At 40.5% G+C, this 144,179-nt stretch overlaps 1 long non-coding RNA gene and 1 pseudogene across 1 annotated transcript; one reads left to right on the plus strand and one right to left on the minus strand.

Annotated features, from left to right (window-relative positions):
• Window positions 1–31,895: 31,895 nt before the first annotated feature.
• LOC120097060 (uncharacterized) lies at window positions 31,896–79,966 on the plus strand (annotated as a pseudogene).
• Window positions 48,022–86,345, minus strand: LOC102553927 (uncharacterized). Its single transcript, XR_005494198.2, has 3 exons — window positions 85,942–86,345; window positions 84,847–84,908; window positions 48,022–50,556 (listed from the first exon to the last, which is right to left on the minus strand). It is a non-coding gene; the product is annotated as an uncharacterized LOC102553927 (long non-coding RNA).
• Window positions 86,346–144,179: the final 57,834 nt, after the last annotated feature.

Here is a 144,179-nt window from a genome sequence, read left to right on the forward strand (position 1 = left end):
CCCACCCCTGTTGAAGAGGACCATCCCATCACAGAGGAATTTTAAGTGTTCTGCTAGCTAGTACTTGTGCGGACACATGTTTATTTCCACAGTGCACCTGTTCCCATGATGGCGGACCTCTCTGCTCAAGCCAGCCTTAGCACTACCTAAGTGCAGTTCTTCTCCTCTCTCTTCAGAAGAGCAAAAATAGCCTGGATGTACTAATAGCTTATCAAGAGCCGCAGACCGTCCTGAGCGCTTTTTTTTTTTTTTAACGTACATTATCTCGTGTCATCCACACAGCATTTCGTAAAATAGCCGGAAAAGAAAATTGAGGCCTAAAGACTCAAAGCCACTTGTTCAACCTTTCTAGGAGGCAGAGCAATACTGCAGCCTAACAATTTAACTCTAGGGTCCGAATTACTGCTTAATTCCTTGAGCATCATCTTTAAGGTGATCACTCTTTCTTGTGTGGTCTGTATGAGTTGAGTGCACACAGTTGGGTGTTTACAGATGAAATCAGGTCTTTATAATGACCTGAAGCCTCCGTCAGTTTTCCATTACCAGCTGCTGTGAGGTGCGAACCATTCCGGCTTGTCTTTGACACCGTTTACCCGAGGGCACTTCAATGAGAGACTATGGTAGCATATACTGCGCCGCAGAATTTTAAATCAATGAGATGACCTATATGACATATATACCTAAACACGTCCATTCATGTCTATGTAGCATTCACATGTATACATTAGTGCACATGCGTATACATATGAAGAAAATTAAAAAGCTTTCATTCATTTGCCTGTGACCAGAGGCAAATGCCTTCCTTGAACAGGGGAGGGTCCTGAGAAGACATAGGATGCTCTTCGCTGCATACCGAAAGTCCTTTGGGAATTTGTGTATGCATGAACATGTGTGTGTACTTCCACAAGATTAATTCTTTTTTCTTGCTACTCATGGTACCGACCTCACAAATCTGTGATTCACAACAGGAATGTAGCCGGGAACTTCTGCTATGTAAGCAGCTGCAGATGCTTCAAATACCATTGTACATGTGATCCAGGACTTGCTATAAATTTACCCCTAAAAATAAAGTAACAAGTGACCGAACAGCAATAAGAATTAATCACTGCAGTGCGTGAATGGAATGTGTCAGGCTCTACCTCAAATATCCCTTTATAAAAAGATCGTTATAATTAAAAATCCCCCAAGAAATACCTGGGGATGCTGTGTTGGAGTAAATGTGCTGTGAATTCTGAGAGGAGAATTTGAATTTTTAAAGGAGAGATAGAGTGAGAAAGAGCCACTGTGACTTCTATATCATCGGAAGGGGGGGGTTATTTCGTCACTGAGGAATGCATCTTACAAAGGAATTTCAATTGGGCTGAGCTTGGTACTCTGGGAGTTTTTTGAAGGCTGTGAAGATAGACAAGCCTTCTGGTTAAGCTGTTTGCCATGGAGGGAAATAAATTCATGTCTAAAATTTGCTTCACAACTTGTGGCAAAGATTAGCTGGGTGATTCAGAACTGTGAATAACCTTGAGATAACCATGCATTTCATGTTCTCTTCTTATGTCTGTTAACACCCATAGTCCAAATCCAATGGCCATTTCCCTGTATCAGTCTAATGTACACAAAAGAAGGAAATGGGGAAGGGTGAGAGAAGGAGAGGGAGAGGGGAGGGAGGGAGACAAAGGAGGGGAGAGAGAGAGAGAGAGAGAGAGAGAGAGAGAGAGAGAGAGAGAGAGAGAGAAGACAAAAGAGAAAGAAGGAGAAAGGAAAGGAAGGAAGGGAGGGAGAAAACGCCACCAATTAGTTTAAAAAAAATGTGTGTGTGTGTGTGTGTGTGTGTGTGTGTGTGTGTGTGTGTGTGTGTGTGATACACCAATCAGCACTTCTAAAAGTTTCAATTAGCTCTTAAAGGATTTTATGGTGTTGTTTGGGATCAGGAAGGGAACCACTGGGAGGGGGAAAGGGAGGAAGTGAGGGCACTTGGAAGGGAAGTATCATCAAAATAGGTTAAACACATGAATGAAAATGTCATAATGAAGTCCACTATTTCGTACAATTAATATACAATTTTTTTAAAAAGTGGAGAAAGGCTTCCTGATTCTGAGTTCATCACAGATTAAAATGCTCAGGCCCTCTGAAAGAAAATTTGATTGAAGATCAATTTTTGGACATGAGAAAAGCAAGATGGAGTTTTTCAAGCCACTTGAATTACTGGAGGTGAAAGGTTAAAAGCTTTAAAGACTGAAGGCTGCATTAACAACTGAACAGCAAAGTCCATCAACAGAAACTTGGGGAAATTAGCAGAACAAATGTTAAATCCTGAGGAGCTGCAAAAAGAATTCATTTCAGCAACCAGAAAGATTTCCTATTCTTTGTATTCCAAAATTGATTGTTTTGTAGGTGGAAGTACTAATGGGTGATTTCTATTCAGTTCTTTAAAACAAGCACAAAAACTACTCTGGGCTATAAAGGGCAAAGGTCAAAGATTCTTCAGACAGTTCCCAGTGCTCTGCCCTTTGGCAGGAGCTGAAAAGAATTAATTAAAAAAATATTTAAAAAAAAAAAAAAAAGAAATGGACTGCGTTGTGATTTGCATCTGCCTTAATCTCACATGAATCAGGGTTAAAAACATATACCTGGTTAAAAACACATACCTGGTAAGTCTGGCTTTTGTGGCACTCTTTTCTAGTCTCTAGAGTAGCTGTGTCTCTAGATAAGCCACAATGACGGTGAGAAGCCCAGGTGATTATATTTATGCATTTAACATTGATAGGACCTTTCCACATAGTGAACAATATTATGTCATGTACAGGAAGAGGAAATGAAACTAGAGATCATCGCGTTAAGTGAAATAAGCCCGATTCAAGAGCATAGCTTTCTCTCAGATGCAGAATGTAAACTTAGATATGTGTGTATATATAAGAAAATAGAAAGGAGGATCTAAAGGGGGAGAGTAAAACAAAGAAAAACATTACATTTCTATTTTATATTTTACACACACACACACACACACACACACACACACACACACACACACACAGAGCATGGAAACAGAAGGAGGAATACTGTTTGAGGGGAGGAAGGGAACTCATGGGAAGGGGAGAAGGGACAAAGGGATGGGTTAAACATTAGAAAGGCATGGTATGCATGCATGGAATTGTCAAAAACCTATATTTTGTACATTTACTAAGAAGTTTTAAACCATTATAGGTAGAACCAAGAATGTACTTTTTTTTTTTTTTGCCATCAACGAGTAAGATGAACATGGTTTAACCTCTATAAATTCCGCTGCTAACATGATGCTTAGTAGTGGTGAAAAATGAAATGTTTCCTGTAAGGTCAGTAAAACAAGAATGGCCACTCTCACTCTCATCATGTCTATCCTGCTGCTGTTAGAAGTCTTAGCCAGAGCAATTATGTAAGGAAAATAAATGAAAGGCAACCCTCTCATATAACAATGGATGATTGGATTTAGCAAAGTTGCCATATACAAAAACCATTACTCAAAATCAGTTGTGTTTCTATGCACTGCTAATGAACAATCCAAAAGAAAAACCAGGAATACATTTCCATTAATGACAGATTCAGAAAGAATATAATCCTTAGGAATAAATTTAACTGGGAAGACAAAAGCATTCTGAAAAACACTGCTGAGAGAAGTCAAAGCAGGCTAATAAAGGGAAGAACCCAACTGAAATTGAGTTGGCATTTTTAAAATGTTCACACAGCCCAAGTTAATGCCTAGGAGTTCCTCACAAGGTCCAAGAGTATGCTTAAAGAAATAGAAAACAGACTTCAAGTTCATATAGAATCAGGAATCTCATTAAGTGGCCAAAGCAATCTTGAGAAAGAACAACTTATGACCTCAGTGCATCCTGATTTCAAAACTTACAAAGAAGCTGTAATCAAGACAGTATTATATTGGCAGAAAAGACAATCATGTAAGCCAGTAGCAGACAAACCCAAAAGCTTTATATCATATATCAAATCAAATGATTTTCAAAAAAGACAGTCTACACAGGGTAGGAAGAATAGTTTCTTTTTACAACTGGTGCTGGACAAAATAGAAATATGAAGTCAAATAAATTTTGTGTATACAACAGGAAATGTATTTAAAAATATATTAAAAGACTAAACACAAGACTTGAAATTATAAAGCTCCTAGAAGGAAACGGGAAAAAAGATTTAAAACATTATAATTTTTTTTTTTTTGGAAAGGAAACAGGCAACAGCAACAAAAATAGATAAATGGGACACTGTAACATTTGAGTCTTCTGTGCAGCAAAGAAACAATACAGAGAAAGGCAAGATATTGAAGAGGAGAAAATATTTACAATTTATTGCATAGGACTTGTTGTCCAACGTGCATGATATGCTACTACAACTCAGCAGCAGTCAGCAAACATGTAGCCCCAGAAAAGCTAGCAAACGACTCAAATAGACATTTCTCTTAGGAAGACATACGAAAGGAGAGTAAAAACATAAAAAGATGCTCAATTGACTAATGGAAAGGGAAAAATATATTCTGAACATGACATGACAGGATGTCTGCACTCATGAACTCACAGCAGTTCTGGCTGCCTGTATAAGACCTGTACAAGATCAAGCCAGTCAGTAGTCTAGCAGGGACTGGAGATGGACTTACGAGCTTCCACCCTTAGATGAAGAGCTATTGACAGCTGATGGTAGCTGAGAAAGGAAAAGCTAGTTTTTCAAGTTGCAGTCATTGCTAGATTCACCAGGCTCTAGTGGATGCCCTCACACCAATAAAAAATATGAATATCACAAACTCAACTTGCTGGGTTATTCAAAAAAATAAAAAGAGGACACAAACTTTGTAGTGAGTGAGTGGTAGTCCTGGAAAGAGTTAGGGATGGATCTGGGGATGGATCAAAATACATTGTATGCATGCATAAAATTCTCAAAAATTAATAAAGCATTATATTTTTTAAAAAAGAACCATGAAAAGAAACAAAGGAAAAGCAAGTCTAACCCACAGCGATTTATCAGCTCATATCTAAGATTGTTAAATGTTGGTGAAAATAGGGAAATAAGAACCCTGTATATTGTGCACCAACTACAGAAAACAATATGGAGGCTCCTAAAAAGGCTCCTAAAATTGAGTTTTCATATAGTTTGACCTAGGTATATCACAAAAGAACTGAAAACAGAGGTTGAAGAGGTATTTGCCCAGTTGAGTTCACTAAAGCATTAGTCACAATAGCTAGGATGGATAAACAAATGAGCTTTTATCAACAGCATGGATAGACCAAACGTGAAGACCATGTATAGTGAAATACTATTCAACCTTAAAAATGAAAACCTCATACAGGCTACAATATGGAGAACTCTTTAAAACATTATGCTAAGTGAAATAATCCAATCACAGATAAGTAAATCATACAGGATTTCACTTGTATTTGATATCTAAAATAATCAAATTCAGAAACAGAAAGCAGGTTAGTGTCTGTTGGGAAAGGGGGAAACGAGCTTTCTGGTGGGTCCAGTTTCAGTGACACCACTTGAAAAAGATCTAGAATTCTGGTAACATGAAGGTGCACATAATCAATAATACTTCACTGTGAACTTTACATGTTTTCCTGGGGTAAAATTTAAGATGTGTTTTGGGCCACAGAGAAAAGAAAACAAACCCGACAGCCATATGCGGTCAGTTCTTTTCAGTACAGTTTCCTTCTCTTTGGTGCTACCAGTGAGTGCACCCTACTTTTGATGCTATATAATTTCTAATCCACTGTCCTAGTTAGCAAACAATGTTTGCCTAAATGACCCATACCTCTTGTACATTTATGAGCGTTGTGTACAGATGATTGCTTCCCAGTGGCCCACTTCCGCACTTAGCTCTTATAAACACACTTCCGGATGCTGGTATCATCAAATGCTTGGGCCTGGAATCCTACATTGGATGTTAATGAGCCTTCTGTAATTTTCCCAATTAACCACATAGCTGTAGATCAGCTATTGCCATAGGCCAGAGGAATTCAAGAGTACTTTATTTATTTATTTTTTGACAAGATCTTCATGTTTGGCCTAACAAATATAACAGCTCCAATTCAAAACCCTTGTCACTGATCAGACACTGCAGCCTTTCCTCTGGAACTCAGTGAGGTGCAGACTTTACATTCTTGCTTTGTCCACCATATTTGCATAGCGATGATGTAATTTCCTTCTTGGTAGATAGTATCACCTCTTCAGTTTGTGAGCTGGTTGAACTTGACTCCTAACCTTGTTGTTACTTTGTCTTGATCCTGATTTGTTTTACAAAGTTTTTAACCATCATTTAGAAGCATAACATTTTTATTGTACGTAGTGAGTTTGTTTTTTCAAATTATAGACAGATCAGAGCAAAACATCATACAAAAATATTTACAGTCAAAACCGCGATCTACTTCCCATCCTTCCAGTCTTTCTTCTCAGAGGCAAGTATTGCTGGCCAACAGCAACTAAGATGTTTTAAAATTTTTATGTATTCTTTCAGAGATACACGAGAGAGAGAGAGAGAGAGAGAGAGAGAGAGAGAGAGAGAGAGAGAGAGAATACCAGAGTATCATTCCATACTTTGCTTTCTCCACTAAAAACAATAGTCATTGGATCTAAAGTTACAAAATGATCTATTTCATGGGTAAAATTAATTAGTGTTCTTTTTATGTATATTAAACACCTTTGCAAATTTGGGTATCACGAACACTTAGAATGTAATTTTAAAAGAAATTTCACATATAGCTCAAATGCAAAAAGCACAATGTGGAAGTAATATGTGAATTTACCATAAATCTGAGACACATTGAAACCATTCAAATGTAGAAACTCAGTCTTTTCCTCTTTTCCTTTCTTTTCTGCATTTTCTCTCTTTATAGGTGTTCACTGTATGGCCCAGGATACCCTCAATGTGGCTTTGAACTTGAAATCTTATCTCAGTCTGTCAATAACTGGGGTTATAGGCCACTACACCCTGCTATAGGGATTATGCTCTTTCTATGTTAAGAGTTCAAACACACTCATGACACAGATGAGCTGGGGGGTATAGCTGTGACATCTTTCCAGAATAATCCAAGAACACAGTACAGGCACTTGAATCCATGTGATAGAGGGCACAGCTAGTAGTGGATTAAATAAGCAGGAACTTAGTTTTCTCATATGATAGATAAGACTTATGGAGGCCAGTATCTTCCAGCTTTGCCCCAGTGGTGGACAAGGCAAGGAATGGCCTTTCTGGTTCTACCTTTTACCTCATACTATATGGTCCAAGATGGCTGTTGTTAAAAAACCCAGGATAGCTAAAACTATCCTCAACAATAAAAGGACTTCAGGGGGAATCACTATCCCTGAACTCAAGCAGTATTACAGAGCAATAGTGATAAAAACTGCATGATATTGGTACAGAGACAGACAGATAGACCAATGGAATAGAATTGAAGACCCAGAAATGAACCCACACACCTATGGGCACTTGATTTTTGACAAAGGAGTCAAAACCATCCAATGGAAAAAAGATAGCATTTTCAGCAAATGGTGCTGGTTCAACTGGACGTCAACATGTAGAAGAATGCAGATCGATCCATGCTTATCACCCTGTACAAAGCTTAAGTCCAAGTGGATCAAGGACCTCCACATCAAACCAGATACACTCAAACTAATAGAAGAAAAACTAGGGAAGCATCTGGAACACATGGGCACTGGAAAAAATTTCCTGAACAAAACACCAATGGCTTATGCTCTAAGATCAAGAATCGACAAATGGGATCTCATAAAACTGCAAAGCTTCTGTAAGGCAAAGGACACTGTGGTTAGGACAAAACGGCAACCAACAGATTGGGAAAAGATCTTTACCAATCCTACAACAGATAGAGGCCTTATATCCAAAATATACAAAGAACTCAAGAAGTTAGACCGCAGGGAGACAAATAACCCTATTAAAAAATGGGGTTCAGAGCTAAACAAAGAATTCACAGCTGAGGAATGATGAATGGCTAAGAAACACCTAAAGAAATGTTCAACATCTTTAGTCATAAGGGAAATGCAAATCAAAACAACCCTGAGATTTCACCTCACACCAGTGAGAATGGCTAAGATCAAAAACTCAGGTGACAGCAGATGCTGGCGAGGATGCAGAGAAAGAGGAACACTCCTCCATTGTTGGTGGGATTGCAGACTGGTGCAACCATTCTGGAAATCAGTCTGGAGGTTCCTCAGAAAATTGGACATTGAACTGCCTGAGGATCCAGCTATACCTCTCTTGGGCATATACCCAAAAGTTGCCCCAACATATAAAAAAGACACGTGCTCCACTATGTTCATAGCAGCCTTATTTATAATAGCCAGAAGCTGGAAAGAACCCAGATGCCCTTCAACAGAGGAATGGATACAGAAAATGTGGTACATCTACACAATGGAATATTACTCAGCTATCAAAAACAATGACTTTATGAAATTTGTAGACAAATGGTTGGAACTGGAAAATATCATCCTGAGTGAGGTAACCCAATCACAGAAAAACACACATGGTATGCACTCATTGATAAGTGGCTATTAGCCCAAATGCTTGAATTACCCTAGATGCCTAGAACAAATGAAACTCAAGACGGATGATCAAAATGTGAATGCTTCACTCCTTTAAAAGGGGAACAAGAATACCCTTGGCAGGGAATAGAGAGGCAAAGATTAAAACAGACACAGAAGGAACACCCATTCAGAGCCTGCCCCACATGTGGCCCATACATATACAGCCACCCAATTAGACAAGATGGATGAAGCAAAGAAGTGCAGACCGACAGGAGCCGGATGTAGATCGCTCCTGAGAGACACAGCCAGAGTACAGCAAACACAGAGGCGAATGCCAGCAGCAAACCACTGAACTGAGAATAGGACCCCCGTTGAAGGAATCAGAGAAAGAACTGGAAGAGTTTGAAGGGGCTCGAGACCCCATATGAACAACAATGCCAAGCAACCAGAGCTTCCAGGGACTAAGCCACTACCTAAAGACTATACATGGACTGACCCTGGACTCTGACCTCATAGGTAGCAATGAATATCCTAGTAAGAGCACCAGTGGAAGGGGAAGCCCTGGGTCCTGCTAAGACTGAACCCCCAGTGAACGTGATTGTTGGGGGGAGGGCGGCAATGGGGGGAGGATGGGGAGGGGAACACCCATAAAGAAGGGGAGGGGGGAGGGGGATGTTTGCCCGGAAACCGGGAAAGGGAATAACACTCGAAATGTATATAAGAAATACTCAAGTTAATAAAAAAAAAAAAAAAAAGATGGCTGTTGTTCCTCACTTCAAACATTAGAGTTATTCTGAGGTAGGACAATGTGAAAGTGTTATCTTTCCTTGGAAAAGCCAAAGCTCTCCCATAAGCTTTCCCCCAACACCTGCATCTTTCTTATGTTTTTGGTCGTGAACCTAGCCTTTAACGGCTGAGCCGTCTCTCCAGCCCCACCTGCATCTTTCTTACAGGCTTATGTTGTAGGAAAGATGAGGAGAAAAGTACGATGAGAGCTGAGTTACTGTATCAGTAAAAATGAAGGTTCTATTCTGGAGGGAAAAGTAGGGGCACCTGCCATGTAAATAACTCAGCTTGTCTGTCTCAGAGGATAAGGTTTATCTACCTCAGGTCCTTTTGTCTGTCTGTCTGTCTGTCTGTCTGTCTGTCTGTCTGTCTATCTATCTATTTTCTATCTATCATCTATATATTTTCTGTCTATCATCTATATATTTATCATCTATCTACCTATTGTCTATGTGTCTATCATCTATTATCTGTCTATCTATAATCCATCAACTATCTATCTGTTTGTCATCTATCATTTATCTGTTTATGGCTATGCTTCAGATGGGTCATTTCTTAGCCTGAGGCCTTATGGCTAGATGCTGTTGATTGGTGAGAATAAACTTCAGCCTCACTGGGAACACTGAGGACACTGAGCTTGAAGACAGGCCATTGATGAAGATTGGATATTGTTATTGGCCTAGGGTCACCCAGTTGTTACTAACTCTCAAAAAGATATCACTTTTTGGTGGCGGGGGTGGTAGTGGCCACTTTTTGCCACACTGAGTCCATGTTAATCCTGTAAAAAAGGGGCTGTTCATGGGCTTGACCATTCTGGAGGCCACCATTGTCATCTTATACAACCACTGAAGGAAGCCATGTTCCTTTCCCTCCTTCTTCCTTTAAGCCCAGCACCAGAAAAGTAAGCTCTGGGGAAAAGAAGAGGCTGTGATAAAAAGCAAAGTGTGTTCCACATCCCCAGACCATAGTAGCTGCAGAGTAGACTGAGTGTGAGAGAGCTAGAGATTATATACAATTACATCAAAATCTTACAACCCCCAGTGAAATGGCACAGATGCATTTAGCCGTCTGACAACCTTTGGAGTCATTAAGGAAGCTGTTAACCTCGGTAATGCAAACCCCGTACTCCTTAATACTTGTGAATGTGACAGTATTAGGTCTTAGCAAATGCAATCAAGCTAACCTAACATCAGAGTGAAACAATGCATTAGTTGTGTTTCTTATTACTGTAACAAAATACCTGACACAAGCAACGTAAAGAATGAAGGAATTTTGACTCACAGTTGAACATAGGAAGCCATGGTGCCATATGTTAGGTCTCAAACTCAGGACAACTGACTGCTATGCTTATTTGACATATCAAGGTGTCCTGGCCTCCAGGTTCTCCCAGCATCCCTCAGTACCTGTTACAGAGTCATCCTGGCTGGCACACCCTGCCCTCTGCTTTAAATTCTGTCACCCAAGGCTGGGCGTCTCTTTCTCCAGCTTCTCTGATTCCTACATCACGAAGCCATTTTGTCTGTGCTGCTCTCTTGCCCTCTTGGCCCCTGCTCTCCTTGCCTCTGGCTCTTCCCTCTCCCCTCCTCCCTCTCACACATGGCCCCATTCAGTCTGTTGGCCATGTTTACTTTGGTCTCTTCCAGATGCCTCTGGCTAGGCTTTCCCTCATATCTACAGTAAGCCTCCTCTTCCACCCACATCTAGGTCTCATTTTGTTTCCATATTCATCAAGAACTTGGTGCCGCTGGTCACACTGTATCTCCAGTCAGGAAGCAGAGGGTGATGAATGCTGGTGCTCAACCATCTCTCTCTCTCTCTCTCTCTCTCTCTCTCTCTCTCTCTCTCTCTCTCTCATTCAGTCTAAGACCCCAGGCCATGTGATATCACACTCTCATTTAGGGTAGTTCTTCTGACCTCAATTAACTTAATCTAGAAGCTTTAAAGTTGTGTTCAGAGGTTTGTCTGCAGATTTTCTTAAGCTGTCAATCAACTATTAATCATCACAATTAAAGAGATGCTGCAGGGGCTGGAGAGATGGCTCAGCGGTGAAGAGCACTGACTCTTCTTCCAGAAGTCTTGAGTTCAAGTCCTAGCAACCACATGGTGACTTACATTCATCTGTGATGGGATCTGATACCTTCTTCTGGTGTGTTGGAAGACAGCTACAGTGTACTCACATACATGAAACAAATAAATCTTTCTCTCTCTCTCTGTGTGTGTGTGTGTGTGTGTGTGTGTGTGTATGTGCGCGCGCGCTGCTAATTTGATATGCTTTGAGTCTTTAGTAAAAGGGATAAATCGGGCCCAAGGATATATAAAAAGCATGATGTCTGAAATCATTCTTCCCAAGGATTCAAGTTCTCCCTCTGTACACTAGGGAGAAGTGGGTTTGTGACTATGACCTTAGAGGAGCATGATCTTGTAGACACTTGAATGTTGGACTTTCAGAACCATAGACTCGAATTCATGCTTTTAAGCTTCCCTCTATTTTGTTGTAGCACAGCTATAGCCAACAAATACAGCACAAACGAAGTTCAGAAAGTTGTTTTACAAATCTATTTTAAATGATATGAGACTGTTTACTAGACCAATAAGAGGTATACTAATTTGGGTGGCTCAATAGTTTTGTCATATTATTTTCCGTGACAATTTTCTTACCAGGTTTACATAGGCAATGTTCTTTAAAAGCCTTGAATTTTTCCTAAGGCAATGATTCTGAGATCTGTCCTTGATCAGAAAATGTATCATATCTACTTTAATTGTTGCTAATCCTAAGCAACTTTGTTTGCTTTTTTGTTTGTTTATTTATTGAGACAGAGTTTCTCTGTGTAGCCCTGGCTGTCCTGAAACTCGCTCAGTAAACCGGGCTGGCTTCAAACTCAGAGATCCCACTTGCCTTTGACTCCTGATTAAACTTTAATTGATTAATTAAGAGCACTGAATTTATTCCAGAGAAGACATCTAATGCTTCTTGCATTTCTGACAATGTGACTTGAGTGAGCATGTCTTTAACTCTGACACTGTCGCGTCTCTCACTGAAAGAAGGAAACTTTATCCTGTCAGGTTTGAAACACCCTGAACAGACAGCTATACTTGTAGAAAGTTCCAGAGTCACTGGGAACGTCGGAATTGCCAATAGTTGTCTTCCTCTAATATGAAGGCTCTCAATCTGCCTAATGCTGCTACCCTTTAACACAGTTTCTCATGCTGTGGTGACCCCTAACTATAAAATTATTTTGTTCCTACTTCATAACTGTAAATTCGCTACTATTATGAATTGCAATGCAAATATCTGTGTTTTCTGATGGTCTTAGGCAGCCCGGGTGAAAGGCTCTGTTCAACTTCTAAAGATTGGGAAGCACTGCCCTATGACTTTTGGTTATCTTAGCAACAAAGCTTAGATATTAGCCTTGTTCCTACCTCCTCCAACTAGTAAATTAATTTGCATATCTGGCCACACAGGGAAATGTGCAGCTTCACAGCCCGTCTGCACTGTACATATTGTTTTATTTGGAGTTTCCTGGCTAACCTTTTCCCATATTTTGCAACATGCCTCCCACATCTTACACAACTTTAATTTCCCCCCTAAATGTTTTAAATCATATTTTAACACAACAGAACTTGGCAGTTTTAAATGTTTTTGATGGTTTCCTCACATCTCTTTTTACTTTAGAGAATGCTAAATCAAATTTTAGTAAATTGTATTTGAGTTCCTCCACAAATGCAGGAACTCAATATTTTTTTCATGGAAATACGATGAATTCTTAAGTTTTGGTGTCCCAAATTTTTGGCTTTAAAACTTTAAAAATCTTGGACATTTCATTAGTTTAAAATAGCCTTATAATTATATTGGAGTATTTCTTCATGTTTGAGTGTCTATGCCAAAGAAATATTTTTGTTATTTTGAAATGTTTGAGATGTTTGTTCCTATTGGCAGACTTTAATTGGCAAATATAAGTAAGAACTACCTGTTAAATTCCCAATTCTTAGAAAATTATAGGCACATGAAATTGAATAGGAAATAAAGCAATTCTTACAGCTGAGCTTCTACCATTAAATAGTGCTTTAAAGTTTTCTGAACTTCATGTGAACCTTATTTTCATTCAAGTTCCATTAAGGAATTTGAAAGGGGAGTGGCAGAGACTCTGTTTGAATTTCTCTCTAAAGCAACTTTAACCGTCTGAAAGAATGCTCCAAGGAGCAGCAGCTCTTCCTCCTGGAGTTTCCTCCTTCTTACAGGACAGCATAGATTGAGGTACATAGGTTCCCTGGGGACAGGCTGCATGGTGAGGTCTGTCAACAAGAAGAACACACAAGAAGAAAAGCATGCATTTTCTGACCTCCTGGGTCTTCCCTTCTCTGTGATTGCACTGACCCGTGACCCAAATCACAAGCCTGGGAAAGTCTTTCATGATATTACCTCTGATTGTCTCCCATGTTCACTCTTTTTCAGTTTCTAGGAGTGATACTTCTTGCCTTCCATGTGACTTTGTCTCTTCTGCTCCGTCCTTTGGAATTCATCACACAGACAATTTCAACAGACTCTTAATGGTCTTCCAGCTCAGGCTGAACTTCATGCTAATGCTAGTGAAGTCCTATTAATTGTAAAGATCATCTTGGTTTCAAAAGTTTCTCACCACCTTCAGAATAAATTTTGATTCCTAAAACCCAGTCTTGAACATTTTCCTGTAGCTACTCAAGCTCAGCTCCATTTCTCGGGTCACTGTGTATGATGTGGTCCCAGGTACACCTGTAGCGAACACTGTCCCTAGTATCTGTGTGGTAGAAGTTCTTTCTTCCTGAAATGCTTTTCTTTGCCCTGCCCTTTAAGACCCAAATTTTCTTGAGTGGAGCCCTTCAAGCTATCTGAGCTGTCCCTCTCTGCTGCCCGTATTCCTTCCATATACTCCATAGCAACTCAAAATATCCAGTATTCATCTCTATGCTTCTCCACCCACTCCTCTGTCCCCAAAAGCCAAACCCTTGAAAACAGAAGCTATCACATCTGTTTTGATATCCAAGATACTGGATTCCCACAGTTTGCCTGAAAGATAGAGGTGCTTGATATTTGCTTTCGTGGTGCGGGATGGAATGAGTCAATGGAAGTCCAATAACATTGGTGTAGGCAATTTTGTGCTCTCTGTTCGTATAGTTTCTTTGTGCATCTGAGGTAGTATTTCTTTCTATGGTAGTTTTCCTCCCATTCTACCAGCATCTGGCCCTGCCCACTGCTTTCTGAGTGATTTCCCTACAGCTTCTGCATCTAGCAGGAACTGGCTTTCACCCAGAGCAAGTGTTATCTGCTTTCTTGTATCTTATTTCCCTTCCTTCAGTAGGGCATCGGCAGGCTTACCATGGCTGCAGTGCAATTGGCAGCTATCAGAGTCAAAACTCATTAATAAAAAAATGATAATGCTTCAAAGAACATTACATTACTCCTTCAAAGTCTTTGTGAACATTATCTTATTAATCATCACAATAGCTCAGGGGAAGATCAACATTGTTGGTTATCTTACCTCAGTCATATTTTGAAGGACTTTTCCCTCTTCTTGTTATTGTTTGATTATGCTATGAAATCTGGGTAGCGATTTTCATACTAGCTATTTGGATATAATTTGATATGCTGATGTAAAATTTCCCTGGATCAGTAAGGTGGTTTTTATTTTTATTTTAGATGTCATACCCAAACTCTTGTAGAATCCTTTCCAAAGACCTGAGAATAGAATAACAAGCAAAGACTCAGCTATTTCTACCCAAGGAATGAAGTCTTCCAGATAGTTTGATGCTTATTAAACTATTGGCTCTTGATGTGAGATAAATCAACATAAACATAGTAGGTGCCTAAATAATGGACATATGACTAAATGAAGCATTAATTTAGAATCTAGATATGTGAAGGAAGGGCATAGACAGGAAAGTAAATGTAATGGTTCAGGATGCCATTGGTAACATATCAAAAAGCCAAAGGAGACCTTTTTTAAGGAAGGGATTTTAGTAAGTGGATGCTTGAGGTGCTGAGACTAGAGCTCAAGGAGCCTGGATTTAAAAAGCCTACTCAGTTTTTCTGTCCCCATTGTGACTCTTTAAGACTCATCACATATCCTAATGTATCTGTTTACTTCTCCAGTGTCTTTCCTCTAGTAAGTACCACTCATCTCTGTATACTTGATGTAGGCATAATGTTTTTGTACTATGTGTGAAGTTTATCCTTGTGTTATTTAAATGCTGATTTCTCTGCCCTCATGTCTTGATTCAATCTGGATGGGACACTGTGATATTTATGTTATGTTGAGAATATCCTGTCTCAAGTTTGTGAAAACAATTGTTACCATTTATTTTCTGCCGTTTCAATAAATGCTGATCACTTGATGGTTGGGCAGAAGAGAGAACAGGGCAGAAGCTTCCAGGAGTCAGGGGAAGGAGAGGAGTCATGAAGAGAGGGTTTGAGAAGATATCCTGAGAAAAAAACATCTGAAGTCCAAAAAGCCAGATCAATAATAATATGCAAATATTGGCCGGTAGTAGCCAGATTACCCTATGGAATATAATCATTTAACTGCCCAGGTATTAGGGTGCAGCTTTAAAAATAAATCTTGGTTTAATCTGTGTGGCTAGCAGAGGTAAAGAAACATGGCTAATTCACTGTTTACATTTATATGAAAAATACTTCATTTTACAACTTGACACACAGGGAGCTCAGTTGAATTAAAAACCAACTAAAGAAGATTCTCTTATGAAAAACTGAAAGGAACAGACTGGAGAGATGATGGCTCAGTCGTTAAGAGTATGCCCTGCTCTTACAGCGGACCTGAGATCATTCCTTAGTGCTTGTGTTGGATGCTCACAGCCTCCCTAGCGTGCCAATTCCAAGGGATCCAATGGCCTTTTCTGGCCTCATGTGCACATACCCTCACTCAGACCCACATGCTTACACATATTTAAAAATGAAATGAGAGTTTTTATAATTTGAAAGCAAGATAGGTTAAGTTTCAAACTACAGGAGGAGCTAATTGGCTGTCAGGCATCCTTCATTTACCTTCCAGGAAGAATTTGAATTCTCCCAGGGGCTCACAACAAACTGTTTGGCCTTTGGATGATGCTCTTTGCTTAAGAGATGAGCAACGTCAAATGATCATGACACCCTGTACTCCATGATGAGGTCAAATTTTATGGGAGTGTTTAGGATAAAGGGACTGTGGTGGTTTGAATATGCTTGGCCCATGGGAAGTGGCACTATTTGGAGGTGTGGTCTTATTGGATTAGGTGTGGCCTTGCTGGAGCAAATGTGTCACTGTGTAGGTGGGCTTTGTGGTCTCTAGTGCTCAAGCTCTGCCCAGTGTGTAAGAGAGATCCTTCTCCTGTCTGCCAGTGGAAGACAGTCTCCTGGCTGCCTTTAGATCATGATGTTGAACTCTCAGTTTGTCTGCAGGCTGCCGTGCTTGCTGCCATGATGATAATTGACTGAACCTGTGAAAACAGCATCCATGTACCTCTATTTGGTCTCTTGGTTGCTCAGCATGTGTTGGGGGGAAGTTTCTTTGAGGTTTATTTCAACTTCCTTTCTAGTTCAAGCAAGCATTTCTGACTTTATAGATGGCTGTCAATTGTATGTTCACACACAAGGACAGAGGCTGTGGGAGTCATCTGTACCTGCCTTTTCTTATCACAATAGTTTTCTGAGGTGAATGGTGAGTTGCATGGTGGCATAGGGGTTTCTCTTGACGTTAGTTCTGCTTTCTGGTGGAGCTCAACTGTGTTTCTTCTTCTTGCTCCTCTTCCTGTGCCCTGAATATACTTCCTGAAAATTCCTACAGTCTGAAAACATTTTTGATCCATTACTAAGAACACTCAAGCAGAAGTCATGGGTGTTTACATGCCACCATTGACAATTGGGAGATAAAGTACCTTTATATTTATAAAAGCTCTTGTTCACTGTGGGGTTTTTTGTTGTGTTTTTTTTTCCTCTTTCAATAAGGAAGTTGGTACTGGCATCCTTTGTAGAAGAAGCATAGCAAGGAGGATTAGAAGTGGTTCTAATGGCCAATTAGTCTAACTCTACAGACTAGGAGGAACAATCAACCAGTGGCATTATAGAAAAATAATACTTTATACACAAAATCTAAATCCTTTGTAAATGTAGGTTCCTCAGCTTCTCACACTTTGTATCCATGCTCATCCCCACATCTGCTTCATTCTTTAACAAAATAGTATTGTTTTGATGAAAATTTGTGCTTTAGCTGCCCATGTTTTACACAGCAGTTTTAGATTGAGCATTGTGATTATGAAGATAGCATTATGATTGCTATTTTCAGTGGTCTGTTAGGCATGGATCAGCCAATGTGGAAACTTCTCTCAGGCACTTTGTGTAGCTTTCTGGAGTTGAAGAGCTCTTTGTGTAACTTAATATCTACTGGACTTTCCTTTTCTGAAGCAGTAGAACCCTGTCTTCAAAGATGGTCTTACGAGCAGATCGTGGTCTGGGTGATGACGCCCAGGATTTTACTGATTCTCAGATAGAGTAGTTATCCCCAGCTTCTCTCCACTTACATTAGCTCCTCTAGTGATGTAGTTTCTCTTTCCTGAGGTCTAGAACCTGGTAGTCAGTCCATCCCAAAGCTCTTCCCCAGAGACTCAGGAACCCAAGTTTGAAAGCCATTACAGCAAAGCCCAAGATGGCTATGCCACTGCTATGCAAAGAAGAGTCAGAAAGGAATGTTTCAAACTTTATACTGTCCTTCTGAAAGGATAATGCTCTCTAATCTGGAGGAAAAGTTGTACCTAGGAAACATGGGACGGCTGAATACAGAGTTGGAAAGCTTGGGCTTGAAATACTTAGTACATTATTCTGAAAAGTACAGTTCGTAAGGGAGGTGTGATTCTACTCCATGTCTGTGGTATGAACTTCATTTGATGCATCAGATTGATCCTCAGCTGTTCCAACCAAATAGTTGGAACAGATTTTTTTTTTTCCCAGAGCTGAGGGCCTAACCCAGGGCCTTGTGCTTGCTAGGCAAGTGCTCTACCACTGAGCTAAATCCCCAATCAGATTTTTTTTTTTAAAGTATCAACTCTTAGACTCAATTTGCAAATCAACAAACATCTCTTTTCCACCTTGACTCATTCCCTGCCTTTATTCTGTCTCCCACCTAAACTGTAATTTTGAAGTAAAAATCTGCCATTGATAGAGCAGTTAGTAAAGTCTTAGATGGGTTTCAATGTTTCCATCTGTAACATAAACAGACGCTGGCCTGTGATGGTCAGTAAGGTCTCTGTAGTGGCTAACATCAGTGATTCCTTGGAGTCTGGTTCTGCAAAGCTACATAGTGGTGCCCAGAGTGTGATCTTCAATTCCAATGGCAACCCCTGCTTAGGGTCCTATGTACGTGACCCTGTGTGGTGGTCCTACCAGGGTGGCTTGAGAGATACGACCAGGCTTCACCTCAACCTTAAAATAAATCATTCCATTCCAGATGTTCTGAAGCATTACCACAAGAGACTCAAGTTTAAATATTATTCTCTCCAGCGTGGTCCTTGGACAGATAACACATTAAATCATTAAGAAGTCATGAGAATTGTTTTCATTTTCTCCATGACAGGAAGATCCTGGAGAAATGTGAACACTATGAGGTGATGGGAATAGGAGGCATGGCGGGAAGGGAGGTTGCGCTGTGACTTCCAAGCCAGAAACAATCTTTCCAGTGTTGGGTTTGTTTATGGTCAAGCGATCAGGCTCAACGTCAAGCACTGGTCCTTAGTTTTCTGTCTGTCAGGCCTCAGTGCCTATCTCTGTAGGGCATCGTGAAGACTGAATTTGTGATTGTGTAATCGCCTGCTGTCTAATAGGTACTCACTAAACACAGTTACCTATTGCTTCAGAACTGTAACCACAGCTAGATTTTGTGGTCAAACGTGCTGATCACCTGTTAGAAAACAAATAGATGTTCTCGTATACAGGGACAAGAAGACACACCTTCCCCCTTGAGGAGAGACTTGTGTTTCATCATCATTTGTGCCAGGGGCACAGGGAGGCAAGGGTGCCAAGAAGCACTTGTTTTCTGATCTTTACCTTGTAAGTGTTTCATACATGTTGAAATGTGCAGCTGGAGAGGTATTTTCTCAACAGTAAAATCATGTTGAAAACTCATTCTATTTTCTCCCAATTGAGTACAAACCATGATGCCAGAGACCATTGTTTTCTGTTTGTTTTGTTTCGTTAGAGAATAGGTTCTCTCTCTCTCTCTCTCTCTCTCTCTCTCTCTCTCTCTCTCTCTCTCTCTCTCTCTCTCTTCCATTGGAAAAGTAGTTTCTGATAGCCTGCACAGTTTATTTTGTGGAAATAAGAGTCCATTGTTCCATCCGGAGAAAAGAAAAAAAAAATTTCCTACCGCAATTACCATTTAAGACAAGGAGACGTAAGGAAAGTATTTTGGAAAGAAAGAATTCCTTTTCCATGTTTCTCTTAAGTTGTGTATCTTGGAACGAGTTTTCCATTATAAGGACCTTGCCTTTTGTTTATTAAAAAAAAAAAAATTCTCTGGGAAGACAAAACCCATAGGATTTGCCTTTTTTTTAAGCAAATTTTCAAGCGCAATGCAAAATTGTCATTAACAATCTCTGTTTGCTGTCCTTCCCAACTGAAATATATTTCTTTAGATGTTAGAAAGTACTTCAAAAACACGTTAAAGGGCTCTTTTCAAAAAGCCGACTTCCCTTTGGGAGGTTTAAAAATCAGAGTTTAAAAAAGTGTTTTTTGAGCTATCTCTGAACTTTAACCTCAAATAGCATCTTAGAACCTCCCTAGCAAAGCGTAGTTTGATCTGGCTTGATCTGGCTTTCTGACGCTGTGACAGACGGGGTCTGAGGTAGGTCAGATGGTGCCCCAAACTTCCATTTTAATTATAATTTTCCTTCTGTTCACCATAGGGATTATTAGAGTCTTGGGAAGACATTTTGGTCAATGAAGGGATATTTGTAGCAAAGGATACCTGTTAATAATATTTTTTTTTTTTTTTGGTTCTTTTTTTCGGAGCTGGGGACCGAACCCAGGGCCTTGTGCTTCTTAGGCAAGCGCTCTACCACTGAGCTAAATCCCCAACCCCGATAATATTTTTTCCTGTATGTTTCAGATATGTTCCCATTTCTTCCTCAGTAAGTAGATAATGCACTGTAGGAGCTGGGAGCCTATGCTTCGCAATTTCCAATGGTCCCTCTGTGGCTACTCCAGGAAAACTAGTTGGCTGTTTATTAATTGTTATCTGTTAGTTTTATCTGTAATGTACTATTAAAAAAGGAGTTGGAGGTTTTTCCTTTCTGCTCCTCGGCTGAGCTCACAGGGAAGAAACTGTAAACAGAAATACTTATTTCTCTCCTCCTCGGCCACACCCTTTCCTACTGATTAGGAATCAACTATTTGCGAAGGAAGCCAGGATGGCCGCGCTCACTGCAGAGGACTGCTCCATGGGACGAACGGGTTGATCAGTTCTTCTTGAATTGGGTCTGCAATTGCAACTTCCACCACACTCTCATTAGACTGTAAGGCAGAGAGACCCGGCGTCTGAGTGCTTTGCGGTTGTGTCCTCCTCTGTTAGAAGATAGGAACTGCCAAGTGTGACTCTGTTCCGTTGTATCCTGTTGGATTCCACTTTGAAAACGGGACTTCATCACACGTACTTATCAAGGCTAGCCTGTGGCCGGCCAGCAGCGTTCTCTGAGCAGGCTCACCATCAAAGGAGTCTCAGTGAATCGCATGGTTCTCAAGACCCAACAGCCAGCAGTCAGCGTCACCGTCACCGGGATGAGCTCCTTGGTGTGAGTTCGCAGCTAGTCTTTCTATTGGTTACTTTTCATAAAAAGATGCAGAGACCAGAGCACCCACCCCCAAGTCCTGTGGAGATGAGCTCCCCACCCCTTTCCTATTGTGACCTCTGTGGCTTCTTTGGTAGATGAAGGCATACTGCAATGAAAGTGCTTCCAGTTCCTACCTGCTTCTCAAGGGATTTAATGTGGAGAGGTAAAGATCTGAGAGAGGCACTTAGGCCGCTTAGCAAAAATTTCCCACATGAAGCTTGATTTTGAGGCAAAGAGGGAAGACAGGACAATTATGGGGGGAGGGGGATCAAAGAATGAACACCGGCTGTTACGCTTGCTCCATCGTACGCTTGCAAGCCCGGGTTTGTGCAGCAAGGCCCTGGCAGTTTTAAGGAGATGCGGAAGAACCAGGGCTCATGAAACCAAATAGCTCAGGCTTGTTATTGTTCCCACCATCACAGTGTGAAAGGTGTGGCAGGAGAGAGCGAGCGGAGAATCTCAGACGAAACACAATATTGATCTTTGGCATGCTCACACGGTATTCCACCCAAAGATCTAAAGTCACTTTACCCACACGAATTATGCCTCCCTACCAGGGCCAGCCCTTGGCACAGTCCAGGAGCCGGTGGACATTGACTTTGGCCCCACCAACCTCTCCCTTTCCCTTTGAATACCACTTTAAGATTCATCAAAGCTAGTTCAGGGACCATCTGCGAAAGAACACTTGCCGTCCAACGAGAACAAAGTGGGATTTCTAGGTCCCAAGTGAATCTTCTGAGAGACACCGTCCATGATAGAGCAGGAATGTGTGTGTGTGTGTGTGTGTGTGTGTGTGTGTGTGTATGTATGTATGTATGTATGTATGTATGTATGTATGTATGTATGCATGTATATATCAGCTCCTAAGATTTGCTAAGACTCCATTAATCCATTAACTGAGCTTTGGAAACCCCTAAGCGAATAATGACCAATACAGCGCCGAGAGATTCAGGCTCTATCTGGCAAATCTGTTCATTTGGAGGGTGCACCAGGGACATAGCCCAGTTCACAGAGTGCTTGTTTAGCATGTCTGAAGCTCCCGGTTCAATTCCTGACATAGACTCGGTATGCTTGCCCATGCCTGTTATCTCAGCATACTCTGCATAGTCATAGGGAGTGTGAGACCATCCTGAGCTACACAAAACCCTGTCTCAAAAGAGAAAATAAAAGTCTACATGGCGTTTGTGGTTTACTTGGGCCTCTGGTCAAAGGTTTTCCTGCCTGTGATAGCCTTCATCTATTCAGTGAACAGCAGGAGAGGACACCACCATGTCCTCCCGAAGCATAGAGTTAGCAGACCCCTAAAATCCATTTAAGCCAGAAGGAGGTACTTTGAGAAATAATTTGTTTCACTCTTTCCCTAACTCAATTAATACTCACTATGCTCATACTATGACTATAATAGCAGGCCATGTTCAAAACACATGGCACAGCACCAAGGTGAAAAAGAATCTTCGTTCTCACCCAGTTGGCAATTTACACTCCGGCATGCACACTCATCAATGACCAATCAACGGCATGCGTAGAACTGCATCCTACCGGAGTGCTATCTAAGCTGTAGCTGTCCAGACAGCCACAGAACCAGTTGGCATAGGATAAGATAGGATCCTAAGGCACTGAAGTTACACTACCCCACAGTGGGATTCACAGTCTTCAGTGGTCACGTAGCATGTTTCTTTGGATTTTAGTGTCAAGTGACTCTCAGAGAACTGGTGGTTGATCCAGTGTGGGCAGGCACCATTGATTCCCAAGGACCTGAAGAGATCCAGAAGGCAGAGCAGAGCTGGATATGTTTCCCTCCAGTCTGAGGCAGGAGCTTGGAGAGCTGGGGTTGCCCTGCATTTGATGTTATTAGTTCACAGGTCTTTACACATAGACTGGAATCTGCTAAATCCTCTGGTGCATAGGCCTTTAAGTTACACCATTTGTTCCCAGTTTACCAAAGGCCAAGATGGAGTTCTGAGCTTCATGAGGGTTTGAAGCCAGCTTTAGAGTAAATATATATATATATATATATATATATATATATATATATATATATATATATATCCATGCATCTGGGATATATAAACATAGCAGTGAGATGTAGTTCAGGTGAGTTGAGAATGGTTGGCTACTACCCGTATCTGTCCCATGTAAAATAACACGGATTTCCCCTATTTTAACTCCAGTAATTCTGGTGTAATTCCTACCACAGTTGCTCAGTCATTAGCTTCAAAAATAGTATTTTATGTCCTTGAAGGCAACATATATGTTGAAACCTATCTTTTCATTATATTAACAGAAAGAACTTAATATTTACTTATTTATTGAACAACTATTTATTTGACAGTTCATAAGGGTCAAGAACTACCTATAATAAACATTACATTATCATGATATTACTGTAGTTACTATGTGTGATCAGAAAATGACTGTCAAGCACAGTTACTAAGAACTCATTACAAATGCACATTGCTTAAAGCTAATCTGGTTTGCATTGCTGACTTAGCTTTTTGAGACCAGAACTCACTATGTAACCCACTGTGACTCAGACCTATGATCCTCCTGTCTCAGTATTCGGAGTGCTTGCACCCCACAATCAGCTCCAAGTTGATTTAGAATAGGAGCTGTTTTGCCCTCTTCCCCTCAGAGGTGACTGTAGTGGAGACTTAGCCACACCCTCAAGACTGGGGTAAAGGTTGGTTTAAAGTGATAGCATTTGACCCACAGATGATGTAGAATTAAATTTTATCTGACTCATTGGAGCATCATGAAACTACACCTGCCATTAGCCTTTCTCTGAAGATTCTTCAGATTCAGCTGCCATGGAAACAGGCTATCCGTTGCCTCTACAGCATTCAGAAGCATTTTGAACCATCCACACTGTGTTTCACCGAAGCCCTAAAAACCACCCCTCTCTTATGCCGACTTATACCCAACCTTGGTGTTCTGTGAGTTACTCATTGCTGAGTGACTCACATATACATTTGAACAAGCTCTGCCTTTCTTAGTCTGTCAGGTCTCAAGTAATTTGCAGGCCCCCAAGCATCAATCAAATCCCAGTGGGCAGAGGGACTGTTCCGTTTTTCAGCACATTTGGGCCTAATGATTCACAGTAACTGTCAGTTTTTAACAATGCTCTTCAGTGGCTCTGAATTCCATTTAAATGTTAAGTAGAACAGCTTTTCCCAGTGGTCACACTGATGATGACACAGCCCAGGGACCATATCGAACACCTGGATTGAGTACTGACCATTGCTGACTGTGTAACCTGAAGCAAGCAAATCAGTCTCTCTCTCTCTCTCTCTCTCTCTCTCTCTCTCTCTCTCTCTCTCTCTCTGTATGTGTTTGTGTGTCTCAGTTTTCTCATCTGTAAAATGGGCATAAAAATCGTTCTCATCTTGACAGGGTGAGTGGGAGTGACAGGAAAGGGTCAGTGACATGTTGCTCCAAGGTCTCCATAGGTATTGGGAAGGGGCTTGAACATATCTCACACTGCTGCTCTCTAAATGTAAGTTACTCACTGGCTTCAGATCACATTAAGCTGCTTCCTGGCCTATGACAACGTTTATAAATTAATGCTAGTGCTGCAACACCTAGCAAGTTCCTGAACAAGGACACCCATGGGTGCTTCCCGAGTAGTTTCTAGTTTCTGAATATTTGGGGGCTCACTGTGGAAACTTGTAAGGCTTTTGAGTCTTCAGAGCCAACCTAAATGTCAGTCCACTGGGAAGGGTCCATTAGCAATGCAAATGTGAAGTCAACAGTACTGTAACTAATTACAATCAAGAAAGCAATTACAGCAGCTAAATGGCACTCCAGTCCCTGAGCTTGGCTTTGATGGGAAAGCAGCAGGAAAGAGAGACAGAGTCAACCGTTTCTAGGCAGACAGTACAGAAGTTCACTTATCGTGCTTGCCTGAAGTCAGTAAACACACCCACCGTCTCTGAGGCGATGATAGCTATCATTTATTGATTGGCTACCAAATGCCAGTTCTTGCTAATCTTTTTATAGACATTATCTCATCTGACCTTTGGTGAAATCTCCTGAGTAGTGTTATTACTTCCAAGGAACTAAGGAGAAAAGTGTACATTTTCAGGCTTAAACAGTGTGCCAAAATTCCTGGGTTCAGTAAGGGGGAGGTTGTGGTGGCTGTCACTGATAGTGTCTAGTTCCAGGGCCCAAGTTCTTACCTCCCCACTCCCGACCCCGCTCCCCCAACCCTAGGCAGCACTCATGCTCTGAGTGACCACTATCTTCTGGAGAACAGTTGAAAAACATCTTTGGGTCAATTATTTCTTCTCCCTCCTTCCCCCTTGGCTCCTCCTCTCTTCCTTTCATTCACTTGAAACCAGAGTCTTTCTATGAATCCCCGATTAGTCTAAAGCTCGCCCTGTAGAGCAGGTTAGATTCATACTAAGGATGATCTATGATCCTGTCTATGCCTTCTAAGTTCTGGGATTACAGCACACTCTTGCCACACCGGGGTAAAGTAAAGCTTCACTGTCATTCCTCTTCTCTTCTCTTCTCTTCTCTTCTCTTCTCTTCTCTTCTCTTCTCTTCTCTTCTCTTCTCTTCTCTTCTCTTCTCTTCCTTCCTTTCTTCTAGTCTATCCCATCCCATACTTTTTTGTAAGTGTGTGCTTCTGGGGTCCTCATGTACACACTACCTACGTATTTTATTATTGAGCTACATCCTCAGCTTGGCATCAAATTTTATAAAGCAAAAATATTAAAAATAGGTATAAAAGGTTGTCTATATATGAGACACAAACACAGTAAGAATACAAAAGCATCACAAAAGCACCTTCATTTTGGTGACCACAAGGGATACCTGTGTTCTCCCTGGTTGGGGTTCCCTTCTTCATCCCTTTTCTTCTGCCGATTACTCTGTGAATCTACTTCTGCTGCTCCTTTTCTTTTCCTTTCCCTGCTCCCCCACCTTAACTACTTCACAAAACCACCTAGGGGAACATTAGGAGAACCCTGCCTCTGCTTGCAGACTGAGCTGACCCTACGGAAGAGTAGCTTGTGAAATCAGAGGCGCTTCTGCTCGCCCCAGGGTTCCCACGCTGTGGCTGATTTGCATTCATATTTGCATGCGTCTTTCCCTAACAATCTCATCAGGGTGTCATAGGGCTGTGATTCAAACACACGAATTTATCAAAGGGACGGTGACTATGCCCGCTTGGTGCTGACTAGGTTCTATTTCCCTTGGTGAGTGTGAGCTTTCTGAATCAGCTCCCATGTCCCGCTGTGGAAGGTGAGTGACCTAGCACACATCTATGCTGAGTCAGGGGAACTTGGTGCTCACATTTTGCTTCCGTGGACTAGTGAATACATGAAACTGTCACGCACAGTTTTGACGCAGGTAACACATCAGTCGCTGCCGCAAAGGCCTATTCCCTGGGAACTGCCCGCATTAGGACTCACCTGGGGAACGGTTCATGGTAGCGAATCATTTGTAACTAAATGATTCTATTTCCTGTTAAGCCGTTCTGTGTCTAAATATTGCTTGGGGGTAGTGGGAGGCAATGATGCTTTAGGAAGGCAGCGTTTTTTTCCCTGCAAGGAGAGGTGATGCTGATGATACACAGAGACTATGATTCTGATACGATCAGCAGAAACCATGAATGACTAATTTGGATTCTGCTTGTTACAAGAACATCTGTGTGATTTTTCTGATAAGCACATCTGATTCTGAATATTCTAGAAGACTCTGGGTTTTACATTTTCATACTTTTGATAGAAACTTAATTAGTGTTTATGGGGAGCAAAACTCTGGACTAGATTTAACTGGGAAGAGATGTTATTCAAAGAAAAGATACCTCAACATGACTAAGAAGAGGTTCAGACCTCTGGAGGGTGTATGACCTGGGGTAAGAAGCATCTCATACACATATCATGAGGCTGGGAAAGTAGAGTTTATGGTGTGGGATAAATTTCATATGCACACCTGTTCACTTTGCCCCCTGGCATGCTGGTGTTTGAATCATGGCTGCTGGCACATTTGATCTTTTAAAAATTGTAAAATTATATTGTGTGTGTGTGTGTGTGTGTGTGTGTGTGTGTGTGTGTGTGGTGTATTTGTAAAGAAATACATGGCATAATGTGCTTTTGAAGGTCAGAGAAAAACTGACCACCTGGTTAAGCCTAAGGATTAAACTCATGTTACAAGACTTGGGTGGCAAGTGCCTTTACCCATAGCTCACGTTGGTTCTTAAAAGTATTCTTTCCTATCTTTTAATTTCATGAATCCATTCAGAAGTCACACTTTATATACAAGTCCACGTAGAATTCATATTCTGAAGTTAACCGAAGCTAATGGAAACAGCTTGAAGTTTCTTATTCTACTCTGTTGGACTGGTATTAGGTCAGTATATGCTATGTTGCGACCAATAGTTCCCTCTTCTTTGTTTTCTCTTCATGCTTCACTCATAAAGATATTAAGTTGTTCCTAAGCTAAGCATTAATCAGGTGAAGAAAAAAAATGCCATAGTATTTTCACCATGAGAAGGGAGAGAGAAGTTTTCTTGAGGCATGCTAAGTACATTTAAAAACTCTTAGGATCAGGAGGAAGCTTAGGGATCCAAATGAATATTCCTCCAATAGAAATTTTCTGTCTAGTATCTGATAGTTGCTCAAGTGGCCCCCAAGGTGCCAGTTACTTCAAAGGCTTCTAGATCACTCTTTGGACATGTCCTATACCCACTGTAGGTTAGCGTTTCCTAAATGTAAGTGACCGAAGGTTGCTTAAGTCTAGCTTAAGCAGAACCAGGACCTTTTGCTTTATGTAAGTGGGAAACCATCTTGTATACTGTTGTTTGTTTTCTTGTTTTTCGTTGTGACATTTCTAAGCGTTACCATGGTTTTCCAGCCTTCGACAAACCCGTTCAGTGAGATTGAAGTGGAAAGTCCAAGAATCTTCCTTAAAAGTTGAGGAGGGGAAAGCCCCCAGGGGATGCCTTGATTGGACTTTTGTGGGTAATATTATTTCTAAATCAGGAAGATGGATGATTGGCCTGTAGGATTTGGTAAATCTCACTTGAACTGTATTGATGGAACAGAGATGTTTCCCAAGGTTGTTTGGTTTTTATTTTTTTTTTTTGATGTATTATATACATACATACACACACATATATACATATATACATATATACACACATATATACATATATATACACATACACATACTATATATATATACATATATATATATATATACATACACATACTGTAGCTGTCTTCAGACACACCAGAAGAGGGCATCCTATCTCGTTATAGATGGTTGTAAGCCACCATGTGATTACTGGGATTTGAACTCAGGACCTTTGGAAGAACAGTCAGTACTCTTAACCACTGAGCCATCTCTCCAGCCCATGTGTAGCCCAGGCTGGCCTCGAACTCGTGATCCTCCTGCCTCTGCCTCCTTCAATAAATCCTACCGGTGTGCGCCACCACAACCGGCGGTTGTTTGGTTTTTAATTACACATGTTTACCAGACACTTCTAACTCAATATGGCTACAACCAAGTCCTTGGTCTCTCTTTATTTTTCAGTGTTGCGTGGTATACACATGTGCCTGAGGACAACCCCAGTGATCCCTCAGAAGCACCCACCTTCATTTTATGTTTGTTTGTTTGTTTGTTTCGAGTCAAGTCTTTGACTCATCCTCAGAATCACTGCCCAAACTAGACTGGAGGGCTAGCAAGGTCTAGGGACCTCCTTACCTCTGTTTGCCCAGCACATACCCCAGCACTGGCCTTTTAATTTAAGTTCTGGATATCCAACTCATCTTCTCCTCTCATTCTTTACTAACTGAGCCATCTCCCCATCCCTGTTCCTGCTTTAATCAACAATTCATTTATTATCTTTGTGCTGTGACAGGCAAAGCAGAACCCTAGAAATATTCTAGATGATTCTTCCTTATCCTCCATGTCGAATCACAAAGGTTTTTTGGTTTTTTTTAATTTGACTTAAGTCTTTCTCAAAGATATCTACTTTACCCAATCTGATTGGACTTTGTCATTATCTCTGGATCTTCTCAGCCCTTTAACTGATCCCTTGGTTTAAAGGGCACTGTGCAATCTAAACTCACTCCTTCACAGCAAGCAAAATGATACTTTAAAAGTCAAAATCTGATAATGTTGCAGGCTAGTTTAAATGATATCAGTAGCCTTTCCCTCACTTTTATGATAAAGAACTAAACTCTTTGTATTGTCTAAAAAGGTTCCTCATGATTGGAACATTACATGCACCCAGAGCAGACTGTAAAAGTTTGTTTTGGTTGTCAATTCCTTTGGCAGTATTTTAGAATGTTACCTTTATAGCAAGCAATGAGTTTATCTATAGTGAGCAATCTGAATAGTAATTAGTGTCATACATGGCACCCACAGAAGACTTCTTCTCTTCTGCTATTAGGCAGGATGACTCTTGGTCCTTAGGTTGATGCTTGGCTGTAGACCATAATTTCTGATCTGAGGACTTCCAGAGCTGACAATCTTTTGCCAATATTTTGACAGTGTCTTTTCCACCACCTTGGATTTGGGACTATTGACAACCTTAAACAGATTCTTTAAAGGTATGGTGGGCATGAAATAGAAGGTAAGGAATAGACTTTAAAACTTGCATAAGCAAATGGTGGGGCTGTTTGTCATGACAGCATAACCTAGCCCATCATGCCTCAGGAAAGCAGGTCTCTCCTCTGGTTTCAAGAGTTAATGTTCTTGATTGTGCCTCTTGACGTTCAACTAGATTTGGTGAGTATTACTTAATGACATCTTGCTTGTGGTTTGTGTATTTTAGATGCTCATTAGTGTTTCTAGAAGAGAATTCGTTCTATCTTGAATTGTTTAATGTAGGCTTTTCTGAACTTAGAAAGGCAGATATCCCTTTCCCCAGTATGGCAGGATTCCATGGAGCCTTGTGTGACCTTCAGTTCATTTCGAAGTTGAGGATGTTCCGGGGCAACAGATGGCCTTTCCTGAACCTCCCAAATGAAGGCATTGCAAGCCTGTACCACTGCTATTACCATAGCTGTCTTTCCCCTTTTCTCCACGATTGTAGAGAATGATTTATTAAAATTGCCAGTGACCTACTTTATCATTACATCTTCCTCCTCAAGAGGTGAATACTAAAATATATAATCACAACTCTAACATATCCCACTACTATTTAGAAGCAAATGTCATAGCTCTTTTCTCAGTTTATATTATAAATCTATGAGAAATTTGTCACATTTAAAAATTGTTCCTTCCCACAGTAGGAATGTGGTGCAGCAGATGCTGAGAAGACACAAAAATGGCTGCCGGCCGACCTGTGCATTACACATGTATTACAATGTCTGCATTTGAAATGTCTGCGTTTGAAGCTAATTTTTCCCAGAACAGATTTGAGAGAGGCCTGAAGGAGTGCTTGTAAATTTAAGTCAGTGTAGGGGAGCAGTAAAAAATAAGGAAGGATGGAAGAGATTTCCACAAGATAATCCTTTATTGCTATAAAGTGATTCTATGTCCACCCCACCCTACAGCTCATTGCAGTAGTCGACGATGAGACTCATAAAAAAACTAAAAAACATTCATATTGAGCTAAGGCAACCCTGAAATTAACAATACCAAGGCAGGCCATAACATTTCCAGGGGCCAGGCAAATCTTCTGCACATCTCGATGAAGATTCAAAGCTGAAGTTTGCGTGTTTGTGAGAGTTGAACCTCCTGATCTGGGCTAATGATAAATGCATCTTTCATTTGGGGAACACAGATGCAAGGTTTCAGATACAAATCTTTCCTCCTCATTAAGTGTAAGGATTTTTAATCAGGAGAGTCATAACTCTGTTTAGATATTAGTCTGTTTTACATGTTGTTTAATTAATCCCGTTTTAATAAATGCTTTTTCAAAGAGTAATTGAGGGGCTGGAGAGAAACTGTGGGTAAACTGCTTACTGCTCAAGCACATAGAGCTGAATTTGCATCCTCAGAATCCATATGAAAAAATGGGTTTGGTGGCACATGTCTGTAACCCAACACAGAGCAGGAGCAAGGATCCCAGAGGCAAGTAGCCAGCTAGTCAACCTAGCCTGTGTGCTCCAGGTTCAATGAGAGACCCTATCCCAAAATACAGAAGAGATTTCTAGCTTTTATATGTATGAGAATGGGAGATCACCACCCTCCACATGCAAAAGCTATACATATACACATACACATACGTATACATCATATATATTTACATACACACAGACAAGCAAATCTCCCTATCCCCCAATAAGTGAGACCATGATTAAATATAGCCTTTACATGCAATCTTGATTACAGAGGTGTTTATTTTTACTTATGTTTTTATTTGTTTTATGTATGCAAGTGTATGTGTGGGCACACTTACATGTACAGGTCCAAGGACAACTTTCAGAAATGCGTTTTCTCTTTCCACCGTGTGGGTGGGACCCAAGGATTAAACTCAGATAGTGAGCCTTTGCCACCTCTACCCACTGAGCTAAATCGCTTGCACCATTAGAAATTTGGATGCACTGCTATTTATTTATAGTGCTGACTCAAAGTGTGACTGCTTCACCTTTTAAAAACTTACCCCCAGGCCTTGGAACTATATCTAAACTGACTAGGTGGACATAGCCTGATGCCTGTATCTCTGTCTCTTCATCCCTTTTCCCTTTCTACATATATGCCCCTAGAACCAGTCATGGAAATGGAATTGACCCTAAGTGACTTAGCAGTGAATTATGGACCATTAAGAGAGAGACACTCGCCCTTTTGGCGGCGGCCGCGGGCCAAGAGGGTGCTGCTTCTCACAAGAACCAGAGCCCAGGGCGGCCTGCCGCAGCCCCTGCCCGGCATCGTAGTGGCCCCCATCGCCCTGTAATCTGGGCTGGCAGCGATGAGGGGCTTAAGAAGAGCCAACCTAATAGTTATTACTCTTAGCAGCGACTAATGTTGACCAAGGACTAAGCGTCTCACTTGGCTTTCTTCCCTTTGACCAGGAACCGGAAATCCGGCTGCTCCAGAATCACGTGATCAGCTGCCATATTGACTGTGGTGGCATCTGCTTCCAGGAGGAGGGGTAACAGGCCCGCTCTGCTTCTTTCAGGCAAGGCTTCCAAGCTGGGGGAAGATTCTATGGATTGTGAGGGAGAGAGGGAGGAGGAAATGGTGGCGACAGTGTGGGAAGATGGCGTCCGCGGCCTGGCGCAAGGGCTGCGGGGTTGCGAGCACTATGACAGAGCCTGTCTCCTCAAGGCACCTTGTTTTGACAAGCTTTATACTTGTCGGCTGTGTCATGATACCAATGAAGATCATCAGCTAGATCGTTTCAAAGTAAAGGAAGTGCAGTGCATCATACACTGTGAAAAACTCCAGCATGCCCTGCAGACTTGTGAGGTCTGCAGCACATGTTTGGAGAATATTACTGCACTATTTGCCACCTGTTTGACAAAGACAAGAAACAATATCACTGTGAGAGCTGTGGGATTTGTAGGATTGGTCCAAAGGAAGATTTTTTTTCCATTGCTTGAAATGTAACTTATGCCTAGTCATGAATCTTCGAGGAAAACACAAGTGTATTGAAAATGTTTCCTGGCAGAATTGTCCAATTTGCTTGGAGGACATTCACACCTCCTGTGTTGTTGTTCATGTCTTGCCTTGTGGGCATCTCCTAAATAGAATGTGTTATGAAGAAATGTTGAAAGAAGGTTACAGATGCCTTTTGTGTAAGCATTCTGCCTTAGACATGACTCGGTACTGGAGACAATTAGATAATCAGGTAGCACCGACTCCTATGCCATCAGAATACCGGAACGTTACTGTTGATATTCTCTGCAATGATTGTACTGGACGATCCACAGTCCAGTTCCATATCTTAGTCATGAAATGTAAGCTTCGCGACTCCTACAATACTGCTCAAGCTGGAAGGCCGCAGAGTTTCAGGGGTTCAACAGTGAGAAGCCTGTCCTTGGCTGGAGAACAGCTCTGTGATATAGATGAAACTCTGTGAAAAGATCCTGCTGTCAGGATGTGTCCAAACTATGCATTAGAGGTTTTTTTTTTGTTTTTTGTTTTTTGTTTTTCTCTGTCAACAGCAGATCATACATATACACCTGAGGATTCAAGATCTCTGAATGGAATTGTAATCGCACTTACTCGGTGTAACCTCTGAGCGTGTGTTGATTGGAAATTCCTTTAGTGTCAAGTTTTGAAGCCAGTGATGTTTGTCCCAGATATAGTGACATTCATCGAAATATTTTATATTTTCATGGAACTTTAAGTGACACTATGCATGCAGAGTTAATTTCTAGTTATTGATAGAACTAGATTCAATTTTAACTAGTCTTTGATTTTAAGGACTGAACTATACTTTTTAAGTTCTTATTGTTACATGTGCTTTTTAATTTTCTAAGGCAGTTCTTTGGATCCTATACATACAATTTTATGTAATAAAGTAATGAAATTGGAGAGAAAAAGAGAGAGAGAGAGAGAAAGAGAGAGAGAGAGAGAGAGAGAGAGAGAGAGAGAGAGAGAGAGAGAGAGAGATTGAGAGATTTACATGGTTGACTTTCCAGGAAATTTTTCTAAATAAGAATGCATTTATTGTTTTTGTTTGTATTCTACCCAGTATGTTTTTATGGTGCATCATCTCTTTCATCAAAATCATCGTAGGGGTTTGAGAGATGACTCAGTGGTTAAGAGCACTGGCTGCTTTTCTAGAGGATACAGATTCAACTTCCCATACCCATATGCTGGGTTGCTCACAACCATTTGTAATTATAGTCCTAAGGGTTCTGTTACCCTCGTCTGGCCTCTGTGGTCATGGCACACTTGTGGTCCACAGACATACATGCAAGCAAACACTTGACCACTTAAAATAAAACTCTCAAAAATATTTTTTTAAAAATGGCATTGTAAACGCCCCTCAAGGCCAGTATTTTCTAGCCTTCAATTTTGTAAAATAAAATAAAAATTTTAAACATTTTTATATTTTAAGAATTTATTTATTTATTTTCATGTGTATATGTGTGTGGTTGCATGAGTTCATGAGGGCTGATCCTTACAGGAGCCTGTAGAAGCCAGAAGAGACAATGGATTCTCCTGGAACTGGAGTTACAGATGATTGTGAGCCATCAGTGGGTGCTGGGAGTCAAACTCACAACTTGCTTAAGAGCAGTGCATGGTCTTAATCTCCAAGCTGTCTCTAACTCCAATTTAGTATTTTTTAAGTTAAATAGATTGTCATATTTCATTTTCCCCATGAACCTTGCTTGGGGTGACATGTGAAACACTTGTCTGAAGACTAAATTCCTATTCCTTCATGTTCTAGAAGGTCTGAATTTCCACTGTTGATGTGAATAGGAGGTGCGGCACATGGCATCTAGAGTTTGGACAAGGCATTAGCCATCTTTTACAACAAGATGAGAGGGGGCATTGGATGGCGTGGTCTAGCTTTGAAGTAAGTAACTCAGGATTGTAATGTCTGGAGGGATATAAAGCTAAGTATAAGCCATTTGTTATGAGTGGGAACAGCCTCTCTAAGCAATTGCACTGACAAATGACTCACATCTTTGGGGTACATATCTTCAAAGGGTTCCCCTCACCTGACCTCGGTATGTCAATGCTTAGGAGCACAGTTTTTCAAAGTACTCGTATTTCATTAAAAAGAAAATTTTACAGGCTGTTGAACGAGCTTTGATTTTAAAAGTTACGTCATCGCCACGAAGGGACCAGTTTTGTCTTCCGCTGGTGATGACGACTTCCATCTGATGTGATCCTGAGCCCAGGAAGCTGAAGTACTCAAGGTGGTCTGTCAGTGACGAACCAATTCTTCCACATTTCCAGGGCTTTTCATTCTCTGTGGGATCCCTGCCTTGATCTTCTCTTCTGTTTCTGTCTTTCTCTAAGTGGAGACAACTGCACTTTACAATCAAAGATAAGCGAAGGTAGCTGGCTAGGATTGGGAATCTGTCCACAAAGAACACATGCCTGAGTAATTAAGATATCAATACATCATTTTTATAGTTCGCATAATGTGTTTGCCCAGGACATTGCCACAAATTATTCACAGTATGTGATTTGGCTTCATCGAAGACATTAAACCAACAATCATAACAATGTTCTCTCTCTCTTACAATTACTCCACCCTTTATTATGCCTTTTAATATTCTGAAATCTGAATGATGACAGAAGGCACTGGAGAGAGAGGTGTTTGGGCTACATTTATTCTGCACATTTTTTAAAAAAAAGCAATGTTTTATGGTAAAAACAATAATTGATTCTGGGCCCACCGTGTTCTAATTATGTGGTAACTTTCAGAGAACTCTTTCACCCCTCTGAACCTACACTTCCTGGTCTGAAAGGAGAGAGTGATAATAGCTTATATTACTCTCCTGTGGGGTCCACTGAGAAGTGGTGTGTGTGTGTGAAAGGGCTTTGAAAACTCTGAAGTTTGAAAACTAAGAAGTTGAGATTGCTAACAGGAAAGTTCACAGAAGCCAAGACACAGCACTGGTGCCTGAATCAGAGGCAGCGTACTAATCAGAGCAGAGAGGCCTGGGCTAGAGCTGTGGACCATCATTGAAGTCACTCAGTGTACTTATTTATCTTATAAAGTATGCAGCCAAGTAAGGCAATCCAAGTGTCACTGGTGGCTCCAAGAGTTACTTCAGTCATATTTATAGAATATATGGTATGGTGTGCCCAAATCCCAAAAGAAAAGAATGATCAAAGAATGGATTCAGACTAATATTAGGGAAAACTGCCCAACAATTAAACATATTACCTACCAGTTTGGGATACCAATATGGTCCCCACCGTCTGTTGGCAGAAAAGTCTCTGTTTTGCCCTGATCTACCTTTACCCTGTGATGGCCAAGATGCACCATGCATAGGTTAAGTGGTGGGAGAGGGAATGGATGGGAATTGGGACTCTTCCAGTTCACACTGTGTTGTGCACTGCCTGTCTCCACACCCTCCAAAGACCAAAGTCCATCCGTGTAGTCCAGGCTGGCTAAAAGAGAACTCATGATACTCCTGTCTCTGTCACCTAAGGATTGCCCTGCAACTAAAGACTGGCCACGACAGGATTACAGATGTGTGCTACCATACCCTCTTCATTCTTGATGAGCAGCTGATAGATGTGGTGTTCACTGATAGACCCAGACTATAACTGAGTCATGTGTAGTGACTCTTATACAGAAGTTATTGCGACAAGTAGAGAATGCAACGGTGGATTGGAGTGGAAAGTCACATGGGAGATAATGAACAGTCTTGGAGAAGAAAAGGACAGATGCTAGCGTCCAGGGTTTTTTGTCTCCTACACCAAGTTTCCATTTGGAAACTTAATCCCTGATGAGGTGGGAGGTGGTTGAGCCTTTGGGAGCTAACTAGGCCAGCAGGGCAGAGCCTCCAAGGAAGGTATCAATGTCCTGATAAAGACCTCAGGTTTTTCTTGCCTCTTTGCCATGTGAGGACAGAGAGAGAAGACGGCCTCCTGTGAATTGGTGAGTTGGTCCATCGATCCTAGGCAGACACGGCGTATCTTTTTCCCATTAGTATGAAACCAGCTATAAACTCCACTGTCCTTATTGTTATACTGACCCTGATTCATATGTCTGTATTGTCTCCTGGCCCCTGAGGACTCTTCAGTGTACAAACTTTGCTTCAGTTTTCAAAACCACATTCATTGTTTCTGTTGCTCTTCACAATGACCCTGACATGACTGTTATATTCATTCTACCAATCTTTCTTTTCAGACCAAAAAAAAAAAGATATTTTGAGAGTATATTTTTCCTTTCTTCCTTTTCTTTCCTTTTAGAATTTATTCTGATTCTTTTTTGTATGTTTTGAATCTATGTCAGTGCTGAAAGTCAAACCCCTGCATCATGTATGCTACTACCGTTACTACAGCACCCGGATTTTGTTAGTATTTTGATAAGAATAAAGAATGTACATTCAAAATGATGCTCACATTTTCAGCTATCTTTTCCTGTGCATAAATAGGAGACAGTTAACTGGGGTTGGAGAGATGGCTCAGTAATTAAGAGCACTTACTGCTCTTCCAGGGTAAGAGCATTCAATTCCCAGCATCACCACTGCTAGCACTAAAGGGTATAGCACCCTCTTCTTGCCTCTAGGGGAACACAAACTCATGGCGCACACGCACACACACACACACACACAGACACACACACACACGAACACACACATACACACACACACGAACACACACATACACACACACACAGAGAGAGAGAGAGAGAGAGAGAGAGAGAGAGAGAGAGAGAGAGAGACACGAACACACACATACACACACAGAGGGAGAGAGAGGGAGAGGGAGAGAGAGCGAGATGCAAAATAAAGGCAAAAAGGAACAGTTAATTGCATACTGAAAACAAAATCTAGTTTGTTGATCCTAAGGACAGTTGTTTACCTATACTTTGAATACCCTTAATACTCTCTCTAATCCTTCAATCAAAGTTGTCAACGAATTCTAAATGGTACAAATTCAGATTCTTTCCATGGTTTGGCCAGTTTTGTTTTACTTCAGGGATAGTTATGTTCATTCCTTTCAAGTGCCGATTCTCCTTGATTGGAATCTATTTACTGTGAAAATGAAAAAAGATCTGTGTGTTTATGAATGACTAAGGTTTTTTTTTTTTTTTTTAATTTCATACATGAGTATGTCATCTATGTGGCTCCTGACTTTCCCTTTTCCCAACTCTTCCCATGTCTCCTTTTAAATTTATAACATCATCTTCTTTATCACACACACACACACACACACACACACACACACACACACACACATACACTCTCAATCTAATAAGTTCATTTAGCTTGCTCTTATGCATGTGTGTTTAGGGTTGATCACTTGGAGTTAGATAACCTATTGGGGTATTTGTCCCTGGAAGAACCTGATTCTCCCTCTCTTAGCAGCCATTGACCATCTGTAACTCTTCATCTATGGGTAAAACCATGTGGAATTTCCCCCTTCCATATTGCCATGTCAACTGGTGTCATATGTTGGTCTTGTTTAGGCAACCATATTGTTGGGATTTCATGAGTGCATTGTTCGTGCCAAGTCTATGGGATCCTATCTAGCGTCAGGCGTTCTGGTCTTCCAGCTCTTCCCATCATTCCACTCACTCTGCCATGATTCTAACTAATCCTAAGGGAAGGGTTTGCATTGCATATGATTAATAGTGTTGCACATCCTATGGTCATTTGGTCTCTGCAATTTGACCAGTTGTAATTCACTCCAATCCTCTCCATTCGATGCTAAAAGAAGCTTCTGTGACAAGGAGGGAGAGATACCCTTATCAAGCTGGATCAGGGCACAGACTCTGTGACCATAGCTAGTGTTCTGGTTTTTGAATCTCCCTGTAGTCCATGAGGTCCTGCTACATGTAGTGGTATGAGTGCAATCCTATGGTTACGACAGGCTCCGAGGCAGCACGTCTATCATTCTTGGAGCTAAAGTGTGTTGGCTGTGGGACACATGTCACCAGTGTTCTCTTTCTTAATACTTTGTATTGTCTCTTTTGGGCCCAGCTGAGCAGCCATACCAACCCAGAATGTCTGTTGAGCCATACCAACCCAGATTTTGTTGTTGTTGTTTTTTTATGATGAACTTGATGTTCCCAACAGCACATTTTCTAAGTTGAGTAGCGCAAAAGGATAGGAATGGCACAAAATAACTTCTTAAAAATCAAATGATAGAGCTGGAGAGAAGGCTCAGCAGTCCAGAGACTTACTGATCTTGCAGAGGATGCAAATTGGGTTCCCAGCATATACACTGGACAGCTCACCGCTGCCTCTAACTCCACCTTTTTTGGCCTGTGTGGCACTGCACATAAGTACACACACACACACACAACACACAAACACACTGACACACACACACGTATACACTGACACACAAAATAATAAAGACAATCTGAATAATTGATAAAAATTTTTCTCATTTTGATTTTGTTTCTTTAGTAACTACAAAAAGAAAATTTCCAAGTTTATTACTTCAAACTGTGAGCAGCAACCCTTCCAGGACAGCTAACTGCACACAGATTTACTTGTGCTGTTAATTTGCTGCTTTGTGATGGTAAATGCATTTTTCTCCCAATGTTCAGCGCCCAGTGACTTAGGTAGTCTCTACGTGACTTAATAATCCTTCCTTGCTCAAAACTCCTACAGACTTTTCTTCTCGCCATCCGCGTCTCTCTGAATAATGTTCCTTGATTGTTTTGTAATCCTCCGCATAGCTGAAAACAAATCATTATTTTTGTTTTATGACCCTCTAGTGGTGCCCAGCCTTCCAAAGCAGAAAGTGTTCAAACTGTATTCACCAAGAATGTTGGAGAATGTACTGCTACACTGGAAAGGCTGCTGAAATGAGCCTTCCATATCCTTCTAAATGCTTATGATTTTATGTCTCAGTCATATTTAAGGCTGACATGACTAACCAAGGATCACAGGCTCTTGCCTAAGTATCTTCCAAACATTTTTATGTGTATTATCTCTAATCCTCAAAACAATGTGGCAAGGTTGGTTGTATGTTTCCTGGTCTACAAATGAGGTCACAGAGACTCAGGTTCATGTAATTAGTGAGTTGTTTATTGGGGATACAAAATGAGGTCATTTGGATTTCAGAGTTTATAGTCCCCGAGGCATTTATACTAGGCACCTGCAGGATTCTGGGAAATTACCAGGATGTTAAAGGACGTATCTTTAAAGCAAAAAGAAATAGTGCCTGCATCTAAAAATTCCTTTGCTTTTACTGAGAAGCTGTATCTAGATCTCCTTTCCTGACCCAGCACTCAGAGGGATTCTGGGTACTAAGATGGGAGATGTCTGAGTTTCTAGTGTCATCAGCTACCTAAGCAGCAGCAAGGGTCAGGCGATATTCAATGAACGACCCAGTGTGTTTGCACGTTTTTAGGTTCTGGAGGACAGAAAGGGACCATGCTACCAAGAAGACCTGGTTAGTGCCATTCTGAACTTTTCCCATAAACTCAACCCATGCTCTCTTTGTAAATGCAATTTTGAATTTTTCATTAAATCTTCCAGGGATAATTTTAAGTGGAACTTGTTTTTGCCTTGCTAAGGAGAATAGCTTCATAGGCATCTGGTCATTATCATTTGTTTAAGAGGTCTCAAAAGGGACCTTATTGAGTTTCATGGAACTACAGTTTCACAGTTCTAATTTTCTTTCTCCTTCTGAAAAAATCAAATGAGACAGAATTTAATCCAAAACCAAACAGGCCAAAAAGCCTGTAGATGACGGATAGATTCAACCTATGATCTCTTTGCAAAGAAGAAGAGCATGTTCATTTTTGTTTGCTTGTGTGTGTGTGTGTGTGTGTGTGTGTGTGTGTGTGTGTGTGTTGTTGTTGTTGTTGCTGTTTTGAGGCAGGGTTTATCTGTGTAGCCTGAGCTATCTTGGAACTTGCTTTGTAGAACAGGCTGGCCTTGAACTCACAGAGATCCACCTGCCTCTGACTCCCAAGTGCTGGGATCAAAGGCATGCACCACCACACCTGGCTATATTCACCCTTTAACCACATGGAAAGAATGCACTACCTTTGAATTATGGTGGCCAAGCTCTGTCTTGACATACCTTTTTTTAAAAAAAAATATTTATTGGATTTTTTTACTTACATTTCAAATGTTATCCCCTTTCCCCCACTGAACCACTCACCCCTTCCCGTGACCTATCTTTTATACTTACTGTTTCATAGTCTTAGTGAATTATTTTTTTTTACCTCTCTGAGCCTTTGCTTTTTATCTGGTAAGCAATAATAGTTTTGGCTGTCCATGGTGGTGTGAGCAAAACCAGAAACTGTAGGTGAAGCCCCTAACCTTATGTTTGCCATTGAACTCTTGGTAAGCGTGGGATTCCCCCTTTCCTCTGTTACTGAGCCTGTGCACCACCTAAAAAAGTCAAGTTGGTCAAGGTGGAAGGTGAAAGCTCCTTTCTTTTCCTTCATTTAGGGGCATCAAAGCATCCTCAGCTTTTAAGAGTCTGGATTGTTTGTTGCATGAGTTTTCAGACTAGCCATGTAGCAAGCACAAAGGATAATCTAGACATTTTCATGAATGTGCTCTGAAAAGCATGGAAATAAAAGCCAGTAGGAACATAGTCTGTGTATCATTTGTAAGCAAGGACACTTCCTACAGGCACACTGCAGGTGCACATGTGTTTCTATTCTGTATCTTCTTCCTCAGGATGGGCAGTTTAAGTTAATGATGTAGTCTAGTTTCCCCCAGTCATGTTTTATTTATGTTTTCTTTTAAAGGGGAATGACCAGTTGAAAATAATAGGCTACCTATTCCATACAGAATAAGAATGGTAATTTGTCTATTTGTAAATTCTCCTATGATTTTGACTTGGAGTCATTTTTATCCACGTCAACTACAAGTTTATTTCTAAATCCCTTTAGTGATATTGAGGAAACAGAGATTAACGCTAAACATGGCAAACAGCAAAAATCACCATGGGCTTTCCTACAGAGGACTAACCCCATCCTCTCCTGCTTCATGATTACCTCTGGGCAATGTGCTATTCCCTACAACGAATCAGCTCCGAAGAAAATAAGAGCAGTTGAAAACTTTAGGACATGGAAAGTATGTGGCATATGCTCTTGAAGTAATGATTCGTAGTTTTTCTTTTGCAGTAAAAATGACCAATGTCCCAGATAGGATGATGGCATTTACTTAATGAATCAAGCTTCAGAAACATAAAAGCACTTAATAATAAAAGTGAGAGCAATAAGAGCAGGACGCCAAGCTAAGTAAGCAAGCGTAAGGCTTCATGTATCCACGGACATACATTTATAAATTCCAAAGCAATGACTGCATAGGCTCATCTAGTGACCCCAGCACTCTGGACTCTTCCTAGTGTGGCAATGATGACGCACCATGCAGACTTCCTGTGCTACCTGTCAGTCGGTTAGCTTGGGTCACCTGTACAAGCTTGTGACTCAACAGCCTTATGGCTCTGGTAATCATTTACCTTTTTGCAACCCACTTTTGCCCCTAAGAGCCCCATGCATTTCAGAGAAAACCATTTCCATATCTGGTACATTCAGCACTGTAAAAATGCTTCTTTTTTGTTTTTATTTCCTTTTTTAAGTTATGTATTTGAAATCTGCATTTCATAGGAAGCCTTCCTCAATGGGTTGCTATTATCATAATCTGTGACATGGGACATATTCTCAGGCTTAAGAGATGTTTTTTTTTTCTAGAAGTGTGTAGGATTAATAACTGGCTGGGGACAATGTTCTAGCAGCACCTTTATGGAGGCAGCAAGGCTAAAACCTTCGTCTTTGGTAGGAGGAGTCTGTAGCCATTTATCCCTGTGCATATGCCATTACTAGGCCAGTGATTTGGGGAAAGTTGGACCTTGTCTCATACAAGAGGAGATTCGATTGGGTGCTGTGTAAGATCTTGTTCAGTCCTAAGACACCAGGAGAGCAGAGTTGCTTTTGAGGACAAGAAAACAGTTAAGAAAACGGGAGTTATGCAATTGTTAGTGTCAGTACTCACCTTCACTCCACAAGAAGGCATCAGAGGAGCTTTAACTGACTCTCTGGTTTCTGTGTAAATTGTAGTAGGTAGGAATGAACAAGAGGAGAAATCTGATGACTTTCTCTACAACCATCCTTTTCCTATATGTTATTATTAATGCATAGCTGTCATCTGAACAGTGTGCTAAAAACACATTTACAAACTTTTCCAAACTCGAGATTCTGATTTAGTAGAGTGAAGGTAGGATCCCAAACTAACTCCCTCTTTCTCTCCATTACATCTTCTCTCCCTCTGCTGCTTCTGCCTTTCCTAGTCTTGTGTTTTTCTTTTTTTCTGGTCTCTTACTCTGTTTCATCTTCTTGGCTAATAGTGTATACAAAGAAGGCCCATGTTTATATGTGTGTCTCCGTGTGTGTATGTGTATGTGTGTGTGTGTGTGTGTGTGTGTGTGTGTGTGTGTCTGTCTGTCTGTCTGTCTGTCTATCTGTCTCTGACTCTATGTCTGTTTGTCTAGTTCCCGCCTCCCCTCATTTTAGAACTCTTTAGTGCTCAGGCTATTCTTGAAGTGAACTATTGTGAGGTTACTGAATGGTGGGCTTATAGGTAAGAACAAGTGTCTGGCAGGAACCAAGATTGTAAATGCATCTCAGGGGACACCTTGAAGAAGCAATGCATATTGAATTATTACAAATTGCAACAGAGAAAAGGAGTCTTTCTGGGTGTTCTCTCTGGACCATCTAGTTTGTAAGAGGGAATACAAGTCCCTTGTGAGCCAGGCTTGGCTAGAAAGGCTATAGGCTCAATGTTGCAGGTATAAAATCTACAGCATTCCTTGTGTGGAGGGAGGTTCAGTCATTGGTCAGTTTCAATGAGAAACGGTAAACAAGGAAGCCTGTAGAACAAATGACATGTGGTCCAACCGGTTAATAGGAAGGAAGGAATTAAACCAAAGCATACAGTGTTCTTACTACATTTCTAAACTGTAACGAGCATTTATGTGACACATTGTTTCCTTTCATTCTTATGGCAACCTGTGAACAAAGAGGTAGCATAGTTTGCATATGGAGAACCTGAGGCTGATGGAGCCAGCAGATCTTAGCCATCCCACATATTAAAATCAGTTGGGAGCAGGTAGGTAGGCCATGAACAATTACTTCAGGAGTCACCTACATCTCTAGGTATATAGAGATTTGGATTTACTACTTGAATATTGATATCTTTAAAGAGTTTTAGAAATGTACAGGGAGAGGTAAGTGCATGGTGATAGGGTAGGTTCATAGGACTCAGGTGATTTTCCAATCTCAGTGTAACCCCTTGGAGTCACAGGACACCTCCTTAGACTTGGGCTGGGAAGAGTTCACAAAATTCTAGCCCATCTTTTGAGGCAGGGCTGTCTGAAGTTCTGATTTTGTTAAAATTTACCTCACATCCTAGAAGTAAAATCTTCAAAGGACATTTTGCAAAGTAAAGCTTATGTTATTTGGTCATTCCTCTGAAATGACAGGGATCTTACGATTCTTATAAGAAGGAGACAGGCCTGAGGACCTTGCAAATTCCTCTCATTCTCGGGGACTAAAGGCAGAATTCAGTTGAAGTTCACAGAGGTTTTGGAGTCTACCAAACTTGGGACACTCCACTGCATTATCTCAGAAGTTATCTCAACTGAAAGTAGCTTAAAAGTAATTATACTTTAACTCCAGGCAATAAAAAAATCATCTATTTCCATGCCCCACCCCCAAGAAATCCTCTATTTTACCTGAGTTTATAGAAAGATCATTTAACCTCTTGAAGGTCTCTGAGCTTTCATGATTACTAGATAGACATGAGCAATGGCATCAAATGTCTTTAGAGATATGGTGATAAACAAACAGACTTAAATTCTTTTGGGGAAAAAAAATCCATTTACCCAGAACATAAACAAGAGGGGAAAAAAAGCCTCTAGAATACTCATTTGTATTATAATAGCTTCTCAGTAATGAAATAAAATTAATCTATCAATTTATTTTAAAAGAAGGATTACGAAGAATTAGCACCAGCTTTTATTCATGTAACATTATCCAATTTTCTTGGCAGTAAACATCTGATATCTTCTTTTAATTTCTTTTCTTTTATGGAAAATAGCTTTTTGTCTTACATAATATATCCTGATTACAGTTTCCACTCCTCAACTCTCCTTCCACCCAGACAACTCTCTGTCTCTATGAGAAAACAAACAGGCTTCTAGGGATAATAATAAAATATAATAAGACAAAAACTAATACATGTGAATATGACAAAACAAAGAGAAGAAAGAGAGCTCAAGAAAAGGCACTTGAAACAGATACAGATTCCTCTTGTTTGAAACTCAGGAATCACATAAAAAAAACAGTAAAACAGGGGCCATAATATAGCTACAAGAAACCTACCTGTAGGGTACAAAGGTGTGTGTGTGTGTGTGTGTGTGTGTGTGTAAAATTTTAAAGAGCCCTGACCAAATTTGATTTCTGGTTCTGGGCATGTAGCTTACCCTTAAAAGTACTTTGTTTTCCCAGTGATACTCTCTTAGAGACAACTAAATATTCATTTGCAAGTGATTATCAATTTAAAATAGCTTCTAAATTAGGGATGGGGACATGTGTCTATCTCTCCTTTCAGCATTAGGACCCCATCTGCTACAGGTCCCAGCAGGCCCTGTGCATGCTGCCTCAGTCTCTAGGAGTTTACATATGCGTTGATCCTGTTGATTTAGAGGGCCTTGTTTCCTTGGTGTCCTCTATCCCGACTGTCTATTACACTTTCTACCTCCTCTTCCACAGGGTGACCTGAACACAAAGGGTAGAATTTTGGTGGGGACCTCCCATTTAGTGCGGAGTGTTCGAAGGTCTTTCATTCTCTGCATAATGTCTAGCTGTGGGTATTTGTTGCCATCTGCTGCAGGGAGAAGCTTCTCTGATTACAGCTGAACAAAGCACTGATCTATGGGTACAGCAGAAAGTTACTAAGAGCCATTTATTGCTACTTTTTTGTTGGTGGTGGTGTATTTTATTTATTTTTTATTTTTTTGAACTTGGTTTTATTCAAGGGACTTAGGCTCCTGAGGTACCCAAGCCCAACCCAAGCAGTGTAGGGTATGGATGATACCATCTCATGGAGTGGACATTAAGTCTAATTAGAGATGTGTTGCTTATGCCCACAAACATTGTTCAATTACTGCACTAGCGTATCTTGCAAGTAGGACACCATTGTACATCAAAGGGTTTCTGGATGGCTTGGTGTCTAATGTTTTGTTTTTTTTTTTTCCCCTTTGGTAGCCTGGAGAGTATCTTCATGTACATTAGTACATAGGAGTGAAAGCTCTATGTAGGCACCACCGCCTCATCTTCTTCATGTTCACCGAGTTGTCTTCACTAACGGGGCCTTGTCAGTTTGTGGAGAACAATATCCTAGGTTATTTGGGAATTCTCATGGGACCTCTTTGGTCAACAATTTTATTAGATATTCCAGTATTGGGAGCTTCATTTGGTGTGAAGAAATGTACTGTTTGGGCTCTGTCTCCCTCATTTGGTGATTTTGTTTAAATTGCCTTCATATATGTATATATTTCAGAAAGCTTCTACTATATTAGGTTTGCATACTACCCATCAAATGGCCCATAATTTTAGCTATGTCTCTCTGTATTCCCTTCCTTGCCTGCCTCTCCCTTTCCACTTGATCCACCTGTTCCATTCCCCCCACAATTTATTATAACGATGTATTCTATTTCCCTTTCCTAAGGAGATCTATCTGTCACTCTTGCCCCCTACATAGTTCCTATTTTATGCCCAAATTCTACGAATTGTAGCTTGATTATCATTTAATTAAAAACTAATATTTCTATACAAAAAATATAATTATGTGTTTCTAGGTCTGGGTTACCCACTCACAATTAATCTTTCCCGTTTCAATGATTTACATATTAATTTCATGGTTTGATCTTTTCTTTAACACCAGAATAATATACCACTGTGTAAATGTACCACATTTTCTTTTTATTCACTCATCTGTTGAGGGACATCGAGGTTATTTCCAGTTTTTTAGCTATCATGAATACGGTAGCAATGAACGTGGTTGAAAAACTTTCATTGTGGTAGGAAGAAGTGTCCTTTGGGTATATGCTTAAGAGTGGTGCAGCTGGATCTTGAAGTAGGTTTTCTTGAAGAACTACCACAGTGGTTTCCCTGATGGTTGTATAAGCTTGTACTCTTACCAGCAATGGATGAGTGGTCCCCTCACTCCACATCCTTACCAGCATGCGCTGTCACTTGTGTTATTGAGCATAGCCATTCTGACAAGTGCAAGACGGAATTTCAAAGGAGTTTTGATTTGCATTTCCCTGATGACTAAGGATGCTGAACATTTCAAGCATTTCTCAGCCACTTGAGATCCCTCTTGTGAGATTTCTGTTTAAGTCTGTATTCCACTTTTTCACTGGGGTATTTGTTTTCTTGGTATCTAATTTCTGAGTTCATTATATATTTTGGATATTGGTTCCCCCTTTCATCTCTAATTTTGTTAATTTTGATATTCTCACTCTGTTTTTAGTTAGTTTGAATAAGACTTTGTCAATATTATGGGTTTCTTGAAGAACTCTTTTTTCATTGATTCTTTGTGTATTTTCTTTGTTTGTTTCTAGTTTATTGATTCCAGCTCTGAGTTTATTTTTTGCCATTTACTCCTTTTTGTGTGATTCTTTTTGTTCTAGAACTTTCAGGTGTAATGCTAGCCTACTAGTATGAGATCTTCCCCACAACCCCCATGGTTACTTAGTGCCATGAATCTAGTTTCTTCTTAATGATTGAATTCTAATGTAGTTATATCAGTTTAGGGAAAGAATGAGTAAGGTTTTCAGACAGGGGCTGATGAGGTAAGGACATTCCAAGTGGAACATTTCAGGAACAGATCTAAGTTAAATGTGACTGGAATATGGAATATATGTGGGTGGATGGCATGGCCTGAGGCTAAGAAGGTCAGCAAGGGTGGATACAAAGGATATCATGTCTAGAAAACCCTTTCTTCTAGATCTGTAAATCCAATAATAATAGATGGAAACTGAACTCAAGAAATCTGGCTAATAAAATCATGCCATCAGGATAAACACATATATTGATTACTTTTATTTGTTTGTTTGAGACTGGTCTGTCTACATAGCCCCAATGTCCTAGAAATTGCTTTGTTGACCATGTTGGCCTGGAACTCGAGGAGATCTGCCTGCTTCTGTCTCTCAAGTATATGAGCTGCCATGCTTAGATGTTTATTTTAGATCATCATGCAAATTAATAGCTTTCAGCATGGTCTCTTCATAAATATTATGTGTTATTATAGATTATTCTCATTTATTCCCCTTTATCTATTCATCTTTCCTTAATTTACTTATTTATTCACTTTATATCTCAATATTAGCCTCCCAGTTCCTCTTACAGAATTCCTTCTTCAACACCCTTTTCTTCTCCTCTGAGAAGGGAGAGGTCTACCCTAGGTATTACTCCTCTCTAGCACATCAAGTCACTGCAGGATTAGTCACATCTCCAACTGAGGCCAGACAAGGTGGCTCAGTTAGGGGAACAGGATCTACAGGCAGGCAACAGATTCAGGGACAGCCCACACTCCAGTTGTTGGGGGACCCACATAAAGAACAAACTGCCTTTCTGATACATATGTGTCGGAGGCTTTAGTCAAGTCTACATTTTTCAACATGAATATGCATCATGGTAAAATGTCCAATAACATTCATATTGTATAAAAATATGACGATGTGGGGTTGGGGATTTAGCTCAGTGGTAGAGCGCTTGCCTAGCGAGTGCAAGGCCCTGGGTTCAGTCCCCAGCTCCGAAAAAGAAAAAAAAAATACGACAATGTTTATATTAGACTCAATAACACCCATCATTGAAATAGTTCATTTATTTCATTTTCTGTTAATTTATTCATTTTAAATTCTGGTAGATCACAGCCATTCCTTTTCACAATATTCCCCCCCACCCACACACATAGCTCCTTCAACCCCTTTTCCTCGGAGAATGGGGAGCCCCCCCCAACCGTGTACCCATCTGCCCTGGCATATCACTTCACTGCATTACTAGGCAATACTTTCCGTCTGAGACGACCGGGCATTCCAGTTAGAGGAACAGGATCCATGAGCAGGCAGCAGATTCAGGAACACTCTCTGCCCAGTAATGTTGGGGAACCTGTATGAAGAGCAAGTTGCACATCTGCTACATATGTTGGGGGTTGGGGCTAGGTCTAGCCCATATATGCTCTTTGGTTGATTCAATCTCTATCCTAGATCTACTGAGTTAGAACTGGCATTTCAGTAAGTTCTCAGATCCAGACACACAGAGAAGAGGTGATAAAGAATCATCAGGAAGCATATAAGAAGGATAGCTAGTTTCTTCTTTATGAAAACTCTTAGGCATATATTAGTAAAGTATTCTGTAGTAGTTTTGGTAAGAACATAAAAAGTATTTATCATATTTTGCAAAAACATTAATATTGAAAAACCATCATGTGAATTGATCTCATATCTGGGCAAAGTGAATTCTGTATTAACAAAATCAAGAGCTAAGGTGGTAATTACCCATAATTCTAACCCCGGACAGGCCAATACAGGAAAGACCTAAGTTCAAGGCCATATACCAAAACTCTATCTTAAAAGTTGATCCACTTATCAGTGAATACATACCATGCATGTCCTTTGGTGTCTGAGTTACTTTACTTGGGATGAAAATTTCTAGTTCCTTTCATTTGCCTGCAAAATTCATGACGTCCTCATTTTTCATAGCGGAATAGTATTCCATTGTGAAAATAAACCACATTTTCTCTATTCATTCCTCAGTTAAGAAACATCTGGGTTGTTTTCAGCTTCTGGCTATTATGAATGAGGCTGCTATCAACATTGTAGAGCATGAAAAACACTCATAGTTTTGCATCATTCAATGAGTTTTATACTGACTACCAATTGCAGAATGAAACATCAGCAGAGAGTGCTTTCCAGGAGATGTTCCAGTGTCCACGGGCAACCATTCATGCATTCTTGACTGAGGATATGGTATCTACATGGAAGATGATGCTATCTGAGGTATATTAGAGAGTTTGTACAACAGGCCTGAGAACAGAATACAGAAAAGGTCACCAAGGACATTACATATATTATAGTGTTTTAAATGTAAATGGCTTCCGGTTTATTCCATGTAAAAGTAATAATTTTCATCCATCCAAAAATAATACAAAATGACAATGTTATCAACATACTTGCATAATCCACAATTTTTAAAAAAGCTCATGTTTTTTACTAGTAATCATGGAAACTCTGTTGTATACAAAGGATGCTGGGAGCCGTGGTCTGTGTGTAAATGACAGACTCTGGGTATGTTGAGCTCTCACAGGGTGTATATAGAGCTAATGAGTATATGAGCTAAAGGAAGCACTGTGAAGCAAGCTGTTAGCAACAGCACCATGTTTATTCCTTTGTTATCTTTTGGACAAACTTGGTTTGACACTTTCATTCAAGTATCTTAATGTGCCTTGGACTATGTGCAAGTTGACAAGGAGCCAAAGCCTAAAACCAAAAAGAATACAGTCTGTTGAAAAAACAGTCTCGTCAGAACCTCTTTAGTAGGCTGACTTTTGAATACATTCATTTCTCTTCCTCCTCCTCCTCCTCCTCCTCCTCCTCCTCCTCCTCCTCCTCCTCCTCCTCCTCCTCCTCTTCTTCCTCTTCCTCCTCCTGCTCCTTCTTCCTTCTTCCTTCAATCTCCTCCTCCTTTTCCTTCTTTCTCCTCCTCCTTTTCTTTTTTAATTATCTCCATCATGGTTCTAATATTGTTCAGATGAATACTCTTGAATTGAGGGAAAGATGGTTTAAAAAAATTCCAAAGACATTTGCAGAAACATATAATCCCAGTACCTGGGAGGGAAAGGGAGGAGAATCTCAGTTGAGTCCAGGCTAGGCTACAGAGAAATACCTTACCTCAAATAAGACAAAACAAAAAAAAAATAAAATAGGGATTGGTTTCTGCCTGCTTCTGCCTCCACATGAAGTTGGACTCTTTGTCACAAATTGTATTGCTGTGGAAATTAATAACAGAGTATCTTCAGGTCCTACTCTGATAGCTCTGAAAACTTGGAGGGCATGAGGGCAGGAGTGGTCATAGAGGAATACAAACTACCTAGATATTGGATCTCAATTTATTTTACAGTTCACATATTGATGAAAAGGCTGAGGATTTGTGCCATATAAAAGAGAAGATGATTTTACTTGTTTGGAGAATGCAAACATCTGCTTCTTTTCTCTGAATACCTTCTGATTTATGTGCCTGTACGAACTTGATAGCTATAAAACCAACTAGCAATGTAATATTTAGAAATTATATTCTTTCTTTGCTTTAGGGAGCTCCAGAACCTAGGAAGTGAGTAATGACATTGCATGGATAGATTAACTTAATTCTTTCATCATCAATTTTTGTTTGTGACTGCATGGTAACAACTGTAAAAATAGAGACTAAGCACTTACTGCTTGGAGCGATTCTGTTTCCTGTTCACTTCAGGAAGAGGCAGCTATGATCCATAATTTAAAGAATCCTTCTGTCCTCTCTCAATATCATGATGACTCAGCAATTTAACCTTGTGCAGTGGAAGCACAAAAAGAATATTTGGATTCTGGCTTAATGGGGTATGGGTATGGGGCTCCCTAACCAAGCGAATTTAGTCTGTAAACTCAATGTCCCATCTTTTGAGAGAGTTGCATGTCTGAAGAATGGGTTCTAATCTGAGGGTTACTGTTTTGTCTTGACAGTACTCCTTCTGTTCATCTGGTATCTTCATCCTCTCTCCCCTTGGGAAAGAATGTCTTCTGTTTGTCCACATGCAGGGATTTCAGTGACCTGTGTTGAAGCTTTGGAAAACTCTTCTTTTCATCTTGAATCTATTTCTCTTCTTCATCTCTAAGACCAGTGTTTTGTAAGGCCTGTCAGTGACTGTAAGTCACTCTGTTCTCACTGGAGTAGTTGTGTCTCTCTCATTTTATCTGTCCATCACTCTTTCCCTTGTCCCTTGCTTTCCCATTCTGAGAAGGCTACTATGGACTTTCTTTAGTTAAGCTATAATTGAAGTCTGATTTCATAAGCCCATTACTGTGGCCAGATGACAGAAGAGCCTCTCAAAGGGCACACTTAATACAGGAAGTGAGGTTAATGATTCAGTAGGCGAAACTCTTTCTTGTGACTCATGGTACCACCTAATAAAATGCCTTGCTCACAATGGAGATTTACTAAATGTTTGTGGACTGATTGCTAGACCGCCAATAAATCCCTAGAATAAGGAAAATGTCATGTAGAAATCACCTCTTTCAGTCCTGAAGATTAGCAAATAGGGATGCTGGAAATAACTGGCACATCGACACAGTATGTAAAGGACTTTGTCATAGAACTATCCTGTTAATGGCTGTATGATTATGACCTATAAATGTATGCCCTTCATGTCTCCATTTTTCTTTTTCTCTTCTTTGAGATTCAATCTCCTTATATAGTTCAGGCTGGTCCATAACTCTCAATTTTCCCCCATCAGCTTCCTGAGTATTAGGATTATAGACTTTAAAAACGTTGCATCCTGTAACCACATAGACTTAGCTGTACAAGACATATCAGATGGCTTTTGGGAACAAGGCACAGTTAAAAGAAATAAACATTAGGAAGACAATATAAAACTGTAGATTCCCAACTGTGCCTTTGCCAAATTTTTTAAACCAAACGCAACCTGAACTGCAGGATGAGTTTCACATGGTTGATCAGAAATGATGCTGTAATTGGTGACAACTCGTTCAGTCTATGGCAGAGCTGACTCTGTTCACATGCAGTAAGTTCAATTATGCAAGCCCTCAGGATGGCTTATGCCCGAAGCTAATGACCTAGTTTAGCAGTGGATTTTGCATTCCTATGAACTTAAGGACATCATAAAAAATGTACACATATATGCAGACACATCATTTTGCATATATTTAAGGAAGCTTATGTACTATCTCTGAGATTCTTTGTTGACATTTCATGGAACCATGGAGAAAACAGAATAAAAATCTGAGAATCTCTGGCTTAGAGAGTCTATCCTAGTATAGTCATTTGTCTTACTTTTCGCCACAGAGGAGATGGCTTTTCTAAATCTTTAAATCTATTTTACACAACATCGTAGAAGCATTTTCTTTTTAAAAATAAGTTTAAAACACTGCAAGTTTCATTCTGTCAACATAATGTTCATGCTAGAACTTGTGATTTTTTTCTCACTTTAGACGTGACTCATAAAGTTAGACTTCTATCAGCATGTCACCTGATGATAATCAAGATAATTTCCAGTTCTAGAAATAAGAATTTAAGAAATCTCAAAGATGAGAAAGACACATAGGCAAATGCCAACAGCAAACCACTGAACTGAGAATGGGACTCCCGTTGAAGGAATCAGAGAAAGGACTGGAAGAGCTTGAAGGGGCTTGAGACCTCATATGAACAACAATGCCAACCCACCAGAGCTTCCAGGGACTAAGCCACTACCCAAAGACTGTACGTGGACTGACCCTGGACTCCAACCTCATAGGAAGCAATGAATAGCCTAGTAAGAGCACCAGTGGAAGGGGAAGCCCTGGGTCCTGCTAAGACTGAACCCCCAGTGAATGTGATTGTTGGGGGGAAGGCGGTAATGGGGGGAGGATGGGGAGGGGAACACCCATATAGAAGGGGAGGGAGAGGGGTTAGGGGGATGTTGGCCCAGAAACCGGGAAAGGGAATAACAATCGAAATGTAAATAAGAAATACTCAAGGTAATAAAGAAAAAAAAAGATGAGAAAGACTCTATCTCGAGAAATAAACCAAGCTAAAAGGATTAGTTAGGTCCAGCCACCTGCCTTTGTAAATAGGATTGTATTAGAGCTCCAAGGTAGCTACTTGCTGTTCCTGGGGCTGGCTTTGTGCCCCACAGGCTGAATTGGGCAATTATGACCAGAAACTGTATAATAATAGCAAAACCCAAAATACTCTCTCCTGGCTTGTAAGGAAAAATATACTGACTGCATTCTACAGTATCCTCCACTACCCCGGCATGTAAATTCTTAGCCTCAGCATTAATGGCACGATTGGTTGGATAATCTTTCTTGCTGTTAGAGACATCTTTTGCATTGTAGGATGCTGTCTAGTATCTCTGATGGCTGATACCTACCTGACACTAGAAGACACACCCCTACTTTCATGGTGTCAAGAAGAAAGGTTTCCACTTATTACTAAATATATGGGTGAGCAACACTGTCTACCTAGGTAGATGTTTCTTTGTCCCTTAAGCATCTCTTCTACCATTAGGAAGTGCTCTGTTTTCTTTCAAAGAAGAAAATAGTTTCTGCTATGATAACAATTTCTCATTCAACTTTTAGGCAGGTGTGTGTGTGTGTGTGTGTGTGTGTGTGTGTGTGTGTGTGTGTGTATCTATGTAGGCCAGAAAAGCTGTTGGGTGCCCTCTATCATATTTTATGTTATTCTATTGGCATTCAGTCTCTCACTGAGCCTACAACTCCCCATTTTTTAGACAGGCTGGTTGGTGGGTAGTCAGCCCCAGTAATTTTCCACCATGCACACCCATGGCTCTGGGGTAACCAATATACGTGGCTACTCCAGCTTTCTCCTATGTATGTTGGGAATCTGAATCTAGTTACCTTGCCTGGACAGCAAGCACTCTTGTCCACAGAGTCTGCCACCCCTCCATTTAGAAAAAACAATAAGTTTAATGAAACTGTTTTAAATTAAAAGCTGATATTCAAAACTTAAAAATCTTTACTTTTAGATAGATCAACAGAATTATAATTTTAGCCCCCTAGGTAAGCTCTGAGGGTACATAGACACACTTTTTGATCTAAGAAGGCATCTTTTTAAATATTTGTCTTGAAAAGATATGAGTGAATTGACTTTAGATATCTTGTTGAAATTAGGCAAGAAACATAACACAACATTCTGGAGTCTACTCTAAGGCAGACGATGTGTTTGCAAAGAGAAATCAAGCTGTTTTGTGAGACCAGAATAAGTGACATGATCTATTACTGCAAATATATTACAACAAAACAGGCACATGCCTTGAAAACAAAATGAAATTTAGAGGTCAGGACTGAATTTATTACTTGGAAAAATGAGAAGTGAGTTAAAATAAATTCATTAACTTCTAGACTTTCATGACTTGCAGCTATGATTCCTGTACCTTACCTGATGAGGTAAATCTGACCTAATGTTTTAGAAGCTTGTTCAATATGCATGGCAACTGTGACATCGCCATGGATCCGAGCAAAATATTGTTTCTTTGGCTTGGTTCCTCGTTAGTGCTGCTGTTATGTAACCTTAATTATCAGGGTTTGAATTAGGGAACCTGCAGAACTTAGGTTGCTGTAAGATAATCCATGTACCGCCTACCTTTCTGTGTACAACTTTTGTTGGATGTTGTTTTGCTTTTTTTTTGACTTGGGTATAAGAAATCACTTTCAAAGTATGGGGAAAACAAACATCCCATAATGTTTCCTCCGAGGTCCATGCCAAGGGGATCAAAGATCCTCATGTCTTCAAAGTTGGAAGTAAGCTCTGTTTTCTTTGTTTTGTCTTTAGTGATACAAGGTGGTCTTGTTTCTTTTTCTTTTGTTTAATTAATCAAATTTCCCATGCCGGAAACTATTACTGTTTCATAGTTGGGTGGATAGTCACTCTGACCTTCTTACACAAAGAATTAAAAAAAAAAGTTAATTCAAACCCACAAACCAGTGTTTTTATGTGGAAGAAAAACAAACTTTTTGTTTCCATGAAAAGAAAAAAAAATGAAAGAAAAGGAGGGAAAAAAAAGACCATAGCAAACAAGTGTTTTGCGATTTGCAACTGCTTGCTAGTCATGGTTATGGTAGTGATTATCCAATTACATGTGGTTTGTCCTGTATCATCTTGTCTGTATATCTTACGGGTGTTATTCTGTTTATTTTTGCTTTGATTCTTTTAGATTCAGTGCAACAGAGAATGTGCCTGAGAGTAGAAGTTACTTTCAGGCCCAATCTTGTCATTCTCCACACCCATTTACCATAGAGGCTTCTAGAGATCACATGAAGGGAAAGGGAAGAGTGGGAAAAAGGCAGATAAGAGAGAGACAACTGGGAGATCATATGTAGAGAAATGGGGAAAGAAGCAAATGGTTTCAGACTGTGCTGGGGAGAGAGGAATTGCACATTCTCAATCTTTGTCTTTCATCACAACAGATCATTATTTACAGAAAAGATGGTCTGGAGCCAGACAATATGTAGGTCTTCTCCTTTTGAAAGATGAGTTTTTCATTTTGGTGCCAGGGTCCTATGGATGGCTGATCTTCACTCCAAGTTGGAATTTCCTGGAGGAATCCTAAGGTCTAGCACCCCATTACAGCATCTGAGTCCAGTGGACTACTGTAGGGCAAAGTATCTGGAGGTGGAAAGGCTGGCTTTCAGCATGTCTGTGTTTCAACCTTCGAAGAAAGCTAGAGGTTTTTGCACAGTAACTACTACACATCTCATCTCCCCATCAACAGTGGGCAAGAGGCCCAGATTTTCCATGACTTATTTTTTTTACTTTAAATAATAATATTCCTAGTAGATATGTCTACAAATTAATACAACATTTTTATGAACTATAATTAAAATATGTTCATATATTTCTAGACCCACTGTCTTAATATAATGTGGTTCTTCTGCTTCTGAGCACAGTTCTAAAGGTCCATCTTGGAAAGAACTTTCTAGAAGAGTATCAGCTTGGGAGCTCAGAGCCTACTCACTCGTGGTACTTCTGGTTCTTTTTTTTTTTTTTTCTTTCTTTTTTTTTTTTTTTTTTCTGAGCTGGGGATCGAACCCAGGGCCTTGCGCTTCCTAGGCAAGCGCTCTACCACTGAGCTAAATCCCCAACCCACTCGTGGTACTTCTTACAGTAAACTACAGCTCCTAGCATTCTGAAAATTTCATACAGTTTGTGAACATCTAGTCTTGGTCAAGATTACAGTGCATTCTGGGAAACAAACATAGCAGTTGCATTTGTGAGATAAGAAAGTTGGGTAAATAAGAAAGTCATAGGTTGATGACTCATGTGAATCACACCTTCCTTTCCTTCTGCTTAAAACACAAACCAGGGATAGATGATTCTAAAACAATTAGCAGAAGCCATCGTAATTATGTACAAATCTGAGATAAAGAGTATCATCCACTCTTGTGCTGCTGGCAGAGGCAAGTGTTAAGGCAGACAAGGGCATCCTGCTGTCTTCTATCCTTTTTGGTTCATGAGATTTTCTAGCAGTGGGAAGGTAGACTGTGCTTTCAGTAAGACATCGAAAGCAAGCTGAAGTTAAGAAATGCTTTCCTTTTCTCTTCTGCTTAAAGTTTTGCTGAGAAAAATCTTCTGGAGCTAGCATTACACTATATGTCCTGAGAGAATGAACTTTTTAGCCAAAAAGAGGGGAGAGGACCTTTTATATTTTCATGCAAATCACATTGGACAAACATTTCCTTAAAGGAATTAAATGCAGGATTGAATGTATAATTTTGAGTAATTGTCTTCAAAAGTATGTTATTTGTAAATGTTAAGTTTACTTAAATTCTTAGATGCTCCTGTGTCAATAGATGTGAGCTTAAGGTAGTTTATATTAGAGAATGTTTAATTTCATGATTGGTGTTTTTGAAATGTTAGTTTTCTCATTTTATCAATAAATATTCAATGAAAATGGAACTTTATATCAGAAGATGAATTGACTACCCAATCAATATCTCAAGCTGAAATTAAAAATCTATTGGGCATCATATAGAACATCTCTGACATACAATGATGCTACGTCTTAATCAACTCATGTTAAAGCAAAAATATTTTAAGCCAAAAATGAATTTAACACATAAAAGCTACAGAATACTGCAGCTTAGTCTGGATGACCTCGGGTATATGCAGTGCAGGTATCCTTAATCCCAACTAACCCAGAGCCTGGTACGTAGTAGTCATGTATATAAAAACAGGAAACATGTTAAATTAGGCCTACAAGTTTAAAGATGTGTGCTAGTTTGGTTTCCATATGTTGTGACAAGCACCCTGACCAAAAGCAACTTGGGAAGAAAGGGTTTATTTCATTCCATAAGTTAAGGTCCATCTCCAAGAGAAGCCAAGACTGGAACTCAAGGCGGAAGCAGAAGTTTGAAACATAAACCATAAAGCTTACGTTCGGTTGTCTTTCTTATATAGTCCATTCCCACATACCCAGGGCTAGTACTACCCATGGTAGGCTGGGCCTTATTCTGTCACTCAGGGATCATTAAAATGTGCCCCAGATGTGCCCATAAACTAATGTGGTTGAGGTAATTCTTCACCTGAGGCCCCTTCTTCCTAGGTTCACGAAGTTGTCAGCCAAGAAGACTATCCATCACAGGAAGAAAACTGGAAATTTCCACACTATAGAGTTAGAAAAATTCCTCAAGACCAGAGAAAAGGAAAATGACTGACAGGTGCTATTTTAAGGGCCAGGATTTGGTCTTATAAGATTACCTTCCTCTTACTCAACTGAGACTTACCTTCTGTACCCAAAGTGTACCCTACTTCTAGACCGAAGTATGCACTCCCTTATAGGCTCTTCAACTTCATACATGTGTGTATCATCTCTTTAGACTTTTAGTCTACATCCCTCTGTGGTGTAGGCTCCTGGTATGGCAAAGATAATCCTTTGGTACAGCACTGTCTCTGCTGAGTAGTCTATAGCACTAGGTTTCTCAGCAACCTTGTTAGGGACTGTGATCCATTTAGAGGTGTGCAGAGATGCCAAAAACAACTTAGAAGACATCTAAAATGAATACATGAATGATCAAAGACTGTGATTATGGGTAGCCATTTTTTCACACAATGAAACCAAAGAGCCTACTGACTCCATCTGACTGGTATGGAGTATTTGAAAAAGTCCATGGTTAAAATGCTGGAGAATAGAATGGATGGAAATTCAAGAAACAGTATGTGAGAATGAGTATTTTTCAAATTGTAGTTTAGAGTGTTATTTCTCTAATACCATCTACTGGGAGATCTACTTGAGAATCTTTGAATCCTTTCATGTATTTCCTGTTTATATTCACATTTTTATTGTCTACTTTGAGACATCCTGGTTTCTTAAGAAGGTAAGGATGGGCTGAGTTTCCATCATCATCCCACCACCCACTCATGCCAAAGTCTTGGGTTCAGTCTATCTTCTACAGAGGTGTGTGTGTGTGTGTGTGTGTGTGTGTGTGTGTGTGTGTGTGTGTGTTTGTGTGTCTGTGTCTGTGTGTATGTCTGTGTGTTGACAATGTGAGAAGATATCCCACTACTGAGATATTTTCTGTAGTGTGGGAAGGAAGGAATTCTTGATTTATAATTGCCTCAGTGGCTTATTATTGCTATTTTTTCAACATATTTTTTTCTTGTCCAAGACCTATTTGGGGATTGTATATATGTCTGTTAAAGATGTTGAATTTGATGCATTTTATTGCCTGTAATATTGTATTCATAAAAATGTTCCAGTTAATGCTGAGCCATGGAAATTCAGGTGATAGTCACAGCAAAAGGATGTTGAGTTAGAAACAGCAGGTCCCAAATAATCATCTCTCTGTCCATTTACCATTCTCTCTGTATAGGATATATAAAGAAGGATATAGCATCCGAGTATAAGTGTCTGGATATACAATGACATGAAAATCTCATGTTATTTGAGTCGACCATAGTCTAGGTATGTCCATGTAGACATTTTAATAAATCTAGCTAGTCTAGCAAATGACTCCAGAGTATAGCTCATTTAACGATGGAAAATGCAGCTATTCTTGTATGAACTACTTGTGTGGTATTTTTTATGTGACTATGTTTGAGACCCCAACTGCTTTATAAGATGATTCTGACAACAACAACGACAGCATTGATAAGTTGTTGAATGTCCCTCATAACCATCAATTCTCCTATAAAGAATCACATGTTATGTCACTTGGTCCTTCCAGTCATGGTATAGGAGATAGCCACAATCCATGTTTTGTAGAGGAGGACACAGAGACTTGGTGATTTTTAAGGACTTGCTCTTGGTAAAGTTTTGGGTGAGATGAAGAGCTGGGCATTGAACTCACCTGTAGAATGAGTCTGTCTGACATGTGCTCAAACACATTTACTCATGTTGCCTCTGTTTCCTTTTCATCCCACATTGCATTAACCTGCACAGGGAGTTCACTCAAATATTGTTGCTGTAAGATTTTACAGAAAGTTATGCTGCCCATAAAGCTCCAGGATACAAGGATATGAGAAGAGAAGGAAGGCTCAGGTTGCTTCCCTGCTGTGGACATATGTAAACTGAAAGAAGTTCATGGCATCAACACACTGACTTCTACCACTCGATTTTTTAACTCACTGTTTTTTTATTCTTTGCCTTGAACATGTTTTTTCTTTTATTGCATTTTTTAAATTTACATTTTAAATGTTATCCCCTTTCCCAGTTTCCCCTCCAGAAACCAGCTTTCCCACCCTCCTTGCTTCTATGAGGGTGCTCTCTCACCTATCCACCCATTCCCTCCCACCTCCCTGCCCTGACATTCCCCTACTAGGGCATCTACCCTTCACAAGACCAAGGACCTCTCCTCCCACTGATGCTGATAAGGCCATCCTCTGCTACATATGTGTATGGAGCCATAGGTCCATTCCTGTGTACTCTTTGGTTGGTGGTTTAGTCCCTGGGAGCTCTGTTTGGGTGATATTGTTGTTCTTATGGGGTTGCAAACCCCTTCAGCTACTTCAGTTCTTTTTCCAACTCCTCCATTGGGGACCCCATTCTCAGTTCAGTGGTTGGCTGCGAGCATATGCCTCTGTATTTGTCAGGTTGTGCAGAGCCTCTCAGGAGACAGCTATATCAGGCTCCTGTCAGCATGCACTCCTTGGCATCTGCAATATTGTCTGGATTGGTGTCCGTATATGGGATGGATCCCCCAGGTGGGGCAGTCTCTGTCGTTCCTTCAGTCTCTGCTTCATACATTGTCTTCATATTTCCTCCTGTAAGTATTTTTGTTCCCCCTTCTAAGAAGGTCTGAAGCATCCACACTTTGGTCCTCCTCCTCCTTGAGCTTCATGTGGTCTGTGGATTGTATCTTGGGTATTCGAACTTTTGAACTAATATCTGCTTATGAGTGAGTGCATGCCATGTGTGTTCTTTTGTGATTGGGTTACCTCACTCAGGGTGATATTTTCAAGTTCCATCCATTTGCCTAGAAATTCATGAAGTCATTGTTTTTAATAGCTGAGTAGAATTGCATTGTGTAAATGTATAACATTTTCTGTATCTATTTCTCTGTTGAAGGACATCTGGGTTCTTTCCAGCTTCTGGCTATTATAAATAGTGGAGCATGTGTCCTTGTTGTGTGTTGGAGCATCATTTGGGTTTATGCCTAGAAATGGTATAGCTGGGTCCTCAGGTAGTACAATGTCCAATTTCCTGAGGAACTGCTAGACTGATTTCCAGAGTACACTAAATTTTTTATAGTTAAAGTTTGTTTGAATTTTTGTAAAAGACTTAGACAAGTATTATTTTTAAAGAACAGTGTGCTTTAAATCTAGTAAAATTTAGCCAAGCAACTTCGTAATACTTAAGAAGGAAACTAATGTTTAAAGTATGAGTGTGTGTGTGTGTGTATTTTTGGGCTATACGTAAAACACAGATATGCATGGTGGCACTTTACCACTAAATCACATGTCTAGACTCATATTTATTTATTTTATTTAGTTGCCTATGCTTTTGAAATTGTCATGAGCAAAAACTAACACCATCACAAAAAGAAAACAAAACAAAACAAACAAACAAAAATAAAAACACCACCCTTACCTATACACTGGACAATTACTTTATGTTTTCCTCTAGTAGCTTTTTAATATTGGGTATTATATATGTTTTTTAAGTTGTGTTTCTTTTTGTGACTAGGAAGTTCTAGTTTCCTTCTTCTTCATATGCATATCTCATTTTCCCATCACCATTTATTGAAAAGATTCCCTTTCCTTATCACATATTTTGGGGCTCTTATTGAAAATTTGTTAACTATAAATGTCTAGATTTCTTTGTGTGATCTTTATTGTCTTCTACTGATCAATGTGTGCATTTTAATGAGAAAACCATATTATTTGATCACTATAGCTTCTTGGAACATTTTAAAGACAAATCATGTGGTACATTTGCATATGAACTGGATATTCAGTTATTGGTCTGTTTATTGATTGGATAATTTGTTCTGTTGAAGTTTATCTTCAGTTCTCTATATACTCTAGTATTAACCATCTGTCTTGTATGCACTCGGTGACGATTTTTCCCCCATTCTATAGACCATTTCTTCACTCTGGTGATTATTTCCTTTGTTGAATGGAACATTGGTTTTAAATTTGCCATATACAAATATATATTGCCGTTAGGAGTTAGAGGACAAATTGCAGGAGTCAGTTTTACCTTTTCAGCACGTGGGCTCCAGGGACCGATCTTAAGTCATTAACCTACAAAGCAAGTCCCTTTACCCACTGATTTATCTTGCTGAACCCTATATTGATCCTTTTAATTTCATATAATCCTAGTTGATTTTAGGATTTATTTGCTTTGCTGTTGGAACCCTTTTCAGAAAACCTTTGCTTGTGCCTAACTTTTGAAAGGGTTTCCTTAGAAATTTCAAAGTTTCAGATCTTATGTGGAAATCTAGTCCCTAACACTATTTGGTAAGGATCCATAATTTATGTTTTTAACATGTTTGCTAGAAACCAGCTGGCAGTAGCTATGTGTATTTATTTCTAGCCTTAATTCAATTTCATGGGTCTATATGTCTGTTGTTCTACCACTAATCATGCTACCTAGCTACTGTGGTTCTAGAACATAATCAAAGCGAGGTCTGATGATTCTTCTAGGGTTGTCTTTTTCAAGTACTATCTTGGCTATAGGAGTTAGCTAACATTTCCATATATGTATTAGCAATATTCTCTTTTTAGTTTGGTAAAGGATGCCATTGGCGTTGATGAATCTGTAGACTTCTTTCAGTAATATAGCTATTTTCACGAAGAGGTCACAGGCTTTAATACACTGAAGAAAAAAAGTGAAGAAGATACTGAAAGATGGAGAGATTTCCTGTGCTCATGGATTGTCAGGATTAATATTCTAAAAACCCAAGCATTTATGCAATAGAAGAAGAGCTAGAGATAAACACTAAAGGCACAGAGAATTTAGGCAATGACACCATTACCGTTGTAGACAATTCTCCCAGAGAAGAAAACCTTCAACCAGAAGAGGTATTTAAAACTCCAAATAGACATTACCAAAGAAGAACCATTCAACACCATGATGGTCAATATAAAATGAAAATCTCAATAAGCTAAGTTAAAAATGCAGGGGTTATTTAGAACCTTAAATAGACACAAGCAGAAAACTGCTCAACAACATGCTATAGTCAATATGTAAAAAGCATAAAGCAAGTAAATAGTGTTAAAGTTATAGGAGACAATTGCCAACTCCTCTCAAAAGGCAGAAATACCTCAATAACTTCAGATCTCTCATTGGTGACCCTCAAAGCCAAGAAAGCAAGGGATGACCGATTTCAAGTACTAAAACTTATAACTTCCAACGAAGAGTGCTATATTCAAGAGAGCTATTTTTTTTAAAGTAGTCAAAAAAAATAAGCTAGTAAGATGGCTTTGTTGAAAGAAATGGTTCCCATACAAGTCTGACAACTCAAGTTCGATCCTTGGAACACATGTAAAGGTAGGTGGGAAGAACAACTCTACAAATGTGACTTCTGTCTTTGGTGTAGACTTCCACGTGTATGCTGACATACACAACACATACATACATGTGTACATACATATACACATGCACACAACGATAGGAAAGAAATTCAAGATAAGCACAAACTAATATGGTCATGACACCAAGCCAGTTTTGTGGAAAATAAGGAAATCTATACACTGAAAAGGAAGAATGACTGTCTTAATCATGAAAAATAATGGAAATTTCATGAGAGAAATAGGTTAAAAAAAAAAAGAAAGCCAGGAAGGCATCCACCTTGACCAACACAGTAAGCTAGCAAAACCACTGACATTAGTAGGAGAAACAGTAAAGAACAAACAATCTAACTCCCATAAGAGCCATTGGCAAATAATTATAGGAATTAATAAGGAAAGTTTCAACAATAACCTGAAATGTAAATGGCCTCAACTTACCAATAAAGATACTCAGACTAGCTTAGTATTAGAGGACTATGGTGGTTTGAATATGCGTAGCCCAGGGTGTGACACAATTAGGATGTGTGGCCTTGTTGGAATAGTTGTGGCCTTGTTGGAGGAAGCATGTTATTGTTGGGGTGGACCATGAGACTCTCCTCCTAACCATGTGAGAGCTAATCTTCTCCTAGCAGCCTTCAGATGAAGATGTAGAACCCTCAGATCCTCCAGCACCATGACTGCCTGGATGCTGCCATGTTCCCACCTTAATGATAATGGACTGAACTTCTGAACAGTAAGCCAGCCCCAATTAAATGTCCTTATAAGAGTTGCCTTGGTCATGGTGTCTGTTCACAGCAGTAAAACATTAACTAAGACAAAGACTAAATCTAATAATCCGTGTGTACGAGAAATACATTTCACTGGTAAAGATCCTCACAGTCTGAGAGCTAAAGGCTGCAAGCATAGGAGCCAGAAAGAAGCTTGTGCGGCTGTTCTGATAAAATAGACTTTAAGTCAAAAGCAGTGACAAATGATAACGAAAGGTCCTGCATGTTATTGTATATTCACTCATCAAGAATAGGTGACACCTATAAATATATATGCACTGAGCGCTGGGATCCCTGGTTTCATAAAACAAATATTACGGGTCATAAAGTTCAGATAGATGGTGATACAATAGTCCCATGATGTAAATACTTCACTCTCATCATTAGAAAGGTCATCCAAACTGAAAGTCAACATATCACAAAGTTTAACACCACCATAGATCAAATGGACTTGACACAATATTTCATTCAACAGACACAGGATACACATTCTTCTCAGGAGCCTATGTACCTTGTCTAAAATGTCACATTCTAGGCCATAAATCAAGTCTTGCCAAATACAAAAGAATAATAATAATTTCTTGCACCTCATCAGATGACAATTCGATAAACTAGAAATAAGTAACAAGAAAGGCTACATTAACTATACAAGTACATGGAAACTAAAAACTACACTCCTGCATGACCAGTTGGGGTTTGCAGAAATGAGAGGAAATTTAAAAATTCTTAGATTTAAATGAAAATGAAAGCACAGCCTACCAGGAACCGTAAAATAGTATTACAGCAGAAGATCACAAACGAGTGACATAATTCTACATCTCAGAGTCCTAAGGGGGATAGAAAAAAAAAAGAAAAAGACAGAAGTAAAACTGCAATTCAAACTCAAAGCAGTAGACAGCAAGAAATTAGAAATGTTAGGGAAGAAATTAATAAAGCGTGTGACTAAATTAACAATACATTGGGTCTGTTCAATGGAAAAGGGTTGTTTCCTTGTGGTAGTAAACTCTGTTTATGATTTATTCTCGTGCTTCACAGCTTCAGTTAGGTGTTTTGTTTTTATCTCCGAGGAGCAGCTTCTCAAATCGCACAATAGTAGGTTTATCGGAGAAGATTTCCTGGTGTTTTCTGTATCTGGAAATGTCTTAAATGCCTCAGTAGAAACTCTAGCTTAGCTTCTCACTTTGCTTTCTTGCTTCCATTAGTGCCTGGATAAGTGAGCAGTTAGGGTAATTGCCACTTTTCTGTAGGTGACGGGAAAAAAACAAAAACAAAGCCAGGTGATACCTGCTTTATAGGATTCTGTTTGATATGATTTTTTTTTTTGCTGGTATTAGGGTTTTCCCATTGTCCTTGGTATTCTGTAGCTTAATTCTGATGCATCAGGGTAGAGAATTTTTTTATTTGCTATGCCTGGCATTTATGGAACTTCTTACATCCAAGAGTTGGTGTCTCTTTTTCAGAAAAATTTCAGCCATTGCTTCTTTTTACCTTATCTCATTATAATTTATGTTACGACTGTCTGTCTTTTTTTTTTTTTTATTAACTTGAGTATTTCTTATATACATTTCGAGTGTTATTCCCTTTCCCGGTTTCCGGGCAAACATTCCCCTCCCCTCTCCCCTTCCTTATGGGTGTTCCCCACCCAACCCTCCCCCCATTGCCGCCCTCCCCCCAACAATCACGTTCACTGGGGGTTCAGTCTTAGCAGGACCCAGGGCTTCCCCTTCCACTGGTGCTCTTACTAGGATATTCATTGCTACCTATGGGGTCAGAGTCCAGGGTCAGTCCATGTATAGTCTTTAGGTAGTGGCTTAGTCCCTGGAAGCTCTGGTTGCTTGGCATTGTTGTACATATGGGGTCTCGAGCCCCTTCAAGCTCTTCCAGTTCTTTCTCTGATTCCTTCAACGGGGGTCCTATTCTCAGTTCAGTGGTTTGCTGCTGGCATTCGCCTCTGTATTTGCTGTATTCTGGCTGTGTCTCTCAGGAGCGATCTACATCCGGCTCCTGTCGGTCTTCACTTCTTTGCTTCATCCATCTTGTCTAATTGGGTGGCTGTATATGTATGGGCCACATGTGGGGCAGGCTCTGAATGGGTGTTCCTTCAGTCTCTGTTTTAATCTTTGCCTCTCTCTTCCCTGCCAAGGGTATTCTTGTTCCCCTTTTAAAGAAGGAGTGAAGCATTCACATTTTGATCATCTGTCTTGAGTTTCATTTGTTCTAGGCATCTAGGGTAATTCAAGCATTTGGGCTAATAGCCACTTATCAATGAGTGCATACCATGTATGTCTTTCTGTGATTGGGTTAGCTCACTCAGGATGATATTTTCCAGTTCCAACCATTTGCCCACGAATTTCATAAAGTCATTGTTTTTGATAGCTGAGTAATATTCCATTGTGTAGATGTACCACATTTTCTGTATCCATTCCTCTGTTGAAGGGCATCTGGGTTCTTTCCAGCTTCTGGCTATTATAAATAAGGCTGCAATGAACATAGTGGGGCACGTGTCTTTTTTATATGTTGGGGCATCTTTTGGGTATATGCCCAAGAGAGGTATAGCTGGATCCTCAGGCAGTTCAATGTCCAATTTTCTGAGGAACCTCCAGACTGATTTCCAGAATGGTTGTACCAGTCTGCAATCCCACCAACAATGGAGGAGTGTTCCTCTTCCTCCACATCCTCGCCAGCATCTGCTGTCACCTGAGTTTTTGATCTTAGCCATTCTCACTGGTGTGAGGTGAAATCTCAGGGTTGTTTTGATTTGCATTTCCCTTATGACTAAAGATGTTGAACATTTCTTTAGGTGTTTCTCAGCCATTCGGCATTCCTCAGCTGTGAATTCTTTGTTTAGCTCTGAACCCCATTTTTTAATAGGGTTATTTGTTTCCCTGCGGTCTAACTTCTTGAGTTCTTTGTATATTTTGGATATAAGGCCTCTATCTGTTGTAGGATTGGTAAAGATCTTTTCCCAATCTGTTGGTTGCCGTTTTGTCCTAACCACAGTGTCCTTTGCCTTACAGAAGCTTTGCAGTTTTATGAGATCCCATTTGTCGATTCTTGATCTTAGAGCATAAGCCATTGGTGTTTTGTTCAGGAAATTTTTTCCAGTGCCCATGTGTTCCAGATGCTTCCCTAGTTTTTCTTCTATTAGTTTGAAGACTGTCTGTCTTTAAAATAACAAATCAGTCTGTTTATTACACCTAATATGCTATTGTATCATTTTACTACAAATATATTTATTGATGCCTACGGCTTACTCATTTATTAAATGTTGTTGTCTAACAATAACTTAATATTAATGTGTCAGATTCCCTTCTAGTGTTGGGATGCTATGGACTAAGAAACAGTGTAATGCAGTGCCAGGGAAGCAACCACTTTACTCATCTCTTCCGGTAGCCTTCTGGGCTTTCTCAGGCAGGAGCAAGAACGTACTACTTCAGATTATCTTAAGTGACACAGAAAATAAACACCCGTTTTTCCATGCCCTTCCCCACAACTCACCGTAAAGTTTGACAAGGCAACCCAGCCTAGGCTGGAACTGCTGTCCTGCCAGGTCAGCCTCTTGACTGCTGGGCACGAAGGGTTGTACCACCAAGCGTGGCTTTTAACTCCCATTTTTTAGTAGCTACTTTTCCAACTTCAGTGTTGCTTTGCATGTAAGAAGCAAATCTACGACATTTCGGAACTAACTTGAATGTTTTTCTATATTTTGAGTTCTTCTAAACAAAGCCATTATGTTTAAAAAGCAAAAGGACAAGAATATAATGTGAACCTGATTAGGCTGTAACAAAACCCTCAATTGTGGTATTTGGTGAAATGAGCAATGGAAGATAATAAGGTATATAAATGTGAAATTCTTTCTGTAACCCATAAATTTTCCTCCTGGTACTTGGTGCAAGGGGCCTCACCCTGTGATTTTCGAGGTAACTTACATTTTGCTTTGGAGATGAAATATTTGCCTTTTTATCTCCTTTAAGTAATCTTGTGGAAATTCATGTGCTTGTTTCCTTTGCATTCGGTATGCACTGAGCTGACCTGTTTGAGTCTTACCAGCCTTCTCACCCAGGAGAACATCATGGATTCCTGACAGCACAGCTTTGGGTCAGTCATTGGCCCCATTAATCAGAACGTTCAGTTGAGGAGTGATTTACATTAGAGACTCAGAAGCAAAGTCTTTCTTCACAGGCATCTGAATCATGTGCTATTCTAGTTATTTTTCTTGTTGCTGTGACCAAATACCTGATAAAAAGCAACTTAAAAGAGAGAGAGTTTATAATTTAAGAAGGGAAACAGTTCCATCGCGGTGGGGAAGACATGGTGGCTGGCACCTAATGGCACATCATGCCCAATGTCCGTATGTAAAAGACTGGGTAAGCAATGGAAGGTGGTTATCAAATCTCATGCACTCTGCCTCCCCCCAAGTAACACACTTCCTCTGGCAAGACTCCGCTTTCCTAAGGATTCAATGGCCTTCCCAGAATGGTGCCAGCAAATGGGTGTCAAGTATTCAAACCCATGAGGCTAGAGTGGACAGTTCCCAGTCGAACCACAGCAACTGCTATCAAGTCACTGACACAGCATGCTATTAAAGCATAGCTTAAATAAAGTGCGCCAGAAGTGTCTCAGTGTTGTCCAGCTTGACAATTGCTTAAATCCTTATAACAGTACATCGAACTGCACAGGCTTCCCGATGGAAAGTCCCTTTCTAGCCAATCTTTACTGAAGCAACCACTTTTTTAATTTTGCTATGACAGCATGACTTTGCCTCCTTTGTGGCTTTATGTGGATGGAATCGTCCATTGTTTCTTTGTGCTTAGCTGCTGGCATTTACTTACTTTCTAATTGAGATAAGGTTTTCATTTTTGTAATTGATTTAATGAATATCACTTTTAGGGCAATCTTTAAATACTTTGCTTTGAATTCAATATTTGCCTTGTTTACTGGCAATATATTGGAGCTTAAAATATGCATGTAAGAACATAGGTTTTATTGGTAAATCACATTAGGTTACATTCTGTCATTCCAAGTTGGGAAGCGTTTTAGCCTTTTCTATGCTAAATTGACTGTAGCATTCAGCTGAGCTGGTTAACTCCTGAAGATAGAAACTTCAGAGCCAAAAGGGCTTTCAGCAATCACCAAACTACTCCACTGTCATTGGGCATCTGCTCTCCAGCAGCCATTATGCTAGATGAACCTTGACAATAGAGCCAGGAATCAGACGGACAAGCTGTCTGAAGAAATGGATAGAACACAGCCAGCTATGGTGATGGTGTTTGCTGAGTTGTCAGGTACAGGAGGTCATGAGGGATGTGTTACTCTCATCTGACTTTGTCAGAGCATCACGGAAGGTAGCCTTGAACAATGAATGGGTGCTTAGGTGAAAATGGAATGAATGGGCAGGAGTAAGGCATTGAGAAGGCAGGGCAGAAGAATGGAGAGACCAGAGGAACGGGGACATGAGAGGAATGAGGAGGAATGAGACAGAGAGTCCAGAATGGGTATTGTAGGGAGGTAATGCTATCAGTACTCCAGGGCACAGCAGAAGCTTAGTAAGGGCTGAAAGTGATCAAATTAAAAACACAGCAAAAGCAGCAGGGATCTCAAAGGCAGATAGAAATCTCCAGTTCATCCTGATATCACAATAGGTCCCTGAAGACCTTCAAGTGTGTTCTTACACAAGCAAACGTGAGGACCTTTCTTCCCCGCTGTGGGGAATGCTTTAGAAAGAAGTAAGACTAGAGCCATAGAAATGTCTTAGAGGCCGCTGCTTGGAACAAAGTGAGGGAGCTAATGAGAAGGTCATTGAACTAGGAGGCAATTCCAAGGTAATCATATCAGGATTTGGTAAATGGTAATGGACATTAAGGGAGAAAGGCACCTCGAAGCTTCTTCACAGATTGCCTGTTTAAACAACCAGTCATTTGATGGTCCTGCGTTCTGAATGGAGGAATACATATGGGGAGTGCATCAGTATGTGTGTAGTGTATATCCAGTGGAAAGAGCCATGAAGGGAAATGTTGGGTGAATTTTTAATAGACAAGACACTCAGGTCTCCAATGGCAATGTTCTACAGAACACAGCCCAGGACACAAAGAGCTTGACTCAATATACCAATTTGATCATGATCCACAAATAAGTAGCTTTTAAAATTGTTTGCAAAACTAGGTGACTCATAGAGATAACTAATATATTGTTTTCAAAAGTGAATTTCATGGTGGACTTATTCTAATACTTTGAGTAAAATTACTTAGTGGTCAAACAAGCTTTAGAGAAATATTCAACAATATCCTTCTCTTGAAAATGTACAAGACAGGGTACAGGAACAAATGAAAGTGTCAAAATGTGCTTCGTGTACACCACAGTGTTTCACAAACACCCCATGGCCACATTTATTAAAATATGACTTATACCCCGGCAAGATGGCTCAGTGAGTGAAGGTGCCTACTACCCAATCTGACAAACAGAATCTGAACCCCCGGAACCACGTAGTAAAAGGAAAAAACTGATACCCATGGGTTATCTGTCTCCCCCAAACAAACACAGTCACAATACTCCCCTCCCCCAATAATGTAATACTTTTAAAAATGAAAAGAACACAACTAATGCAAAATAGAGCAAGTGTATTTTAGGTATGTGCAGAAGCACAGGGAAGAACTAACCCCACTAACTTGCAATGCAGTTTCAACCCACGTTGCCGTGGACCATGGATACTCTGTTACACTTTCCAATGGTTTCAGTCTGCAATGAGTCTACGCACAGACTTGAGGTAGGTACAACTGATATTTTTGACTCGCTGAATACTTAACATCAGATTTAGACATAATCCTAGGTTCAAGCCCCTCCCTTTATTGTGTTCTTTCCTAAACACAATTTAAAATTTGATGGTGCTAATGTTGGATTCTAAAGCAACGTATAGTTTCCTTTCATTGTAGTTCTATGTGACACACGATGTCAAGTAACAGAGTTTTGCTATGGAATTATTGCTTGTTCTTTCTTTCCTTCTTTTACAGATTTGGAAAGACTGTGGCCACTAAGTCATTTGAATGACATAGGAACCTACCCTGTGAAGGTTGTTTAATTGTGCAGCGTTTGCTCAATTAAACAGGTTTGTTTTAGCACTTAGCAAGGGAAGCAGCTGAGTACTCTAGTAAAGCCAATTAACTGGAATGTTGTCACTGGTTTCATTGTCTCTCACTTGCCTCTATGGTGTTGACACTTAATGGCATCAGTGTCTCTCAAGTGAGCACTGAGTGTGTGTTTTAGGGTATTTTCTACTCTCCGTGTATTCAAGCCTCCCATTTACCATAAAGTATGTTGTCTTAAACTCACTGACTGGGGACGGGGAAAGAGCAAATCATACAAACCTGTGTCTTTTCATCTCCTGTCTTGCCTCTTGGCATTACTTAATTAATTCATTCAGAAAATATTTATTGTCTTCCAGCAGTCAGTTATTGCCTCCCATCTTGGGGCAGAACGGAGAAAGATAAGAGGTTGTGGCTGTCTTAGAATCCAACAGCAGCACCATCAACTTTTAAGCCATGTTTAGGAAAGAGAGCAGGTGCCGATGTGGAGGGCGTTGAACCCAAGATCTTCCCTGAGCCTGGTGCTTGGTGTGCAGTAAACCAAGACTTGCTCAGAGGATGTTTTCTCCACTGCTTAGTTCAATATCTTTCCCACTTCCTCACTCTCCCCGCCCCATATTTAGTAGCCAGTTCAATGAGATGTTTTTACAGTTCGATGTTTGTACATGTCTCTGTCTACCTACTCCAGTAGATGTCTGTTATTCTCTGTCCTCATGCTCTAGGCCCATTCTCCACATCCTGGCATAAAATCCTTTCCCCACCCCCTTTGTCTTCATTGTTATTAAAATGCTCAATAACCTCAGATTTCTCCAAATGAAACCGCTCTCCCATTATTACTATAAGTCTATGAAAGCACCAGTCATTCCCATGAAAATGAAATCCTTGTCCATGTATCCTATTTTAGATTATGAGATCCTAAAACAAGTGTATGCAACCTTTTCCTTACAGGACCTTGTAGGCCAAATAGATCCTATTCTGTCACCCTCTAAACCCAGTCATCACAATAAAAGCATTCATACACAAAAACAAAAAAAGTAAATATTTGTTTAAAAAAACATGAAAAATCTCAGTTTCACAAAAATGTACAATATAAACATTTGAATGTAATATCACTTTCATGTTATATCTTTTCATACAACTATTCAAAACCTTATAACAGTTCTTAGATTATGGATCGTGCAAACATAACATGGCCTTCTCCTCTGTTCTGTATTTTATTGACCCCTTTCCCAAATGACAGCGTTATTTCATATTTATTTTATATTCATAGTCCCTGTACCAGTGACAACCATCAACATACCTGGTACTAAATGAATGTTCATGAAACTGAATGTAAACACACGGCACTTTATGGAATCTTCCATCACAAACTGCATTGGTGTGATAAGTAAAACCGACTTAATTAGCGAGAAAATCATTTTTAATTTCATCCCCTGTGCAAAATCTTTCTGAAGTATGTTATTCCAATTTTCTGCCCTAGTAAGTATGGTTTAGTGAATACATTTAATGATTATATGCAGTGCCCCCGGGTCATGATTAACGATAAGAATTCTGGTGTTGTCAAGTAACATAGACAGAGAAGTTATAGCAAATTGAACTCCAAATGCCTACAGATGGGGTGACAACAGAAATTGCCTTTCTGATGCAGATAAAGTCTGTGATATATGTTAATTCTCTCTCTCTCTCTCTCTCTCTCTCTCTCTCTCTCTCTCTCTCTCTCTCTCAAATGGTACACAGGAACTGAAGAAAACAAAACTAGCTAATGACCTTATTGGCTGGACTCCAGAACCATTGCTCTAATAGAAAGGATTGGAGCATTGGCACTATAGATTTCTTTAATATTTTCCTAGCCCCCTCACTCAAGGGAGTAAAAACTGCACCACTGGCCAAGGACACAACACTGGAAACAGGCAAATTCACAACACTGACTTTGGAGGAGAGCACAGAGATGTGCCATGAATGTCTGGTTTAATGACTTGTTGAAGGTCTCTATTAAATTCAGGTCAAAGTAAACAGCACAAAGAGCACCATACTCGATCCTTCTAGAAGTCTGTCTGTGTGGCAAGAACAGAGTTTTTAGGTTCTTGTTTTTCTAGGAAAACAAAGCTCACTCTCTCCTAGTTATAGTAAAGTCTTCTTTTGTCCCAAGCACGGTGCCATGAGAAGAGCATTCATCTAATCAGAGAAACTCAGACTCTGTTTGCTCCATAAAAATCTTTAAAAGTAATGTATTTTATTTCTTCCTTGAAACATTCATGCATGTACACATTATATTTGGATCATATTCATTCTCAGCTATCTCCCTCCAACTCCAGGATAACCCAACCTGTCCCTCTCCCAACTTCACATCTTCAACAACAAGAAAAACAACAACAACAATTACAACAACTGTATTAATCAACTTGAGTCCAACTCTTAATGCTCAAATAGACACATGGGTGTGGGGCCATTCACAGAGGCATCAGCAGTCTACCAGCAGGCACACTTCTAAAAGAGAATGCCTTCTCCCTCATCAGCCAACAAGTGTCAATAGCTTCCATTTTAGTGATGGGGCTTAGGGACCTTCCCCCGCACCCCCATGCAGACACATGCTGGAACTTTAACTAGCTTGATCTTGTGTCGGTCTTAGACAGGGAAGCACAGCTGTTGTGAGTTGATGTGTACACCGGGTATGTCGTGTGTCTAGAAGACATTTCACAGTGCTCCTTCCCATCCTCTGCTACGTACATTCACTGCCTATAAATTGTTTAATATTGCCTATATTACTACCCACAAAACTGCAATAGATTTAACACAGCACATACTGGATAGGTCTGAACAGATTGGGTACTCAGTGAGTCCTCTTGTGTTTTGGCATTTTCAAACTGCCTTTAGTAATCTCGGCAATGGCTGTGGTTTGTTTTGGTATGGCAACACATTTCTAATTATTTTCCTGTATTATTACATATGCACTCCATAGAACATAATACAGTTTCTATGGTTTAAAGGATTTTTATAAATACAACTATCTAGGGGAAAAAGGAAATTGTGCAAAGGGCCCTGTATGTCCTTGCATCCATAGTTGGATTCTAATCTTGAGAGATTTGTTATTAATGGGAGATTTCTGCTTGGTCAATGAATTCTTTTTCTTTTCTTTTCTTTTTTTTTTCAGAGCTGGGGACCGAACCCAGGGCCTTGTGCTTGCTAGGCAAGCGCTCTACCACTGAGCTAAATCCCCAACCCCTAAATCCCCAACCCCGGTCAATGAATTCTTGAACAAAATATATTCATTGAGAAGAAGTTCTAGACAAGAATAGGCCTGAAGCTATGGAAGTATTTCTCTATTCAAGGCACAGAGTAGAAAAAAATCTGTCTTAGTTAGGCTTTCTAATGCTGAAACATAACACCATGACCAAAAATTGGGAGGAACAGATTACATTTCCACATTACTGTTCATCATCAAAGGAAGTCAAGGCAGGAACTCAATCAGGGAAGGACTCCCCTCCCCACCCGCTGAGGTAGGAGCTGATGCAGAGGCCCTGGAGGGTGCTGCTTACTGGATTACTTACCCTGGCTTGTTCAGCCTACTTCTTATAGAAGCCAGTGTCACCAGCCCAGGGATGGCACCACCCACAATGGACTGGTCCTTTTCTTATTGGTCACTAATTAAGAAAATGCCTTAGAGCTAGATCTTATGTAAGCATTTTCTCTACTGAGGCTCCTTCCTCTCTGATGACTCTATCTGGTGTCAAGTTGACACATAAAAGGCCATGCAACATCCAAAGGGTCACCTGGGAAACATGCTATGCTCATTCAAAGGCATTTGTGGAACACCAGAGATGCACAAATGCAGTTTGAGACTCAGAAACAAAACCACCTGAGCTATTAAGATGATGTTGGTCTCCAGGAGAAGAAAACCTAATACAGACCCTAAGAGCTGACACTTATCTTAGACACCATGCAGAATAATTTATAGGGATTTCCTCACCTACTTAGCTTAATACATATAAATTGGAAACATTTAAAACCTGCCTTGCATCTAGAAGCTTCGTTCTAAAGAAGTGGACAATATTAAGAGCATGGAAGCAGTTTTGGCTATGAAATAAAGGTAGAGAGGGAAAAAAATTTGTAAAAATCAGCTAACAGGTAGGGACCTGCCCATAAGTGATTTATATCCCCAGTGAGATCCCATTGGATAAAACCCATTTTTGATTGTAAATGGTTATCAATTAGAGATAACATTTGGGTTGGGGATAGGGGATTGTGCCTATTTCTTCTCTCAGAACCAGGACTGCATCTGGTGCAGACCCATGCTGCCATGGTCTCTGTGAGTTCATGTGTGTATCGGTCCTGCTGTGGTTAGAAGGCCTGGTTTCCTTAGTATCCCCCATCTCTGGCTTTACAATCTTCCTCAGAGTTCCAATCAATATCTGGCTGGATTTAAGGTGCGCTATATGAGATGCAACCCATCCCAAAACACTGATCAGCTGGCCAAGAACCTGAGGTCAGACAGACAAAGAAGCTAGGGAAGAACCAAATACTACTGTTCTGCTAAATGCACAAGGCCCTAAGATGACTTCTAACAACATTCTGCTGTACTCATAGATCAGTGTCGTGCTCAGCCATCACCAGAGAAACCTTTTTCTGCAGTAGTTGGGAATAGACATGAGAGAGAGAGAGAGAGAGAGAGAGAGAGAGAGAGAGAGAGAGAGAGAGAGAGAGAGAGAGAGAGAAATACTAAGTTCTTTGTACCATAAAGTTTGCCAGGACTTTTTACAGGTCCTTTGTCTTTGTTATATGTTATATGTTATAGCTTCCAGTTTTGAGTTTTTATGAAGTGCCTCTGTATGTGTGTGTGTGTGTGTGTGTGTGTGTGTGTGTGTGTGTGTGAACATGTGTGTTTCTGCAACCATGTGTGTTTTTGTGCCTTTGATTCTTTTCTGTTGCCTGTTTGTTTTGTCCTATCCAAATTTGTTTGGTTTTGTTTTATCTTGTTTTATTTTAGTATTATCCCCTGGATGTTTATTTGCTGTCTACTGAGAGACAGAAAGGATTCCGATGGGAGGAGGGGGTGGAGAGAATCTTGGAGGAATTAGGGGAGGAGGAACCATAATCAGAACATATTTTACAAAAACAATCTATTTTCAATAATAGAAAAATATCATCTAAAAGGGTTTTTTTGTTCCCTTAGAGATTGCTATTTGTCTTTTAAATGACATTTATTTGATTCAGAGGTGTGTGTGTGTGTGTGTGTGTGTGTGTGTGTGTGTGTGTGTGTGTGTGTTCATGTAGGCTATGGTATACATGGAAGTCAGAAGACAAGTTGCCCAAGTTGGTGTCTCCTACTATGTGAGTCTCAGAGATCACATCATAGATCAGACTGGAAGCAAGTGCCTTCACCTACTGAGCCATTTCACCAGCACAGTGATTGCCATCCTTAATATTGTTTGTGGTTTCTTCTCCTCTCTCCAGTGTTGTTCTGTTGTAAGGTCCCAGGGCACAGCATGTATCTTCACTTCTCTCTTTTATTTCCCCTTTGGTGAGAACACTTAGTCTCAGTTTTGGAAACCTTATACATGCTAACTGTTCCTAAATTTACTTTACTTTAAAACCTGTCTTCTAAATCCTAAAGCTATATATCCAGTTCCATACTGGGAGGTGCTCTTGAGTAGCCTATAGATCCCATGTTGGTGTTTTCAAATGTGAATACCTCTCTTCCCCTAGCTTGCATCCATCACAATTGATAAATTCATAAGCCCAGTGTCCCATAATGAAATCCTTGAACTCATTATTGACTCATCTTACTCTCCCGTTCCTCACATTTTAATTTGTCAAGAAATATTAGAAGCCAGTATTAGTATTTAATAAGTGTAGCGACATAGTCTGGTAAGTTGTACTGAAGACCTATTTTTTTTACAGTTGTGTTTTCCACTTTTGCTTTTCTCTGTTACAAAGAAGATGTACATTTTTCTATAATATTCTTGCTAAAAATGCTATACAATATCATGAGAAAATATCAGATAAATCTAAGATACAGAACATTTTAGAAAATACCTGTTAGTCATTCAGTCCTATGACAAGGAAACACTGATCATCTGTGTAAACAGATTAGAGGAAACCAAGAATACAACCGCTACAATCTCTATGAGCTCCTAGAAGAGAAACAGGCACTCGAGAAGGACATTGGGGAAAACAGGAGGAATGTATATATGAACTGAAACCCGAGAAAAGCCAAATACAATCTGTAATTTATGTTTATGAACATTATCTAATGGGTGTATAAGCTAACACTGGGGAAAACTGTGTGAAGGGCTTATGGGAACTCTTTCTATATGTGGGTTGCAACATTTCTACAAAGTAAAAACTATTTCAGAACAAAAAGAGAATTTACTGGGTCCCCATTCACAATTTATGTAGAATTAGGCCAGTTAATATCTCCTTGAAAACAAGATCATGGTCTTTGGATCATGCTTTTAGCATCCATGAAGCCATTTTGAGCTCGACCTTCATCTTTCAGTGGGTATTATGCTTTTGTTTGAAACTTCATCAATCGCTGTTTGCTGCCACTGCTCAACAAGCCAAGGGTGTGGGGTTTCAGTAGAGAATTAGATATATGCGTTTAGGGTTATCAAGAGAAATAAGTTTGAGACTTATTTGTCAGTAGGTGTGAGGTTTTTGAAACCAAGGTTGACTGCATGCATCTAAGGAGAAGCACCACAGAGAAGTGAACTTGAAGCACGGAGCGTGGTACACTACAACCTGAGTTGCAATGGAAGTTCCCAATGGTCTTATTTTTTTTACAGTTGCATTTTCCACTTTTGCTTTTTTCAGTTCCCAAGATGTCAACATTGCTTATTTATTGTCATTGTCATCACCATTGTTGTCGTCGTCATCGTCGTTGTCATCACTACCACCTCTATCAGTATGAGATATCACCTAAAACCCAACATGTGAATGCTACAGTGTAAGGATCTTTCTTTCTTTCTTTTTTTCCTGGCAACGTATTCCGTGTATCCCAAAAGTCACAAATACTTCTTGGCAGAAGTAGTGTAGATACTCTACAAATACTGTGTTTTTGATGTGTGTTGTGTGTCGATGTGCTTAATAAGAGGTAGATTAAGAACTGGAAAGTACTTTGGTAGGAAAAGTAAAGCAGACAACATGACTCCTGGCAATGGACAACACTCCACTCCACACAGAAAGACAAGGCATAAGGGAAGAGAGGTGGTGAAATCGTCTATGATGATATCCAAAAGGATGCTCTTTGGGTAGCTTTGCAACTCAGAGAGCCTATCAAGGATACCAGGAGAAATTTAGAACTGTAACTGTGGTAACTGTGGGTATGAGAATGACAAGAACAGGCCGCTTCCAATCTATGAATTCATATCATGACAAACCGAGGTACGGGTGAATGAATCCCTAAAAGGCAAATGGCAGGGTGGATGAGGTGGAGGGGGTTGATTAGGGAGTGATGGAGTTTAGAAACAAAGATCATTACATGCTAGACACAGGCTTTGGCTCCTTCAAAATTTGACAGCTGGTTTATAGTGAGTGATAGAAAGGGTTAGAGGATTCAGGTAGTTAAGTCGCTCATCATGAAGCAGAAGCCAAGGGTGGTGGATCAGAACCTCAAATGTCAATTCCGTACAAACCAAACCAGTTTTAACATAGGTGGCATTGTTCTGTTATACCAGAGCCAGAGTTGGGGCAGGGGACAAGTGTGCCAGTAGTGAGGTATGGAAGGGACATTAACCTCTTAATTTGTAAACTCCAACCGTTGGGGGGCAGAGAGGAAACTGGCACTTCTGTTGGTCTTTCTATCACCTTGTTCTTTCCTTGCCACATAACTTTGTCATCACAGCTTGTACTTGGCACAGATTTGATTCGTCAGGGAATACAGAACTCTGTGTTTGCATGCTTTAAGGCAGAGATGAAGTCTACTTTGGCAAGCCCCACAAGGAAAGAGAGAAAAGAAAATAAAAGCCGTAAGTCCTCTGCAGGCCAAGATACAGGATTAAAGACACTCGATCCATTTTAGAAAGGACGTCTGCTAGCATGTGTTTACCCAATGGCAGCTTTCTCTCCTTCCAGACTCTGGTCTGGTCCTTTCCCATTAGTATGAAGTGGAGGAAATGACATCTTACAGGAGAAAATGCTGTGAGGAAAAAGGGAGACTCCATTGTCCCTCATCGACCCTCCTGGGGTCCTTGTCTATAACTAGCGGCACCTTGGAGAATCTCTCTTGCCCATGTTTATGTGCGGGCATATCTTCAGAAATAATAAACCCTTGCAACTCAGCCCCTGCAGCTGTGTGATAAACAGGGAACAGAGAATGGCAGGATTCCCATTTTATGACTGACCTGATCCCCTTGACAGGTCTAGTATGATCATGTTTTTGTGAAGTCTTGGCAAAAATCAGATTCTAAGGGAACACACTGCTGGAGAGATTGACTTCTTTTAACGCATTGTAAGTTTTCAGATTTGTGTTCTCTGAGACTGAACTTTAATGAACTTTCCCTCTTTTTTAGGTAGCCTAAGAGCAGCACTACACCTCCTCATGACTCACCTAGATAGTTCCTGCCTGTTGATTTTGTACTAAAACACTCTGATCAGATCTATGATGTTGCTCTGTTCTTTGTAGAAAAAAAGAACAATGTATATTTGCCCGATTAAACCTGAAGTGAAAAGCGTGAGATTTTGCTCTCCTTTGTTTTTAAATGGGATGCAAAGACGACCTAAGTAGGAACATGGGCAGATAATATGGTGAGCTTTGCACCTCAGGGCTGGACTGGAATCTTGAATGGATTCACTCGTCAGTGTCCGTTTGAAAATGAAGTAGCTTTGAAAATGACACCGCAGACTGAATCAGTGGGTAAAGATTTGTGCCACACAAGCCCAATGGCTTGAGTTCAATCCCTGGGACACACATAAAGGGTAAAGGAGAGAACCGATTCCACAAACTCATCATCGTCGAACCTCACACATGCTGAGGCATGTGAGAGATTTATCATGCATATGCACACACACACTCTATAGAAACACCTACTTTTTGTTTGTTGTGCTTTATTTTAAAGACAAGAGTAGGAATCAATGTTTCGGAGCCTCCTGCAACCCTTTAATGCTCTGGCTCGACCACAGTCAACGGCAGTCTTTGGTTGTCAGCTTGCCAGTTAGTTGTTTGCAATTAGAACGCACTTACTCCGAGAGGGAGATAGAGTCTCCCCCTCGCCCCCACGGCTTCCTTCGTCTTTTAGTTTTCCCTTGTGATGGCGCCTGCACTGAAGACCTGCATACACTAGGAGTGAATATCTGTGAGATGAGTACCTACGCAACTAGCCAATGGCAAAGTGTTGTGTTGGCTTCCGGGGACAAGGGGAGCATTCCAAACACATTGACCTCTTGTTCTCTGGTGCTGAGGTTATGGTGATAGAGGAAATGGTGGTGGGCGATCAGCCTGATCGCTAGTGTTAGAAAAATGCTGCTGCTTCTCCTGCACACGGCTAATCCGAGTGCAACTGGGAAGGGTTGGGTAAGGGCTGCATCGCCACTGTCTCTATGGGTCTACTCAACCTTTGTGTTTCTGGACTGTGAACCTCACCTAACAACTCATCAACTTTCCAGAAGAGTCTCCAGTTTCTAATCTCCCTCCCTAAAATGTTCGACTTAAGATCTGAACTGTGGAGCATCTGAGATTTTGCAAGAAAGGTAGCAAAAAAAGGTGAAACTTTTGTGCCCATCTTTTTAATAGCTTACACACCCAAAATGGCCTCTGTGTTTAGAATTTTTATCCAGCCAGGGAATCCTCTTGTCCCAGTGGTGAAAGCTGGGTTTTTAGTTAACTTCTTTACTTTCATAAGCTCTTAAAGAGAAGAGTTAATCTCATTTTGTAGTTCTGGTCCAGTTGTCTATGACGGTCCCAAGAAGCTTGCCCTGCCTGGGTTCACCCATGTCTCAATAAATTGCAGGTGGTTGATGGTGTTGTCGTTTGGTTGACTAAGCAGTGGACTCCCGTTTCTAAGGTACATGTGGTTACCTCAGGTCAAAGGGATTTATTTGCATGAGAACATATTTTTGCAGCGGGAAATATAAATTGCATGCTTCATAATCGCATGCGGAGTAAGGGAAGTGTTTTATTAAGGCCTCAGGCCAGATTGGACTTACAGACTTTACATGGGAACAGCAGTAAGCATGGCAGACTATTGTAAGGGGCCACGAGCTGAGTTGAGGTCAGGCGGGGAGCCCTGGGTTCTCAAAAGTCCTTTTGATGGCTGCCCTTAGGCTTGAGGGCTGAATAAGCAGAAACAGAAATCTGGAACTTTTTTCCCCCTCACGTGAATAATCAAGTCTTGAGATGTGTGTGTGTGTGTGGGGGGGGGGCCCTGAGAAGTCTACAGTCAGTTTGAATCGTTACTCTGGAAATCTGAGAAGATGAAAGGTGAGTGATTAAGGCGGTTTCGGTCGAAGCTCTGCTGAGTGCTCAGCGCTCTTTTTGGCACAGCTTAGGAGGTAGAATGGTTCCACCCTTCCCAGGCAGAGCTGGAGGCTGAAGGATTAAGGACTGTACGGGTCAAAGGTGAGCTGTGGCAAGATATTTATTTGGGAAAGCACACAGAAGCCCTTGTTAACCTTGGCTGTGGAAGGCTGAGCTGTCAGTCCCTCATGTTCACAATCACATTTTCATGTAGCAAGGTTTCTGAGCAGTCTAGTATCCAAACAGAATCTGTGTCTCAGGTAGAAACATGTTGTACTGCACAGTGCCCGTAATGCTATGTGTGCTGGCAGCTCTCTCCCGTAGATGCCTATCATGTGAGCTACTCTTTTGTTCCTATAGCTTTAGTTACTATTTTAGGAAAGAAGCTAATTTCTTTTTAAAAAGGTGGGGTACAGCAAAAGTACTTGATTATGTTTCAATTTTTTTTTCTTAAACTAACCTTTTGGCTCATTAATCTTTTAGGGGCCTGTTTACCCTCCTCCTTCCAAACTCTCAGGGTCTTTTCATCTTGGGGGTACGTAGCAGCAAAGCATTATTGTTTGCTGACTGGTTCTCCTGTGAGCTTTAATGACAGCTTATGCAACAATCCGTGATATAGTACTTACCTGGATGTGGCCACAACTGTGCTGTAAGCCAAGAAGAAGGGGGGGATGGGGTGGGGCGGGGAGAGTCAGTCCCTTGTGCGTGAGAAGCTCGTAGATACCCTGAGGTGACTTCATATAATTCTAAAATAGCAGGTAGCTTCTTGCATAGCTAATCAAGGTATCAGCGCCTGGAGCGAGTGGAGGTGGCTGACAGTGTACTTTGGTTTCATATGCATTCAGCTCTTTTTGAGTGATATGAGCTTAATTCCTGCTCTGGTTTCTATACTCTAAAAGTTCATGCATTCTAATTTGGCACAGGGCCTCCCTGGTAACCTGGCAGCTCTGAGCTCAGGAGAAGGGGCTGGCCTTAGTGTCTCACTGGTGTTTGTTTGTCCTATGGTGGTGAGAAGGTTGGTGAAGCTGAATAAAGGAACATTTGTGTGTGTGTGTGTGTGTGTGTGTGTGTGTGTGTGTGTGTGTGTGTGTGTGCGCGCGCGCGCGCTTTCTTTTTCTCCATGTGCACCCTTTGGCTTCCAGGCATTGCTGGACAGGGCACATGGCTGGCTCACCTGACAAACTTGAAACCCACACTCCAGGAAGGTGAAGAGAATTGAAAGAGAAAGAAGTTGTTCTGCCTTTATCGAGTGAGCAGTCATTCTGGGAAAAGCAGTCCCTGGGTCAGACTGAAGGCCATGGGCCCTTAGGCACTTTCACTTCCAGTGTCTGCAGGTGGCTTCGAAATTTTTTTTTTTTTTGGTCTGGACAGACATGAGGAGACTTTCCTATTTTTTTCTTCCCTCTCTTTCTCTTTTTCTTTTTAGGGTTCTTAGCTGGCCTTGAGCTCTCTAGCTCGTGAGAGAATAATCAGGAATTTCTGGTCCTCCAGCCTCCATTTCCTAAGTGCTAAGATTCCAGGCATCTGGTTTATGCAGTACCAGGGTTCAAATCTGGGCGAGCACTCTGCGAACTGAGCTATATCCCATCCCGGGGCTGTCTTTCTGATCCTCTGTAGCCCTCTGGTTTAATGCACAAAGAAATAGTTGTTGTTAGGACTCTCTTCCACTGAGTGAAGTAGACCTGTCTTGTTAGACGGAAGGCTCTGAGTCACATTTATTGCCCTGGTGTTCAGGAATCAAGTGGAAAAAAACTCCATGTGCAAAGAGCCCATAATTTTACTCAAGTAGATATTTAGCAGCTTAAGAGAAATAAGAAGAACAGTATTCACCCAGGCGCCGTCCAGGAGGATCTGGTGGGTACTTTACATTCCAGTCTACGAAAGGAAAAACATAATGTTTGATGCTTTCCCAAGATATATGGATATTTTGGTATGCAAAACGATAGCCCAGAGTGCAGCTTTCCAGCTGAACCGAATTCTGCTTGGCCCAAAGGATTTATTACTGTTGGTGCAATGCGGGTTAGTCAATCAAGTTGAATTTTTCTTCTGAAATCAGTCAACGAGAGCTCGCTCGGGCAGCTACCTGCTTTTCTGCTTTGTGCATTCACATACTGTTTGGTTTTCCCGTGCTTAGCTGACAGGCATGGCATCCACAAGTGTGCACACTCTTTGTGTTCCTCTAATGTTTGGCCTTCAGGCCCCCAGGCATGGTTTGATGCTCTCATAGTTTCTCTTCCACATGCTCCAAATTCACTGTGACTAAGCAGAAGTCCATTCCTTTCCCTCCTGCAATCCCAGACTCCTATAAATTATAGTCTACCATGAAGTAATTTCCCCAGCCTGTACAGTCTCCTTTTGATCCTTCTTTGTTGCCCTCTGTGTGTCCAGATTGAATTACTGTCACATAAGGTAGAGCAGAGGTTCTCCTGGCAGGGGGCTCTGGCCCTGCACAGGTGGGAGTCAAATCCCTTCTGACTTAGCACTTTGGGTATGACCTCTAATGCACTGATAACGAGAGGACTTTCCTCCTACCTCCAATATCTTTGGTCTACAGCAACAGAGCTGGTCCTCGTTTGCCACAGACTATGGGAAATATGTCACTTGGCCTTACATGGAGAGGAACAGGGGGTTTCTTTTTATGAAAAGAATAAAGAGCAAGATGTGGGAGAGAGGGAAAGTGATGCTAAATATTCTCCAAAGTGAGGTTCTTGGGAGAATTAAGATTTCTTTTGTGATTGCAACGAGTTTCTAGATTGTGCCAACATCACAAGAGAAGGCTTGTTCTAGCACAGCATGGAACGCATGTTCTCATGAGCTGAAAAAGTTGACTAGTGCAGATGAGGAAGGTCTACAGGATGCCTGTGGTGAGGATGGCTCTCACCCACAAACTCACTTTCCCTCCCTTCCCCCCATTAACAGAGTCATAGCTGAGATGCGATTGAGTGCCTACTTTGACTATAGTTTCCAGATTCCCTTGCAGCTAGATCCCAGGGAAAACTGTGCTCTCAGTAGTGATGAATGTAATTTCCTCTTCACATAGCAAAGGAAAAGAGTTGGTGTTGGAACTCTGTTTTTCCCTCTTGGCTGGAATAAAGTCCTTACCTTGATACTGGAAGGCAGTTGTGTAGTATGATATCTCTCTGTTACCTTGGCTCTCAGAACACCTGAGTAAAGGAAAGTCTGCTGTTGAAATTGGACCAGTGTCAGTCATTGCTTTGCATTTGTTTTAGCAACTGCCATTTCTTTGATATAATGTCTGTCCTTTTTTCAAGCATATAAAACTAGCAACAAACATCTATTGAACATTATGTTAAGCCCTGGGGATATAAAAACACGAATAAATGTGTCTCAGTCCCTGACCTTAAGGAGTTTATAGTCAGATTGGAGAGATAAGACATGTACCCATAAAATGAACCATGCAAGGTAGGCTGTCACTCAACCCACAGAGCATACATATCAGGGCAGGAAGAGTCCTTTAGGCCACTGTGAGCAAAGAGGACTCAGGAAGTGGTGAGCCTTGAGAAAGAAGGAGAAGCAGAAGGCTATTGTACCAGACAGGCCACCACAGTGGTTGTTTGCTTATTTGATACTGGGATCGCTAAGAATAAATTTATCCTAGTTAGGATGAAGTAGCTAGTTCACATCAGAGAGTGGTAGAGTTACCGCTCAGGAGGTTGTTGGGATATGGCCGAGGTAAGTCTTGAGGACCAAGCTGCCTGGGAATCACATTTCTCTCTCTCAGATGCTGTCTAAGGCAGTATCACTGGGTACTGATGTGAGGCCTCCAGTGAGAAGGTAGCCATCCAAGCAAGTGTTCTTCACAAATCTATCAGCCTGGGATCTTAGACAAAGCTGTGAGGAATCTGATTCAGTTCCCCAAGTGTAGTTTTCCTACAGACAGACCAAAGGCACAAGGCAATCCCACAGAACAAACCGCAGGGGAGCAAATCCACAGTCAGTTGTATTACAGGTGCAGCCTTTTTCTTTTAACCTCGCCTTTAAAACAAACTTCCTCTCATCTTCCTGGACTCCCATTTTCTACGCTAGTGAGTTCTCACTTCACTGTTCCTGTCTTTGTGTAATCATTTCTTTAAAAAAAAAGCACACACACACACACACACACACACACACACACACACACACACACACACAAAAGAATGCGAGTAAACCCCGCATGTTTAAGCTTATTCTTCTTACCTCACTGGCTGGCATTTTATTGATTTCCTTGTCCCAGAAGTCGTGTTGAGACTCGGTTCCTCTGTAGTCGATCTTGTTTGTTTGTATTTTGTAGCCACCTAGCAACAGAGTCCTTGAGGGAACTCTCCCAAACAATTGTTACCTACATGCACCTCTACCATGTTGTGGAGGTTTTTCCAGCTATTCAGCCTTCTCTCTCTTTCCTTCCAGGAGCGCTTATCACAAGGGTTGAGAAAATACAGCACCCTTGTCTTTTGCCTCTGGGGAAACCTGGCCTGTGGAAAAGTTACTGCTCAATGTTTTCTCTTGTCTTATCTCTCCAGTTATTAGACTTCTTTGTCCAGAAAGGTGCAAACGTTTAGACAGAGGGGGCTTGATCGTAGCTGGCAACATTTGAGTACTATCTCTCAACTTGGGCGGGCTGACATTAACTTCAGTGTGTTCTCTCAACATGTGAGGTTGGAAGGGTAAGATGCCGGAACAGTTTTCTGTGACCCTTTGTCCTGGACTGATCTTTCCTGAGTTGTTGGATCTGATGAAGGAGCTCGTTGTATAAACATAAGAAATCTTCCTGCCCTTAAAAGCTTGAACTGTACACAGTATTATTCCTGACCGTGTCATGAAACGTGTTGGAGACATCGGATTAACAACTCAGGACGGGAGACACCTTTGCGGACCTCAACTAGAAGCTAAAATCTCAGTGCCTAAGTAATGAAAGTCTCTGGCTTTAATCCAGAGAACCATGGCAATGGCCTGGCAGTGTATTTTCCTTTTGGTTATTTTCTGACAAGTGACGTTTACATAGGTTTCGATAGTGTGCTCTTTAGTTGATAACCATGCGTTTCCTACTCTACATTCTATCAGTTGGGAAGTGCACCTATACTGGTTCACAAGGAGAGATGCTCCAATACGGATGTGGAGTGACCAATGTGCCCATCTATAGTCTCCTCAAACTCTTAGGATTTTGCTTGTATTTTTCCTTTCTCTTCCTGTCAACTCTTCCTTGGCCTCCTCCACTCATTTCCCCATTTTACTTCACTTAGTTCCTACTTTGTTTTGTTTGCACAGTTGACAGTTGGAGAGAGAAGGGTAAGGAATGTTACGTGGGAACAAGGTTTCTTCCCATCAATAAAAATGTTCCCCCATTGATTGTGTGGATGTACAAACACAGTGGCCACTCCCTTATCTTCGGTTTTCCTTCTGTGACTTCAGTTGCCCACCAACCAAGCCAAGTTTGACTGTATGGAGAGAAAATTCCAGAAATGCAATCCATAAATTGCAATTTGTGTGCTATTCTGAAATTTCTGATGGATCCCTAAGCCCTACCTGCACGTTCAGTTATCCCTCGTCTATGACGTGTACGCTGTCTACCCACTTGTCCTTTAGTAACCTTCAGGCCTGTCAGACTGACCGTAGCTATATGATAGTGCTTCTAGTCTAGTCCCTCTTATTTCTCTTAACGATCTCCAAGTGAAAGACCAACACTGCTAGAAATTTGAATTTGCCAGAGACATGCTGTAGAGTGCTTCCTTTAAGTAAAAAAAGTGAAAATTCTCGACTTAATAAGAAAGGGGGGAAATCTATATTAAGGTTAGGTTGCTAGGGTCTATAGACCTTTACAAGGTCTATAAATCATTATTGAGCTCTTACCTCGATTTGCTTTGTAAATCAAACTGTATTATAGCTATGATATACAGGACAATTCATAGTACATAATATAATGTTTTATATTATTTTCAGTTTGGGTCATCTACTGGGGAACTTGGACTGTTCCCCTTCATGGAAAATAGGAAAATACCATTTACAACAGAAAATTAAACGCACACTCTGTGTGTGTGCACATGTGAATTTTATGATATATAAATTATAGCTATATAAAGCTGAAATTTATAAATGGATTTTAATAATCTCTATCAATTATTAATATGACCTGGCCTGTTCAAGGCAGAGTCCTATGGATTTATTTAATCAGCTCTTGCACAAGTACTGGGCAAATTACCCCTAATCTATCTGTCTATGTGCTAGACTGTTAATTCCCCAGCTGTGTTCCTCCAAACACTTGCTGTTTGAGTCTTGCCTGGGTTATTTCTGCTCCAGCAGTCTGTCCTGGGGGTGGGAGGTCATCTTCACATGCTCCTGGTCCATCACATCTGATAGAGACCTCTTATTCTCTCAGACCTCCTCCTTTACTCTCCTCTTCTTTTCTCCTTCCTGTGACCTCTGGTCTGGTAACTCAACCTCTGCTTACCTCCATCCTCCCCAGTTAGTGGCTGTAGCCACCTCTATTTAACCAATAGTTTTAAACAGGGAAGCAAAGTTTACATCGCAGCAGTTGGTGTACCTGAGGATTTGCTCATGGGAAGGGGGGCAACAGATCGTGGGAGCCTGTATTTAGCATTTGAATACATAGAGGCACCAGACCAAACCCCAACAGAAATTTGTTTCAGAACTTACAGGTTAAGCTGGCTCTTAGGAGACATTATCTTTTTGCATGGCCAGATCAGCTTCTCCTTGTTACTATATTCAGAAGTCCATCATGACATTAGGTTGCTATTTTTTAAAAAAGATTTGTTTATTTTTATTTTGTGTGTATGTTGTGCCTATGCGTATGTACATAGGCATATGTACTACATGCATGTATGGTGCTCAAGGAGGCCAGAAGAGGGAGTCAGAACTCCTGAGACAGTCATCACCCTCCATATGCACCCTGAGGATTGAACCTTGGTCAACTTCAAGAGCTGCAAGCACTCTTAACCACTGAGCCACCTCTCTAAGATTGCTGTTTTTAATCATCTTCAGATTCTGGATGTTTTATTTGCTCTTGGCTGAGGCATGCCAAGGTGTAAGGTGGTATCGATGACTTTGAAACATTGCCCACCAGGGAGAAATGTCATGGTTAATATTAACATTTTATAACAAATTTAGCTTAGACTCAGTTGACAACTTCTTTCACTATATAATAAAACTTTATGCATATAATATTGAGAAGCTTCGGTTTTATTTCCCTTCACATTTGCACACATGTACTACTTCCAATAAATATAATTGAACCTGGCGTGCAGATTAATGTGTTCATGAACATGCTATGGCAATGATCCTTGCTCGATGACGGTGTTCTTGCTATTTAAATGTAATTCCCTTTTCGATGCTCAGCTCAAATGCCCAGAACATTTCATTTATTCTCCACCCCACTTCTACAGTTATTCAATATTCACAGTTTTATAGGCAAACTATTACGCAGAAATATATTTTTGGTACTTTTTCAACTTTGCTAATAGAAACTCAGCATGTCACGTGGCTAATTTTTAACCAAGAGAGATAGCTATCCTTTACTATTAGAATTAGATTTCTCCCTGGCTATGATAATGGAAGTTCAGATTCAGTCAATATTGCAGTATTTAACATAGTATTTAACAAAGTCCTATTTCATATGCTCTCCACTTCTAGCATCTCATCCTGTCAGAAGTAATCAGTATTAGCAATTCTTTTTTTTTATTTTTATTTTTTATTAACTTGAGTATTTCTTATATACATTTCGAGTGTTATTCCCTTTCCCGGTTTCCGGGCAAACATCCCCCTCCCCCCTCCCCTTCCTTATCGGTGTTCCCCTCCCAACCCTCCCCCCATTGCCGCCCTCCCCCCAACAGTCTAGTTCACTGGGGGTTCAGTCTTAGCAGGACCCAGGGCTTCCCCTTCCACTGGTGCTCTTACTAGGATATTCATTGCTACCTATGGGGTCAGAGTCCAGGGTCAGTCCATGTATAGTCTTTGGGTAGTGGCTTAGTCCCTGGAAGCTCTGGTTGCTTGACATTGTTGTACATATGGGGTCTTGAGCCCCTTCAAGCTCTTCCAGTTCTTTCTCTGATTCCTTCAACGGGGGTCCTATTCTCAGTTCAGTGGTTTGCTGCTGGCATTCGCCTCTGTATTTGCTGTATTCTGGCTGTGTCTCTCAGGAGCGATCTACATCCGGCTCCTGTCGGTCTGCACTTCTTTGCTTCATCCATCTTGTCTAATTGGGTGGCTGTATATGTATGGGCCACATGTGGGGCAGGCTCTGAATGGGTGTTCCTTCACTCTGTTTTAATCTTTGCCTCTCTCTTCCCTGCCAAGGGTATTCTTGTTCCCCTTTTAAAGAAGGAGTGAAGCATTCACATTTTCATCATCTGTCTTGAGTTTCATTTGTTCTAGGCATCTAGGGTAATTCAAGCATTTGGGCTAATAGCCACTTATCAATGAGTGCATACCATGTATGTCTTTCTGTGATTGGGTTAGCTCACTCAGGATGATATTTTCCAGTTCCAACCATTTGCCTACGAATTTCATAAAGCCGTTGTTTTTGATAGCTGAGTAATATTCCATTGTGTAGATGTACCACATTTTCTGTATCCATTCCTCTGTTGAAGGGCATCTGGGTTCTTTCCAGCTTCTGGCTATTATAAATAAGGCTGCAATGAACATAGTGGAGCACGTGTCTTTTTTATATGTTGGGGCATCTTTTGGGTATATGCCCAAGAGAGGTATAGCTGGATCCTCAGGCAGTTCAATGTCCAATTTTCTGAGGATCCTCCAGACTGATTTCCAGAATGGTTGTACCAGTATGCAATCCCACCAACAATGGAGGAGTGTTCCTCTTTCTCCACATCCTCGCCAGCATCTGTTGTCCCCTGAGTTTTTGATCTTAGCCATTCTCACTGGTGTGAGGTGAAATCTCAGGGTTGTTTTGATTTGCATTTTCCTTATGACTAAAGATGTTGAACATTTCTTTAGGTGTTTCTCAGCCATTCGGCATTCCTCAGCTGTGAATTCTTTGTTTAGATCTGAACCCCATTTTTTAATAGGGTTATTTGTTTCCCTGCGGTCTAACTTCTTGAGTTCTTTGTATATTTTGGATATAAGGCCTCTATCTGTTGTAGGATTGGTAAAGATCTTTTCCCAATCTGTTGGTTGCCGTTTTGTCCTAACCACAGTGTCCTTTGCCATACAGAAGCTTTGCAGTTTTATGAGATCCCATTTGTCCATTCTTGATCTTAGAGCGTAAGCCATTGGTGTTTTGTTTAGGAAATTTTTTCCAGTGCCCATGTGTTCCAGATGCTTCCCTAGTTTTTCTTCTATTAGTTTGAGTGTGTCTGGTTTGATGTGGAGGTCCTTGATCCACTTGGACTTAAGCTTTGTACAGGGTGATAAGCATGGATCGATCTGCATTCTTCTACATGTTGCCCTCCAGTTGAACCAGCACCATTTGCTGAAAATGCTATCTTTTTTCCATTGGATGGTTTTGGCTCCTTTGTCAAAAATCAAGTGACCATAGGTGTGTGGGTTCATTTCTGGGTCTTCAATTCTATTCCATTGGTCTATCTGTCTGTCTCTGTACCAATACCATGCAGTTTTTATCACTATTGCTCTGCAATACTGCTTGAGTTCAGGGATAGTGATTCCCCCTGAAGTCCTTTTATTGTTGAGGATAGCTTTAGCTATCCTGGGTTTTTTGTTATTCCAGATGAATTTGCAAATTGTTCTGTCTAACTCTTTGAAGAATTGGATTGGTATTTTGATGGGGATTGCATTGAATCTGTAGATTGCTTTTGGTAAAATGGCCATTTTTACTATATTAATCCTGCCAATCCATGAGCATGGGAGATCTTTCCATCTTCTGAGGTCTTCTTCAATTTCCTTCTTCAGTGTCTTGAAGTTCTTATTGTACAGATCTTTTACTTGCTTTGTTAAAGTCACACCGAGTACTTTATATTATTTGGGTCTATTATGAAGGGTGTTGTTTCCCTAATTTCTTTCTCGGCTTGTTTCTCTTTTGTATAGAGGAAGGCAACTGATTTATTTGAGTTAATTTTATACCCAGCCACTTTGCTGAAGTTGTTTATCAGCTTTAGTAGTTCTCTGGTGGAACTTTTGGGTTCACTTAAATATACTATCATATCATCTGCAAATAGTGATATTTTGACTTCTTCTTTTCCGATCTGTATCCCCTTGACCTCCTTTTGTTGTCTGATTGCTCTGGCTAGAACTTCAAGAACTATATTGAATAAGTAGGGAGAGAGTGGGCAGCCTTGTCTAGTCCCTGATTTTAGTGGGATTGCTTCAAGTTTCTCTCCATTTAGTTTAATGTTAGCAACTGGTTTGCTGTATATGGCTTTTACTATGTTTAGGTATGGGCCTTGAATTCCTATTCTTTCCAGGACTTTTATCATGAAGGGGTGTTGAATTTTGTCAAATGCTTTCTCAGCATCTAATGAAATGATCATGTGGTTCTGTTCTTTCAGTTTGTTTATATAATGGATCACGTTGATGGTTTTCCGTATATTAAACCATCCCTGCATGCCTGGGATGAAGCCTACTTGGTCATGGTGGATGATTGTTTTGATGTGCTCTTGGATTCGGTTTGCCAGAATTTTGTTGAGTATTTTTGCGTCGATATTCATAAGGGAAATTGGTCTGAAGTTCTCTTTCTTTGTTGTGTCTTTGTGTGGTTTAGGTATAAGAGTAATTGTGGCTTCGTAGAAGGTATTCGGTAGTGATCCATCTGTTTCAATTTATGGAATAGTTTGGATAATATTGGTATGAGGTCTTCTATGAAGGTTTGATAGAATTCTGCACTAAACCCGTCTGGACCTGGGCTCTTTTTGGTTGGGAGACCTTTAATGACTGCTTCTATTTCCTTAGGAGTTATGGGGTTGTTTAACTGGTTTATCTGTTCCTGATTTAACTTCGGTACCTGGTATCTGTCTAGGAAATTGTCCATTTCCTGAAGATTTTCAAGTTTTGTTGAATATAGGTTTTTATAGTAAGATCTGATGATTTTTTGAATTTCCTCTGAATCTGTTGTTATGTCTCCCTTTTCCTTTCTGATTTTGTTAATTTGGATGCACTCTCTGTGTCCTCTCGTTAGTCTGGCTAAGGGTTTATCTATCTTGTTGATTTTCTCAAAGAACCAACTTTTGGTTCTGTTGATTCTTTCTATGGTCCTTTTTGTTTCTACTTGGTTGATTTCTGCTCTGAGTTTGATTATTTCCTGCCTTCTACTCCTCCTGGGTGTATTTGCTTCCTTTTGTTCTAGAGCTTTTAGGTGTGCTGTCAAGCTGCTGACATATGCTCTTTCCTGTTTCTTTCTGCAGGCACTCAGCGCTATGAGTTTTCCTCTTAGCACAGCTTTCATTGTGTCCCATAAGTTTGGGTATGTTGTACCTTCATTTTCATTAAATTCTAAAAAGTTTCTAATTTCTTTCTTTATTTCTTCCTTGACCAGGTTATCATTGAGTAGAGCATTGTCCAATTTCCAAGTATATGTTGGCATTCTTCCTTGATTGTTATTGAAGACCAGTTTTAGGCCCTGGTGGTCCGATAGCACGCATGGGATTATTTCTATCTTTCTGTAGCTGTTGAGGCCCGTTTTTTGACCAATTATATGGTCAATTTTGGAGAAGGTACCATGAGGAGCTGAGAAGAAGGTATATCCTTTTGCTTTATTATAGAATGTTCCATAAATATCCGTTAAGTCCATTTGGCTCATGACTTCTCTTAGTCTGTCTACATCTCTGTTTAATTTCTGTTTCCATGATCTGTCCATTGATGAGAGTGGGGTGTTGACATTTCCCACTATTATTGTGTGAGGTGCAATGTGTGTTTTGAGCTTTAGTAAGGTTTCTTTTACATATGTAGGTGCCCTTGTATTTGGGGCATAGATATTTAGGATTGAGAGTTCATCTTGGTGGATTTTTACTTTGATGAATATGAAGTGTCCTTCCTTATCTTTTTTGATGACTTTTAGTTGAAAATTGATTTTATTTGATATTAGAATGGCTACTCCAGCTTGCTTCTTCTGACCATTTGCTTGGAAAATTGTTTTCCAGCCTTTCACTCTGAGGTAATGTCTGTTTTTTTCTCTGAGGTGTGTTTCCTGTAGGCAGCAGAATGCAGGGTCCTCGTTGCATATCCAGTTTGTTAATCTATGTCTTTTTATTGGGGAGTTGAGGCCATTGATGTTGAGAGATATTAAGGAATAGTGATTATTGCTTCCTGTTATATTCATATTTGGATGTGAGGTTATGTTTGTGTGCTTTCATTCTCTTTGTTTTGTTGCCAAGACGATTAGTTTCTTGCTTCTTCTATGGTATAGCTTGCCTCCTTATGTTGGGCTTTACCCTTTATTATCCTTTGTAGTGCTGGATTTGTAGAAAGATATTGTGTAAATTTGGTTTTGTCATGGAATATCTTGGTTTCTCCATCTATGTTAATTGAGAGTTTTGCAGGATACAGTAACCTGGGCTGGCATTTGTGTTCTCTTAGGGTCTGTATGACATCAGTCCAGGATCTTCTGGCCTTCATAGTTTCTGGCGAGAAGTCTGGTGTGATTCTGATAGGTCTGCATTTATATGTTACTTGACCTTTTTCCCTTACTGCTTTTAATATTCTTTCTTTATTTTGTGCGTTTGGTGTTTTGACTATTATGTGACGGGAGGTGTTTCTTTTCTGGTCCAATCTATTTGGAGTTCTGTAGGCTTCTTGTATGCCTATGGGTATCTCTTTATTTAGGTTAGGGAAGTTTTCTTCTATGATTTTGTTGAAGATATTTACTGGTCCTTTGAGCTGGGAGTCTTCACTCTCTTCTATACCTATTATCCTTAGGTTTGATCTTCTCATTGAGTCCTGGATTTCCTGTATGTTTTGGACCAGTAGCTTTTTCCTCTTTACATTATCTTTGACAGTTGAGTCAATGATTTCTATGGAATCTTCTGCTCCCGAGATTCTCTCTTCCATCTCTTGTATTCTGTTGTTGAAGCTTGTATCTACAGATCCTTGTCTCTTCTTTTGGTTTTCTTTATCCAGGGTTGTTTCCATGTGTTCTTTCTTGATTGCTTCTATTTCCATTTTTAATTCCTTCAACTGTTTGATTGTGTTTTCCTGAAATTCTTTCAGGGATTTTTGTGACTCCTCTCTATGGGCTTCTACTTGTTTATTTATGATTTCCTGATATTCTTTCAGGGATTTTTGTGTCTCCTCTCTATGGGCTTCTACTTGTTTATTTTTGTTTTCCTGGAATTCTTTCAGGCATTTTTGCGATTCCTCTCTGTAGGCTTCTACTTGTTTATTAATGTTTTCCTGTGTTTCTCTAAGGGAGTTCTACACGTCTTTCTTGAAGTCCTCCAGCATCATGATCAAATATGATTTTGAAACTAGATCTTGCTTTTCTGGTGTGTTTGGACATTCCATGTTTGTTTTGGTGGGAGAATTGGGCTTCGATGATGCCATGTAGTCTTGGTTTCTGTTGCTTGGGTTCCTGCGCTTGCCTCTCGCCATCAGATTATCTCTAGTTTACTTTGTTCTGCTATTTCTGACAGTGGCTAGACTGTCCCTATAAGCCTGTGTGTCAGGAGTGCTCTACACCTGTTTTACTGTTTTCTTTCAGCCAGTTATGGGGACAGAGTGTTCTGCTTTCGGGCGTGTAGTTTTTCCTCTCTACAGGTCTTCAGCTCTTCCTGTGGGCCTGTGTCTTGAGTTCACCAGGCAGGTCACTTGCGGCATACAAGTTGGTCTTACCTGTGGTCCCGAGGCTCAAGTTTGCTCGCGGGGTGCTGCCCATGGGCTCTTTGCAGCGGCAGCAACCAGGAAGACCTGTGCCGCCCCTTCTGGGAGCTACAGTGCACCAGGGTTCCAGATGGCCTTTGGTGTTTTCCTCTGGCGTCCGAGATGTATGTACAGAGAGCAGTCTCTTCTGGTTTCCCAGGCTTGTCTGCCTCTCTGAAGGTTTAGCTCTCCCTCCCACGGGATTTGGGTGCAGAGAACTGTTTATCCAGTCTGTTTCCTTCAGGTTCTGGTGGTGTCTCAGGCAGGGGTCCTGCCGCTCCTGGGCCCTCCCCCACGGGAGCCCAGAGGCCTTATACAGTTTCCTCTTGGGCCAGGGATGTGGGCAGGGGTGGGCAATGTTGGTGGTCTCTTCCGCTCTGCAGCCTCAGGAGTGCCCACCTGACCAGGCGGTTGGGTCTCTCTCTCACGGGGTCTGGGAGCAGAGAGCTGCTGCGGGCCGGGATCCGGGGGTGTGGGACTTCCGGTAAACACAGGACGTGCCCGGTCCTAGAGGAATTCTGCCTCTGTGTGTCCCGATTTCACCAGGCAGCTTTCTTGTAGCAGACAAGTTGGTCTTACCTGTGGTCCCGAGGCTCAAGTTTGCTCTCGGGGTGCTGCCCACGGGCTCTCTCAGTATTAGCAATTCAATGAGGAACCTCCTAGATCTTTTGCTGCATACACATGAACATGAAGCATGCATAGCTTCTTGTTTTATTTTTTAAGAAACAGAATAACCTTGTGTGAATAGCTGAGCCACCAGCCTCTTTGTTCTTATTGGTTTTTGTTTTTGCTGAAATATGTCATGAAACTCGGCTCTTCCTCTTAGGGCCTTTGCTGTAATTGATGCTGTGGATAGTTTTTCTTTTTCTTTTTCTTCTTCTTCCTCGTTCTTATTCTTTGGTGTGGGGGAATCAAACCCAAGGTCTCATGAGTACTGGATCGGCAAACTTCTAAGTTACATCAATCCTTCAATGCTTCTTCAAGCATTCTCTCTGAAGGACATTTAGAGTTCATGTTTGTTAGGCTCTTCCGACCCTTTCTCTTGGATGCTTCCTTGCAAGCATTTAGAAACATAGATCTACTATGTAGACCTAAAAGAAACATTGTTTGGGGAAATAATACTTACGTTACTATCTGGATAGATGTACTGTAAATGTCCTCAGCTTTCTCTCTTTTTTCAGTGACAGGACTGTCAGTTAAGTATCAGCAACTAGGTTGTTTGTTTTTCTTATTAAAATCAATGAAAAGAAAATAGAGGGAAAAAGTGACATGAAAATTACAAAAAACATGGAATGAAAAACAAAGTGTCATGGCATGAGTGATATTGGTGCTTTCTAATTTTTTTTACTACTTTATTAATGCTTTGAGAATTTCGTACAAAATATTTTGGTCATATTCACCCTCCACTGTAGGGAGCATGCGAAGTACTCAGTGAATGTATATTGTTTGACAGGGGCACCCCCATCTTAAGGACTCCCAATGCTGCATACCTGTGCAAAGAGGAAAGCCTCCATGAGGCTCAGATCGATGACAAAGTCTCCCTCTGGCCAAGTGCAAGCATGGACAGTGTGTGCAGAAAATGTCTGCTATAGCCTTCTCCCTCTGTATGTTCATGGACTACACTTCAGAGTTTGCTTTTACCAAGATTTGATTAACCTGTTTCCTTGTTCAATTGTACATAATAACCCTGCCCCCTTGCTTATCTGTCTGCAACAGCCCCGCCCCCTGCTCAGCTGCATGCAATAACCCTGCCTCCTGTTTCAACATTTATTTTAATAAATATGCTGAGCTTCCAGGGATGCCGTGGCTTCTCCATCAGAGAATGCAGTCTTCCCAATCCAAGCTCTTCTGTCTTCATTCCTTTGAAACTCCAATCAGGTCAATCCCTCAGGCTGTACAAACTCGTGTCACCCTAGTCCTCTCCCTTAGTTCTCTGATTCACCCTTACCTCCCTGACCCCCAACTTCATGTCCCTTTTTTGGTTTGTCTTAATAACCCATGAACTCTAACTTGTGCTGTCCACATATTCCTGGATATGGGGCCACCCAGTGGAGTGTGGCTGACCTATACTAGGAGCTACACCCATAAAGAAAACCTATTCTGCCTTCCCCAGAAGCCATCAACTGTTAATAACTCTTCAGGGACAGGGGTTTGTGAATCCTGTTTCCACCGCATGCTAGAATGTTGATTGTTGACTGACTTTGTCTTGTATGATGCTTTCTATTCTCACTAACCGCTCATGTGACTATGCCAAGATGTACTCCGCTCTGATTCATTTCTCAAGTTCATTAAGCACCACGTTGAGCGAGGCTTTGGCAGAAGTGATAAGCAAATTAAAATGAAGAAAAAGAACCCCTGTGTTCAAAGGCTTCGCCTTACCCTGATGGAAAGAAATAGCTATATATTTTTAAAAAAATGTTTAATACATTAATAACTCTTCTAAGAGGTAAGGGAGCAAAGTATTGCCATGTTTGTCTAAGAAGCAGTCACCAGGGAGATCCCTCGGAGGAGAGATTGTCTCAGGTAAACCTGAACCGCAGGGAATATGCGGACATGAAGGTTCAGAGTTAGGCAAAGCAGCTCATTGTGGTTGCAAGGGGCAGTTATCGAAAGACATCAAGTAGAGGTATACTATAACTGAACTTCTAGCTTCAAAAGAAGAGCCACAAACCAATCAAAACATTGCTACTATGTTCCTAATTGGGGTGGGAGGGCAGTGTTTGATTTTATTATGGTAAGGGCAGTAGAGATGTACGAATGCATGATTTGGGAGGAAGAACCCAGTGCGTGTATCTTTTACATTTTTTATTTCCTATTGCTGTGTCACACATGGTAGGTGTCTTGCTGAATGAATGTTTGCCAAGAGCTATTTGAGATGAGCTATTTAAGCAACAAGAAGCCAGTGAAATATTGATCTTCGATGCCAGGAGATATAGACATTCGCCTTTAGCAATAGTCGAGTTCTGCTAGCTGTCACCGGGCTGTCGGAGCCTGGGATATCAATCCAGATAATACAAGGGTAATGCGTCTGAGCGTCACTCCTCAGCGTAAAGCCGAAAGAAAGGCTTTCATCTGAGATTACATTGTGTATGGGAGACTCGAGGGTGGCTTGCCTTTGATATCTCGCTGTCACCTATCACTGTAGCCCTCACTCTGGTGCTAGTCATTGAGCTAAAACACAGTTTCTGAAAAATTCTAGACCTAGCACATAGAGACACCACCATTGGACTAATATCCACTAGGGGAACAAGAATGGGAACTAAGAGAAGTGAGGTCTATTCTCTGAGCAATCTACTTCATTACCATCAGATTTGAAGGCAATCAGTTTCCCTTTGTCACAGAGGGCCATGACTGTTCTCTGGGAAGCTGCTGCCATGGAAGGGACAGAGCACATCTATGGAAGGCCAGTTTAGATCCACGGTCCATCACTTGAGCAAAACACTTCTGGATTCAGTGTTCTCAGCTGCAACGTATAGCTTTTTAACAATGCTCTCGAGTGCTATTGAGGTGTGACACATCTCAGGAGGTAACCAAAGGGCAACCTCTTTGCCCCTCCCTGCCCCTACGACTTTAGCTAAAGATACGTGTAGCTTGTCAGGTATCGTTTGACTGCTTGTCTGCCTTCCTGTGTCGTGAGAACGGAGGAGCCATGGGTTCTAGGCAAAGGCTGAGCAGCATGGTACTGAACTGAGTACAGAGTCCTGGCTTTCTTGCAGCACATGCAGAGCTCGTTAAAGCAGCCGGGGATTAAGAGAGCTGATGGGTTTCTGTGATTAAGTCAGAATCTCACTAGTGGTAAAGATATATGACCTGGGAAAGTGAGAAAGCCCAAGCTTGCTGTGCTGTTGTGTGCTCTGACAAAGGTGACTGGGACGGGAAGGGACTGGCTCTGAACTCAGATGCAAGTGCTTTACTTGGTGACACTTTGTTTCCTCTCCAAACTGCTGCCTCACTTTCAGCATTCAAAGAAGAGCGCATTTGCTTTTGTCACGTGGAAACTATGATTTCTCTTCGGAAAGGATTGCTGAACTCTCTGTACCTAGCTAGTATTTAAGCTTCTCACAAGCACAGTTGTTTCCAAGCACACAGAATGCCGTTTTGTGCCATGATTTTTTTCTTTTTTTCTCTCTGCACCTGAGCTCTCTACCTTGGTGGCTAAGAGGCTCATTTCTGTAAGTTCCCAGCAATCTAACAAACAGGAATTTGTTTTCAGTGGGCAGATCCCCCAGGAGCTTGGTGATCAAACAATAAGCATTTTGCTCTGAGCCAGGGGCCTTTCTTTTCTAAGAGAAAGATGTGCAGAAGGGGAAAGATTCTTGGATGATATCAAACTCAGGTGAAGGCGTATTCAGCAAGCAGCAATGTATATGAGACTTATTTGCCAGCAGAGAAAGACCTGCATTCCTGTTTGCACCTTTGATTGAGCTTAAAGGTTGGAGTACGTTTGTGACTGCAAGTCAAATGATGGCTTCATAGATGGCAATAGCACGCAACAACTTGGTACTCTCCTAAGCTTTAAAAACCTTAAAGGTTGTGTGCAAAGCAATGAGCTGGAGAGATGGGAGTCAAAGTGCTTGCTGGGGTAGCCTTCAGGGCTTAACCTGTATTCTGAAGAAACTTCTAGAAGATGAGGAAACCATATAGGGAGGGATCTAATGGGAGACGGGAATTTTAAAGATTTAATTAAGGAAAGGATTTATTGGAGTTCAGTGGAGGTTTGATTCGAAGGTGTGGTCTAAAGGCAAAGAGGCTTAGTGAAGTGTTGTAGAAGATTCAAGAGGAAGAAAGAAATTATGAATTAAGGCCACCACAGTAAGGAGGGAGAAAGCTCAATCTGGGGTGAATTAGTGGATAGACAGAGACCCAGCAGCAACATGAGAATGACAGAAGACATGATCAGTTTAGTCTTTTGGCCAATTTCCAAGTGAAGCAACAGACCACTGTGTGCTAAAAGGATTATTTCCATGTCTTATGTTCTTTCACACCCATGTGTATATGTGTACGTGTGTGGGTTTTGTATGTGCTTATATATAAAGGCCCAGGGTTAATATCTAGATATCTTTTTCTATCACTTACCACCTTACTTACACACACACTACATAAATAAATAAAGCCATGTCACTTTGAACTGGGACTGACTTGGAAGAAATACAATTTGAAATGATCTCCAAGTTGGGAAATGAGAAAACAAAACCCAATAACAGAAACATGAAGGGAGTTCTAGAAAGAAGTAAACTCTTGGGCCATGTTTAGGATCACAAAAGAACATCCAGCCTTACATCTGGTACTGCAGGGTACACAAAGGCACAGCAACTGGAAAACATAGTTGTGGTGGTAGGCAAAAACACTGGCATCTCATCACAGAATTTGGAGACGCATTAGCAGAACAATGACAAACTTAAGGTAATGGGAGCTAAAGAGAAAGCCTGCTTTTAGTGATGAGGTATCCCATGAGGCAGCAGAAAAACTGGTATTTCCTGCTCAGGTGGAATGAGAAGAAATTAAGAAAAAATAGAAGACAGGAGGACCCAACACCTTAGAATGTTTTGATGTCAATCAACAACCCATGGGACTGGCCCAGAGAGCACATTTCGGATGGTTAAAGAAGTGACCCAGAGAACAATAAGCTCTTAAGTCACCTGATGAGAACATGACAAGACTGCATGTAAACAGGCAACATGTCCAATATGTAAACATTCTATCTCCAAACATCCTGAGCTAGCAAACTGACCAACTGGAAAAAATGTTGGACAGGACACCGTGAAGGGAAACTGTTGGCAAGCCAAAATAAATACTGTCACGTGGGACAGTTCAGAAAGACAAGGCTTCAAGAGAATGGGAGATGAAGAAACTCTTACTAGTAATGAATGGGAAGAGAAACCCAGGATGTTTAAGAAAGACAAACAAAAACGAAGGTAGAATTGATAGCAATAGTGGTTTGGGAGCATGGACTACATTCAGGAAGCCTGCCCTGCACTAGTTCACCTTCTGACAGGAGATCTACATCCATCTTGCCTCTAAGTTCAGAAGGTTTCTGCTGCCTCAAAAGGTAAGAGGACCCAAACTGCCTTTTTCTTTTCCAGAATTCCAGGACTGAGGAGATGGTGAGGTGACTTCTAGGTTTGCATTTTTGTGACAATTCATGTTCAGGGAGATGTTCGCATGTGCAAATTCAGACCCTGTTCATTATCAGCATGAAGATTACTTCAGGAACCCTTGAGTTCCATGGCAAATTCTGCATACAGCCCTGTGACTTATGACGTGTGACTTGTCTGTTGCCTCAGTATCTCATGTTTCTTATATTCCCTGCTGTAATATACTAGAGAGAGCTAAGTGCTCTCTAAGATCTTTAGTATACTTAAAAATCTGTTTCAGAGTGAACCACCACACTATTAACTGTCTACATACTCACACCCCCTTCTTCCCCAAAAGCAAAACAAAACAAAAAAATGAACAGATACAGAAGCAACTCTGTTGTGGGGTACAGAGCCTGGATTGTCTTCTAGAAAAGAAACACTTTGCATGAGGAGGGGATCTGACCCCTGGCACCTAGTGGCTGCAATGGCGGGACATTGCAGGAAAGAGAGTTGTTGGCTTCATTGGGTTGACTGCTCATGGTTTCCTGATTTAGGTCACAATGGAGATTGCTGCTCTAACACTGTTGCTGTGTACATAAAAGTGGTTGGTACCTTACCAAAAAATATTGGGCATGCATAATGGTGGCCTGCCATACTTCATGGAAAGAGAGTATCTATGTAAAAAGCCTTAACTAGTTATGCCAGGAGTTGTGTCAAGCCATGGAACAACCATACAATTTTTGGCCAAACACTGATTTATCAAGGATTTAGTGGAAGAGTGAGATATCTATAATATTGAGGTAAAGATTGATGTAACAAACACCACAAAATACATAGTGATACAGTCATAAAGAAGGTTTTTCTAATAGAAAAACTGACTTGTAGTTTTCTGTTGCAGTAAAAATTTAAAAAAAAATGCCAGAACCAGTTCCCGAGTGTACCCTGGTGGTCTCCCTCCCTTGTTAGTTCTGGCTCCAGTGGGCCATTGGAAATATTGTTAATTTATCTCAGATTAGTATCTCCCCTGGCGCCTGTTAGCTGAGAACTCTCTGATTCCGGCTACCTGGTAAAATCAGGGCTTTAGAAGGCCAGCAGTAGCTGGCCTATCGAAGTTCCCTGCCATGGACTCTGCCCACACTCCAGTAAACTGCCCCCTGGTAGTTAAAGTATAAACTTCCAACTACCTGGTGAAACAAAGACTCAACAAACTGAAACCAACAATCAAATTTATATGTTAAGTCTCAATCCACAATACACACACACAATAAATTTCCAACAGGATATAAACCACCTAGATAAGATAAATTTGCCTACAGAAAGCCATCCCAGTTACCTTGGCAATTCAAGACCACCTGGATCTGGGTCATCCCTCCCTATCTCCATCTTGATTCTTCCTCTCCTTCTCTCCTGATTTACAAAAACTTTGTCCCCACCTTATTCTTTTACTATCCAGTCATGGCCTTGACCTAACTTACCTGCTTTCACCTGCATAATGACATCATCCTACAGTTTTCCTCCATTTGACCATTCAAGGACCCAGGCTCCTTCTATGTTGTGGCTCTGACACTGACAATATATGCCTTCCAAGTTTGGTGCAACATTTTGGATGACACCAACTGAAGTGGAATAGGCCTAGAGAACTGTTTAAAAAACACTCTAGCAAAGTCTCATGAACCATTGGCTAGCACCCAATTAAATAGTCACACAAAACTGAAGAATGGGAACGGTATCCTATCATTATACAAAGAATAAAATGTGTTTTGAGAGGAGTCTCCTGCCTTCTAACAGTACATAATAACTTAAACATTATTTTCTGTTTAAAAAATACATATGATTTAGAATACAAATTTACAAAAATTCCGAGTCCAATTGTAAGCAGAGTTCAAAGACATTTTGTAGTGACATTTGTAAGTGGCTTCATCTACTTGGTACTTGTTATACTCGAGATCCCCAGGACTAAGCTGGGTGGTGGTGGCGGTGGTGGCACACAACTATAGGTCCAGCACCCAGAAGTCAAAGGCAGGTGGATCTCTGAGTTTGAGACCTGCCTGGTCTACAGAATGAGTCTTAGGATGGCCAGAGTTACACAGAGAAAACCTGTCTCAAGACATCCCCCCAAAACACAAATCCTTAGAGCTATAATCCAGTGCTTCCTAGATAATTATCATAAAGGGGAACAATTCTATTCTTCACTCATAGCAGGCATTCACTGTATACGTTTTAATAAAACAAATCAGTGAGTAATGTTTTGAAATACCAAAAGTGAACATTACTTTTTTGATTCACAGACAGCAAATAAATGAGTGTCAGAATGACCTTCCTTCCTTCTTAAAATATTATTGCTTGTCCAGCTTTTAGGCTGTTTCCTTGTTTATTTTAGGGACTCTTACTAGTGTTAATAGACATTAATAACTCATCAAGTCTTAAATTTTAATTTAAGGACGATAATTGACCACCAAGCCTTTGAAATTAGAAAAGGAAGGGAAAGTATCTAGAAGTAGAAGGTATGTTTGGACACAAAAATGTCAGTTTCAAACTCTAACATAAAGCACGTAAATAACGTTGATACCATAGATAAATAGTAGAGAACCTGATTTGGCCATTCTGGAATGAGTCTAGTTGTTTACATTTTAACCTGCCTACTCCATGATTCTACAGAATATGATCCAGGAAATAAAGCCATGTACCTGTGTAAAGAATGCCTACCTTTGAGTTCTTGAAATTCTTAGTGATTTTTAAGCAAGGGATCTCCTAACTTTTATTTTGTTGTTGTGATAAAATACCCTGACAACAAAAACAACATAAAGAAGAAAGGGTTTATTGTAGCTCACAAGGCCAGGTTATAGTCCATCATTGCAGGGAAGTCAAAGCTATAGGAAGTTGAAATAACTAATCACATTACATCTATAGTCAAGGGCAAACAGAAATTGACACACACATGATTCTTAGAACTCAGCTTGTTCTCTGAACTTACATAGGCCAAGATCTCCAGCTCAGTTGGCTGAGTCCACATCAATCAATATAATGAAGACAAACTTACAGACCAAACTAATATAGACACTCTCAAAGATTCTTAATCTCCCCACCCTCCAGTGGGTTCTGCATATTATGTAATTAGGTCTTTAAATGTGTGAAGGAAGGTAGCCATTTTGGCCCTCTTCTAAAATGGTCTATATATCATCAGGTAAATATCCAAGAGTATCCTGTGGTGGGCCATTTAGTTTACTCAAATTTGTGGCCTATAATAATATAATTGTCATTTTAAGCCATTCCTTTTTGGGTAGTTTGTTATGTAGCTTGCATTGCCTTGGAACATTCAAGTAGATTTATCTTTGAGCTTAAAACATTTGAGAATTTATTAGCACATAGGCTATATTAAAGCTATAAAACTAAAGTGATAGGAGAAGTGTAATTAGGAGAAACATAAAGACTAAACTTGGCCTCTTAATCTTTTAAATAGTGAAGACCTGCTCAAAAGCAGCTTATGAGGTTATAGGAGAAATAAAGATACTAGGGAGTGTGAGATAATCAGGTTTGTCAAATGGTACTTCAAAGGCAGATGGCAGCTGAAAGTTAACTCTAGGCGCTGCTAAAGCTGTCAGTGAGGATACTGATAAGAACAGTTTTGTGAAGTAGGGATAGGGACCCTATTTTAGATTTTGATTTCAAGTGTCCCTTAAACCTCGTACATTAAAGGCTTAGGTGCCCACTGTTAGGGAGATGGTGTATGTCAGAAGGTAAGATATGGTGGAACAAAATTAAGTTGTTGGGAGTGTGCTCTAGCACCCAGGTCTTTTATTTGTTTCTTTGTACATCCTGGCCTTCCTGGAGCACAGCCTTGGTCTACTGCACCATGCCCTTCTCCCTTGCCACCTCCCTAAGAACAGTGGGGGTCAACTGATTATGGGCTATAGTTCTGAAACCATCTACCCAAACAGCCATTTTCTTCTTTTAAGTTGCTTGTTGGGATTTTTTTTTTTTTCACAGTGAGACAAAGTTAACACAGACCTGACTAAAGAAAGTTAAATAGAGAATGGCAACTCAGAAAATAGAGATGGAAAGGAAAGAAGCCATCTTAAATCCGTTTGCAGTAATGGAAACAGCTGCTGAGAGACCTAGATTGGGTCAAGAAGCTCTTCTTCTCTAGCTCAGTGGGAAGGAGAATGATGCCGTAGAGAGAAAGATTGATGCAGGAGCCAGTCAGTGAGCTAGAGACAAATCAATAAGAAAAGTAATTTCAGATGAGGGCAGATGCTGGGGGCAAACCCAACATGATGTGTCTGGGAAGAGTGGGGTCCTTCTATGAATGAGGGAGGGGGCGGGGTGTATGAGTTCTTTTTGACGTGTTTCAGTTGAAATTCAGAGATCTTTTCAATGAGCTAGAGAGGAGAAGGGAGAAGAAGGTGAAGGTTAGATAGAGAAGACGTAGAAAGATCAAGTGGTCCTAGAGAACCTGGAACTGGAGGGGGGAGTGTGGGGGGGGGAGGCCAGTGCGCCCTAGGAAAAGTGAGCAACAAAGGCACCTGGAACTAGACAGTAGAACTAGACTTTAGATTTTATTTATTCATAAATGCAAAGAGAATTCCCCAGAATGTTTAAGCAAGAGAATGCTTTAATATGATTATGAATTATGTTGCTAAGAAAACGGTGACATCTTGCATTTGTATGTTGGTCTCAAATTCCCTATGTAGCCAAAGATACCCTTGAACTCCCAATCCTATGCCCATCTACCTGATGCTGTGATACCTGGCTTCCTTGCATTTTCAAAATACTCTATGGTTTTCAAATGTTAATCTCTCTCTTTTTTTCAGTGAAAGTTTGCATTGCTCCAGTCCTCTCCCTGGGCTCTTAGCACCAACCCGAGCATGGAGGTCAGAGGGAAGCACAGAGACTGGATGGAAACCCACTTGCAAAGGCAATGCTATTTCCCCACCACCTTGGGCTGCTATTCTTGGTCTTCACTCATATTCCCCACACTCAATTCAAGCTGTCCTTCCTGCCCCTCACCAGATTCTCCCCATTGCTCTTCTGTTCTTCTCCTTGGTTGTATAACACAGAGGATTAGTCTTCCGAAGTTGGCATCTTTGCATTCTAAGTGGCAAATGCCTTTATTCCAGCTCTCTAGGTTCCTTTTCTGTACCTTGGCTATTGCTCTTTATTTTATATGATTATAATGACTTCTCAGAGGTTAAGGACTTTGCCTCTCTTATACTTCTCTCAATAAATCTTGCTATGAGCAGACTAGGGAAGAATATACTATATGCTCCTTAGAGAAGTGATGTTTTTCAAGGGTCAGACCTGGTCTCCTTTGGAGCTATGGAATCCCACATTGATGTATTAGGAGTGGTGTCAATAAAATAATGAGAGTAGAAATTTTGAGATTTCTGATGAAAGTTGCTCTTGATCTGCTAGATGTGTGGCTGAAGCAATGTTTTCTAAGACAGTGAACATTTTCTATTACCAAAACACATGAGCTTTCAAATTTGGTAGATTTCTCCATAAAACAGAACCATTTCTCCTCTGTATAATAGAAGATACTTTAAATATTTTAAGTTAGCCAGGCAGTGGTGGTGCATGCCTTTAATCTTAGCACTTGTGGGAGGTGAGGCAACTGGATCTCGGAGTTCAAGGCCAGCCTGGTCTATAAAGTGAGTTCTAGGACTACAGAGTAAATTCCAGGACTACATAGTGAAACCTTGTCTTAAAAACCAAAAAGAAACAGACAAAGAATTAAAATTTATTGCTATGACACATGTATGGAGGTCAGAGGACAATTTTGTAGATTTACTTCTGAAGTCAGATCTTCAGACTTGCATGGTGGCCAAGCACATTACCCACTGGCCTATCTCACAAGCATCCCAAAATATTGATTATAATGAGAAACTTACTTATATTGGTAACTAAGAAAACAACCCAAATAACCAAATAACATATCTAAAAAAGAAATTGTATCAAAGGGTCTGTCAATGGTGCTGGGATGTAGTAACATATACCTTATACTCTCAGCCTTTGAGAAGCTGAGGGCCAAACCTCAAGCCATCATTTTCAAGGCTCAAACTTGATAAGAGCTTCCACACAATAAGTTTGAAGTCATCCTGAGCTATAGCAATGTCCTGTTTCAAAAGATAAAGAAACAAAACAAGCAAGAAAGCAATGAGATTTTTGATTTGATCACAATTCAGTGAGCAGAAGAACTATTAAAAGTTCTTGAAACAGAATTTCCGATCTTAAGTCCATATTTTAATCAGAATGCACATTAGGAAGAGTTGTTTATTAATTAGTTCGGTTTCATTTCTGTTTGGGATTAGTCACGTTGCACTGCAACCTGAAAAGCAATGCCCGTTCAATCAACTGTGAAGATGAGTATCATCCAGGCACTGGCATGGGGCTGATCTAAGGGGGAGTGGGATCAACTGTGAGAATCGTGCATTTTCTAAGTGGCTTGGGAGCAACCACCAACTTATACCAAGGGTAATGCAGTGTTAGTGACAGAAGCTGGCCCACTGGTTCAAGTGTTCCCAATATACATATGTGTGTGTGTGTGTGTATCTCAGAAATGAGATAACCAAGTCTCTTTCATTTTCATCAAGGAAATAAGCCAAGGAAAGTACAATTTCCCCAATATTTTCTTTCTTTTCCATCAGCCATGGTTTCACAGAAACACTATTATTACAATGGTCTTAAACTTCTCAGAGTATGACTAGAGATCATAGGCATTTTATTTTAGGTGGGGCATGCAATTAATAATTAATGCAGTATAAGATGCATTTATCTACAATACAAGTTTTCTACCTTGTGTGAGAATGAGACTTTTTTTTTTTAACTTAAAAGCATTGGAGGTAAAAGGAAACATCTTACCCTAAAACTGAAATTGTTTCCCTTGCCTTTCCTGTATATATTAGGAGACCGAGGAACTACTTTGACAGTAAGTGAAGCACCTAGATCATGCTCTTCCACTATTAAATCCTAGTAATTTGGAAAAAGTCTGTCAGGAAATCTACCAGTGATTCATCAACAAGTCGAGACTTGGAAACAATAAGAATTCAGAGTACTCACCTGTATCAGCTTAGCTATAATTATGAAGATAATTTTTTTCTCAGTAGCCATTTATTCAAATCAGTTCAGTATACTGAGAATGGGGTTCTCAATGTGTAGAAGTGCGGTTATCAGTCATGGCATTTTAATGGCTTAAACTTTTCTGCGGTGCATAAAACCATGCCAATAATATTGTTCCTGTAAGATGTGGGTCATGCTCTTTCTCAGGGTCTTGAGGAAGATGTGACCAACACCAGGTATTGACAGTTTTGTGATGTGGTTTCTGCCTTGATCATGTCCTTTCTCTATGACTCAAAATGGCTTCTGGGGTCTTTTTTTCTTTGTCTTTCAAAACTCAACTCCAAGCCTGCAGGCAAAGCCCCTTCAGAGCGGCTCAGAAGCACAGATTCCTTCACTCAGAGCACCTGGACCACATCTTGCTCCGAGCTTGTCAGGCTGCTGTCTGGGAGCCAGGCTTCATGTTGGAACCGTTTGCAGGTTTGTGTTAGACAGAGAGGAGTAGCCCGTAATTCTGCAACCCTCGTCTATGACAATGTGACTTAAGGCAGAAACTGGAAATAGAAATGGCTGCAGTTAGATACAGCTTAAGCAGGCGAAATTGGACTCTGTTTAGTCCATGGGAAGTTCCGAAAGTCTCTAAGAAAATCACATTTTGGCAGGCTCCAAAAACATATTTGTAGCTCAGACTGTTCTCAAACTCACTATGTGGCCGGAGAGAGCTTTTACTTTCTAATCCCTCTGCCTCCACCTCACAAATGCCGAGATTATAAGCAATCCCACTATGCCTGGCTAAGACTCTAAAGGTTAACTTTAGATTCAGGTCTAGCTATATACACAAGCCTTTGATAAGCTTATTAATAGGAATTTATGGTCAAACAACACTAAAGTATGTCATTCGATGCTAGGTTCATCATATTTATTGAAGAAATTTGTTTGCTGATCTAAAGAACACCTTCTTTAAATAATTGTAGCCACCCCACTGCCAGCCCCTGTCTTTGATTTTGCTTTATTTTCTAACGAGCTCTCACTACACAGCCCAGGCTGTCCAGATTGAGACGCTCCTGCCTCAGCACCCCCACACCTAGGGCATTAGTATCTTAAGAAGATCTAATACTTAGCTGATATGTGTATAATGTGAACCACTGCCCTGGTTAGAGATGTTCACAGAAGGAGGCCGTTTACACGAGAATCAACATATGGCTTTGGACTGAAAGCCAATGGAGGAGGGAAGAAACCTAGTCAGACTAGTTAGCCCTCATGGTACAATGAGCACAAGTGGTTGGTTGATCTGTAAACAATGAAGTGGAAGCAGAGAGTTGGTGTTGAGTCTGTAAAAAGATGACAAGAAGAAAAAGCTGTCAAGCCTCAGGGTTTAGTGATCATCTGAAGAGAAAACAGAGAATCCTTTGCTGCCACGCATACTTACTGACCAAGCTGTTTAAGAAGGGTCTTTTTTTCTCCCTAAAGAAAAAAAGAAGTTAGAAGGTTGCTATTGGCATTTGCTGTCTCGAGTATGACTCTTGAGATTTTGTTGACCTTTTGGCCACTTAAGTTCTGCAGAGCAAGAATATAGTAGAAAGGGTTGGGATCCTCTGGGTAAGGGGACAGGTCGTGGTGTATGTGTGTGAGAGGAGTTGGCGAATTAGGCAGGAGCCTCCCTCAACTCTAAGACACTGCAGTGTAGTCCGAGTTAGTAAAAGGGGGTGAGAAGAACACATCTCCCTGCACCTCACCAGTTTTCTTCCTTGCATATGAGCAAGAATGTTCTGATGTCCTATGCTATCAGGGGAACAGGCAATTGTAGCAAGTCGACTCTAATTTCACCTCATTTTCAGTCGCTCAGAAAAACTCATTGAGGTGCAAATCACAAAGCTTGGCACTGAATTTTCTCTCAATCACACAGCTCATGAGCAAGAAACAAGGGAAGGGGCAGTTCTGTGGCTGTGGGTTGGGATCAGGTGCAGTTGGGATGTGGACAAGGGACGAGGATAAGGGGCTTTTTGTTTCTCAGTCATTTCAGGTTAAAGGAAAGACGATGGCCTGTGAAATCTTGGGCTTATTAGAATGGTTCATGAAGATACTGTTCAGAAAAATGAGGCTCAAGCACTGAAAGCTAAAAACAAAAACAAACAAACAAACAAACAAACAAACAAACAAACAAGTCCCCTGGAGCTGGGGAGCTGACTCTTCCATGAAGAGTGTTTGCAGCTCTTGTCTGGGATCTGAGTTGGTTCTCAGGACCCTAGTCAGGTCCACAACTGTCTGAAACTCCGCTGTAAGAGCTCTGACACCCTCTTCTGGGTTTCTCTGAAACCTGAACATGTGTGTGTACCTTTCTCCACAGACACTTGAGAAATAAGATAAATCTCAAGAAAAAAAAAACAAACAAAAAAGAAAAGAAAGAAATCTGGGTCATTGGGCAAGAAAGACTCAGGGAGGATTTAGAAACTGAGGATGTGACAAGGTCCTGGGAGTAATGGCAAGGAGAGTTTGAGGGGAGGCTGTAGGCAATTGGTGGGGGCTGTCACTGCTCACTGCTGGGTGGTGTGAACTGAGGCTAAAAAGCCAGTGAGGGCCAGGATCACAAGGTCCTTAAAAGCAATCTTTTGTTCTAGGGACTACAGTGGGAAACCATAGTTTCCTTCCCCTTTGCCCCCCTAGGATTTTTGAAAACTTGGTGGCAAATGTATGGCCTTAAGTCTTTAAGTGCCATTCAATCACCAGGGATTTTCCACACGGCCTTACAAAAATGTAGATTACACTGTAAAAAAAAATGCTTTTCCGTCCATAAAAGTTCATTTATACTGAGCAAATTTCTTTATGATGTTTAACTTTGGTTCAGGTCCCGATTCTGAGAAGTGAAATTTGGTGGAGTGGGAAGGAAAAACAACACGGAAAGAAGAAAAGACCTGAGATGGCCTTTTAGAACACAATCAGACCTTGTTTACTTGACATGGACGCCAAGCGTTCCCTCAGAAAACGCAAGCGATTAAGAAAATACTTTGAGAACCTAATAATAGTTCCCCGAAACCTGAGAGCCAACTCTCATCTTTCTAACTCTCGGGAACGTGCTTAATAAGAATGTATGGTTTTAATACACTGATTCTTAGCAACGACGTAGTTTTTAATTAGTACAAAACTCAAATAACACATTGTCCATTACTGTGCACCGCATACGGCATTCAGAGACTTGTACTGGCAGATTCGTTTACATATGTCACCACTGTAATTTAGTTTAATACCAGGTCACTGTGCAACTCTCTCTCTCTCTGTGTTTCTCTCTGTGTCTCTCTCTGTGTCTCTGTCTCTGTCCCCCCCCCCTCTCTCTCTCTCTCTCTCTCTCTCTCTCTCTCTGTCTCCCTTTCATGTGTGAGTGTGTGAGTATGTGTGCTTAAAGTTCCTCTCAATGGTTGCATCTCAGGGATTGTAAGTAATAACTAAAATCAGGGTCCCTTTTAAGAATTAATAATCTTTCTTGCATTTAAACACGACATTCTTTACAAACATGAGGGCAAGAAAGGTTAACGTTCTAGGGCATGACTTAATATTGTGTTGTCAAAAATGCTAGCTAAAGGGACAGGCAGTTAGCTTACAATGGTTTCAGTGTTTGTTTCAACACACACCGCTCTGTGTGTTTGCGTGTACTGCATGCAGGTATACAGACAGTGTGCGGATAAGGGCATTTGCACACATGTGGAAGCCAAAGGAGGCCATCCACATGCTCATTCTCCTCTCTTGCTCTACCTTGGTCTCATACAGGCTCTCTCCCTGAACCTGGAACCTGGCTAGATTAGTTGACTGTTGAGCTCCAATCTCATCCTGTCTCTGCCTCCCTAGCGCTGGATTCCAGGAGCAGCCATGACTGTTTCCTTACCTAAGTGTCAAGGATCTGAACTCAGGTCTGCATTCTTGCATAGCAGGGAGTTTACCAACTGTTACCTGCCCCACCCGGAGGTAAAACAAACAAAACCTTGTCTGCCCTTTCGCAAGATAAATAAAAATAAAATCACAGGACAAGAAATAAACCTTGCAATGAGAAATAAGCCAGGATTTCATAAGATCAGGTACAAAGGACCTGACCAATCTTTTCGGTTTTAGTCATTCTAATTCCTCATGTTGAAACGTACAATGTTCTGACCCGGGGATTCATGTCTTGGCAGCAGAGTCTAGTTTTTCTTGCATGACTGACTTGCCCAAAAGTAGGATGTCCGAGAAAGAATGTCCACATCAATCTCAATCAAATCATCTTGTCTGTGCAGGTGTTGTAGTGAGAAGTTATGGATGAAAAGAGATACAGATAAAATAAAATAAAATAAAACAAAGAGGGAAAAAAGCAATCTCACTCTATAGCTATCTAACACTATTCTCTCATCAATAGAAGTGTGGTTTTATTCCTTGACTCCACACTGAATTCCAGCAGGTTGACAGACAGAAGCGAGATTTTTTTTTTTTTTTTGGTCATGATTTAAGTCTCAAAGATCTGGAGTATTTTGTTTGTCTGAGTGTCTAATCAGTACAAACCTTAGCCGCCATATTAAAATGGCTAATTCCGTCCTTTGGTATTCGCAAGCACAACATTACAATCCTTTATCTCTCCCAGAGCTATTAGCTTTTTGGCCTTGGGCTGGCCGATGTATACAGTATCTATAGTTTTGCATACAAAGTGCTCTCAACTGACTCCCAGGGTCTTTGATCAAACCAGCTAAACTTGATTTTCCAGATTGCTGAAGAGACAAGACCTACAACTAGCAGCTTTTCAAGTTGTGGCAAGTTAATGGAGACCCCATGCTCCCTCACTGGCTTATCAGAACCAAAGGTAAACAGGGGCCCAGTTCTCATTCAGATATGTAGCATCGGGGTTCTTGCCTCCGCTCTCACAGTTGTAGCAGAAACAAGAAAAACAACAGTTGGAGTAAGAAAAAGGCTCCCTTGGTTGTAGATGCCAAAGTAAATAATGACACCCAAAGCAAAAACATGCTTCACTGAAACCGAGCTTTAGTCAGTTCAGCCTACCGAAAACAAAGCTTTTCTTGTGATTTCAAAAGTGAACATTGTCCTGGACTCTGGCAGCCATTTATATGATTTTGAATGATCCGATTATGCCCAAATCCCTGGCCTGTGGGCCTTTCAGCACCTCATCTTAGGAGTGATTTGAAAACATGACTGAAACTTTCTGCATACAGAGCTTGCAAGTTTCTTTCTCTTAATCTCTTAGGGTGTTTTGACATACATCACTGTTCTCTCTTACTCCCTGGAATATTAACAGGAGACAGAAGACCGTATTTCCTTGTCCCGGGGAACTCATTTTCCACCGTCCATCGTCTTTTCTTGCTTTGATGCTGTTCTCTTTCTGGTGTCCTCACCAAGTCACCCTTAAGAGAGAGGGTGTCTGCCGTCACCATCTCGGTCATTTGTGCAACCTGTGCTGAAAAGAGGACACAGGAAACTCCGAGATTTTGTTCTGGGTTTTTATACTAAATTTTTAATTGAACAGTGACATGTGGACTTGTCTAGTAAGTAGATGGTTAAGTTATCAGAGGATAAATGGTTCCGGTTTTCGAGTGTGTGAGTTTTGGGGAGGCTGTGGAAGCAGGCGATAATTTTCTCAGCCCCCGTCCCTTTTTTAGGAGAGAGTTCAGAGCTGTCAGTGCACACATAGTCTTTGGAGGATGACGGCACATGCAATCTGGTGCCAGGACCCAGCACAATGTTTAGTTGCTCTTTTATTTTTCTTTTTCTTCTAAAATTGGAGGGATAACCCTAGGTTTGACTAAATTCCACAGTGCACTCTTGCATTCCACATTTTCAAAGTTCCCACGGGCCTTAAGGAGGAAGCTTTTCTTCGCTCTCGCAAGGTGTCACCCGGAAGTTTTTTCTTGGTACTGCACAGTGCGTTGGTTGGTGCCTGCCTCCTGCATTAAGACAGAGCAGGCGTGAGAAACAAGCACAGTGCATTCACAAGTGACCTAGACAGATAGATGCCAAAATTATGAGCAGATTCTCCAGAGATCAGCATAGCCCCCAGGTCTAACCATACAGTCATGCTATATGCTAGGAAAGGTCAATTCTGTAAATCGTCATGAGACTTCTCTGAAAAGCCATCAGTGTTGAGATCAAACTTTAAGGAAAACAGACAACCATATTGAGGGGTGGAACCTTCATGGAGGACTGTCTACCCTGTTGCTTATGCATTTATGTCTATACATACATGTATTCCCCCCACCCCACCCTGTGTGTGTGTGAGTGTGTGTGTATACAACTGAACTCTGCTGTTTTCTACGGCTCTGATAACGTCTTACTTTCCTTTGCCCTTAAGTCTCACTATAGATGTTCTAGCTAGATAAGCTTGTTTATTAGGGCAGTTTCAACTCCCTGGGATTCTCACGTCCCAATCTGGGGAGGCAGTACTGCTCTTAGGACAGCAATGTCCTTTATCCAACTGCATCTGCGTTCATCCATCTCTCAGCTGCCTCCTAACACTCAAGCTGTACAACAGGGTCACAAGATTCACACTTCTCTCTGCTCTGTGACCCGTGACCCGCTGTGTGAGTAGAATCATTCTACAATGTGGTTTAAGCCCGATACTAAAAGCTCTCCTTACTCCTCCTCTTCCCTCAAGCATCAAGTCAAAGCAGGGCCTGTAGAGCCTCCTTCTTCCAAGTCTCTCTATTCGTCAGTTTCACTGTACTTACTTTGGATACCCAGCACACAACTCAGTTCCGTCTCCTGCCTAATGTCCTGCTGTCGGTGTGGGGGAGTGAACATCCTAAGCTACGATTCCACTCTTTTTCTGCTCGGTTTTAGGATAAAAATCTAAGCCCTTGAGTATTACTTAAAACACTGGGATATTCCCGGATTCTTTACCTCTACCCTCTATCTCTTCATTCTTTCCATTTCCGTTTCAGCCACCAAGTATCCTTTAGGTTGTTCAAACTCTGTTTTACTCCAGGGTCCTCCTTATATAGCTTGTTGCTTTTTCCTGGTTATGACTGCCTCTCGATCTGCAAGTCTTCTTTAGATGGGCTGCTATTTTTCTTAAAGGAGGCCTTTGAGTTGGTCACCCTAGTAACAATGCTTCCCAACATCCCCTTACTATACCACATCACAGCATTTATTTCTGTGGGGATGATTAGCCCTTCAGAGGTTGATATTTTCATTTTCCCATAACTTATTTTAGGACAGTGACTTGATAGTTACTTCATCATACATAAATATTTTAGGAGAAAGAAACACACAGATGTACACCAAAAGAAGTTATGCCTCTCCTAGCAGAGCCTTACTTAATGAATGAGACAAATAATTTGCCTTTTTGTCTTTTCACATCTCCAAATGTAGTTCTGGCAAAAATCATGTTTAAACAAATAGAAAGATATGGAACTAGTGGGACTTAGATGATTCTTACAGATCACCTTCATTTATGTGTGAAATTACCAAGGTCCAGGGAGAGAAAGTCACTTCCTCATGCCTGAATAGGAGAGTCCCATAAGCCCTGCCCTGGCATCCTCTTTCTTTGGGGGTTCTTTGGCCGCTTTGATATATATGATAAATATATAATGTATATGATGTATATAATATATATGATAGATTTGATATATATGACTGATATGATTGATATGATATATAATTGATATGATATATGTGATGTATGTGATATATCTTGATATATCTGATATATGATTGATATATATCATATATATGTGCTTTGGGATTTCATTTTTACTTCAGCTCCTTTAGATGACTACTGGTTGAACAATTTTTTTAATATTTAACAGCTACTTAACACTTATCTTTAAGATATGGGGTCTGACGGGTGGATCAAGCAGTTTGGCTGTGTACTGATTGGAGTTTAGTTTATTCAGATAGCTTTATAATCTATCAATTTTATTGGATCACCTTCTTCTCTAGTATATGTTTAGGAATTTCTTACATATTCAGTATAATGATTCTTAGTCATTTAATAACTAGTAAGTCTCCCTTAATTTATTATTTTTTTATTTTTATTTATTTATTTATTTTGGGTTAGTTGGAACCCAGTGTATGCGTAGGCAGTCACCCTTGAGGGAAACTCTTCTGTGCAAGGAAGTATTTGAGAGGAAATTTCTTGGGAGTGCTGTTTGTAAAAGTACACAATTAGAAGTGCGTAGTGTATGTTTGTCTACTCAAGTTTGCCTAATCCTGAGTGAGTCAGTAAATTATGGTATGCTCACATAATGGAAACAAGAACATAAATGATCTAACTGGTTCTACGTGTTCTCTCCAGACTTGGTGCCAGGAATTAGTGTGCTGAATAGAACAGATAAAATAATACACACATTTGAGGTCATCTCATTTAAATTTAAATTTATGAATAAGTACATATGAGATGGAAGTGTAAGATATTGGGTCTGAAGGGTGGGCCAAGCAGTTTGGCTGTGTACTGATTGGAGTTCAGTTTCCAGCACTGATATCGCCTGGGCTCCACTTAACTCTTACTCCACGTCCAAGGAATCAAGTGTCTCTGGCATCCTTGGGCCCCTGCACTCACATGAATGTACCCTGCTATCAAACACACATGATCTTTAAGAAACAAAATCTAACCTCCTAAAGAACCCGAATGGAAGACCATTCTTCCTCTTTAGGGAAGAAGAAAGGAGAAAGGTAGGGAAGTCAACTTGGCTGTGAAGGTCTTCTTTTTAAAAATAGATTTGTGGGAAGTGGAAAGACATTAGTGCATGATAAGTCTGACCTCTGGGCAAATGCATGTTGGGGATATTATTCTGTATTATTTGTATATGTTCTAGTTATTCTTAATTAAACTAAAGATTAAAAACTTGACAAGCCAAGTATATCTAAACTTTCTTCCAGTCAAACAAACTATAAACACATACACACACACACACATACACACACACGCACACACACACACACACACACACATATATTACACAAGTAACTTAGAGGGTAGGTAGAGGTTCTAGCAACAAGAAAGTTTTAGTGCAAAGGCAGGACAACTGGGGAAAGTAGGGGAGTGAAGGAGAAGGTACAGGAAGGGAACAGACAGTTGGGGAAGGAAAATTAAGTATCTCCCTGCTAGCTTGCTTTGGGAGCAGTTGGAGGGAGAATCACATCATTGGGAGAAATAATCTTTGATTACACATTTATAAAGTATTTATATTAACATATTATAGTAGCTAGAAAAATTTATGTAGGCCAACATTTCCTTCATTCTAGTCACAAGACAAGCAAGAGCCAGAAAAAAAAAAAACTGAGTGGTAAGTTTTGGTGTTTTATATGAGAATATCTGTGTCCATCTATTCCAGCATTCAATATACTCGAAGTAGAAAGCTTTTTAGTTAATATGACATCTAACTGATCTATGGTTATAAATTTGAGACATGTGGTTACAAAGACTACACAAGTTTTGGTTAAAAAGTAGGAATTATGTTGTGACTACAGAAATGTTATAATACAGACTTATGGGTATCCCATGGGTAAGACCTGTGAAATGGGTGTAATTATGGAGATCCTCAAAGAGGGACACTAGAATTAAATTGCTGCTACTTCCCACTAGTGCCTGGGGGACATCTTACTTGTTGGCTGATCAGTATCATTTTGGTTACATCTGTTTTTTATGGCTCTAATGAAGACTATCTTATTAGGTGGCCCAAGGCCAAGAGATAACTATGAAGATCTTCCATGAAGTTCTTACAAAAGGTGGCCTCAGGTCACCACCACTAAGGTGAGTCATTGTTCTTTTCCTCTGGGACTTTCTTCTAGTTATGGGCTAGCTGGTGAATCTGGAATGGACCATAATTTCACATCTTTGCGTTGGCAACATAGACAGAGATCATAGTGAGGAATGACCCCAATAAAGATAAAGGAGGCAGCTGACTGAGACATGAAACATTGGTCCATGGGTTTTCCTACCCCAAGGGGCCTCAAATTCCCCCAGCAAGGGGCAAAGATCTCCAGATGCTGGCGAGCTTGATACCTCCTTTGACACGAGAAGAGGGTCTTCAGACGGTATTATCGGAAGTGTTCCCTCCAGCATATCAGCACTACAGTGAGTTTCCTAGATTAGCTAATTGCATTTTCAAAAAGAATAGTGAGTGTTGTCCTCATGAGATGACACATAAGACTGGCAGTTTTCAGTTCAATGAGGGGCAGCTAGATCCAATTTAAACGATAGATAGATAGATAGATAGATAGATAGATAGATAGATAGATAGATAAACAAGAGACTTAAAGCTCTGTTGATCACCTCCCACTGTAGTACTATCAGGTGATTTCATTCCCTTTTCACCTTCTCACACATTTATGCTTTCCTTTGCAATACTTAGGACGTTTTTATTTAGACAGCTATTTGTGTGATTGGTATTCATTTGTTTTTCTGGCTAACCTGTAAATCTCATGAAACCAGGGACTGCACCTCTTTTATTATTTGCTTCATCTCAGAGCTCTCTGCCAGGACTCTAGTTTATATTATGGAGTTCAACACTTGTCTGTTGACTATGTTGTTGAGTGTGTGAATGAATGAGGGAGTGGATGAGTATAAAAACAAAAGAACGGAGTGAAGAAAGGCCGAATTCAGTGTAGCTCATACCAAGGCCATGTGGGATATTGGTGGGAAACCATTGTAAAACAATATAGAAGTGTTGCGCGCCCAATGTCCCGCCAGCAAGAACGACGCGCGGCAACAGGATTCTTCTGCGAGCAAGCCTTTACTGTGTTACAGCTCTTCTCAGTGTTACAGCTCTTCTCAGTGTTACAGCTCTCTTAGTGTTACAGCTCTTCTGAACAGGGACCCCGAGCAGCAAAATCGCTCGGCTTATATAGACAACAGTATGCTAATTATCTCTCAGGGATTGGTGGGGCTTGGATCACCCCACTACTTGTCCTCCAGGGATTGGCGGAGAATGAATCACCTCATTAGCATATTAACGGTCAACTGACACCTGGTGCATAAACCGCACGTGTGCAGTACTGCTGTTCACCACTAGAGGGAGCCCTAGCAAGGGGACAAGCCTGCACATGCGCAGTAAGTCGTTTATATCCAGACAAGGCTGGATGTCGGTGCCATCTTTGTTTCGCCGAGCCACTCTCTACACAGAAGAAGCTCTTTAAAGACAGGATCCTGGCAGGAACAGTGTGACATCATGATTAATGTCATGGCGCTGTGATGGCCACAGTTCCTCACCTACTGTGTGACCTCGGGTAGTTCAGTTCCTTACCCTGATTCACTGGTGTCCCCCTTTATACAATGAGAACAAGGACAGTAACAGTTATGCAATCTTTTCTAAAAGGACTTTCTTGGGGATGGGAGCTAGTCTCCAAATCACTGCCAAGAGCAGGGGCATGGAGCAGGTGTGCCATAGGCCCAGGAAGAAGTGTCATGGTAGTAGGTAGTCAAGACTTGCTTCTAAATATCAAAAAGGAAGTCATCTCTGGACATGTTGCCAGTTATATTTAGGAAATTTCTTCATTTTGCATGGGTCGGTAACATCTAAGTGACACTGCAGTGTTACTCCTCAAGCTCCAAAGCCAGTCCTATCTAGAGAGACACCTTGAAGGTGTCTCTTTCCAAATGAATACAGTCAGCGCAGGCTTTTCAGGTTTGGGACTCTGGTAGTCAAAGTTTCGACACAATTTCTGTTTTGTAGTTGGTCTTGGCTTTTACAAGTGATGTGAGTAGCTGTTGAGATGACTCAGGATAGAAGGGCCTTGCATCAGTGTCATCATACTCCTCACTGTAACCATTCACTCTAGACATCCTACTCTAGAGGACATCACTGCCACTTCCCTGTGATATTGCTTTCGTGCGTCATGACATTCTTGGAATGGGAAGTAGGAAGACATATCTGTCATACAGAGTTCTGTGGTTTGTTTGATCAGCTAACAGTATTCCCTTCCCCTTGTAATATATAGATGTCTCATATGATCTAAAAAATTTTTACATTTTGCTTGGGGTTGAGGCATAGAGATAGGAATTTTACAGTGACCATCCGTGATATTTTCATTAAAACTATAATTCCTTTTGCAGTTCAGAATAAACCAAGAGCTCTTTGCTTCTTAGCATGCACCCAGTAAAGAAGTAGGTATAATCAGGTTTAATTTTTGACTATTGTTTCTGTGATAAAGGCATATAAGTATTTTTTTCAAATACAATCTTCCCTTAGCTTTCTTTTACTTAAATTGGATATATATGCAAGTAGTATATAGGTTTTTCTCTCCTTATTCAAAGAGATACTGACTTTATTTTTATTAACTTATTTTTCAGTTTCTAGGAAGCAAGTCTAGTAACTTCTTCCATTAAATTCATGTTGTTTTATAGTTTGGTACAATTGCACAATGGCAGCTTATTAACTAGAGTCTGTTGTTTACATCATGTCTCGCCAAGTTGCCTGCTACTGTGGGGTTTGACAAAGGTATGTCCTATGTCTACTATTAAAATCATATACAAAAGTTTTACTGTCCTACATGTTTGAATGCTACCCTTTTCATGATTTGTTTTTCCTCCCATATCCCTCATTGGAACAACTTTACAGAGACTGAAATGCAGACATTAGTTTATTAAATAGAACAATTTTAGAAACATTATTAAAAACTAATGGGCAAGTGCGCTAAGTTTCATCTTCTTATTACTTCAAACTGTGCTTCTGAAAAATACTTTGTTAAATAAAGATTGTTTAATTACTCAAAACTTATCGGTTATACTTTGTTGGATTTTTTTGTGGCCGTGGGGAATATGTATGTGTTTGTGTTGTATGTGTGCTCTTCAATCATACGTGTTTGTGCTAGTATGTGTACCTGGGCATAGACTAGAGGGACACATCAGATACTCAGGACTATCACTCTCTGCCTTATGCCCTTGGGACAGACTCTCAATGAACCTAGAACTAGGCTGGTCATCAGTAGCCCCCAAGCTCCAGTGTCTACCTGACATAGTGCAAGTATTACATGCACATGCAGTTATATCTGGGGTTTTACATGTGTGCTGGATTCATACTCAGATTTCCATGTTTGTACAGCAAATGCTCTTACCCAGTGAACCACCTCTCTAGCCCTTTATTTTGTTAAGACGGGATGCTTCAGCCTCTCCAGTGTTGGGATCACAGGTATGTATTATACTATTAGTTGTTTTTATCCTTCACGCTACTAAGTGTTTTCCTTATCTATTTGTGTCTCTAATACTGGAACTTTCCCTCAGTCCTGAAAAACTGCATGTCTAGAATAAGAACAGTCATTTTCTTTGGATTGTAGTTCTTCTTGGAGATGGAGGCAACAGCATGTCAGCTAAGGCTCATGGGAATTCCATTCTCCACTTCAGAATAATGGCTACCCCTGTTAGCCACGCCAGTGTCCCCAGAGGCAGACGCAGTGTCCAGGGTTCACTAAGTTTCTTGATGTGTGGAACACTGTTTGATCTAAGCTATCAGGAGGAACTGGTTGATCATTGGTCTTTTTTTTTTTTTTTTTTAATTTTCAGGTCTTTGCCAAGAACTTTGCCTGACTCTTGGAGAAGTACTGGGATTAGTGTCATCCAATCAGGCTTAGATCCTGGGAGTGGGTGTCCTCTTGCCCTAGCATTGCCACGGTGAACTAAACCACATGAAGAAGATGACACAGAGAACTTCTCTCCAGCTTTGACCAAAGGAACAGAAGCTTCCAGATATTATAGTTTCCTAAAACATAGTTTTCCTAATTTGAATGCATGTCACCTTTTCTAAATTTCATGAACGCCATCACTTATTTTTAGATTGTGACACTTGTTTTTATGTTATTAGTTAAGGAAAATAGAGTGTGTTGAATACATTATGAAGGCTACTCTTCTAATTAATGAAAAGACTTGGCTGAGTTTAAAAACAAGAAACTCTTTTCATATCCAAATTACTTTTAGAAGCTTCTATAAATTATTACCTTCCCCTGCATAAGAGGTGTCTTATGACTAAAGGCTGAGACAGTCTCCATCATGTTCTTTAACAATGACTCCTATGTTTCTTTTGGTAAACTCATAATGTTAATTACACTGTGCAACAGATGGAGCGCCTTGCATCCAGGACCTCAATGCACCTTGCAGATGTCATAAATCTTCAAAGCCCTTCCATAATGGAGGTAAGTATCTATGGTCACAGTTTTATAGGCAAAGAAGCACAAAGAAGGCGACTGTCTTGTTTTTTAAGGTGGAATATGCTTTGGTCAAAGATTAGTCATCATTGAGAAAGTAGTGAAAACCCATGAATATTTACTGAAAGGATAACTGAGCGAGGGGTCGCATTGGCAACCTTTGCTTGTCCTGCCAGGAAGCACCTGGACAATATTATTTGAAAAGTCACAGAGCAGTAAATCAAAAAGTCATCAGTGGATAATTAATCAGCTTTACAATGATTAGTGTGGAAAATGGCTCCTGGATCATCATAGTGAACATTCTGAAAATGGAAATGGCCAAACGCCTCCTCCTCCTCCTCCCATTACTACTACTACTACTACTACTACTACTACTACTACTACTACTACTACTTCTACTTCTACTACTACTACTACTTCTACTATTTCTTCTTCTTCTTTGTTACTACTACTACTACTACTATTGTTAGTACTCTCCTCTGTCTTTGTCTGTCTCTGTCTTTGATTCTGACTCTTTCTCTGTCTCTGGTTCTCTGTCTTTCTGTCTCTTAGTTTTTCTGTCTCTCTGTCTCTCTGTCTCTCTCTCTGTGTGTGTTTTACATGGTGTCTATGTGAGAAGCATGGATGATGGTCAAAGGGAAACTTTGTGAACTCATTCTTCTACATTTACATGGTAAATTAATTATTTTTATATTGATGTGATAAAAACCTATGACCAAAGGCAACTGAAGAAAGACAAAGGAATATTTTAGCTTACAGGTTCAGAGGGATGATGGTGTTAGTTATGGCTAGGAAGGCATGGCGAGTGTTAGAAAAAACATGGTGACAGTAAGAGGAAGCTGACTGATCACATTTTCATCCACGTACAGGAAGCAGAGAAAGTTGGAAGTGAGGTCATATTTTCTCAAAGCCTACTCCTAGTGCCTTACTCTAACAAGACTAGACCTTCCAAAGTTTCCATACCCTCCTCAAAATTAGCAGCACCAGCAGGGGACCAAGTGTCAAAACATGCTATTACAGAGGACATTCCCTATTTAAACCACAGTCCATTGGTTTCAAAAACTGATGTCATAGTTTTAACTTGTACCACCAGACAAAGGCACCTTTCCTCACTGAACTATCTCATTGGTCCCTAAACATTTCTCCACTTGATTTTTGCCAAAAGGCCAAGAAACGATCCCCCGAATTTACCCTCAAACTTGATACCAAAGCACCGAAATATGGAGACAAGAGTCCAGAGATGATTTAGTCAAGCATTTTCATCATTCAGATGAGAGAATTGAGAATGAGAAAGGTTAATATATAAGCTTGCATAAAGTGTGTCAGCTTTTAAAACCTTACTTTAAGTTCTGTCTTCTCCCTTCTGATTCAGAAAGGGTTTAATTTCACTTAGCCACTGAGTTGGTTAGTGGCATCAGGAACTAAAATCCTGATGCTCAATAATCTACCTTCCTAATGAACTGTACTTTAGAAAACATTCACAGTGTGTGCCTTTCAACATCTGAAGTGTCGTAGAATCATAGATGTGGGCATTGTGAGGAGTTGACTTTTGTCATGCTTTTCTTTAATTGAGGAGGAATCTGATACCCAGAGCATTTAAGAGACTCACTTGAGGCCCTACGTCTAGTTCCTGGCACACAGAACCCCAGACTCTCCATCCCCTTCCCTCTGCAGATCTGAAGTGTTCATTTGTTAACTTGGGTCCCAGAAACCAAAGCCACCAATACACTTTTATACTGATGTTTCTGAAGTACGCTTTTATTAAAGATGAATTAGACGGAAGGAAGGTAACATTAAGGAAATAAAACAAAATAAATCAAAACAGAAAACTCCAGGGAATGCCATTAGGCAAACAGTAATTGAAATTTTACCTGTTTATTTGACCTGTACTGAACCTAGAAACCTGATAATGGTTTGATAACTTGTAAGGATCACGGGGAATTGTAAGTTTCAGGATTATGCATTTTGTCTATGCTTAAAATTGCCAGCTGGTTATAATAGCACATTCAAGAGGCACATATAATAGCATATTCAAGAAGCTGAGGCAGGAGGATTAACAGAGTCAAGAGTTGGAGAAGAATTGGTAGAATGAGGTCCTGTCCCAAACAAAACTATCACCTCCAGTCAAGAGAAAGAAACTTGAGTCTTAAGGGCAATAGGTAGGTTGGAGGAAAGGGAGGGAGCGAGAGAGGGGAGGGAACTAGAGAGGCCATAGGTATTTTGATAATCCTTTTTTAAGAAGAATAGTTAATGAAAACCACATGATTGTTTTAAACCATTATTGATAACCCAGAGTTTATTGAATTTTTTTAAAGATTTATTTATTATATGTAAGTACACTGTAGTTGTCCGTAACACACCAGAAGAGGGCATCAGATCTCATTACAGATGGTTGTGAGCCACCATGTGGTTGCTGGGATTTGAACTCAGGACCTCTGGAAGAGCAGTCAGTGCTCTTAACCGCTGAGCCATCTCTCCAGCCCAGCTTATTGAATTTTTATATATTTCTAGTGTGCCAATTCATTTTCTGACCACCTAATTAAAAAGATGTTGTTACTATATTTTACATATCCTTCCTTTCTTTGGAAGTTAGAACAATAATATTCACTTCAGATCATGTTGCTTAGTTTAAAAATTACACAATAAAACCATATTAAATAAATCTTGTTGTGTGTTACCTTCCAATTGCTGGGTGTTTAGTGACAGCTGGTAACACATGAGAGTTCCTCGGGTATCACTGGATGTTAGTAATCATGTCTTATTACAGAGATAGTGAAGGGAAGGGCTTGGGTTGGTCTGGTAGTGGGCCGGGGGCTATTAGTTATCAAGCTGTCAAATGCTCCTGTAGGCCCTTACCTTTAACATTGGAGCAGACCTGGTTATGCTAAGCTCCAATGCAAGGAGCATTTCTAGACTTGTCTGCTGTTCGTTGCTAGCATCTGTCCTGTTGGCTTTTCATCTCCTGCCCTTACCCAGATGCGGTCCAGTATGCTAATGGTTCCTTACCACTATTTGTACAGGAAATTAACCGTACAGTTCCCCGTTGCCTTGTTTATCTGTGCGTACTGGGGTCTTTGAAAGGTTGGACTGTGGAATTTGTACTGTGAGTTGAATATTAATAGGATAAGAAGGAACAAGTTTCTCTTTTCCTCTAGAGCCTCAAACTGGCAGCCTAAGCAGGAAAGTCAGCTCATGAGTTTAGGCCTAGGGTTCTGACTTTACTGTCGGTTTCCTGTTAGTACCTCATGGTAACCGAGAGATCACTTTCTGACAGTTCAGATTTAAGTAAAGTGAGCAAGACCTCAGTCTTTTCCTTGAATTATATGCTTTGCTTTGCTACAACCACTAAAGTTAGCCTTCTTTATGTCTTCTTGAAGTGTTGGTAGAGGTTAGGAGGTGGCATTTAGTCCAAGGGAAAAAAAATAAGGCATTTTAAATTCCTAAAAAGACACTTCGATATGCTTTTTTAATTCCTGAGTATTCTAAGTACAGATGTGTGTTTTGATAGTCTTTTCTTCTGATTGTCTCTAGCCTTCCTCTTCTTGGTCAGGTTCTTATCTTCCATGCAAACCAGGGAAAGGGTCTATAGAAAAGTGTCCTAGGTTGGTATGTAAATGAGGAGGCTAAGTTGAGTAAGTTCCCATTGTGACATTTCTTTACGTTCTTTCTTTCAGCTGATTGATAGATAAATCCAGAGGTATGTCTTTAATCAGGGAATGGTAGAGCTTGCACTCTTACATTTTCTCTTACAGGGAATACCAAAGAGTGTGACAGCACTGGGGTAGAGCCCTAGGATCTTGGCAAATTAAATGGGTCACTTGAACGATCCTTTGTTAGAGAAATAGGCAGGTCGACATGAACTGCACGAATCTATAAGCATCAATGGTCTCTCTAGGAACTGAAGGTGTGGCATCAACTTCGAGTCCCTGCAGTCTGAACTCAGGTGGTTCAACACACGGCAAGGGGCTTCTACTGTAAGCTGCCTAAATATCATAATAGAAATGAGAAAAGAGGGCGATGGTGAAATCAAGTTAGTTTCCCAGCCATTTGCTTCAGTTTTTAACTAATTAGAATTGACTAATTAGAATTGTATTTTTCTGTTAGCTGTGATGGTACACTCCTGGGAGACAAAGGGAGGTAACATTGCAAGTTCAAGGCCAGCATAGTGTCTAACAAGTTCTCAGACAATGAGGACGTTGTAATCCTTACTTACTATGTAGTGAGCTTATGCACTATGTAGTAAGATCTTGTTTCTGGGAGGCAGTAGATCGGCTGGCGAGAGCTCAGGCAGTGCAGAGTCTGATTTGTAAGCTCCAAGACCCGAGTTTGTTCTTCAGAAGTTGTGTGAAGAAACCAGGCATGGAGCATGGAGCATGTATTTATAATTCCAGAATGCACTTAATTTGCAAGTTGGTGAGAGATCCATCACAAGTAACAAGGTAGCAATGCCTATGGAAGACTTGATACCCAGTGTCCCTTGCATTCACACACGAGTGCGTGCCTGCCTGGGTATTCATATGAACTCACGCAAAAAGCCCTCATTCCCAAAGAGTTAGGTTTTCTATATATTGTGTTATATAGCTAGAAAAAAAGTATAAAATGCAGTTACCACAATTTACTTATTATAGTGTTATTTATTACAGTTATTACTGCTCAAATATGGTGATGGATTCAATAATCAGTAAGTGTTACAAGTGAATTGTGATTAAACTTATTTCTACAAATAAATAAAGCATAAACTTTATTTGCCAAAGCTCCTGAAGTTATTCAGTTTCTGAAAGCTGTTTTGTGGTGATATTAACTGAATCTCTGTCATATGTAACGCACAGTCCCTGGTCCTCTGAAGAATCAAAAACTAGAATCTCAGGGACAATGAACAATGCTAAGAGCCAATGTGGAGTGTGTACTCAGGCAGGACAAAGACCTCTACATTGCCAGCAACTAACAGGCAGCCTTTCTGTTCTTTATTCCCAGTTGCTTTCATTTGACTCCCACCATCCCCTGTTTCCACAGAAAAACTATTAGAACACGTTCCTATTTCCTCTTTCATTGTAATTCTTAGGCAGCCTTGAGACAGAGTCGATAATCAATATAATTCTTATGATTCCCATTTAGTAGACACAAAAACTTGAAGCTACTGGAAACTAAATGGGTTGTTCAAGGACAAGCAAAATCAAGGGTCAGATTGAGTCTGCCGTCTGCCCTGTTCTTTGCCTTTTCACTGAGTGCTTTGCTTGAAGAAGGGCTATTTGAGCATTTTGATGAAAAAGCTGTAAAACATTTTATTGTAATACCATTACAAAGAAGGGGAGGGAGATAAAATACATCCCACTCAACCAGTCTCAATTTCCAGCTAGCTGTTGCTACAGATGCAGCTTCTTCCAATGTGGTTATGCCACACCATTAGTTCCGCGTCCAGTAGATGCGATGGTTTTATTAACTGTATGAATGCTTTATGATGAGAATTTTGTCCTTTTTCCCTACACATACATTCTCGGACTCTACCATCTACTCACTGTTTCTGGTTTTGTTGGTTAGGCTTTGGTTCTTGGAACCCATTTCTGACTTGCTTACCTTTTTAAATGTCATCTCACTAAGCACTGACGACTGCTTAGAGTCTGTGCTCTGTGCTTACTTGCTGAAGAGCGGGAGTAAATGAGTGATTGCATCCCTTGGGTGCAGGGGCCCAAGTATTAATGTCACAGCAGACAGTACATACTTCACTTGTCTGCTGTCCTTCCTCTTTTCCTTTGAGGGTCTTTGTTGTGGTAAGTATTATTTAGGGGTTTCTACACCACCTTAGATCATTTAGTTCCTAAATATAAGGCATAAAACATTTATATTTATAATAAGCCTTAAAGTATTAGAGCTAGACAGATATCAACCCTCTATGCTACTTTGTCTACTTACCCTTAGGGCCATGTACTCACGATCAGCCTACCCTACGGTGAATTCTTTCTTCTTCCAACTCCTTCTTCTCTCTCTCATGGTCCCTGCCTCAGACCCTGGAGAACTCTGCCCAGCTACAGGCTGTAGACATCTTTATCACCCAATCAGGGATAACTAGAGGGTCAAGATTTATACAACAGGAGGTATACCTGAGGATCTATTCATCATGGAGCAACCAGACCTTGGAGTACAGAATTTAGCATTTGAATACAAGTGGCATCAGACCAACCCACTACAGTTCTTGGTGGCTGTGCCTGGGTCGTTTCAGTTTCTAGTAGCACAACTGGTAATTGAAAATCTATCTAAACCTGGGCTTCACACGTGTATGCCTCTGATTCCATAAGTGTTTATGGGATAAAGGGAATAGGAAAGGCAGACAGAGAAGAGAATTCCTTCAAACCTGTTCTGTTCCTTTGTATGTTAGAAAGTTCTAGGAACTTCACCTGAAGGAAGCTATTAATTCTACTCAGTGTTCTCAAACACACAAAACTAAAATAGCCATTTGTTCACCTCAAAGGGCCGGTGGGGTGGATACAGAATTCAAACTACTGCTTCACACAGACTCCATAGAACTGCAGGGAGCATCAGTAAGAATCAGGAAGAAGAAAGGAGGAAACCACGTCACGAACAGCATCAGTGATAGCCAGAAACTACCGTGATGAACGAACTAAAGTGATGAACGAACTAGAGAAAACCCAGAATCTCAGATCCTGGTAGTAACTTCTCTTATGTGATTACTTTCTTTTGATTTATGTGTCCTCCCTCTTCCAATCTGCCAGGTAGTTGAAATGATTCTAGACCAAATTCACTCAAATTGTTTTATGAGAACACACTTTGAAAAAGATTAAGAATAAAATACAGTAACTTTTAAACTCAATACTTTAATAGCTTTTATATATGGTAAAATATATTTTATCAGTTATTCTCAATATATCTACTATATGATATACTATAATAAAATAAGTATTTTATTATATGTGTCACCTCCATGATAATATTAAAGGCTTTTTCAGTCAATTCAATAGAATTTGGACAGAATCTATAAAGACTAATTTTGCGGTGGGAGAGAGACCTCACCGCCTGAACAGGTGGGCACTCCTGAGGCTGCAGAGCGGAGGAGACCACCAACACTGCCCACCCCTGCCCACATCCCTGGCCCAAGAGGCAACTGTATAAGGCCTCTGGGTTCCCGTAGGGGAGGGCCCAGGAGCGGCAGGACCCCTGCGCCTGAGACACTGCCGGAACCTGAAGGAAACAGACCAGATAAACAGTTCTCTGCACCCAAATCCCGTGGGAGGGAGAGCTGAACCTTCAGAGAGGCGGACACGCCTGGGAAACCAGAAGAGACTGCACTCTGTGCACATCCAGACGCCAGAGGAAAACACCAAACGTCATCTGGAACCCTGGTGCACGGAGGCTCCCGGAAAGAGCGGCGCAGATCTTCCCGGTTGCTGCCGCTGCGAAGAGCACTTAGGCAGTACCCCACGAGCAAACTTGAGCCTTGGAACCGCAGGTAGGACCAACTTTTCCCCTGCAAGAAACCTGCCTGGTGAACTCAGGACACAGGCCCACAGGAACAGCTGAAGACCTGTAGAGAGGAAAAACTACACGCCCGAAAGCAGAACACTCTGTCCCCATAACTGGCTGAAAGAAAACAGGAAAACAGGTCTACAGCACTCCTGACACACAGGCTTATAGGACAGTCTAGCCACGGTCAGAAATAGCAGAACAAAGTAACACTAGAGATAATCTGATGGCGAGAGGCAAGCGCAGGAACCCAAGCAACAGAAACCAAGACTACATGGCATCATCGGAGCCCAATTCTCCCACCAAAGCAAACACGGAATATCCAAACACACCAGAAAAGCAAGATCTAGTTTCAAAATCATATTTGATCATGATGCTGGAGGACTTCAAGAAAGACATAAAGAACTCCCTTAGAGAACAAGTAGAAGCCTACAGAGAGGAATCGCAAAAATCCCTGAAAGAATTCCAGGAAAACACAATCAAACAGTTGAAGGAATTAAAAATGGAAATAGAAGCAATCAAGAAAGAACACATGGAAACAACCTTGGACATAGAAAATCAAAAGAAAAGACAAGGAGCTGTAGATACAAGCTTCACCAACAGAATACAAGAGATGGAAGAGAGAATCTCAGGAGCAGAAGATTCCATAGAAATCATTGACTCAACTGTCAAAGATAATGTAAAGCAGAAAAAGCTACTGGTCCAAAACATACAGGAAATCCAGGACTCAATGAGAAGATCAAACCTAAGGATAATAGGTATAGAAGAGAGTGAAGACTCCCAGCTCAAAGGACCAGTAAATATCTTCAACAAAATCATAGAAGAAAACTTCCCTAACCTAAAAAAAGAGATACCCATAGGCATACAAGAAGCCTACAGAACTCCAAATAGATTGGACCAGAAAAGAAACACCTCCTGTCACATAATTGTCAAAACACCAAACGCACAAAATAAAGAAAGAATATTAAAAGCAGTAAGGGAAAAAGGTCAAGTAACATATAAAGGCAGACCTATCAGAATCACACCAGACTTTTCGCCAGAAACTATGAAGGCCAGAAGATCCTGGACAGATGTCACACAGACGCTAAGAGAACACAAATGCCAGCCCAGGTTACTGTATCCTGCAAAACTCTCAATTAACATAGATGGAGAAACCAAGATATTCCATGACAAAACCAAATTTACACAATATCTTTCTACAAATCCAGCACTACAAAGGATAATAAAGGGTAAAGCCCAACATAAGGAGGCAAGCTATACCCTAGAAGAAGCAAGAAACTAATCATCTTGGCAACAAAACAAAGAGAATGAAAGCACACAAACATAACCTCACATCCAAATATGAATATAACAGGAAGCAATAATCACTATTCCTTAATATCTCTCAACATCAATGGCCTCAACTCCCCAATAAAAAGACATAGATTAACAAACTGGATACGCAATGAGGACCCTGCATTCTGCTGCCTACAGGAAACACACCTCAGAGACAAAGACAGCACTACCTCAGAGTGAAAGGCTGGAAAACAACTTTCCAAGCAAATGGTCAGAAGAAGCAAGCTGGAGTAGCCATTCTAATAGCAAATAAAATCAATTTTCAACTAAAAGTCATCAAAAAAGATAAGGAAGGACACTTCATATTCATCAAAGGAAAAATCCACCAAGATGAACTCTCAATCCTCATCTTCGGTTGGTTTATATACAAGTGTGCAATTTCTAGGCTTGAAAGTAAAATGATGCTATCTGGTGCTGGATAGAGGAGCCTTATTTTTTATTATGGCAGCTTGCTATTTTTGTAACATGGTGATTTGGTTGAACACAATAAAGTACAGTAGTAACTGATCTCCCCTTCTTCCTGGATGAGTGAGGAGATGATTAAATGTTGATGTCAGCATCCTTGAGCATATTCAGATGAGCTTCTGCTTCTGTTGAAAAGGATGCTGTGTTTGATTGTGGTCCGAAGCTTTGAAGCACTACTTGGCATCTCCTTCCTTGGAGGTCTCACTGTTTAAACATAACAGATTTGATAGCTTGTTGGTAAGGTGAGGTCCAGCTTGTCTCCACTACGTCATCTTCATGTGAATCCGGTGGTTATACGGTTTTGTTCTAGGGATATTTCATTTTTTTAATAACGGTTTTAGCTGACATTCATGGAGAGAATGAATCCTTAGAAGTGTGCCACTAGTGAAAGGAAATCCTGTCTAGAGTATGTTTCTTTACAAAGCTGTGTCACACCATCCTTTGGCCCCTCTGCTGGAAAAGTAGAATCAAGTCTCAAATAATGCCTTTTAAATTGTATCCTCTAGTATTATAGATGTAGGACAGTACTGTATCATACCTCTGTGGATGTAAAATAGCTTGTACCTGCTTTATGATACGTAGTAGTGACCGTGCTTTATCAGAGCTGTTTTTAATGATGTTGCTCAGAATGTTTTCTTTCCAGATGATGATTGAGAAGCTAATTAAAAAAAATGGTGCCAGGTACCACAAGAGTAACAGAACTGTGCTGTTTTCTCGGGTTTTGTTTTTTTACTTTTTTTTTTTTTAATGAAGTGTGCTGGATGTCTCTACAATTTTGTTCAGATGACTGCAGAACCTGGAAAAGCTGTTGCTGCTGTTGATGCATAACACACTGCTATTATTGGTCTATATATATATATATATATATATATATATATATATATATAATTTGAATTTTTTGAAACTTTAGCTGTGCTGTCAACTTTGGAAGAAAGTATCCCCGTTTACTGTGTTGAGTTGGCACTGTACAGAAATTAACAGCCATATTGGTCTAGAAATGTTGAACTTAAGTTTTTTCCATTTGTACAGGGGTAACACACTGTATTAAATATGTAAGGTCTTATCTACGTGGGTTTGATTACAAAAACTAATAAAGTATTCTCTAAATTAAAAAAAAAAAGAAGGGGAGGGAGGGGCTAGGGGGATGTTCACCTGGAAACCCGGAAAGGTAATAACAATTGAAATGTCAATAAGAAATACCCAATTTAATAAAGATCGAGAAAAAAAAAGAAATTCACAAACAAAAACACTATAAAAACACAAAATTGGAAACTGTAATATACATGCAAAATACCAGTAAGACTAAAATAAAATGCCCAAACAAAGCAATATGGAGCAAAGTCCCCCCTCTCAACAGCAGGACCCCATCTAACTTGAACCTGTGAGTGCTGCCACAGCCTCGCTGGTTTATATGTGGAGTGCTAGATTTCTATTTAGCAAATTCAATAATCTTCAATATCATATTATTTTGTGTGACCTTTCTTTATTCACACCCTAATTCTCATAACCTTTTCTGCCACACACAAAACCTCTAATTTACATTATATTATATTATAATTCATATATATAATTCATAATATATTTTCATTTTAAATAATCTTTTAACACAAAGTCTTACTTTGCCATATAAAACTCATCTCATCCAAAAGCATTTCCCTTTTTCATTAGCCTTCCTTATCAATGACAAATTCCATACCTACGGCTTTAGATCACTTTCCCTTACACGGTGGTGGTTCCTTCTGCCTTTTAAAATATCTTTCTCATTCTGAAAAAATACCTATAAAAAAAAAGACTAATTTTCTGCCTTCTATATATCACACATATAATATATAATACATTAATAATATGACACATATAATACATTATACATTAATTATAGATTAATATACTACTACTAATATTAACCATTAACCTATATAATAGCAACAATTAATATATTGATATAATATAAAATAGTAATACTTATATATTAATGTATTATATAATGTTATAAATATTATATATAATGCCTAATATATTTATATTGGATAATATATACTTATATACTTATATATCACATGTGCTATATATTATCTACAGTATATAGTATGTAATAATTATACATTATTATATATAATAAATTATATACAGTGATGAACTTGCTGGAGTTTCTCTTTACTAGCTGACATACTGGGATTATCTATTTTCTCCCAATGCAATAGTGGAGGGGGGTAGAGGTAGGATGGGAGGGGTGGGTGGTAAATGCAATCAGAGGAAAGAGCTCCACCTACTGATTGCAATGCCACTTTCCTCCATACCCCTTAAGGCCAGCCTAATATATAGTGGGTCACCTACGATCTGTTCACTTTGGAAAATAACTGTCATCATTATCTGGACTACCATCAGTACGCATGCATGGCAACCCACAAACCCTGCCCCTTACTGAGTACATGGTTTTCATTAGGTCCCAATTCCAACTCCATCAGTGGCGGTTAAAAGCAGAGTCAAAACCTGAACCATTAGGGCTAGGGCCCAGATCTTTTATTTTCAGGTGTATGAAGTTTGGATAATACCCCGAGTCTTCAGTTCTTCCATGTATGGTCAAGGAGTTCAATAGCATCTGCATCACTGGATGATTATGAGAATTTGTCAAGTCGATGTTCATAACAAATTTACAAAATGATACTTGGCATGCAGCAAGTAAAGTGAGATGCACGTTCAAAAGAAAGGAGAAATAAATACACAAGGGAGCTGAAGGTGACAAGAAGTTTTCACGGCACTCTTAAAGTGGCCAAGTTCACAGTTGACTACAGAAGACACCGATGCCTGTGCTCCTGGGCCCTGGCTGGCACAGCATGTGACTTACAATGATGACCAAAAAGCACTGAAAACATGGGGTGAACACCTATTTGAAGGGATAATGATGTGGTATTTGAATAAAATCAAGTTTGGTCTTTTCTTCAAGGTTATCTTGGTCTCTTAATCATTGTCTTTCCACTCCCTTAGGCTCATCCAGCATCGCTACGAGAATTGCCATGAAAAATTGCAATAACCATTACAGGTTATGATTATCCTAAGACATTTCTCTTTGTATTCTATATGTTATTTTAAGGGCCCCTCCCAAGCAAATTTCTCATTTCAAGGTTCTGTTTCAACACGATTACTAAAATCACTCACAGAACTCCTGATACAAAGGTGTGCATGACAGCCATAATCCATTCTTGAAGAGGTTCCTGGGAGTGCTTGCCATGCAGGAAGTCTATTGAAAGACAGCGAGCGTGATGCTCAACATGGTGTTCAACTGGCTTGTACTACTGCTGAGGCAATGACTTTAGGAGTGTTGGAAGAAATCTGAATTTGGGTGGAAGGTGAGACACATTTTCTCTGGTTGACTGATGCTTCGTGTCTGAGAAAATTCAATAGCCTAAAAGTAAAGAATAGCTTCTGAGGAGTAAAAAATTCAAGCCAAAGTTGAGCAAGAGACAGAACCATAGCAAAGACATAAAGCACACGCTTTATAGTTTTCCTATAGAGAATGTGTGTCCGTCTCATGATACAGGAGGTGGAGTAAAATTTCCGACATCTGATTGACTAATAATAATATTATTATTACTATTATTTTATCTTCCTATATTTTACATAGGATTTAAAGTACATCAAGCAACTTGGAAGAAACAAAGACAAAAATGTTTGGAAATAAAAAAAATGTAAAGGACTGTGGGAAATGTAACTGGGGGAATAAAACAATTATGGATAATTGTAGATTTTTCCAATCTTATGGAATGCTATTTGTTGAAGAACTAAGTAGTTGGTCTTTGTTTCCATAGAGATCAGAAAGAGAAATGGCCTGAAGTTCTCATAAGAAATCTTATACTTACATAGGAGAAAGAACATCTTCATTAAGCTGGAGAACTTACCAGTTGTGAATCTTTGCTCCAGGAAATCTGTTAAAACTGAAGAAATAAGCCTGGGGTAATCTGTGGTGTTGGGTTGGAGCAGGAGGCTTAACTGGAATTCCTTTAGGTCTCATCTGGTACTTAGATCCCATGATTGCATAAACAAGAATTTGGCCACAAAGCAGGAAAAGGAACAGACAGCACAATCAGGCACGGTCCACTTAACCACCCAATTGCTGGTCATAAGCAAAGCTCAGCATGTGCTTTAATATGGAGTTACAGTGGTAGCTACAGTCTTGTGAATGCCTTGGAAGGTTGGTCAGGCACTCAAGTTTAGTAAACCTTATGGATATGTCAACTCAGCAAAGACTTACCAGGGCTTGTGATTGTTCTGACTGCAGGTGTATACTCTTCTAAATGTAATCCATTGTACAATAAATAAATTCATAAGATGTATTTGTCAGAAATGGACAGTCTAGTGAGCTGGAGGGGTGGTTTTTTGATGGTGAAACAAAGCGACCACTATTTCACAGGAAAGATGACAATGTATTTCTCGGTGTTTTTAAACTATTATCTTCATTTTTAAAAGATTTACTTTGTTATTCTTAATGTGTACATGTTGGGAGGGGTGCTTGTCAGAGGTTTGGATCCCCCCAGGGCTGGAGTTGCAGGCAGTTGTGAATCATCATATGTGAGTGCTGGGAATCAAACTGATGTCCTCTGAAAGTGCAGGAGATCCTCTTGACCACTGAGCCATCGCCCTGACCCCAAGGTCTTTATTTTTAGCATTCTGTTATGGTTTGAAGTCTGAAATCTGCCTTCTGCCCCCATTATGGTTGAACCTTTTGTTTCTAATAGTTTGGTTCTGGGAGTATGCCCTTTGGGGGCATAGTGGCTAGCTAGCTGATATGGGCCTCTTGAGGTTATGTCTGCCTCTCATTCCTCACTGAGCTCTCTGCTTCCTGATCTATCAACATGCATGGAGCTGCTGGCACAAGCACCCAGCGTCACAGATGGAGTTGCCCAGACTCCAAGCCTTCCCCATCATGATGTATTGCTCATTGTGCCCTAGATGCCGTGAGCCCAATGAACTTTTCCCTTAAGTCACTTCTGCTAGATATCCTATCACAATGACCTAAGAGATAACTAATATTCCTCTCCTAATTCCAGAATTAGACAGTGCTCACATAATAGATGTGACCTCATCTACACATGGTGAAATGAGAGTCTGGGAGCAATTGTTACTCTTAGGAACAATTCAGTATGCTCCAATAAGGAAAACCAGGATGAGGGTCCAGGATGTGACCGTGATTTTGTAAGTCACTATCTGAAATCTTAAAGATTTGCTTCTTTTCTTGACATAGAGAAAATCTCTTCTATGTCAAAGGTAATCAATTCTGGAATCAAAATAGGCAAAGTCAAGGGGGACAAGATGATCAGGACAGGCTTGGCAAGACTCCATTGTTGGGTGAATGTCTCATGCTATTGAAGATAAATCAGTCGGTGTGCTCTGGTTCATAGTCCTCACAAGGCAACCTTCACATGCTTCCTTTCTAGACTGCCTCATGACAGGTTTGTCAGCTAAACCTTCTCACCAGTTGACACTCCCATTATCAATGGATGACAGTTCAGTTCCTATGAACTGATACTGCACAAACCTTCTGGTGAGGGATAGATCACCCAATAGGGGTCTGAATCTCTAGGCTTCCTATTCTTGTTTACTGTTCACATTATAGTGAAGGCAAACAAACAGAGATTTACTTGACAGCCTTCTCTTCCCCCCTATGTAAGGTGAAACAAAAAGATGATTTCAAAAAAACTTAAAATACACTTATTTATTTATTTATTTCGTGTGCACACACTTCAAGATCAGAAGACAACATGTGAAAGTTGGTTCTCCTTTTTGTTATGTGGGTGATAGAAATGGGACTCAGGTGTTCAGGCTTGTTGGCAAGTTCTTACCCACTGAGACTTCTCGGCGGCCTCAAAACATGGTTTTAAATACTTTTATTAAAGTCATTATTTTCCCCCTAGTCTCTTACAGACAAGAATTTCCATACTGCTTTGGACGGTAGAGGATACTGTGCTAAGCCTTGGGGGAAGGAGATAATGAGTGGCCCCGAGGCCATACAGTAAGGATAATTTTCATAGGAGAACAGTAGTGGAATTGATGACTCACGAGTTCAATAAGCACATTTATCAGACACATTGTACGTCAATCGTTTTGAGATGTAATAACCTTTGTACTCACTTGGACATACATTAGCGGTTTCCTGAATTGCTTTCCAGGCCCCCAATACAATGGCTTTGTCTAAATGACTGGAAATGATACCATAAAATGCTATGGATATACCTGTATTGGTTTTAGATAGCAGTGGATTTCCTGATTCTTGTACCAGGGCTCTGGTGAATCTCACCCAGCACACTACCTCTAGCTGTGACCTTATCAGATTTCAGAAGCTGAACAGGCTTTGTCTGGGGCCGTTTGTGCGTGGCAGTGGTCCAAGGCAAACCAGGTGCTACAGGAAATGGACTTGGTGATTCAGTCAGGTGCATACTTTCTTATGATTCAGGCTGACCCACTCACTAATCACTGTGAGTGGGCATTCTGCTTTCAGGGGTGCTCATGAATAAGATGTATGGTAAAGGTCTTAATCATCTGTGCTGACAGAGCTTTCATGGAGATTTGCTCTATCTTATGCTGTCAGAATTGCAACAGACAGGATCAGTTCTGTTGTAGCAATAAATGCAGAAGGTAATACCACTTTAGGTATGCTATATGCTCCATTTCCTGTCTTTGGTCAACACAGCAGCACAGGATACGTTACTAGGCACCCAGGGCATTTCCCTTCAGAGCTGAATTTACATTTGGCTGTGCACGTACGTACTTTTTAAAAGAAAGCGTTACATTTTTGGACATTACAGTAATATATCTTTGTGCATTTCTACCTCTATGTATCTATCTATGTATCTATGTATCTATGTATCTATGTATCTATGTATCTATGTATCATCTATGTATCTATGTATCTATGTATCTATGTATCTATGTATCTATGTATCTATGTATCTATGTATCTATCTATCTATCTATCTATCTATCTATCTATCTATCTATAAAACCATGGCTTATTTCATCTGTTTATGTTTTCCCCAAAGGCTTTTAAGACTATCAAACTGAAGCGACAGAATAATAGATTAGAAACTGAAGCAACAAGTAAATAGTCCCAAGAAAGAAAGGCAGATGGGAGCTGAGGAGTCTGTACTTGCTCAAGTACGTAAGATTGTGTGTTACAGCTAACACGCGCACCGAATTATAATAAAAGTATCTTTCCTGCTTCAGAAGAGAAAGCAGAATAGTTAAGCTCTTGTATTTTTGCCATGACACAGATCTAGATTTGTTTCAAGTCTATGCTACCTTAGGTAAATTGCTAAGGAGGGAGGGAGGGAGGGAGGTAGGGAGTCTGGGAAAGGAACATTAGGCTGGCATCTACCCTCTAAAAACTACTCGTGTTAAGGAGAATAGCCTTCGTGGCATGTTCAGCATGACTCCCGGCACATAATGAGGTTTATCAAATGCTAACTACTTTTACCATAAAAAGGTATTATAGTATTGATTCCTGTACATTTAATGTTTTATAACAATTTTATTCAGCACAGTTGCCTTTAGGACTGTAAGGCTTTTTGGTGTTTAGAGGGGACTTAAATTTCACTGTCAGTGGAGTAGATCTTATTTCCACCCACTTCTTCCTAGGCTGTAGGACAGGATACCCCAAGGATACCCTTATCTACCTTCATGGCTTTTGCCAGGAGGTAGCAATCCCTCAGGCCTTGATTAGCCTCACTATATTCAGGTTTTTGAGGGTGATGTGTATGTGTCCTAATGACTTTCAGACCCAATACAGGAATGAAGTTACACTATGGTTCTTAGAAGCAGTGTTGTTGTGTAGGAAACATTCTGGCTTGACTATGCCCTGTAGTGTTTGGGAAAGCTGTCGGCTTGGCTTTGCCTCTCTTCCCAAGGTTTTGACAAAGACCTTGTACAACCTGCTTGGCTCCTCACTTTAATTCCTGGTCCATTCTTCCTGGTACAGAGCATCTCCAGATTCCCCGCCAGAGGACAGACACCAACTTGTCAGGGAGAGTCTTTGATCCCACAGTGTAAGTGGCTTCTTTGCAATTGCTCAAGGCAAGATCCTTCGTGGTTCCTGATTTCAGAACACAAAAATCTACCAAAGATACACAAAGATACACCAACACAAAGAGGTTGGTGTTAGCTGGAGGAAGGGAGGGAGAACGTCTTGGTCCTTTCTGAATATGCTTTGTGACACTAGGGGGAAATGTCTCATTTTAAGTACCGGTCATTTCAGAAAAATATTTAATAATAAAATTGTATAGATCGTTAATGTCAAAAGCACTTCATTCAAACTATGTAAGGGAATGCTTTCCAAAAATATTTCAAAAGAGATACAAAGTTATGAAGAAGGGTTTAAACTTATAAAGCTTGTGTTAAGGGGAAGCTAAACATTAACAGACACTTTTTACCTAGAGAATTAAGAAGAAGCTAACAAAAACCAATATCTATTTTGCAAAAATACAGTTAAGTAAAGATGACCTAATAGCTGGAGGATGAAATGTTAAATCAACATAGCCTTTTAGAAGTTCAATTTAGTATATGTCAAGAGTTGAAAAAAAATTCATGTTTTTGACCCTATGGTATAGTAGGCTGTGCTTCTTAAGGGTACCTATGAGGCTGTTCAAGAGCTTTATTTAAAAAAATTATAGAGTATACAAAGCTTTAAAAGCAATGTTTTCAACATTTCAGATAGAAAGAAGTACTCCCAAGATGTTAGACACTGAGTAGGGCATTTTATTACATTTCATTATTAACACATGCATGGCATACACTGACTTGTGACATCTCTTATACATCTCCATGAGGAGGGCCTCTGGTCCTTTCAGACTTGACCTTGCCATATCCCTGAACATTCTCCTTTTATTCTCTGTCATCCTTATTTGTTTGTCTGCATGATCTTACCGTATAGTCTACTGTCCTAGAAACTGATATTTATGTGGACTGAACTTGAAGCTGTGATCCTTCTGCTGAAATCTACTAAGAACTGAAATTAGGGGCAAATGTCAGCACACTGATCTTAAGACATTTCTGTTATGGCTGAACACTTTTGGGCCACTATTCCATAGAACAATTAGAGTAATTTTCTCCTGAGATTTTTAAAATTAAAAAAAAGTTTTTTAAAAATTTTATACATGTGTCATAAACCCATCCTTGTTGAATGAAAAAAATCCAAGTTAATTATTTTGGTAGAGATAAATTTGATTATTTTAATTTTTCAGTTTATGTTTTTAGTTGAATCTTCCAAAATGAGATTTTTTTCGTAGCTTTATTATCAGAAAATTAACATACTAAATATTCCTCCTTTTCTACTTTGACTTGGTAGTTGCTATTGTTTGGAGGCTGCGTGAATTGTCCAGCTGTGTCTGCAGTTCAGTTTCAGTAGCAAGTTGAGTCAACTTTATAGAGGGCAAACATCTTTGCTTTTCGCTTCTGCTCATTTTCTCTTTTTTTTTTTTATTACATTACTGAAAATATTTTCTACACTTCAGAATCTGGATCAATAGCATGCTGGCAGGCTAGTCACTTGCCCATCCTTTCAACATCTTATCGTGATCGCTATGACGACAAAGACTATGACTACTTCAGTGATTTTGATTTATGGCCAGCCTATTTCTGCCTTCTCCATTTCTTTTAACATAGGAGATCCCATTCTAAGGTCAGAATAGCTGTTCACAGTGGAAGAAAACTGAGATCTATAGGGTCGACCAAGTCCTGGGAACCTGACCAAACGTATCTGCTATACGTTTACATCCTTAGAAAAACTGTCTGTGGTGCCATTACCACTCCATGTGATGACCAAGAAGCAGGCTGAGTGGTTCAGAAACTGCATGGTCAGTATGTGGCAGTGATTTGTTGGACTATAGAGTCTAGAGCATTTCTACGGTTTATATTACACCGTGGTTGTCTTCCTAGCACTTGTTGATTTCTACATCTATTTGCCAACACCCATTTCAGAAAGGATTTGAAGCAGATGACTTTGTTACTAACCTCTGGTTTGCTTCCACACTTAGTAAGCCCGAGAAGCTGAGGAGAATGGTGTCAGCTGTAGGTAGACTGTGGGAGGAAGCTCTTCCTGTCCCAACTCATCTTTTCTTTGTCAATCCTGATAAAGTGACACAGAAATGAGATGGCCTGGCTGGGGACAGTGCTGGAAATCTTACCAGTTTAGCACGGGGAATTAAGGTTGGTAATTACTAACTGTGGATCGTCTTTGATCCAGAGTTTTCGTGAGTTCTTTGGTGGTAATTTTCTTCAGCATTTTTAAAGTTCAAAATAACGTTTGGAAATTTCCCTTCACATTTCCTGTCTCTCTTTAAAAATAACACTGGGAATCCAATTAGTACTGCCCATGCGCACGTGGGTACGGGGCCGTCCACTGGCGGCACAGGAAACCCACCAGCGGCTCTACCAACCATCAGCTCTATTTGGCAACCTTTAAAAAGTACGTGTGCTTGTGTGCACAATTCATATTGGATACATCCTTACTCAAGTTACTTTGTGAGGAAAATTCATTACGTTTTAAAGAAGGGTTAGTGACGCGTAGACAAGCCCTTTAAAACTTGTCTTTTAGTTTTCACAGCGTCTGCAGGATCCACATCATTAACTGGTTTTCTCTATTGATGCAGACACCGAGGCAGAAGAGAACAATTGAGTTGCTTAGATACCAAGGTCCCAACTTAATTCTATTGAATCTTAAAGCCTGCTTTGTTTTGTTTTGTTTCCTACCTCCTGTACACATTGCTTTTTGTTTTCGTTTTGCTGATTTGGATAGGTGGACTGTTGTTCTGACAGTCACAGTCATGCTAAAAAAAAAAGAAGAAGAAGAAGGAGGAGGAGGAGGAGGAGGAGGAGGAGGAGGAGGAGGAGGAGGAGGAGGAGGAGGAGGTGGGAGGAGGAGGAGGAGGAGGAGGAGGGGAAGAGGAAGAGGAAGAGGAAGAGGAAGAGGAAGAGGAAGAGGAAGAGGAAGAGGAAGAGGAAGAAGAAGAAGAAGAAGAAGAAGAAGAAGAAGAAGAAGAAGAAGAAGAAGAAGAAGAAGAAGAAGAAGAAGAAGAAGAGGAGGAGTACATTGTGTCATTGGAAACATGAGCCTGAGGAGGAAAATGGCTGAGGAAAATGTCAAAACTTCAGTCAGGTAGAAAGAGATACCAGGCTCACAGGCTTTGCCAGATGTGCGGAGCACCCGATACAATTGACGAATCTGCTGCTCGGCGGTTCGAGCTTCGCCTCTACAAGACGTTGGTATTCCTCACTGAAATCAGCATGACTAGAACATTCTGTTGTCTGAACAGCTATGAAAGCTTCGACACTGGTTTGTCTAAAGGCAGCATGAGGGTTAACAAAACTGCCTCCTCAACCTTGCCCCTGCGGTCAAGGGATACCGTGGCGTTGTTAAATTTACACCGAGGCGGTGTGCTCTTCCTTGAAATGCCTTTATCTAGAATGTGATCTTGTAGAATTCGCTTGTCCTTGGGAAGAATCAAGCTCTTCTCTGATGGCATTTCAGAGGCTGGAGAAGCAAACAAGTTCTTCCAGTGTCGGGAAACTATGACTCATCTCGGCTCCCATGCTTTCTGACTCTGAATGAAGAACGGCAGTGTTCACATAGAAACCGTATAATTTGTCACGTTGAGAACAGGCTGATCTTGTTCTAATGCTCTTGCAGAACTCCAGCTACCTTTATATGAGGAGAAAACTTCAGAAATTAATAAAATGAGGTTCAGCCTTAAGGAATATGACTAATACATCTGAAATCAGTGACTCAAAGACACTAGAAAGGGGGAGATGCTTGCAGTTTTACCATGGAACAATTTTGAATCGCTCGAGGTTTTTTTTTTTAGAATCATGGCAACATTGTGTCCACATTTAAAACACCAGAACATTTCCTCATTTCATAGATATAAACGGAAATCAGCCACTGAATAGAAATAGAACAAAAATATAACCCGCAAAGGAGAATATATTAGTATCTTGATGTTATTTTTATCACGGAGAAAGGAACAAACATTTGCTACAACTGTTTGAAGAGTGACCTTTAGGTATGATTTTAATCCCTATTAATTTCCTAGGATAATTTGTGTGTAGCCACATTTCCCAGTGCCTAATGTCACTCCCAGACATGTACCTGTGTGTGGGAGTGTG

Source organism: Rattus norvegicus, chromosome 15 (genome assembly GCF_036323735.1).
Source record: "Rattus norvegicus strain BN/NHsdMcwi chromosome 15, GRCr8, whole genome shotgun sequence".
In the NCBI taxonomy this organism is placed as follows: Eukaryota; Metazoa; Chordata; class Mammalia; order Rodentia; family Muridae; genus Rattus; species Rattus norvegicus.